Here is a 144,179-nt window from a genome sequence, read left to right on the forward strand (position 1 = left end):
TAACTATAAGGATCTGGGATTCATTAATAAAGTATATGTTTGAATTAAGAAATATTCAGAAAAGAGGAAGATTAAGAAATTTTAATTATACTCTCTTGATAGGATTGGAGAATTTAGGGAAAACAATGTCTAGCTGGGGTTGTGCTTCTGGACTTTCTCAAGTACAAAACATTCCTGTGAACTCAGGATAAAATAGGAAAAAATGCTAAAGCAGACTCCCTTGTCTCTTTCCACTTCTCCTGCTCTACTCCGCCACAGCTATTTATCTATCTATAACCCTACAATGTGAATTGTACACACACATTTACACAACAGACACACATGATTAAGTGGAAAGAGAACTGGATTTTCAGATACCCAGCTCTGCCAATTTTTCTGCCAATCCCTTCATATATCTGAGCCTCAGTTTCCTTGTCTGAAGGAAGGGATCAGATTCAACAATATCTGAGATTTACTTCCATTCCTAGTGTGGATGACCTTGTGAAACCAGGATGTTGTGACTAAGTAAGGATTCATTCCTGAGGAGGCAGTGAGCACTGACACCTGGAAGGGGTGGTGATGGTTGATTTATAATGACCTAATTAGGTTGCCTAGGGACAGGAAGGTTTTGAAGCATGAATTATGGATGTCTGGACATACTGGAGCTATTGGTATAGCCTCAGCTATTCCCCTGAGAGTAAATATGAGTACTAAGGGCCCAGGTTTGTTCTACAAGGGCAAAGATGATATTTTTTTTCTTTCTAGACTAAGCTACATATGAGTAGGAACTATGTTTTATTCTTTGTATTCTCCCACCCCTACTCTAATGCCTCAGATAATAATTCCTCAATAAATACTGCTTGAGTGAATAAGACATTTTAGATGTCTTATTAATACATCTTTCCTTTATTTTATTAATATTATATTATTTTCCAGTGACTCTTCTTACCCTCAACAGAACGGTCCCTTGCAAGAAGAAAATTAGTTCATGAAAACAAATTAACACAAGAACTGGGCCTAAAAATGAATATTTTCTTCTGAACCTATCACAGGATTATGGATTTAGAATTGTAATCAATCAACAAATATTATATACCAGGTACTTCTGCTAGGTGCTGGGGAAATAAGTACTAAGAAGGAAACAACCCCCTATTTACAATTAGAAGTAACTGAGTAGAAATCAAATGAAAAAACTATTAACCACTATCTCTTTGCCAATAAGGAGGAGACATACTTACCATCAAGGCTTCGGAAACTGATTGGTCTCTAAATTGTTCAGAGATAAGAGTTTTTGCAGTGTTGTTTTCCTTTACATTTTCATGATTGTCATGTAAATAATTTTCTGGGTTTGCTTACTTTGCATCAGTTCATATAAAGTTTCTCAAATTTCTCCAAATTCTTCCTATATTTGTCATTCTTCTTGGTGTCATACACTTTAAATGTTACTTCAGTTTCTGGTTTTTGTTGTTGCTATTGTTGTTTGTTTGTGTTTTACTCATAAGTCATAATATATTCAGTGACATCACAATTCATGGGGTCTCATTCTTTTTGCTAGAACAAAGAGTATTGCTAAAAAAAAAATATATATATATATATATATATGTGTGTGTGTGTGTGTGTGTATCCTTGGAGGAAATACCTCTATCTTTGGCCTCTGTGGCTATGCTACTGTACAATGTTATCACTAGTATATAACTCCAAAATCTTTAATGAATGACAGTTTTATCACCCTCACATAAATAGGTAATACTCTTTGAGATTGAACCATGTGCCCAGTGGCTATAACTAAAAATTATAAGTTCCATGAGAATTAGCTCATTTTATAGATAAGTTATCAAGGAAAAGTAATTTGGTAGGGGACCCAGGAGAGTAGGAACTTAGTGGGTTCATTATCTCCAATACAACTAGGAGACTATTTTTAGCTACTTTAATTCATTTCTTAACATGAAAACCAAAAATAATAGATAGTATCAGCACTTAATACATGTTATTTTAGAACCAAAGAGTCACAATTTTAAAAAAAAAGTCTTTTCTAATAATCAGTTGGTGCCTGAAATTCTACCATTACACCTTTATCCTTTTAAAGGATGAATTCATTCCATAAGCATGTATTAATCATCCTTTGTTAAAATGTAAATCTATCACACCCAGAGCTATCATTAGTTATTTAAACCTCAGTTTGAATGAAAGATAGGAAAGCACGTTTTCCATCAAAGGGGAAGAACATAAGGATGCTGACAGGGTTATTATGAAGCTCAAATGAGATAATATATGTAAGGTATTTTCCAAACTTTAAAACTCTACATAAAAACCAGTTATTATTGTTGTTGTTATTTGCCTAAAGTCACTAAGTCCTTCCAGGCTGGTGATGACTTCATTCTCTGAATATTCTATTGCATTCCAGATGAGCTCAAGCCATGTTTATAAAATGATAAATTCTCACAAGCTTGTTAGAGCTGGTTCCAGCACACCTCTGGACTGGAACCAACTCTAACAAGCTTGTGAGAATTTATAACTCCACTAAGAATGGGGAGCTTGAGTGGAAAAAGGGAATAAAATTGACAACCAAGGATAGGAGAGAAGAAGCCAAAATCCCTTCACCCTACATTACAAATTTTCATTAGATCAGCTCTTTCTGAGCTTCTATTGAAGAGAGAGTCCCATTCTTGACTCAAAGTTCTGTATTTACTGTTAGCCTCTTTGACATTTGATATTAATTTTCTTAGTTTCTTATTTTATTCTGAGCTTAAATATTCAAATAAAACAAGCATTTCTGTATATGTAGTAGAAAAATGATTATACACTAAACTAGTAGTGTTTATGAAATGTGGCTTGGTTTCTTTTAAAATATGATAATCAATAAAATGTAATAAATTCAATATGAAATTTTTCAAAGCTTTTTGCTCATGAATGATTCTGGCCTTCATTATGTTATCATTGGTTTATTTTAAATTGGCATATGTACAAATAAAATTACCTTGCTCAGATGGCATTTCTACGACTGAGATGTCTATGAGGAATGCTGGGAAATTGCTTCTGGAAGAATCATGATGTGTAAGGGAAATGCAGTGGAGAAATTGTGGAACATATGTGGAATTATGTAACTGATTCCAATGGGTTGGTCACGTGATTGGGAATAGCCTTTTTCCATTGGCTGTGTAGCTAAAATTATTGTGCTTCATAGAGGCCTGAGTCAGTCTTGGCTGATTCTCTCTTTGCTTCATTTGCATTTGAGGGAGCTGGGTGATCCATGAGAGACTATGTGGTAAGGGCAAAGATCTTAAAAGTTTTCTTTCTCTGGAGCTAGATGTCTCCTAAGAAATATTTCCCTCTTGATTTTTGTTGTTTGCTCTTTTCCATTCAGGGAGTAGAGTTTCCAATCTCTGAGGGAAGGAGAGTAAGCCACAGGAATCCAGGAGCCAGAATCTAGGCTAGATGTTGTAGCCGACCCAGCATCAAAAGCTCAAAGAAGATGGAGTGGGTTTTGGAAACATCCTTCTCAACTCATGCCAGTGAAAGTTGAAATGAGGACTAATCCAGCAGAAATGCCATCTTTGATGTTGGTGGGACCAAAGCTTTGTAGGATAAGAGCTAAATTACGAGTCTAATCCACTCCAAAGACCAAGATGGTATGGGGAGGGAGATGGGAGAGGGCAGGAATTTTCATGATGTGTTGGGGAAAATTTTGTTTTAACTCTAATTTTGAAAAAAAACCCAAACATTTTTTTGTAAAAAGATAACTTGTATTAAATGCTTATATGGAACTAGGTTCTAGTCCCTGACTCCCAACAAATGGGGGCTCAAATAAATGAGAGTAAAGAAAGACATTCAACAAACCCCTCAGGTACCTGGGAATTCTAATAGGAGCTACTCCGGGTCCAGCTCTGGGAAAGCATGTTATGTTATCTTCTGTTCAGCTATCTTCTTGGTTTCTAGTTTTTTACCATTATAAAAAGAAAATTGAAACTGCTATTTTTTTATACATGAGCCCTCTTCTTTTTATAAAAATCTCTTTGAAATACAACATAACCATCCATAATAATGATATTTCTGGACCAAACAGCACATATATACAGTTTAGTGACTTTTTAAACATTGTTATAAATTGCTTTCTAGAATAGCTGGATTAGTATGCCTGTTTTTCTTCAGCCCTTCCAACAATTGTGATTTTTTAGTCATCTTTGCCAATCTGACAGGTATGAAGAAGCTAAAAATTGTTTTAATTTGCATTTCTTTTTTTTTACATAGTTATTGATTACCTAATTTCTTCTCTTGCTATCTATATTCATATTTTTTGACCATTTATCAATTGGGAAATGCTTTTATTTTTATAAATTTAAATAAGTTCTACATATATCTTGGAAATAAGACTTTTATTAGAGAAACTTGTTGCAAAGATTTTTCCTCGCAGTTAAATATTTTCCTTCAAATGTTAGCTGTATTTAATGTATTTTTGCATTTAAAAATATTTATGCAATAAAAATTATACATTTTCTCTTTCATGATCTTTTCTATTCCTGTTTTGGTTTTGAGATCCTTCCCTGTTCATAGATCTGAAAGGCAATTTTCCCTTGCTCCTCTAAATTGCTTATAATGTCACATTTTATGTCTAAGTTATTTATCCCTTTGGGGCTTATATATATACATCCACATTGCTTATCAAATTTCCTGAAAGTTCTTGTCAGATAGTAAGACTTCATCCTAGTAGTTGGAATCTCTGGGTTTATCCAACACTATGATACCATCTTTATTTGCTTGTCTATTCAATCTGGTCCAATGAGCAACCTTTCACTTTCTTTCTTTTTTTTTTTAACCTTCCACTTTCAAACTAGTACCAAATCATTTAGATGACAACAGCTTTGAATTATAGTTTGAAATCTGTTATTCTTTCTACATCAAAAAAATTTTTTTCTCTTGCAATTTTTTTCACCTTTTATTCCTACAGATTAATTTCACTATCATTGACAGTTGATTTAAATTTCAGTAGTCCGAGTACCATTTTATGCCTAGACCTCTGCTCCCAGGCCCTTCAGCTTTGTCCCTTTCCTTTACCTGCTTTCTAAGAGTTATCTCTCAAAACTTCCATTCCATACCTCATTCCCATTTATCTCTCCTTCTATCTTCTCTAGGAACATTTTCAATAGCATTATCTTTTGACTATGTTTACACCCGGAGGTCCTTGCCCATATATATCCTCTCTACTCCAACAAACCTATCTAAGGTTAAACCTGTCAAGCAGCAGAGCCATTTCTGTGCTGCACTTTTCTTAGGATCTTACTTTATTTAGTCTGGCAGCTCTCAAACTATGGGGTCCCAGAACTCCTTTTCTCTCTTAAAAATTGTTATAATTTTTGTGGTGTTTTTGTTTCTGTGAGTTACATCTATTGAATATTTATTGCCATGCCTTTTTATATTTTATAGTTTCATCTATTATTTAATTTTAGAAATAAAAATATTATTAAAAATTTTGACCCTGTGGCCCCTCTGAAGGGTCTCAGAGATCACACTTGGAGAACTATTGCCCCCCAGGATCTACAGATGACTAATAAACCAAGTAGCTTTCTTCAGACCCCTTGTGGAAGCTCTATCTCTTGAGTCTGTGGCCTGTAGGATTTTTTTTTTTCTGTCTCATTCTCACTCAAGTTTTGAAATCCTTAATCCACACTCAAATTCTACTTCCCCTTCTGGTTTCTGGGGAAAATGAATTCATGTTCAGTTAACTGAAGAGGAGATGCCCCACAGGCCAATCAATATCTCTTCTTGCTCCTTATAGGTCAGAAAGAATGTTTTGTCTTGCTTTGTTTTTTCCTTTTGATATAGAACAGAAAACTGACACAGCATGGTAGGAAGGGTGGTGACCAAGTCTGTATATATTTAGGCTTAGGAAGCCAGAAGTTATGGTTTCCAGCTTTCGTCGGTAATTGGCCAGTATATGGCACGGTAAGAAAAGGAACTGGTTGTTGGGAATAAACCAAGAGAAGAGGAAGAAGTTCATTGTGAGTGTTTTCACTTCTCCAAGAGCATGCAGAGAATCAGATGTCAAGAGATTTATGTAAGCCTGTTTTTATTCTCCCAAAAAGAAAACCTCAAAGCTCCCTCTTTTAGAAAATTGTAGACTCTTGGTATTTTCTGAGAGAAATCAAAGTGGCCCAGAATTGCTGAAATCTGGGGTTTGCCCTGATACTAGGAGGGCTGTCATGTATCTGATAAGCAGGAGAAGACTCAGTGAACCCAAATCATGTCAAATACTGAGGCATCTTCTCCAGCCTCGGGGAATGCTCACACTATAATACTGTTATCATCATGTTCTGGACTTAGAAGTGGTAGGACTGATTTGAGACTCTGGGGAAATTGGGTTCTGATTCCCCATCCTTTTCTCTCAGTCATTCTGAGGGTTTGGGAACAAAGAACCCAGACAATAGTTCTCCAGAGGATCATGGATTTTAGCAATGGCAAAAGATTTAAAAGGGGATCTAATCCAAATTTCTTATTTGATAGATAAATAAACTGATGCTATTAGAAGTAATGTAGGTCTTTGATCTGATTTTCCTTGTGCAGCATGATAAATGTGGAAAGATGTTTAGAAGAATTACATATGTTTAACTTATATTAGATCACTAGCTGTCTAGGGGAGGGAAGAAGGGAGGAAGAGGGAGAAATTTTAGAACACAAAGTTTTGCAAGGGTGAATGTTGAAAATTATATTTGCATGTATTTTGAAAAGTAAAAAGTTATTATTATTTTTTAAAAGAAAGAGAGAGGAAAGGGGGTGGGGAGGGGAGTGAGAAGTAATGTAGGCCACTGGGACATTTGAACCTAGGACCTCTGACTTTAAATCCAGCAAAACACTCTATTACCAGACTACTAGTTTTTCTCCTGTCCCCTATACCTAGAATATTCTCACTTCTCATCTCTCCCTGGCTTTCCTGGCTTCCTTCAAGTCCCAGATAATATCTCCTATTCTACAGGAAGCCTTTCCTGTTGCCCCTTTAAACTAGAGCCTTTCCTCTATTAATTATCCACAATTTATCCTGTAACCATCTTGTTCATTTATAATTGTTAACATGTAGTTTCCCTCATATGAGCTTTTTGAGGACAGGGACTATCTTTTGCCTTTTATTTCATCCCCACCATTTAATACCATGCCTGACACATTAGTAGGTGCTTAATATATGCTAATTGCCTACCTGCTACAAAATATTCTGACTCTTTGTAAAGGTGGCTATCTGAGACATGAGTTAGAAACTGTAGCCACTTTTTTTTTTTTTGCTAAGGCATTTGGGATTAAGTGACTTGCCCAAGGTCACACAGCTAGGAAGTGTTAAGTTGACTTCTGAAGTCAAATTTGAACTCAGGTCCTCCTGACTTCAGGGTTGGTGCTTTATCCATTGCATTACCTACCTGCCCTGTAGACACTTCTTAGGTCAATTGTGCCTTGAGGAGAATAGAGCTGACCTTATATTAATAGATGAGTCAGTTAGTGGCTTTGAGAAAGCCACTAATGGGCTAAGGAACTTAGCCCATGGAGCTTCATTTATTTGCAGAAGCCATTTCACATTCTTTTTTTGCTTGTTTTTCTCAATTTTCCCATTTGTCAAACAAGTATTTTATTATATCCCTCTCCTACCTATTCCATATTTCCCTATAAATGTGATGATAAATAAATTACCTTGGTTTTTGTCTTGTTAAAAAAAGACAGAACAAGTAATAATAATAATGACAGCTTAAAAGAACAGAATTTATTCCAATATTTTCTAAGCACCAATCCCTATATTCTTTTATTGGATCCTCAAAATACTCCTGTGTGGCGGACAGGATAAAGATTATTATTTTCATTTTACAATGGAGTGTGTGTGTGTGTGTGTGTATGTGTGTGATAAAATTGTAGTCTTTAATAAGTTCCTTAAATTTATGATGGAGAGAGCTATCTGATTCAGAGAGAGAACTGTGGGGACTGAATGTGGATCACAACATAGTATTTTTACTGTTGTTGTTTGCTTGCTTTTTTTTTCTTATTTTTTTCCTTTTTCATTTGATTTTTCTTGTGCAGCATGATAAATGTGGAAACCAATATTAATAAAAGAATTACACATTTTAAACATATATTGAATTACTTGCTGCCTAAGGGGAGGGGAAGGGGAGGGAGGGAGAAAAATTTGGAACGCAAGGTTTTACAGGGGTGAATGTTGAAAACTATTTATTTGCATGTATTTTAAAAATGAAAAGCTATTATTAAAAAATATAAAAATAAGTTCCTTAAAAAGAAAATAAGTATAATAGACAAAACAGTGCCTTTATAGTTAAAATGTAAGGTAATCATACTGTTAAAAAATAAGACCCAAAATATTTTCAATTTCATAACCTCCATTATCATAAGGCACAGTAAAATGCTGAGTCTGGAATTAGGAAGTTCAAAGCTGGACTCAAACATATAGTAGTTGACTTAGCCTGGGCAAGTCTTAACCTCTGTTTGTCTCAGTTACCTCATATGTAAAATGGGGATAATAATAGCACATACAATCCGGAGTTATTAAAACCAGGATACTTAAAGGTTGTTAATTGTTCAAGATTACAAGGGTGGTGAGTATTTGGGCTAGAATGGGAAACCAGGCCCTTATTCTCTTAGACTCCTTCCATGGTCAAATTCTTTCATTTATATAGATTACTATAAAGGTTAAAGGATTCTGAACTGGCAAGGACCTCAGGGTACTCCTTTAGAAGGCTCATCTGGACAGCAAAGGCCAGAGAGATTAAGTGACACTAATAAAGAGCAGAGGCATGATTCAAGCTTCTCCCCTCTCCAATCAACCTTCCACATCACTACCAAAGTGATAATCTTAAAGTAAATGTCTTCCCAAGGACTTTCCCTGCTCTAAAAGCTCTAGTGGATTCCTGTCACCTCTGATTTGCATTTAAAGATTTCAAATATATATACATATATGTATGTTTATATATGTGTATATTATATATATATGCATGTTTATATATGTGTGTATTATATATAGTATATATTTGTGTCTATGTATAGTATTTACATATACATATTTGTGTGTGTGTGTGTGTGTGTGTGTGTATTTGGGAATCTATTTCTGCAATACAGAAGTCTTCCCTTATACCAGCACCTTGGCAACCTGACTTGCTAGGACTCTGCTCCTAGGTTGACTGTAATATCTGACAAGGAAATTTTGAGCTCCAAGATCCTCATGATCCTCAAAGTTCCTGGGTCTGGGACTCCACTTCTTGTACCTAGAACTGAAAAGGACAATGAAAACAGAATAAAATTGCAAGTTGTTTTTGGGACCACACGGTCTAAGGAAAGAGGATGGTGTGATATCTTGACTTGCCCATGAATTGAATTCAAGTAGGTAAAACTGTACCATTTCTATTCCACTGGGGGATATCTTCATATGTTTGTGGTAGACATTCCCCTAACTCACTCATAGGTTTCAGGCCTGTTGGTTACCCTCAACTTGGTTTGCCTCATCTACCAAGATAGTTTTACCAGGATGTGAATGATATACATGCTATAGCTTCTTGGAGCCCCAGGTAAGAGTTGTATGCCAAAGGTGAATGAGCAGCTTTGAAAAGGGCTTAGCAAGTCCTCATACTAGAACTGTTAATCTCCTGAACACCTATATGCCCCAGTCACATAAAGAGTTGTTTAACTTGTTATAAACAAGTAAGTCACTTAAATATTTGTTTATTGATTAATTCATAATTGCTTTTTTATTTTCAAAATATATGTAAAGATAGTTTTCAACATTTAACCCTGCAAAACGTTGTATTCCAAATTTTTCTCCCTCCCTTTCCCCCATCCCTAGATAAACAAGTAATTCAATATATATTAAATATATGTAATACTTATATATATATATATATATATATATATATATATACATACACATTTATCATGTTGCATAAGAAAAATCAGATCAAAAGGGAAAAAAATTAAAGAGAAAAAAAATCAAGCAAACAACAACAACCAAAAGTAAAAATAGTATGTTGTGATCCACATTTAGTTCCCATAATACTCTTTCTGAATACAGATGGCTTTCTCATCACAAGTCTATTGGTATTGGCCTAAATCATGTCATTGTTGAAAAAAGCCATGTCTATCACAATTGATCATCACATAATCTTGTTGCTATATACAATGTTCTCTTAGTTCTACTCACTTCACTTAGGATCAGTTCCTGCAAGTCTCCCCAGGCCTCTCTGAAATCATCCTGCTGGCTGTTTCTTACAGAATAATAATATTCCATAACATTCTTATATTACAATTTATTCAGACATTCTCCAATTGATGGACATCCATTCAGTTTCCAGGTTCTTGCCACTACAAAAAGGGCTGCCACAAACCTTTTTTGCACATGTGGGCCCCTTACCCTCCTTTATCTCTTTGGGATACAGGCTCAGTGGAGGCACTGCTGGATCAAAGGGTATTTACCCTTTGATGGCCCTTTGAGCATAGTTCCAAATTGCTCTCCAGAATGGTTGGATCTGTTCATAATTCCACCAACAATGTATTAGTGTTCCAGGTTTCCCACATTCCTTTCAACATTCATTACTATCTTTTCCTGTCATCTTAGCCAATCTGAGGGGTATGTAGTGGTACTTCAGAATTGTTTTAATTTGAATTTATCTGATCAATAGTGATTTAGAGCATTTTTTCATATAATTAGAAATGGTTTCAATTTCTTTGTTTGAAAATTGTCTGTTCATATCTTTTGATCATTTAGTTTATTGGTTGATTCATTGAAAACTCAGATTCTCTAATTACAGAACCAATGTGCTTTTTACTACATCAAATTTCAGGTATTATCTTGGCTTCCCATTCTTAATTTTCATTCATTCATTTCCAGGGCAAAGATCCTTTTCTTGGCAGAGAAAACAGATTCTGTACAAACATTGGGAAGCTTTGCTTTTCTCTATGGGATCAGTTAACATCACCCTATTCACCCTACACAAAGATCCTGCTCTTTTATGACCCTTCTTTTTCTCCTAATAGAATTAAGTGGAATGATTTCCCATTGCCTCCATTCTCTCAGAGATAGGCTGCTATAGCTCCCCTGGAGTTATAACCCTTATGATCTGGGTCACTTTACTATTAGGAGTTAGGAACTGATCTGATTTTCATTTAACCACTTAATATCCGTTGGCTTTTATAAAAGGATATTTTCCCCAATGCCTCAGGGGCATAATCTACCTTATTCCAACTCAATGGTGATGGGTAAAGAGGAAGAGAATGAGGCTCTTAATTCAGCTCATTTCCTATATAGTATTGGTTCCACCACATTCATGTTTAGAAGTGGATGAACTATTGGGTGAGACCTTCTGCCAGGCTGGACTCCCTAAAGCTATTACCAAAGATCACTTTTTGTTTTTCAGACCATCAATGCTGTACAGGCTGCAAAATCCAAGAATTTGGGGCTTTGACTAAAGATTAAAGACCATGTCTTAGAGATCACGAGGTCTCAGAGAGAGAGAGAGAGGAATCCTTGAGACCTTCCCTTTACATCAGGATCTATATGTCACCAGTTAAAGCAAAGAGAGACCAAGAAGTAGCTATAGCAGATGGGCCATTTTGAATATCTCTAAAACCAGTAAGAGAGCCTCCCCTATACTGTGTGGTTACTTGTCACGAACCAGTATGTCTGCATATGTCTACATAAAGTTTAGTACCAGATTTACCACCCAGTAAACAATCCTTCCACATTAATGAAAATCATATCTAGATTAGAACAGATTCTTAGTCCCAGGACTCAAGCTCTTAAAAGAGCTAAGGTAGCCAAATATCTGTCCTGTTCACTATTGAATGTCTTTTTCTCCAGTCATTATTTGACTTAAAATTGTAAATTTCTCATAGCAACTTGCTTGATAAATTTTATTCATTCAGTATCATTTTAGAAACTGTCCTTCAGGGGGAAAAAAAGAACTCTCTGGGCTTGAAGCCTTTTGGTTTAGCTTAACCCCAAGATTTTGTTCATTCATTTGTTTATTTCTCATACAGGAAGAAAACAAGAATTTATTAAGTATGTGCCAGGTATTATGTTATTATCTTATTTGATCTGCACAACAACTTTGGATTATTACAACAACCTTATGATTATTCCCATTTTACAATTGAGGAAACTGAGGCAAAATTAAGTGACTTGCCCAGGATGACAGCTAGTAAGTATCTGAGACCAAATATGAACTCAAAATTTACTGACTTCAGGTCCAGGGATACATAGATAAAAGAAGGGGCAGAGACAAAGATGAAATCTTTGGTAAAGATGCATTAGATAGACACAATCCCCCATCTCATTTTATTTCATATTCCTGACCATATCATCAATGTGTGATCAACTTTAAATCTACCTTTTGGATGGCACTATAAGTAAGTCTTTATGAATATCTTCCTGTATTATTTTTCATGACAAATAACATTAACTACTGAGGGTCGAGGGTGAGAGAGGAAACAGAGTATATGTAATAAAATAAAATAAAAACTAATTGTTTTTCAAAAACCTTGATCCTGGAGTCAGAACCTAGATTCCTAATCTGGTCAAGCCACAAACTCTCTGAGTTTCAAATCCCTCTTTCATAAAAGAGGGGGTTGAACTAAATGGTTTCTAAGGCCCCTTTCATCTTTAATAACATAATACCTAACTAGCCCTGGAGTCAGAAAGACCTGATTTCAAATCCGGCCACAGATATTAAACATGAACATTTAACATGGATCCTGGGGGCAAGTCATTTAGCTCCAATTGTCTCACACACAAAAAAAGTTAAATTAAAAAAAAATGAGTATATTTGAAACTACTCTTACTAGCTGTGTGTTACCATATAAGACTTCTGTGGGAAGCCTTCTTAATTCCAGTGCCTTCCTTCTTTTAATTATTGTCTATTCCATATGAAGCTTTTTTAAAAATATATATTCATTTGAATGATTGTAAGTTCCCTGGGAACAGGGACTCTCTTTTTGCATCTCCAGAACTTGGCCCAGTGCCTGACATATAGTTAGTGCTTAGTACCCATTTGGTAAGGTGAAAAGAATTAAATTATGGTCCCAAAGCCTACAAAGTTATTGTGAAGAAAGTATTCTACAAATCTCAAACTTATTGGAAGTTACTTAGTGGGAAGAGATCCATACTGGGCTGTTTATAAGGATTATGGACAATAATAATTTATTAGCCTGGATTATTTATAGCCTGGATCCCAAGAAACTATAAATCAAGAAGGGAGAAGTACCTAACTAGAAGAGATCTAAATGAAAAAAAAAGAAAAGATTTTGGTATTCTAGAAATCTGACTCAGATCAGTAACTGAATGGATATATATCTTATCTCCCAATTAGGTTCTAAATTCTGCAACCCAAAGCCTTCAGATTGAAGAATAATCTTGATGACTGGAAAAATTTTGGTTTCCTAGAGTCCTTTTCTCTTATCAATAAAGGTTTTCTGAGGTTAGTCAGGCCTAAAAGGAATGACTGGGAAAGCAGAGAGAGGGAAAGGAGAAACACGAGAACACAAAGACAAATTTTGCTTATGAGGGCCGGCCGGCCCGGTTGTTTGGTATCCTCAAAATGATACTTGGAGCTCTTTTACTTTTGGATTTGTTCAGCCATCAATATAGATTTTCCACAGGATCTAGAATAAATTCTTTTTTAGAGGACTGGAAATTGCCTCCTCCTCTCTGGGCTTTTGACCTGTGATTTCATTAAGAGGGAACTCCCTAAAGCAGGGAAGATAAGCCAATTCATCTGTAACTTTCAGTTTTGAGAGAGAATAGCTTCAAGGCAGTAGGAGAAGAGGTTATTTGTTCTTGGAGATGTGAACTATGGTCAGAGGAAGGAACTGAACTGTAACTCCAAGACCTATCTCCCTCCACTTTACCACACTGCCCTCAACTAAAGCAGCACTATTAATCTTAAGCAGTTATGTGCTTGCTCCTCCACCCTTTTTCTTCTTCCCTCCCCTTTTCCTACTTTGTCTTCTCTAAGCACCCTGAGGAGAGTTCCATCTCACGTGATGTTCTCCAGTGTGGGTAGCTATGAGTAATTAAATGCTCTGAAGAGCTGGCTTCCCTATATCCCAGACTTTGTTTTTCTTCTTTTCTTCCTTTCTCTGCCTCTCTCTTTTTGCCTGTCTCTCTTCTCTGTCTCCCCCTATCTCTCTGTTTCTTTTCTTTCCTCCCAGTTTTGGATGCTTCCCACCCAGACTTTGCCTGTCTCCCTCCCTCATTCTGCCTTTATCTCTTTATGCCTCTCTTTCTTGCACTCTGTTTCTATCTCTGTTTCTTTCTTTCTGTTTCTCTGTCTCTCACCCACACTATTCCTCTCTCTCTGTTTGCCTATCTATCTCTCTGTCTCTGTCTCTGTCTCTCTCTCTTTCTCTCTCTGTGTCTCCGTCTCTGTCTCTGTCTTTGTCTCTGTCTCTGTCTCTGTCTCTCTCTCTCTCCAGGTGCAGCTGAAAAAGACTGGAGGCACTGTGCTGGGCCTGGAGTCCGGAAAACTCATCTTCATGAGTTAAAACCTGACTTCAAACACTTAACAGGTGTGTGACCCAGAGCAAGTCACTTAATTGTGTTTGCTTCAGTTTCCTCCTCAGTAAGATGAGTTGGAGAAGAAAATGGCAAACTAGTCCAATATCTTTGCCAAGAAAACCCTAAATGGGGTCACAAAGAGTTGGACACAAATGAAAACAATTATTCAACAGCAGCATCTAAGGACTTCACTAGGAGTAAAGAATAGAGAATCAAAGATTCCACTTATTAGAAAGAAAGTCCTCCTCTATGGGCTAAGCCTGGTGTTGCATAAGGTCTTTCCAACACATCATATTCATCTGGCCAACTCAATCTCTCTTTTTTCCTTTGTCCCACATTCTAGGAGATCCTCCTTGAGGAAAGAGATTAATTTGTCTTTGTATCCTCATGCTTAGCATATTGGAAGTATGTAATAGATGCTTGTTGAATTCAAAATTGAATGAAATTGTTCACTCTAAGATAGTATGATCTGTCCCTTAGATCCATTGGCTCTCAGCATTTGTATGTGGCTTCCCTTCTATACCATTATTGTCATAAATTAAAGTGCTGAGGTAGTCAGGCTGGACAGCTCAATTTGATTTTCAGTTTAAAAAAGTATTAAGCAACCTACTAAGTACTGGCTGAACAGAGCCTGAGGTGACTGAATAGATCAATAAAGTCACCAGATTCTTCATCAGAGGAACTTTTAGCCTGAAAAAGACTAGAGGCACTGTGCCAAGTTCTAGCCCTACAATGAAATACTTTTGCAATCTGTCTCCTACCTCTTTTTCTAGGCTGATTACACATTATCACCACTTCAGGAACTCTGCATTCCAACCAAACTGGGATCCTTATTGTTCCCTGTATCCCACATTTCATATCCATCCTCTGCTTTTTTTTTTTAACACTTTGTTTTATTATTTTTTTTTACATTACAAACATTTAAAGATTACTCTTGCTTTGTGAAGTATTTTGTAACAAAGTAAAACACTTAAACAAAACTGTTAATACAGTGACCTCAAATGGAAGTTCATATTACATTTCATATCCAGTACTTTATCTCTACCTCTCTATTTAAGAAATCAACAGAAATCTACTTTCTTTTTCTTCCATTCCTTAATCTACTGAAAAAAAAAAAAAGAATATTTGTTGACTCTTACTTCACACTTACAAGCTAAACCTTTCATCTTACAGATATGAAAATTGAGGCCCTGCAAATTGATCTATTGCCTAATATCATCCTGTAATAAGTGACAGTTAGACCCTGGCTTGAAAGCCAGTGATCATTCTGGGTCAAGCAGTTTTTTCACCCCCATAAGGAAGTAGAAACAGCCTAATAGGTCTCTGTTAACCCCCACATCTCCATTTTTGCTTCAAAAATGGATTCGTGTCTGAATGTTTTATTTAATACCATGACTTTCCTTCTGCTGATTTTCTACATTTTCTCCTGTCATTTCTCTTGTTTGTATTTTTACATATTGTCTCCCCCATTAGATTTTAAGTTCCATGAGGGCAGGGACTATCTGTCTTTTTCCTTTCTTTGTATCCTTGGCACTTAGCACAGTGCTTGGCAGATAGTAGGAGTTTAATAAATGCTTGTTGACTGCATTTGATGCAGATATTTATAGTCAAGCAAAATAAATTCCTCGAATGGCTGTACACAAAAATACAAGTACCTCATTCTGTACACTAAATTCATCACTCTTCTGTAATACAATAAGAGCATGTTTCAGCATTCATCCTCTGAAATCACATATGGTCATTGTATTATCTCTGGACCTTTACATCGGATACTAAGAATGCTTCCTGGCCTACCTAAGCTTCTTTGAATTCCCAGCTGCTTTCAAGGTTAGCTCAAATGTTATGTCCTATGAAAAATTTTTCCTGATTCCTCCCAGTTTTGGATGTTGCCATCCAGACACAAGTTAAAGCTTGTAAGCTACGTGAAGGTGGGAATTTTTTTTTTATTTTAGTTCTTATACCCCTAGCATGTTGTTGTCCCATAGCAGGAGAGGAACAAATTCCTACTGAAGCAAATTGAGTTGATCTCGAATCAGATGGAATTGAGTCCCCTACTCCTTTCAGGAACTGCAGGAAAAGGGAGTTACTTTGCCCAGGGAAGCAGAGGGCCAGAATTTGAAAGGCTTCAGAGGTAAGCCAATTATGTGGTCTGCTCCCTTTGTAAGGCTATGACCCTGTTGGGATGTCAACTCATTCCACCATCTGTGGGTTATTGGGGGGGGGGGGCCAAAGTCCAGGAAAAGTACAGAGTATGTGGGGGGCAAAAGAAGGGAGAAGACGGAAGAGGAGAATGTAAGGGGAAGGTTGGAATCAAGCTTGTGAGCTCTACTTAGAGATGAGAATTAAATACATTAAACGTGTCAAGCCATCAGTTACCATGTGCAAACTCATGTTCGCTGGAATGTCTTCAGGATTGTTCTAATAGTGTTATATTTTTTAAAGAAATTATTCATTTCACATTGTATTTAAATGATTGCTAGTTAGTGTTTCACATGTATCTTAGCTAAAACTTATGAAGATCTAATTTAAATAGTTATGAGGCTTGTACATTTAGTATGATTGGATGCTCAGGATTTTATATCTTATTATATAGGAGGAAAAAGCTGTATATTGTGACTTGTCAATATGTACATTTAGATCAAATTTATATTTTCACTGTCATTATGGAAAATGAGAGACAAATCCTAGTGTGTAACACACTATTGGATTTTTTTTCACTATTGGATTGCATCTATGTGTGTTTGTTTCTGTATATATGGGTCTGTGTGGTAGAGGTTATGTTTAATATCTCCCCAGAGTATACAACCTAGTAAAAATGATAAGGACAGATACAGAAAGAATTATAAGGCAAAATGGTAAAAGATATAAGACATAGGCAAGATGTCCAGAAGATTTGTTCTGTGAGGTCAGGGAAAGACAACTCCTGACTACTAGCAGGGTCAGGAGAAGGTAGCATTGGAGTAGGGTTGGGAAGATAGGTAAGATTTCAACAGGCAGAGTTGGGGGAGGAGAGGTGTTGCCTACATAGGGAACAAAGCTGAGCAATTCGCTCAGAAAGTGGGAGAGGGTGAGAGCAGAACATTTACAGGGGATGGAAAGTAATACATCTTGGCAGTAGTATGGAAACACATGGTAGGGAGAGTGTGAGATAGTGTTTCAAAGATCAGGGGAGTGAAATGAACCCTTTCACTCTACCTGGAGAGAAAGGGTTGTGGGCAAAGGAACTGGGGAGAGAAAGAAAGGGATCGGTGGGCAGAGCTGACAGCTTTTTACTAGAGTTCCTGTCTTTTCTGAGTCTAGATCTGCAAGAACCCAAGTTATGTGGGAGTAAGAGAGAAAGAATCTTTTCCCTGAGGTCAGAACTTTATCCAGAACTTTATCCTTTTTATGTTTCAAAAGGAATGGAGTTAGGAAATCATTGTCAAATAAGAGCACTCTAACATTTCCTCACAACAGCATCCTGGGGCAAGTAGATATTATTATTATTAATTATCATTCTCATTTCATAGATGGGGAAACTGAGTTTCTGGGAAGTTGTCACTTGCCCATCTTTTAAATATCAATTAATTCTTTAAATATCAACTAATTTAAATATCAATTGATTAAATAATTAATAAAAATCAATCAAAGAATTAATCAATTCTTAATCAATCAATAATAAATAATCAATTAGATATCAATTAATCAAGCTCCTCTAGAGCTCCCAATCATGGAACTTAACAATCTCCCAAAAGAAAGGTCTTATTGCTAGTATATACACAATGAAATCTATTACTGATATAAAAGATGAAGAGATGTATGATCAGAAAAGTAGGAAGGTCACTCATATGTATCTGAGGCCTATGTGATTCTAGGTTTTCTGACTCCAAGACTTTTGTTCTGTTAACTATGAGAGTCACCCAGGGTCACACATTTAGGAATTATTTGAGGTAGGGTTTGAACCAGGGTCTCTCAAATCCATGTTGAATTGTCTTTTCCCTATTCCACTGAAAGTTTATCAGGATTGTATAGTGGCAGGTTTTTGAACCTGTTATGGGACTTAAGTGTTTATGGGACTTAAGTGTTTACAGAATTAGGTGATTGGATTAGGTGATTGGCCTTTAAAGTCTCTTCCAGCTCTAAGTTTCTTCTCTTGGAAACGGGGTAAAATTTTGAAATATGCCAACTTTGCCTTGAGCACTCCCACTTTCCTGTCCAAAGGGTCCAGTACAGATTGCACCATCTTTTTTTAACACACACTCTGGCATCTCTTCTAAATCTGCCCTACTTTCCAGAGTACTATAGGCTCCTTTCCCCATCTTTAGGAAACTCCTAGTCCCTTAGTGTAATTGTTGTCATCTACATATTACAGGAAAAACAAACTGATTGAACTAATTTATTCTAATGTGAGACTGAATGATCTAAAAATACCCACCATTCTAGAAATGTTCACTTTTTTAAAAAAGAAGATGATTGTTATCCTGAATAAATCTACACCTGAACATTCTCTGAGTCTTCCTCCCAGTTCCCACCTCAGCAAACAACAAAGCAGAAATGAAATGAAATTAAATAATTCAAGTAAGGTAGAGGATATTTTAGGCAATTACAGTAGGCCACTTCCAACTTACTCTTGGATAAGCTTTCCTAAACTCATTGTTTTCTGCAACTTTTTTTTATTTCTTCTACATTTGTAAATACAGATTCTATTAAGTTTAATTTAGTTTTTAGATATCTCCCTAGATGGACCAAAGTTTCTAGCATGGAAGGACAGGAGCACATACCTGAGATTTCTAAGTCAGGACAGCAGATAATTAAATGCCAACTCTCTATTACAAACCAGGTATTTGGCTTCAATGAAAAGAATTGGTATGCTTTATAAATGCAAAACAGAGAAGAGAGAGGCTGTTCCAGGAGAGTCGTGAAAAGTTAAGGCCAACAAAAACTGGAAACTGAGTGGATGCCCATCAACTGAAAAATGGCTGAGTAAATTGTGGTATATGAATGACCAGCAGGATGATTTCAGAAAGGCCCAGAGAGACTGACATGAACTGATGAGTGAAATGAGCAGGACCAGGAGATCATTATATACTTCAACAACAATACTATATGATGATCAATTCTGATGGACATGGCTCTCTTCAACAATAAGATGAACCAAATCAGTTCAGTTTGTTCAATAATGAATAGAACCAGCTATACTCAGAGAAAAAAACTCTGGGAAATGAGTGTGAACCACTACATAGCATTTCTAATCCTTCTGTTTTTGTCTGCTTGCAATTTTGATTTCCTTCACAAGTTAATTATACATTATTTCAAAGTCCAATTCTTCTTTTGCAGCAAAATAACTGTATGGATATGTATACATATATTGTGTTTAACATATACTTTAATATATTTAACTTGTATTGATCTACTTGCCATCTGGGGGAGGAGGTGGTGGGAAGGAGAGGAAAAATTGGAACAAAAGGTTTTGCAATTGTCAATGCTGAAAAATTACCCATGCATGTATCTTATAAATAAAAAGCTATATAAAAAAATTAAATAAACTTGTCTCCAAGATAAACCCTTAAAAAAAAAAAAAAAAAGAGCTAAGGCCAAGATGGAAGACAAGAGCATGATATGATGAGAAGAGAAATCTAACCAGATTTCTGAGAGGTGGGGAAAGATATAGGGATGAAAATCTAGAGGATTTAAATGAACAGCAGCACAAACATACTTACATTAACATGCTCTGGGGATGTTCCTTTACCTCAAATTTAGTTATGTTTTTGAATACACACGTAAAACCAAAACTTTATAAATCGTGTAAAGTCATATTGGCCCCTTAACAAGAACCTTGAATCAAGGACCAGGGAGAGCTGCATAGCAAGCACAAGCAAAATTCAGCCTGATTCCAGTGATGAACTATGCAGAAAAAAAAATTTTTTTAAGTGACATAAGATATATCACTGAAAAAAAAAAGGAAAGGAAATAGGGCTGGGCATGGTCGTACAGGTCTGTAGTCCCTACTATTGAGGGGACTGAGACTAATGGATCACCTGAGTTTGGGAGTTCTGAGCCAAAGTAGGGCTATAGCTGATTGGTTTCTGTATTAAGTGGCACAAACATAGTGAACCTCTAGGCTACTGGCTCTTAAGTGGTTAGTGTACTTCTAGTCTGGGAGAAATAAGGAAAAGAAGAAAGAAAGAGTAGAAGAAGAAAAGAAAGTAAAGAAAGAAAAGAAGGAAGAAAGAAAGAAATGAAGGGAAGAAAGAAGAAAGGAAGAAAGAAAGAAAAGAGGGAGAGGAGGAAGAAGGAAAGAAAGGAGGAAGAAAGGAAGAAAGTAGGCTGGCCACCAGTTATAAGGCTCAGAGATCTCACGAATGAATACCTAAAGAAAGTGTTTAAGCACATTGAAGATCTTCCAAAACCCAGAATCTTTCCTGACTTCCTATATTTATAGGATTTTAGATTTAGAGCTAAACATCTATTTGGGTAATCTAATGAAATCCCCTGGTTATCGAGTCTAGACTTTATATTTTATAGATGAGGAACTGATAGACCATGGAGGTTAAATGAATTGTCCACAGTGATACTTTCCTAAAATATTAAGGAGGAGAGCCAGGATTGGAAAACAGCACTATTCCAAATTTGTTGTTTTTTCTTCCTTTTCAAAGAGGACTGGTGGTTTCACAGAATGATGTCTTGTTCACGAATTGGATTTAAGTGAGGCAGAATTGTACAAAGTTGCTGACCTCATTCTCTCTTCCAGTTCAGGGACCAGACAGGATGACCCAGGATGGCCTAGGATGCAGTGGATGACCTTGGCATCTTTGAAGTCTGGTTAAAACTCTAAATTTAGAACTACTGGACTACCACATTCTTTCTTTTTCTCTGTCTCTCTTCCTCTTCAGAATTTCTTTAATATTTTTAGTCTGCCTCACTAATGAGAGATTTATTCATTGACCCGCATTGTCATATAACAACATTCTTTCCCTCCTTCTCACCCTTAATGATCTCATGCAGGACAGGGCTTCACCTCCTATTTCTAAAGCAGATTTCCAAATGGGTAACTCCTGTCCCAATCTCTTCCTATAGTTACTCCAGGCCTGTTTTTCCAACTACCTGCTGTAGACTTCGACCTGGGGTTTCCCCAGGTGTCTAGATTTCACCCCCTCTTTCCTTTACACTTCAGTGCCAGCGTCATCTCTTCCTTCCATGAACCCTTCCCTGATTCCTCCAGTTCAGTGCTCTCTTCCTCCTCAAATAATCCTGTACTTACTTACCTACACATATGTTGTAGCCTGTTTCTACCCCTCACCGTGTTAGTTCTTTGAGACTAGAGAATGTCTATTTACCTTTGTTTCCCTAGCACTTACCAGCACAGTACCTACCATATGGTGTTCAATCACCTCAAACCCAACATGTCCAAAATTCGTCATCTTTTCCCTAAAATCCAGCCTTTCCTCATCTCTGTGGATGGTACCACCCTCCTTCCTTGAATCCTCTGTGTCATGGACTCTCTCTTTGGCAGGCTTCACAATAATGAATTTTCCATTGAGAGGCTGGTGCAAAAATAAGTGTAATTTCCACCCATCTCCATCCCCTTCAAGCTCATGGGCCTTCCAGAAAGTACCTGCAGAGGTTCAGTGGAATATCTTAGGATGTAAATTCCTCAATATGTTTAGAAGAATTGCACATGTTTGACCTATATTGAATTATTTGATGTTTAGGAGAGAGGATAGGGGAAAAGAGGGAGAAAAATTTGGGATGCGAGGTTTTGCAAGGGTGTGAAAACTATCTTTGCATGTATTTTGAAAAATAAAAAGCTATTATTAATTTTTTTTTATTATTTAATAGCCTTTTATTTACAGGTTATATGCATGGGTAACTTTACAGCGTTAACAATTGCCAAACCTCTTGTTCCAATTTTTCACCTCTTACCCCCACCCCCACCCCCTCCCCTAGATGGCAGGATGACCAGTAGATGTTAAATATATTAAAATATAAATTAGATACCCAATAAGTATCATAACCAAACCGTTATTTTGCTGCACAAAAAGAATCAGACTCTGAAATATTGTACAATTAGCCTGTGAAGGAAATCCAAAATGCAGGTGGGCAAAATATTATTCCTTTTTTAAAAAAGAAGGCAGGAATTGTTTTTTTCTATGTGTACAGCCGGAGCTTTGCATGCAGTAAGTGCTAAATAAATGTTTTATTTGTGGAGTCACATGGCTTGCCCGTGAAACCTCTTTAGAACTGGCATTCAGTAGGAGCTTAATAAATCCTCGTTGGACAAAATGCATGAATGAAGCCCCGAGGGAGAATCCTACCCTTGGGCTCTGTCGTGGCGAGGGGAAGCCATCACACTGACACTTACAAGGAGAATCTGTCATTGCTTCCTTTTTCTCCCTCTCCGGGGCGGAGTCGGGAAGGTCAGCTTGGGGTCCAACATGGCGTTCCCCTTAGACTGTTGGTCTAAGAATGGGGGCCGCCATCTTCACTCACGTGATTCAACAGCGCGGCCGGGCCCGGTTAGTGTCAGGCGTACGGACGTACGGGGTGGGCCCTGGCGTGGAGGGTCTCGTGACATGCACTTCCGCTCGGGGCGGCGGCGGTGGCGGAAGTGAGAGCGGAGCTCTAGTGTTGGCCATAAAGCCCGAGGCGGCGACGGCGGCGGCGGTGGTGAAAGAAGAAGGAGGAGGTGAAGGAGAAGGAGCCCCATCGAGTGGACTCGGAGTGTCCCCTCCCCTGCTGCCCTGCTCACCGAGCTCTCGAGACGCATCCGGCACCGCTCCCGAGCTTCCGGAGGAGCCTCCCGCCTTCTCGCCCGCGGTGAGCCGTGGGCCCAGCTGCCCCCTCCGTGCGTCCGCCTGTCCGCCCGCCCCCGGGCCCCTCCGCCCTTCTCTCTCCCGTCCCCGGGCGCCGGGGCCTAACGAAGGTCCTGGCCCGGGGGCCGGGAGTCCTGCCGCGCTGGCTCCCCGGGCAGTGAAGCGGGGGGTCCGGGGCCTCGTGGGAGGGGTCCGAGCCCTGCTCAGAAGCAGCGGCTCCGGGACGGGCTAGTTTCCGGGGCCGGGGGCTCGCCCTTCTTTCCCGGGGACGGGGCCGGTGCGGCCGGCTGCCTTGGGAGTGTTTATTCGACGCTGGGTGCCGCGGGTGGGGAGGATCTCGGAAGCGGGGGGCCGCCGCGCTCGGTGCAGCCGGAGGTAAGGTCGGGCAGAATGTCGGCCTGGCGTCCCGCCGGCAGGAGCCTCGGCGGCCCCTCCGCGACGGGGAGCCGGTGGTCCGCGGAGGGGGAGCGGCGACGAGACGGCAGCACCCCGTGACAGTTGCCCCGCTTGCATCGGGTGTGCGGGATTTGTCACGAGTGTCAAGGCTGCGAGCTCATCAAGTTCTTAAACTCGATTCTTTTGTTTGGGAGAGGCTTCCCCGAACACCTGAGTCAAGCTGAATCAGTCCGGGTCATGTGGCTGGTGTGCTTGCCCTTGTGCACTGGGGAGACCCCTCAGCAGGCGGGACGGCTCTTTGTGATCCCCAGGTGCTCCGGCGTCGTGGCTCTTCGGTGGGTGAAGTTGTAGAGCTCGGGCTTGGGGTGGGTGCTCTTGGGCAGCAGCTTTCTCTGGTCATCCTGCCGAGTGTAGCAGGTAAAATAGACATTTTGAATAGAATCCTGAAGCTCGTGCTGTCTGATGTTTTTGCGAAGCTTTTGTAGAGCCTCTTCTACTGCAAGGAACAGTTCTTTGCTAAAGCCACTAACTCAGCGGGCAGTTGCTACTTCAAGTACACCCTTGTAATAGTGCCAGTTAACTTAGGAGCACTTGAGGGCTGTCAGGATACTTACCTTTGTTACAAGATAAAGTGAGACTTGGAAGCTGGCCGTCTGTACCTGCTTACCTATACTACTATAATTTGAATTTTAATAAAGATAGAGTGAACGATCTTAGTGTGTTTGAATGTTCCTGCTCCCATTTAAAGCGTCATCTTCTCCTTGGATACTGAGAATAAATACTGTCTATTCCTTGTGACATTAGCAGCTGATTTAAACACATGACTTGTCATCCGTGGATTAATAAAGTCTGTCCTGATTGGTATTCTTTTTAGAGAACTGAGGTCTTTCCAGATGTATATGAGAACTTGGTAGTTAGTTAGTGGGGTAACTTGCCTGTAGTGGGTGTTCAAATATTTCTTGATGAGAGCAGTGAACCTTGTATCAAGAGGATGAATAATTTGAGTTTGAATGGTTTTTCCCCAAGAGAAGGTTATCTTTAAAGCTGCCTAATATTTAAAATCTCCTTGTGTGTGTACACACACATGTTCGAATATTTACTTGGCTTTAAAGAATGGTTTATAAGTAGAGACTGTTTATAACTAGAGATTATTTTTGTGTTGGGGAGATTCTAGATAAAAGCACAAGATAGGTTTGTGGAAAAGAAGTAGTTTAACTTCTTTAGTTTACTTGATTTAGTAACTTGAAATTTAATTTGAAATAGTAATTCCAGCTTTTTGTTGTCTGCAAATTACTTTTTAGTCTTCCTTAGATTTATAAAGGAATATTGCTATCAGATACTGTTCTCCAGATTGAAAATGACATTTTTTGTTTTCAAGAATTTGTATGGAATAACTTTGAATAGGAATATGCAGTGAAATGACGAAACTTTGAAAACATACAAACTGTTATTCTCCAAAGGGGAACATGTAAACATATAGCTTGAAAATAGCTATTAAATTTTTTTTCTTACTCATATCAATCCAGGTTAAAAACTTGACATAATAATTTAGGTTATAATTGGAATTTGATGAATTAGGGAAATGTGTAAGTTAAATTTTGAAAGAAACTAATATTTCCAGTGTACCTTTGACAAATTATCCCCTAGGGCTTCAGTTATTGCTTAAAGTAAAGCTTTAATTTGGGAGATTAGGTAATATTTCTTTCCTTTGTTGTTTTAGCCATGCTTTTTTGTCAAAAACATTTCTACAATTTTTTTTCTACTCTGTACTTGTTAATCATTTGTTGAAATGTACTTACTGACAGATTTGAAACAGTTTCACTACTTATAGGCTAGGTTCCTGATTTCTTTAGCTGAAGTGATTGAGTTTGCACACTTGGGGTATAGCCTATCAGCTACATTTTCCATTTGTTAAAATGTTGCCCATGTGAAAGGCCAATAGCTCTCCTTTCTTTTTCTTAGTCCAAAGAAAGATTTTTGTTGAGAGATTTATAATGAGACTATATAGATCAGAGAAATATTGTTTTTGGAAGAACAGCATTTTGATCCTGTTTTATCTGATATGATTGTTTGCAATTACTTAAGGAAGGAACACTTTTATATCTGAAACAGCCTCCAAATAGTGGTGCTTATTTTCTCTGCTTTTTTTTTTTTTTTTACTAACTTTGATTTTGCTTAGAAACCTTATGATCATAAAGCCCCTCAGCCATTCGACATTGAATCAGAGTTGCCTACAAAATGGGAGCAATCAAAATAAAAACAGATAAACAAACATAAATAATAAATAGCTTAAAATTCTCCCCTCTCCCAACCCAGCCATTTATTTAATTTGAGGATTTTACCCTTCTTGAGAATGTACCAAATTTTGAAGGAAACAATGTAAATTAAAGTTTGTAGGTGTGATTTACATTTTTATGTATCAGGCAAATTGATGCAAAATATAACTTGAGGTATCAACAGTGATCTGACCTGAAATTTGTGTTTTGTACCTCCTGAAAACTGCCCAACAGCTAAGGAGATCCCAGTATTAGTCCACAATCTAAAATAATTTAAACATAGAGCTATGACAAATTTTCGTGGATACTGAACTAAGGAGCCAACAGCTGGCAATGGAAGCTAGGAGGAGGCTTCCTTCTTATTAAGGCTAAACAATAGTTTACTTGGCACTGATGTCATCTTCTGTTGAAAGTCTTATGGGTTAGAAACAAGTGCCTCTTTTCTTCTCAGACCCTGTATTCCAAAGCCTATTGCCTTATCTCATATAACATTGTTATTGAATTCTCAGTTCTATTTCTTTGGATTATCAAACTATCTATTAATTCCTTTTAAATAGATTTCTTTGCTCTTCCATCTGCAGTTTGCTGCAGTAACATTTTGCAATGTGTTAATCTCAAAATTACCTGCCCCCACATTTTCACTTTTCTTGCCATGATTTTCTTCCCACTTTTTATACTGAAAATAGGGAAAATAGTGTGCCCTCTTTCTCCTAAAATTCTCCAAAGTGTTACCATTTGCACTTAATTGTATGAGCTACAAATCAAAGGTGAGTGGGATGTCAGATATGACATATGAACAGGTCAAAGAAATGTTTGTTGAATTTGGAACTTTTTTACTCCTTACAAAGATATATTTAAATTTGAGATCTCAACTTTGGGCTGCAATTTTCAGAAGCAACTTTTAAGAATGACTTTTCAAAATATTTCATTTTAGGAATTAAAATTTTGTTTCGTTTCTTACTTTATTGCAAATTATTTACTTCATGCAAGAGGACAGAAGGACCTCTGCTATGTGTTTTTTTTAAAAAGTGATGTCACCACTGCTGTGGAGATCAATCTAACTGATTCTGCTTCTCACTTTGCACAGTGCCAAGCAGTAAGTTCCATGGACACAGCAAAATTGTGTCAACAAGATGAAAACAAATGCCCACTTTAGGAATTCTCCAAAATAATGAGTAAATTACATATGGTTTAACTTGTATTCATGCTATTATATTAAAAATATGTTTCTCCCCCTCACTCTCAGGGATTTCTTCTTTTTAATTGTCCTAATTGCTTTGTTGCTTTTTAAAAAAATATTTATTTTGATCAGTCAAAATCCACCTTCTTACATTCACCCTAAACTTCTTCCTCCTGCCCCCTCCCCCTAAATTGAAAACACAAGAAAAACAATTTATTCTAAATATATGTAAGGCATTGCTTTCTTTATGATAACTACTCTATAGCTATTGAACTAATCAAATTCATATTTGATTTATCCTTTACTTAGTTTTTAAGAATGGAAGAGAACAACTATTTTTATATCTTTACGGTTTTCAAGAGAATATGTAACTATGGAAAATGTTAATAACTTATACTTTTATAGTATCTTAAAGGTTGTAAAATGCTTTCCTCAACAGTTCTGTTCAGGACTATTGTACACATTTTTTCCTTTATAGATGAAGAAACTCAAGGTCTGAGTTTAAAAGATTTGTCCAACAGATAGAGATTTCTGGAGCTTTAAGTCTCTAAAGTAGGATTTGAACTCAGAGTTTCCTAATTTCAGGGCCACGGTTCTCAGTTGTCCCAAATTGCCTACATATTGTCCTTTGTGTTCAGATTCTGGTATTTGTATCCATTTTAGTTTTTGTTTTTATCCTTTAGTAGACTGGAAGCTTCTTGCAGTCTTGAGGATTAGTCACAGTGCTTGGTTGTGGCTTTCTTCCCTTCTAGTGCTTCTTTGTCAGTGGGAAACAGCTTTGCCAAACCTGGGAGAGTAAGTAATCTGCCTCAGGGCGCTCAGTAAACTGTTCCAAAGAGCTCTCCCTGGGCTGTGCTGCTGCTGCTGCTGATCTTTGTTCAAATGGAACCACTTTTCTGTGAATTCAGGTCAGTGAAGGAGAAGCTGGGAAGGAGAACTGGGTGCTGGCAGTGTGTTGAAACTTGTACTGCTTGGTGCTAAGGGAGGGTGACTCAGATCCTGCAGTCTAGTCTATCTAGGGAGCAAGACACACACAAACACATACAAACTATCTAAAAACATACAGTAATACCTATGAGAATATAATCAATATAGTGAAAATTGTAAAAATGGGTTGTAGTTATAGTTTGAGAGGAATGGCATTAAACAGGAAATAGTAATATATTCTTGATTTTCGACTCCAGATTCAGCATAAACTTTCATTATTCTTTAATATTTTAAATACTTGAAGTAAATTTTGTCAGTCTGGGTCTCATGGCTAAATCTCGTGGCCTTAATTATTCCTCATTCTTTACCTTTCTGCATTGTTTAACATTATCCCCTCCCAGATGGTCTTCTCTTTTTTTCTTGATTTTCATTTATTGACACTGCTCTCTGGGTTTTTCTCCTAATCTGTCTGCTGTGCACACTACCCAGTCTCCTTTCTTGGACCATCAATCTCAGTTTCTGCTTTGTCCTCAAGTCACTGTATATACCTCAGAACTCTGTCCTGTTGCTTTTTCTTTGTATTTAGTGGTGGCGCAGCCTGTGAGTCTAATTACCTCTGCAGATGATTGATCTGTATATCATATCTTTGTTCTCTCGAGCTCCAGTTCCCCATCAGTCCAAACGAATACTGTACTGTATAGGTACATAATTTTTTGTTGTTTGGTTACTTCTGTTGTATCTAACTCTGCATTACACCATTTGGAGTTTTCTTAGTGACTTGCCCAGGTTCACAGCTATTAAGTGTCAGATGCCAGATTTGAACTAGATAAGTCTTCCTGATTCCAGGCTTGGCACTGTATCCATTGCACCATATATGTACCAGATGTTGACTTTGGTTCCTGGGGGAGGGGAGGGAGGAGGGGGAGGGAGAGGAAGAGGTAGAGGCCTGTGTTTGAGATGGATGGGGAATTACATGTACACATACATGCCTCAAACTGGAGTGCAGCACTGAGAAGGTGGAAATAAGGAGATATGATATTCCATGCCTCTGCAAAGACATGGAGAAAAATAATGGAATCCTGTATGTGAGGATCATCAAGTTGATCAGTTTGGCTGGAATGTCATGGCAGTCGGATGGTACAGTAGATAGGGCTGACTTTGGAATCAGGAAGCCCTAGATTCAATTCCTGCCTTAGGTAGTACCTAGCTGCAGGACCCTGGGCAACTCTTAACTTCTCAGCTTCATTTAAAATAGGAGATGCTATTATTGCATTTGCCTTGGAGAGTTGTGAGGAACAAATAAGAGAACATGTGAAATACTTTGCAAACCTTAAAGTGCTATATAAATCCTATCTATTATTATAGCTATTAATAGGTAGAATGGTGAAGATGAATAATGCGCAGTATATTGGAAAGACAGTCTGGAGTTTAATTGTGTAGGACTTTAAATGTTGAATAGGAATTTGTTTTTTATCTGAGACAGTGAAGAATATCAGAACTTTTGAGCAAGAGTTATGTGACCAGCCCTTTAGGCATATTAGTTTGGCTGCTATGTGAAGGATAGACTGGAGCTTCCCAGGACAGAAGGCTATTTATAATAGGTGTAGTAATAGGTTATATGGACCTGGAGTCTAGTTCTGTAAGCGAAGAAGGGAAGTGATGCCAGAGATTGCGTGAATGGAGGATTGACAGGATGTGGGAGGGAAAAACTGAGCATGATTCTGACCTCAGTGACTAGAAGGGCTGGGAAGTTCAGAAGAGAAGGGGAAGATGAAGGGTTTGAAGTGTCTTCAGGATGTCTAGGGAAAAATATTCCATAGGTGGTTGACAACTTCTCAGTAGATATTCCATAGACATCTCAAATTTAGCAAATCCAAAACACTTATTATTTTTTATATTAAGACACTACCCCCCCAAAAAAAAAAAATTCTAGTGGTTTGCCCCTACAATGAACTACAGACTCCTCTATTGGGCATATAATAACTTCTCTTCAGTAACTTAGGCTTTTGGCAAACTAGTCTGCTTCCTGTTCTTTATCTGTGACATTGTTTCTCCTTTTTCTGTGCCTTTGCACAAATTGTTCCTCTGGTCTGGAATTATAGATCTCTAGCTTTTAAAACACAAGCCTCAGGTCCTAACCTCACTGAGGCCTTTCCATATTGTCCAATTACTTGAGCCCTCACCAGATTATAACAAATATATAATTTAATATAATGATAATGATAATGATAGTTAATATTTATGCAATGCTTGCTATGTGATCCACTGATCCTCACAACAACTGTTTGAGCTAGATCCTGTTGTCCCCATTTTACAGATGAGAAAATTGAGACAAACATTGGTTAAGTGCCTTGCTCCAGTCATAGAACTAGTGCTGGACTCAAATATGAATTCAGGTCTTACTGACTCTAGGCCTAGCGTTCTATATTGTGCCTCCTAGTTGTCTCTAGCATTTCTTTTAAGATTTCCTTATATGTGTAAGTTGTGTTAGTATATTCCTTGAGGATAGGGATTCCTTTGAAGTTTTTTATTCCCACCACTTAGCTTAGTGTCTGCTATGTTGGTGGTTAATAAATGAAAAACAGCATTTAAAAAAAAAAATTCTTTTTCTAGGTTTGATCTTCTTGCTCATTTAGAAGCAGTTTTAAGAGAAGTTTTAGTAATATCATTTTAATACAAGTTTTTGGATTCTTTAAAAATTTCAATAGTATTCTCAACATATATATAAAAATAGTATTCAACATTCTTTTTCTTTAAATTAAAGCTTTTTTATTTACAAAACATTTTTCAACATTAACCCTTGCAAAACTTTCTGTTCCAGTTTTTTCCCTTCCCCCCCCCCCCCCCCGGCCTACCTCCCCTAGATGGCAGGGTAGTCCAATACATGTTAAATATGTTAAAATATATATATTAAATCCAATATATGTATACATATTTACACAGTTATCTTGCTGCACAAGAAAAATTGGATCTAGAGAAAGGAAAAAAAAACAATAACCTGAGAAGAAAAACAAAATGTAAGCAAACGTGAAAATGTTATGTTGTGGTCCATACTCAATTTCCACAGGCCTCTCTCTGGATGTATATGTCTTTCTTTATCACTGAACAATTGGAACTAAGACAATCATCTCACTGTCAACATTCTTTTTTTTTTTTTTTTTTTTTTTTAAGACTTTTGGTTCTATATTTTTTCTCCTTCCCTCCCTTATTTCTCCCATTCCCCCAAGATAGTAAGCAATCTGATATAGATTAAATATGTACAATTCTTTTAAACATATTTTCATATTTGTTACATTGTGCAAGAAAATCTGATCAAAAGGGAAAAAAAAACACAAGCAAAAAGATGAAAATATTATGCTCAGTCTTCATAGTTTACTGTCTGGATGTGAATGGCATTGTCCATCCTGAATTTATTGAAATTGCCTTGAATCACCATATTGTTGAGAAGAGCCAAGTCCTTCACAGTTAATTGTCACATAATCTTTATTACTGTGGACAATGTTCTCTTGGTTCTGCTCATTTCACACAACATCAGTTAATGTAAGAAATCACCCTGCTCATGATTTCTTTTTTCCCCTCAATAGTATTTTATTTTTCCAATTACATGTAAAGATAATTTTCAATATTAATTTCTCTTTTTTTAATTAAATAAATTTTTAAGAATAACAACTTATTTTCAAAATACATGCAAAGTTAATTTTCAACATTCACCCTTGCAAATCTTGTGTTCCAAATTTTTCTCCCTTCCTTCCCCTCCTCCCCTAGATGGTAAGTAATCCGATATATGTTAAACATGTACAATTGCTCTATATGTATTTACACACTTATCATACTTGCACAAGAAAAATGAGACCAAAAAGTGGGGGGAAATAAGAGGGGGGGGGAGCAAGCAAACAACAAAAAAAGGTGAAAATACTGTGTTTGCAATCCATATTGTCCTCACAGTCCTCCCTCTGGATGCAGATGGCTTTCTCTATCACAAGACTATTGGAATTGGCTTGAATCACTTCATTTTTCAAAAGATCCATGTGTATCAGAAATGATCATTACATAATCTTATTGCTATGTACAATATTCTCTTGGTTCTACTGATTTCACTTAGCATCAGTTCGTACAAGTCTCTCCCAGCCTTTCCGAAATCATTCTGCTAATCGTTTCTAATAGAACAATAATATTCCATTACATTCATATATCATAACTTTATTCAATCATTCTCCAACTGAAGGGCATTCAGTTTCCAGTTTCTTGCCACTACAGAAATATTTTCCCTCTTATGATCTCTTTGGGATACAGACCCCAATATAGACACTGCTGGATCAAAGGGTATGCATAGTTTTATAATCCTTTGAGCATAGTCCAAATTGTTCAACCAGATTTTTGATTGGCTCATTTCATCACTCCACCAACAATGTGTTAGTGTCCCACTTTCCCTGCATTCCCGCCAACATTTATAATTTATCTTTTCCTATCATCTTAACCAATCTGAGAGGTGTAAATTGGTATCTCAGAGTTGTCTTAATTTAGATTTCTCTAATCAGTAGTGATTTAGAGTATTTTTTAATATGATTAGAAGTGACTTCAATTTCTTCATCTGAAAATTGTTGGTAATTTTTCAATTTAATAAATTTAATGAAATTTGACAGTTATCGATTGAGAAATGACTTACAATCTTATAAATTTGAGTCAGTTTTCTATATAGTTTAGAAATGAGACCTTTATTGGAAACACTGGCTGTAAATGTTTCCCAGTTTTCTGCTTCCCTTTTAATCTTGGCCAAGTTGGGTTTGTTTGTGCCAAAACTTTTTAATGTAATATAATCAAAATTATCCATTTTGCTTTTTATAATGTTCTCTATTTCTTTTGTGGCCATAAATTTCTTCCTTTTCTAAAGATCTGACAGGTAGATAAACTTCTGTTATGGGCTGAGGTTTGAGCTGATGCACTGAGGTCCCAAGTACATGAGGCTAGATAGTAATTGGGCTATACTCTATTAATATACATGATTGGATTAAGAATGGTCCCTGCCCACTCTCCTTGCAAGTCCTGATGTGTTGTATAGGAAATGATGATTTTGGTGGGTGGAGGCAGAGAGGGAAGAAGACAAGCTGGGAGAGATTGGGCTGAGTTCGAGACTCCGAGCTGCTAGTTGTGTGGCTGCTGGTCGAGCTAGCTTCTTGACTCAGCTGCACACATTGCTATCGCCGATTCTCTTCCACCTCCGATCCTTCTTCACTGAGAATAAAGACTGACGATTTTCCCCTAACCTGAATTCCTGTCTCGTGCTGATCTTAAAATATACGATCTTAACAAACTTCATCCCTTGCTCTCCTAATTTTCATGCAAATATTTATACCAGTTACCAAGTATTATTTTAATCTCAGCTTGAGCTTGTTTTTCCACTAATAATTTGGATCTCTTCTTGCTGGTAGATCTGACTCTGATATTGGACTATAATATCTCTGAGGTGACTACTCTAAGGTAACTACTAACATAGTAGTAGATAGCACCAGCAGCATTCAATGCACTTTACTTTCCCCTAGTAAGAATAGTCCCTGGACTATTAGAATTAATTATTAGAAATTGTAGCATTTTGACAGCAAATGGTAGTAACAATTTTTGCCTTTAACAGACCATTACACAACATATATATGACATTCACATTGTTTCTGTTGAATAAATTTATAATGTTCTCATCTTTAGGCAAACTTCTACACAGCATACTGATTGTAATTTTGTTACAGTGTGAATAGGTATGCTGAGAGATCTTAAGCTTTTCATAGATGAATTGATTTCTCTTGAAAAAGAATGTGTCATCGAGGGTTGTGGGGATAGGGAATAAAGATATGTTGTCTCTGGGAATTTTCATTCTTTGCTAAAGGAGATATTGCCTTATACTTGGAAAAAATAGTTAAGATAGTTAAACATATGTGTCACAAATTAAATCCTCTTTGTAGAAATTTTTAAAATACTGATTTTTTTTTCATAAGTCAAGCAAAAGAAATTCCCATATAATGATTGTGTCCAAAAGATGACAGTGAGTGAGACCACTGAGAACCTTGTTCTGTTATATCTCTATCAGAGGCGGTGGATGGCATTCTTCATTAAGAAGTCTCTGGAATCATGATTGGCACTCCCCCCTTTTATTACATAGTGTGGTTATTGTGTAAATTGTTCTAATTAATTCGATTTGCATCAAATCATCTACATCTTCCTAAGTTTTACTGGAACTGACCTTTTCATAATCTCTTATGACAAGTAGTATTTTATTACACTTCCACACCATAATTTGTTTAGTTGTCCCCTTGGTTTCCAGTTTTTTTTTTTTTCTGAACGACTTTTTGGACATAGTTCTAAATTGCTTTCCATATTGCCTGAACCAATTTATGACTATACCAACAGTGCATCAATATACTTGTTTTTCTTTAGTCTCTCCAATATTGGTCATCTTTCATTTTTGTCAGCTTTGCTCAGCAGCCAGAGGTAAAACTTAAGAGTTCCTCTTTTAATTTGCATTTTCCTATTAATTATTAATGATTTGGAGCACTTTTTTCGGGTATTTGATAACTTAAATTTCTTCCTTTGAATATTGTCTTGTTTTCATATCTTATGACTCATTTATCAATAGGAATTAAGGTGTCAGACAACTTTGACTGGACTAATAAGAGAAGACTAAATGAAGGGAGATAGCATTTGAACTGGGCATCAAATAATGCATAGGGTTTATAAGTAGAAGTGGTGGGGGTGGTGTGTAAAAAAGATTACAATTGAAAGTAAAGTAATGGTTTTGGTTTGTTTCTCAAGAAGTAAAAGGTGATATGAAAAAGGTAGGTTAGGATCCTAGAATGATGGAGTTTCTAGAATACTGGGACCAAGAGCATATCTTACTCAGTAGACAATAGAAAACCACAAAAAGTTTTTAATTAGTGAAACATGCAAAATGATTCTTTAGATTGGGCAGTGTAGTTACTTAGTCTGGAGAGCTTGATTTTTTGCTTTTATCTGAGAACAGATTTCAACTCAGGAAGGTGTGTCTTCCTGACTTTAGATCCTGAACTCTTTCCACTGCGCCAACTAGCTGCTCAGTATTAGAGGGAAGAAAAGTTAAAATGAATGGTAATATTGGTATGAAATCTAGAGGAATGGGGGTGGTGGTGATTCTTTGTTAGATCACCCCTCACTACCACTGGAGACCTAATTTCATGTTGACACTGTCCCTTTGAAACCTGTCATACATCCAATTTTGAACCTATTTAATTATATTAGCATCTGAATAAATTGTGGTATATGAATATTAGGGAGTATTATTGTTTGGTAAGAAATGACCAGCAGGATGATTTCAGAAAGGCCTGGAGAGACTTACATGAACTGATGCTGAATGAAATGAGCAAGACCAGGAGATCCTTATATACTTCAACAACAGTACTGTATGATGATCAATTCTGATGGACCTGGCCATCTTCAGCAATGAGATTAACTAAATTAGTACCAATGGAGTAGGAATGAATTGAACCAGCTACACCTAGCGAAAGAACTCTGGGAGATGACTAAGAATCATTACATAGAATTCCCAATCCCTCTATTTTTGTTCACCTGCATTTTTGATTTCCTTCACAGGCTTAATTGTATACTATTTCAGAGTCCGATTCTTTTTGTACATCAAAATAACTGTTTGGACATGTAAACTTATTTTGTATTTAATTTGTACTTTAACATATTTAATATGTATTGGTCAACCTGCCATCTGGGGGAGGGGCCGGGGGGAAGGAAGGGGAAAATTGGAACAAAAGGTTTGGCAATTGTCAATGTTATAAAATTATCCATGCATATAACTTCTAAATAAAAAGCTATAATAAAAAATAATAATTATATTAGCATCTAATCTGTCCATATCTTTTCTTCATCTTTCTAAGAAACATGTGAGATGACTTTACCGAAAACTTGCTAAAATTTAGGCAAGCTCAGTCCCTAGCATTCTTCTTTATCTACTAGTGTTAGTAATCCTGTCAGTCTGCATCGAAGTGGTGCAGTGGATAGAGTGCCTGGTCTGAAGTCAGTAAGACTCATCTTTTTGTTCAAATCTGACCCCAGCAAAAATCTGGTCACACTAGCTGTGTGATCCTAGGCCATTCACTTAAATCTATTTGCTTCCGTTTCTTTATCTTTAAAATGAGCTGGAGAGGGAGATGGTAAATCATGCCAGTATCTTTCCAAGAACATGGCAAGGAAAGTCAGATAGAGCTGGGCAACAGTCCTGTCAAAATACTGCGAGTTAAGTCCAACTTGATTTATTGTTGATAAAGCCATTCTGGTTCTTTATAATCACAAATTTTCTTTTCTAAATACTTAGCAACTATCTCTGATAATTCTTTCTAGAATTTTCACAGGAAATGAAGTCAAGCTCACTGACCCAAAATCTATAATCCTCTTCTATCCTTTTTTTAAAAGTCAAGACATTTATCCTTCTGCAATCTTTGTGGAATGTGTTCTCCTCCGTGATCTTTCAGATATTACTGATAAGATGATCTACTCCATCCATCTTCACTTGTCCTGAACTATATCTGGCCACTGGACCCAGCTGATTTTAGAAAATAAAGTGAGGCAGGTGACCTTGCACAGCCCTTCAGCTTACTTGCATGTCATGGCATCGCCTCCCTGATGATGTCATGGTCCTCTTTGAGAACGATGGACAAACAGTAACTGACAGTAGCTCAGCATTCATTTCTGCCAGTTCTTTCAGGACCTAAGGAGGTAATTCATTCTGATCAGATGACTTGAATTCATCAAGCACAGCTAACTTGAAACTGTTTGGGAAATAGTTGTCATGCTACAGAGTAAAAGTCTGGTAGGTAGCAACCAGAGTAATAATCAGTCTATTTTGCTTAAACTTTCCTCCCTATTTATAAAATGTTTTATTAGAAACTTCACATTGAACATCAATACAGACTTGTTTATTGACTAATCATTTTCTGATTGCCTTTTGTTTTTTTCATTCATTTCCCAATATATGCTTCTTGCCATCTTTTTAAAAGACACTTCAGCAAAATCAGTGCAGTGACTGCACATGACAGTCTATGCAATATTGCATACTCATAGTCTCCCACTATTGCAATGAAGGGAGGCCAAATGGCATGTACAGATAGATTTAAACATTCATTTTTGTAAGGCTTTGTGTTCCAAATTTTTCTCATTTCTCCCAAGGTGGCAAAATATTCTGATATAGGTTTTTAAAATTTTATTTGTTTTTGATACACATTGCTTTGAATCATGGGAGAGAAAACCCATTGGGAGAGAAAAATCATAACAAAAGGGAAAAACCATGGAAGAGGGGAGAAAAAAGAACATAGTATGTGTTGATTTACATTCAATCTCTACAGTTCTTTTTCTGGATATAGAGGATATTTTCTATCTAAAATCTATTGGAATTGCTTTGGATCACTGAACCAGTGAGAAGAACCAAGTTTTTCATAGCCGATATTCATACATTTTTGCCATCGTGTATAATGTATTCCTGGTTCTGCTTGTTTCACTCAGCATCGATTCATGTAAATCTTTCCAGGCCTTTCTAAAATCAGCTTGTTCATCATTTTTTTGGAATAGAACAGTATTCCATTACCTTCATCTGCCACAACTTATTCAACCATTCCCCAGTTGATAAGTATCTACTAATTTTCCAATTTATTGCACATTTTTGCACATGTTGGTCTTTTTTCCTCCATTAGTATTTCCTTGGGATACAGACCCAGTAATGGCATTGCTAGATCAAAGGGTATGCACAGTTTGATAGCACTTTGGCCATAGTTCTAAATTGCTTTCCAGAATAGTTGTTTCATTTTATAACTCCACCAACAATGCATTAGTGTCCCAGTTTTCCCACATCCCCTCCAATATTTATCATTATCTTTTCTTGTCATGTTAGCCCATCTGAGAAGTATGAGCTGGTACCTCGAGTTATTTTAATTTACATATCTAATAAATGGTGATTTAAAATTTTTTTTCATATGACTATATATAGATGGCTTTAAATTCTTCATTTGAAAATTGCCTGTTCATATCCTTTGACCATTTATCAGTTAGGGAATGACTTAAATCCTTATGAATTTGACAGAGTTCTTTATATATATTAGAAATGATACCTTTATCAGAAACAGTGTAAAAAAATTTTTCCCCAGCTTCATACTTCCCTTTTAATCTTGTTTCTTTTGGTTTTGTTTATGCAAAACCTTTTTTTAAGTTGTAATTTATTTTTTTAAAGCTTTTTATTTTCAAAATATTTTAATAGTTTTCAACATTCACCCTTGCAAAACCTTGTGTTTCAATTTTTTTTCTCTCCCTTCTTCCACCATTTTTCCTAGACAAGAAATAATCCAATATATGTTAACTATATACAATTCTTGTATACATATTTCCACAATTATCATGACTTGTGCAAAACCTTTTTAATTTAATGTAATCAAAGTTGTCCATTTTGTCTTTCATAATGTTCTTTTATTCTTCTTTGATCATAAATTCGTCCCTTCTCCATAGATCTGATAGGTAATTTGTCCCTTTCTCTCCTAATTTGCTTATGGTGTCATTATGCCCAAATGATGTGCCTATTTTGGTATGGGGGTAAGAGTTGTAAATCTATGCTGAGTTTATGACATTATTTACAGTTACAGTTATTTTCCCAGCAATTTTTGTCAAAAAGTGAGTTCTTATCCCAAAAACTGGAGTTTGGGAGTTTATTCAATACTAGATATCTAACTTATTTCATTGATCTCACCATTCGATTTCTTAGCCAATACCAAATGGTTTTGATGACTGCTGCTTTGTAATAGTTTTAGGTCTTGTACTGTTAAGTCACCATCGTGTGTGTGTGTGTGTGTGTGTGTGTGTGTGTGTTTTCATTAATTCCTTTGATATTCTTGACCTTTGTTTTTCCGGATGAATTTTCTTTCTATTTTTTTCTAGTTCTATAAAATAATTTTTTGGCAATTTGGTATGGCACTGAACAAGTAGACCAATTTAGGTAGAATTGTCATTTTTATTATATTAGTTCAGCCTACTCGTAAATAATTGTTTTTTTTTTTTTTTCCTGAGGCAATTGGTTAAGTGATTTGCCCATGATTACACAGCTAGGAGTGATTATACAGCTAGTGATGATGGGTTTGTTTTATATCCTGCAACTTTGCTAAAGCTGTTCATCGTTTCAAGTAGGTTTTTATATGATTTTTTTTTAGAATTTTCTTCATCTGAAAAGACTGATAGTACCCTTACTTCCCCCTTCTCCAAGGCAGCAAAATAATCTGACATAGATTAAATATGTGCATTTCTTTTAAACATATTTCCATAGTTGTCTTTTTATACAAGAAAAATCAGGCCAAAAGTTAGATTCTTTTCTTTTTAATCTTGTTTTCAACACTGTTCAGTTTTGTTTTATTTTTATTTTTGTTCATATTGTAGCTATTGTATTTTCCTGTATCATTTTTCTCCCTGGTTCTCTGAATTCTTCATATTTCTTGTTTTTAGAGGTTAAGGATTCTTTAAAAAAAAAAAAAAAAAAAAAAAAAGAATTGCGGGGCAGTGGATAAAGTAGTGACCCTGAAGTCAAGAGGACCTGAGTTCAAATTTGTCCTCAAACCCTTAACACTTAACTAGCTTTGTGACTTTGGGCAAGTCACTTACTCCAATGGCCTCAAAAAAAATTTATTTTCAATCCTCAAAAATTTTTCTCACTATTTCACCCATTTCCAATTAAGAAAGGAAAAGCAATCTCTTACAAATATTATAGTCAAAACAAAACAAATTTTCAGTTATAGGGGAAAAGTCAGATTCCAAATTCTTGAGTCTTTCACCTTTCTATCAGGAAGTGGATAGTATGCTTATTCATTAGACTTCTAGAATTGTAGTTGGTTATTAGGCTGATGAAAGTTGTTTGTCATAATGTTGTTTTCATTGTATAATTTGTTCTCCTAGTTCTGCTTTCTGTGTCAGTCCATACAAGTATTCACATGTTTCTCTGAAATAATTAACTTCATCATTTCTTAGAGCACAGTAATAATTCCACTACATATAACTTAATTTGTTCAGCCAGCCCTCAAATTGATGAGCACTCCCTAAGTTTAAACTCTTTACTACCTTAAGAAAGAATTTAGTTTCTCTAATCCTGTTTGTACTCCAAAGTCTCCACTCAGTTATTTTTTGTTGTAAACCAGTATTCTTTGCTTCTGTATTCCAAGCTCTCCACTCCATCCGTTATAGGGTGGCTGCTAAGTCACATGTGATTCTGACTATGACTCTTCTGGTCCTCTTTGTGGCTGTTTGCAGTGTTCCGTGACTTGGATTTTGGCTATGATTTTTTAATTTTTTTTTAATTTTTAATTTATTTATTTATTTTTGATTTGGAGTTTCTTTCAGGAAATGATTGGTCAAGTTTTTCTATTTCTATTTTGCCCTCTGTTTCTAAGGGAATTGGGACAGTTTTCTTTCTTGAAATGATGAGACTCTTCTGGTCATGGCTTTCATGTATTCCAGTGATTTTTAAATCTCCCCTTTCTGTTTTCCAGGTTAATTGTTTTCTATGAGAGACCTATATTTTACTTTTTCAGTATCTTGACTTTGTTTTAATATTCATTTTTCATGGAAGCATTAGTTTCTGATCCATCCTAGTTTTCAGGAAATTTATTTTTTGGATAAGGTTTTGTATCGTTCTGCCAAGGTATTAATTAATTAAAACAAATTCTCATTTGTTTTATAGGTTTTTTTTTCCCCCAAGGGCTCTCATTTTATTTATTAAAAATTATATTTTTAAAACTCTCTATCCCTTGAAAGATTCTATTTGAATTTGTACCCAACATTCATTTTTCCTTGAGGCTTTGCTTGTAGATGCTTTGGAGTCCCAAAATTGGATATGGATAACTTGCAATTTATATTGATAGAGGAAATATCCTTATGGAGATGACAATTTTTTTGGGGGGGGTAGTTGTGGGTGAGGGTGAGCAAATATATTTAAACAAGTAGTCAAAGTCGTTTACTAGATTGCTTTGAATCAGTGTTGGATACAAAGGGAAGAATATGAACATTTTGTTTTGGTGTTCTCTTCTTTGACTTTATGTCTTTAGCATCTTTATCACCATAATAGTTTTTTTATTGGATTGGAGAAATGGAGGGGACAATAGGACATTCTTCAAGACTATCCTGACTTCAACTTAATATTAGAGCTAGGCTATGCACATCTTTTGAGAAATGGTCAGAATTATGCTTTAAGGACACTCATTTGGTGTCATTGTGAGAGATGATTTGAAGTTGAGGGAGAGGGATTCTTATCTGCTGCTACCTGGGAGCCTCCTGATTGGATCTAGAAAATTGATGAGATAATAGGGATGGGATTCATGTCTGCTAGAGGCATAAGATGGAAGAATTTTTCCCTGCATGGTTGCTACTGATATTGGATTATAAATTTGGAGATATTGCTTGGTGCAGAAGGCTAGAGAGGTTGGAAATTTTCATAGCATAGGATACTAGTTGATGGAATGAATAGAGTGGAAAAATGAATGATAGCAAATGAAGACTCCTCATGATGTTGGCTAGTCCCTGGAAAGTGTGAGAAAACTTGTATTCTTATCTATCTTACCCTCATGTCACCCTATCACCACCACTTTAGAAACCTTTTCTCTTTGGAGTCCATACATGTACACCATATACATTCACTTATGTGGGTGTGTGTGTGGTTATTTATTTGTGTGTTATTTTTTATAATAGCTTTCTCTTTTTCAAAATATATGCAAAAATAATTTTCAATATTCACCCTTGAAAAATCAGTGTTCCTAATTTTTCACCCTCCCTGCTTCTTCCCCTCTCCCCTAGGCAGCAAATAATCCAATATAGGTTAAACGTGTAATTTTTCTAAATATATTTCCACAATTTTCATGCAGATTTTTATTTGGGAGTTGGAAGTAATAGAACCTTACACCAAGTATAAGTAATCGAGGCAGTTTACTAGACTTATCTTTTCATAACATTGAAGCAGTGCTGTATACAAAGGCAAGCACTTGACTTGTGTTTATTTATTAATACTACCTCTTAGTCATTTAGTTTATGCTGTTGAAGCTAATTTAAGAAGCCTGTAGAATTGAGACTTTAGAAAGCTGTAATATTGTAATATCACAGTATTTAGAACACTAAATTTGGAATTTGAAATGCACTTCCTTTGCTTTCTGGTCTTTTTCCTTGTGTTTGAAAGTGCAAAAATAAAAAATTTAGAGTCTAAATTATTTGGGTTTTTTTTTTTTTTAACAGAAGAAAGCCCAAGGTAAGAAACTCTTTTTTAACCTTTTATTTTATTTCATTCCAAAGACTGGAATTATTTTCCCTTCTGAAAAATAAAGAAATGGGACTATATCACTATTTTTCAGATTAATTTTGCCAAGGAACACTTTGTTTGAGATTTAAAGGACATTGATTGGCATGACTCATAAATACTTGTTTGGGAGGAGAGAGTTTGGGTATTTATCCTTATGTGGGATATATATAGAGAGAGAAAGGAAGGATTTTTGAAGCAAGATAAAAAGACTAATCCAGAAGTTTGCCAATGGTGATTTTTTTTTTTTTTTTGGTGGTGGGGGGAGGAAGGTTAAACAAAATATATATATATATATATATATATATATATATATTGCAGATTTTCAGGACTTTTTAAAATTATTATTATAGCTTTTTATTTACAAGATATTTGCGTAGGTAATTTTTCAACATTGACCCTTACAAAACCTTCTGTTCCAACTTTTCTCCTCCTTCCCCCCACCTCCTCCCCTAGATGGCAAGTAGACCAATACTCAACAGTGACTTTTTGATAGAATTTTATGTATGACATTTTAGATGGAAAAACTACTATACTTAAAATCTTTCTTCAGATTTTTTTATTCATATCATATGGAGTATAGTTTGGGAAACAATTTATATGTATCACATGTCTCTGATAGTCATGATAGCTTCAGCATTTTGCTTGCTCCACTTCTTCATCCCAATTAACCTATAATTTTAAATTTAAATAGACTAAAATAAACCGTTAAGTCATGTTTTATCTTTATGCTTTTTAAAAGGATTATTGGTATTGATCTGTCTGAGAGATGCTGGACTTCTAAACACAGTTTTTCTGGGAGGATTAAATCCTTTTGCTGTCAGCACTTTAAAATTCTCTAAATATCAGTAAACAGTTATTGCTTCATGATATACTTATATACACACAATAACTACTCATTTTTTCCTTCTATTAAGTGATTCTTCCCAAATGGTTTTATCTTGCAGTTTGCAGTATGTAAGATTGTTTTCTTCCTGTTGTCCCTTATTAGATTGCCTCATATGTACTCGTGTATATGTTATAGTTTGCCAGTGGGTTGTAAGCTCTGTAAGGACAGAATTGGTGGTGGTCTGTGTTTTTTCCTTTTGTTTTACACTTCTTTGTATACAGTATACTGGAACTCAGCAGTTGAAGACTTGAGACTGTTGGGGTACTTTGGAAAAGAGTCACATCTTTGTCAAGTTACTTTTGAGCATTCAAGGTATAAAACCCTCTATGTAATGGTTCATAGTCTTGTTAAGAGATAATTTGCTCTTAGACTTTTAAAGAGTACAAAGCTAAACAAGGTTCTTTAGAGTTGAAATTTTTTATCTAGTTTGCAGCTAGTATTGTTTTTAGGAAAGTAACAGGAAGTATATCCCTGTGAGTAATGTCTGGATATTTAAGTATAAGGCAAAGTACGATTGAGTATAAATGAAGTTCATTCACAGAGTATTGAGGGATATAGGGAAGTTGTACGTTCAGAGAATTCCCTTCAATTTATTTTTTGAGGGGCTAGGCAATTGGGATTAAGTGAAATGTCCAGGGTCACATAGCTAGTTAAGTGTTAAGTTTCAGAAGCTGGATTTGAACTAAGGTCCTCCTGACTCCAGGACCAATACTCTATTCATTGCACGAACTGCTTCTAAAATTCCCTTTTTGAAAGAAGGGGATAACATGATTGGTGAAAAGAAGAAGGTATTCCATGTGGGAAGAATGGATTGAGCAAGCATTTTTGAAGATACCAGATTGGGGGTGGGATGGGGTGGAGTGATACCAATTCAGAGGTGGTTGTTGGTAAGTTGTTTTTTTGTTCACAACGGGATTTTCTTGGCAAAGATATTGGAATGGTTTGACATTTCCTTTTCCAGTTCATTTTGTGGATGAGGAAACTGAGATAGAATTAAGTGACTTACCCAGAATCATACAGCTATTAAGAATCTGGGACTGGATTTGAAATCAGGTAGAGCACTCTAGACACTGTGCCCACCTAGTTGCCAATTCTGTATGTTCTATTTTATGGACTTAGAAAACATTCTGAGAAGTTTATTAAAGGGATCCAAGACCCAAAAGGATTTAAAGAAACCTATGTAGTATGTAATCTGTCTCTTCCATCTGATAATATGATTATTTACAGAATATTTTTTCTTCTTGATGTCTGTGTCTAAACTAGATTAGAAATTTGATTATATCAAATTGAAAAGTTTTTGTACAAACAAAATTAATGCAGACAAGATTAGAAGGGAAGCAACAAACTGGGAAAACATTTTTCAATGTTTTAGGTTCTGATAAAGGCCTCATTTCCAAAATATATAGAAAATTGACTCTAATTTATAAGAAATCAAGCCATTCTCCGTTTGATAAATAGTTAAAGGATATGAACAGACAATTCTCAGATGAAGAAATTGAAACTATTTCTAGCCATATGAAAAGATGCTCCAAGTCATTATTAATCAGAGAAATGCTAATTAAGAAACTCTGAGATACCACTACACACCTGTCAGATTGGCTAGAATGACAGGGAAAGATAATGCGGAATGTTGGAGGGGATGTGGGAAAACAGGGACACTGATACATTGTTGTTGGAATTGTGAATACATCCAGCCATTCCGGAGAGCAATTTGGAACTATGCTCAAAAAGTTATCAAACTGTGCATACCCTTTGACCCAGCAGTGTTACTACTGGGCTTATATCCCAAACAGATCTTAAAGAAGGGAAAGGGACCTCTATGTGCAAAAAGGTTCGTGGCAGCCCACTTTGTAGTGGCCAGAAACTGGAAACTGAATGGATGCCCATCAGTTGGAGAACAACTGAATAAATTTTATGGTATATGAATATTATGGAATATTATTTTTCTGTAAGAAATGACCAGCAGGAGGATTTCAGAAAAGCCTGGAGAGACTTACATGAACTGATGCTAAGTGAAATGAGCAGGACCAGGAGATCATTATATACTTCAACAGCAATACTATATGATGATCAATTCTGATGGATCTGGCCATCTTCAGCAATGAGATGAACCAAATCAGTTCCAATGGAGCAGTAATGAACTGAACCAGCTACACCCAGTGAAAGAACTCTGGGAGATGACTAAGAACCATTACATAGAATTCCCAATCGCTCTATTTTTACCCGCCTTCATTTTTGATTTCCTTCACAGGCTAATTTTACACTATTTCAGAGTCCAATTCTTTTTGTACAGCAAAATAACTGTTTGGATATGTATGGACATGTCCAAACATATGGACAAGCTGTATATATTGTATTCAATTTATACTTTAACATATTTTAACATGTATTGGTCAACCTGCCATCTGGGGAAGGGGGGAGGGAAAGGAGGGGAAAAATTGGAACAAAAGGTTTGGCAATTGTCAATGCTGTAAAAATTACTCCTGCATATAACCTGTAAATAAAAAGCTATATATTAAAAGAGATTTGATAGATAAATTAAAAAAGAAAGAAAGAAAGAAATAGTCTAGGGAGTGGGAGTAATTACATTTGGTCAGATGTGGAATAATGACCTGAGCAGCTTTTGAAATAAAAAATTAGGATAAGATTTGAAACTTGAATTAATTATCCAAAATTTTAGAATAAACCATATTTCCTCACATGAATTAATAGAAAAGAGTAAAAGTACGTTTTATGGGGATTTAAAAATTTTTAATCTCTTTATAAATTTAAATTGAGAAATTGAGTGATTTGTCCTGAAGTGATAGGTGGGATAGAACTTGAGAGGCCCTGTTGCATCTCGGGACATTGTTAAACTTTCTTTTGCCTGCTTAGAGATGCTATGTTCTAGAATAGGGCTTTTTAAACTTCCCCCTTTTCACTCAAATTTTATGTGACCCTGGTGATAAATCATAAGTCATAAATCATTTGCTGATGATAAATCATAAAGAAAATTATTTTAAGAAAATTCTTGGGGTAGGTGTACATGTATAGTTTTTACCATTTATTAAAAACAAAGCAAATCCATATGATAATGAGATGAATATGCTTGTTTATTTTTACATAATTAGTTTATACTTTTTACCAAGGCCAAATTTTTCTCAAACCCTCCATTCATTTACTCAACCAATATGAATAGTAACCATATTTTATCACATGGGAAAAGTAGTGTAGGTATTTTTTTTTTTTTTACATTTCTCAGGATTTTTGTGAGGAAAGTGTATTGTAAGTTGTAAAGTACTGTATAATTTGGGGGTCACGATGATTTTACTATTTTTGGTATGTTTCCACACTTTAGCCCTTGGAACTGGGCTGAGTCATCTAAGACTTTTTTCATCTATAATTTTATTAAAGTAGTTAGTTACTTGTGTGGTTATACCATGATTCTTCTTGTCTTCTGGTCAGTCAATAGGTATTTAAGTGCTTACTATGTGCCAGACATTGTGCTAAGCCTGGAGAGCTAAAGAAAAACAGAAAACAGTTCCCTACTCTTAAGGAGTTTACAATCCAATGAGGGAGATAAAATGTAGATAGCTCCTTACAGTGGTTCTGGTGAGAAGATAAGTTCTATTAGGATAGGGTTTAGGCCTGTAATTTCATTGGTACAGATTGGGCACATTCTATGAGGCTTAATTAACTTGTTTGCATCACTTGGCCAGTACATATCAGAGGGCTAGCTCTCTGTTAGAGAATCTTGAGTTCAATAAGATAAAAGCCTCATTCTTCTATATCACCATTGATGCTATCTTCCCTTTTTTGACTCATAGTTAAGTTGCTTTTTGAATAATTTCTATTTTACCTATATGTTAATTTGAATTTTTCCCTTGATCTAAATAGATATTCAAGCATTTAAATGCATGTTTTGTTTATAACATTGTATTTGTTTTTCATTCTCATCAGGGAGGTGATGCCATGGTCCAATAAGAAAATACAAATCAATACAGGCATGCAAATCAATATAGCACGTAAATTAGGAAGTCTCTATGAAGAAGGGGGGAAAGGAATATTAAGTTTCCTGGAGAGACTTACAGCCAAATTCTATCAACAACATTTATTAAATGCTCATTACATATCAGATACCTTAAGAGATGGAATACCAGGCAAAAATGAGGCAGTTCCAGGATCCAGAGAGCTTGTTTGTTGTATTCTGTTGTGTTCTACATGTGTAACTATGTATAAGTTTGGGACTGTGGTGTCATGCTCCCTCTGTGCTAAATAATTACTTAGAAAACCACAGGTTAACATTATTTGTATTTTATTTATTTGTAAAATATTTTCCAATTACATTGTGAGTTTGCCACAAGAAGCCTGGAAAAAATAGGCTAGAGTCTGGTTGTAAAAGGCTTTAAATGCTTAAAATATATATAATTTATGTTCAATCCTAAAGGCAATAGGAAGTCACTAGAAGCCATTGAACATGGTAATGAGCATGTTCTCGTTTGTGCTTTAGGAATATTCCTTTGGCAATTATGTGAATGAAGATTAGATTGAAGAGGGAAGGAGATTTGAGGCAGGGAGCCCTCTTGAGAGGCTGTAGCTATTAATGTTCTAGGCGAGAAGTCTCAGCGAGGATTATCTCCATGTGAGCAATAGAAGTGTATGTGGAAAGTTTGGTATATCTGGAGTTGTTAGGGAATTGACAATATTTGTCAATTTGTTGTGTGTGTTGGGGTTAGTAAGAATAAGGATTTGAGCATTTAGTGCCTGGATGACTGGAAGGATACTCTGAACTTATTTAGGAAAGATTTGAAGAGAGGCATATTTGAGGATAATGAGCATGTAGGAATTCTGGAATTAGGAGAACTCTTAAGTATCGGGACTAGCCTAAGGAAGATAAAGATGGAAATGTTTTGGGGGATGATACAGTTTTGTTTGGCTGGAGCATTGGAATAATTAGAGGAGATTGGGCTGAGAAGGGAAAATTCTCTCCCTAGCTCTTCTCCTTGTATTTATTTGTTTCTGCATGGTTAAAATCTTTTTCTCTTGCTTTGTCTGAAAATGATGCCCACCCTTGAAGATCCAACATTTTCTCACATCCTTTATCTCTTTCCAGCACTATTCCCCCTCCCCAATTCCCTACACTTAGCATTTGATTTGTATCCAGTAGTGTCAAACTCAAATAGAAATAGATCCCTATAAGGTGGATGTTGACTGTTGTATATTTATTTTGTTAAAATATTTCCCACTTTATAGAGTTGGGTTTTTTGTTTGTTTTGACTGCCAGATTTAAATTTTGTAGTATAAGTAGAGCTCTGGACTTTAAGGAAAGAATACCTGAATTCAAATTCTGCACTTGATCTGGGAAAAGCCACTTACTTAATCCTTTCTAGACCTTTACTCTTTCCTCTTTAATAGGAATAATAATAGAATCTACTCCCTGCTGTTGTCTTGAGAATCAAACTACCCTGATTAATTAATCATGTGCTCTGATCTCATAGATGATACTTGTTACAAACACACTAATAATACATGTTAGGACTATTACAATACATGTGCTTTTCATTAATCCATGGCAGAAACAAAATATCCCTTATCACATTATTCGAAGTGTTATTTTTTCACATTCTTTTTTGTTCTAATAGGTGGTTCTTGAAAGCTGTATATATATATATGTGTGTGTGTGTGTGTATATATATATATATATACATGTAATATATACACACACCAGTCTGCTCCTGCTCACAGTCTGCTTTCTTAGTGATATCTTTACTCATTCTTTCAGTGTGGACACTCACTTCTTATAAATTCTTTAGTACAAAAGCCTTCCTGATCTCCTTGGATATTCTTTTCCTCAGATTACATTGTTAACTAATTTAGCTCCTAGAGGGCAGGGATGGTTTTCTGATTTTGTCTTTGTATCTGGCACAGCCCATTTTGGAGTTTGTTGCACTTGATTTGCCACTTTATAAGTAAAGCTTATTTTGTAGTGTTCCATTTCATTATGCATCTTAAACAAACCACATTATTTTTCATCCCTTCTTGCTGTCTCTTTTGTTCTTTGTCAACTACCTATATATGACATATATTGAAGATAATTTTTCCTACTCTAAAGTCTTTGCTTTCTCATCTTTGTACTTAAATTCCGCTCTTGTTTTTATATCCCTTGTGAACTGGCTTTACACAGCACACCTCCACACCTTCTCACTTAGCTTAGAAGTACCTTTTATGGCTTTAATGGCTCTGAAGTGCATGTAAATAGCAATTGTTTCTTTTCCAGCCTGAAAGTCAGATTAATTTTTGTCCAGGCAAACTAGGCCACTGAATGGGTGTCACTTCAGACAAACTCTTCCCTGATTTGTGTGTTACCATGGGACCTCCCATAAGAATGAGACTGTTGGTTTTGCACAGTTCTGCCTCACTTAAATCCAATTCACCTGCATGTCTAAAAACCTCATCTTCTTGATCATAATCATTGGTCCTCTTCCAGAAAGAGGGGTGAACTTACATAACAGTTGAAGCAAGTTATATTGTCTTTATAACCTCACCACCTTTTGCCTTTCATTTGGAGGCTTAATAAGTATTGGAGTTTGAGTTTTTATTTTAGGGTTGGTTTTGAATCCTTTAGAGGATTCAACAGTTATCTTCTCCTTTAAATTATAATTTCAAATGTTTTAATTTTTCTAATCCGGAGAAGCATATGATCCTGCTCCATAGGAGAGTACTTTAGGATATTTTCAATGTTACAACAGCTATTAATTTGGATTTCCAATGGTACTTTCCATTTGTTTTTATACTAACACTAACATTGACAGAATGCTACTTCCCAAGAGGAAGTCCTTTATCTTAAAATATCAGCAGAACTAGAGATGGGTATCATAACATCTCCACAATATTTCCTATAATTCCCATAATTTTATCCTACAAATAGCTATTATAATTTTTTTGCCAGTCTGGTTAGGTTTCCCATGACTTCAGTCCAGTTTTGGCCCACAGACTATTTGCTATCAGTTCCCTGGTGGCTGTATGAAACAGAACTTCTGAATATGAATATGTCTTTGCACAAAATACTAGGGTTCAGACTAGAGGCTAACTTACCCTAATTCTTGGCCTGGATATAACCCTGAGATAAACTTGACCTTTTTGCTTTTAAGTAAAAATGAATAAACCTCTTATCAAACTGATAGCCTTCTGGTGATTTTTTTTTTGGGGGGGGGGTGGTGTTTGTTTTTTAACTTATTCCTCATCCTTTAGGGAAAATAATTAGGAAGCATTTGACAATGAGATAACTGTTTAGCTTTGTCCTGATCACTTATCTTAATTCTAGATTACATTTCTTTTTCTTCTTTAGGTTGTCATTCTCTACAAGCTTCATTTGAGGCCATTGAGTCCAGGTTCCATTAAATTTGACCTGGTGGATCAGATGTCTGTTCAGTACAGTTTTGCCAGACTTCCCAGAGCTCTTACCTTTGTCCCTCCTCCATCACACAATATCTAGTGCATTCTTATGATGTAAAAGAAATTGAAAAACATTTTCTCCCTCGATGAGTTATATGGGACTTATAACCATGTCCTAAATGATCTAGGTTTAGTCTTCATAAAGTATCTGATTATACAAAGTGATTTCTGTATTAAATTAATGATATAATAAATAAGACTAAAGTCATTAAGTATCTGAAATTTTTTTAGAGCAATGCCTGTTAACCCTAGAAATAATAAACTTCATAAAGTACCTAATGTTTAAGAGTTTAACATTTATTACTGTTATAGTTGTATGATACTTTTTTCCCCTTGATCTTACAACTTTTTCACAAACTTTTTCTTGCCTGTGGAAGACAAAAGAATCAGTCTTCAATTTTCTTTGGTTATATAAGTATTCATTCTTTCAAAGTAACAAGGATTAGAAAACTAACTTAGTATCCATTCTCCCTTCATCCATAGACACATTTCATAAGGATTCATGTGTTGAGGAGAAAGACACCCCAACAAGATTAGGGTCTCCCCTGGTCATTGTCACGGGTTTGGCAAAAGAATTCGAACAATTGAAGAATCAAGGGGCAAAGATTTATTAGGGCTAAAGTTCCAAAGGAGTTTAGCAAAGAGGCATCAGCAAGAAGAAATTATGCTGCTTGACAGCAGGCTAATTCCAGGGAAATCTAGCAGAGTCTGAATCAAGGGGATAATTGTGACACTAATTGAAGTGGGCTAAAATTTCAAGGGTCAGAATCGCGATAATTTTGTAGGAAAGAGAAGCAAAAAATTAGGTTGATCTGCTAATTACTATGGTTTAGAGGTATAGTTTTGGAGTAGAGCAGTTCCCATCATGGAGTTTTACAGCTTCCTGACCAACAGAATCAGTATTGAATCCAGGGGTCCTCAAACTATGGCTGTGGGCTAGATGTGGCAGCTGAGGATGATTATCCCCCTCACCTAGGGCTATGAAGTTTCTTTATTTAAAGGCCCACAAAACAAAATTTTTGTTTTTACTACAGTCTGGCCCTCCAACAGTCTGAGGGACAGTGAACTGGCCCCTATTTAAAAAGTTTGAGAACCCCTGAATTACCCTATTGGACAGCATTGTTTGTGGCATGTGTCTGTGGTAACCACAGATTTTCTCAGGCCTTCTCACAAAAAAGGAATTTTATTATCATAAGATTGAAAAGGGGCATCTCCCTCTTCACAAGCAATTAGACAAGGAGAGGCCCAGTTAACAGACAGGAATTATATAAGGGCCTGGGCTAACACTCAGTATAAGCTGGATCTTTGCCCTGATTATCCAGGACAAATGACCTCACATTCTAAGTCATAAATGAGGAAAAACTTTCAACCCAACCACATCTTTAGGATTACTAAATTACCTTATATGGGAGTTTAAATGCCAAATGGCCCCAACTTAATCTCACCAAAAAAAGGTCCTACTCCTTGTAAACCACATGATCTCTGGAGAAAGAAACCTGGCCCAGGGACACAGCCGACATTCACTCAATTTTTACAACACTGTCTCCATCTTGAGAGACAGCTTTCACAGTTTACTTCATGGGGTGGGGGGGATGAGGGGGAAGATACATTGTTATTTTCACTAACTTGTAACTGATATTTAACATTTTCTAAGTCATTTTCTATGACATTGTGGGAACAAGTTCATGGACTTAACTACTCCATCAGTGAAGCTTAACTGGAAAACAAGACCAACATCTCACCTTATAGGTTCAGAAATGGATATTTGATTTAGACAAAGAGGGTGATTGGAAAAAATTGGAAAAAATCCCATCAGATCTATGAATAAGAGAAGAGCTCACATTCAAACAAGAGATATTATAGGAGGTAACAGGAATAATTGAGTACCAAAAATTTTTTAAAGTTTTTGCATCAATAAAACCAACACAGCCAAAAAGAGAAGGAAAACCAAAAAAATGGGGAAAGAGGATTTTTTTCCTTCCCTTCTCTAGTAAAAGTCTCATTTCTCCAATGGTCAAAGGATATGAATAGGCAGTTTTCAAAAAAAAGAAATCAAAGCTAACTATAGTCATTTAAAATTTTCTAAATTACTGTTGATTAGGGAAATGCAAAGTAAAACAACTCTGAGATACAACCTCACACCACTCAGATTGACTATGTTGAAGAGGATGTGACAAAATAGGCACACTAAATATATTTGAAACTGTCCACAAAGAACTATAAAACTGTTTCCTTTGCTGTTATTACTGGGGCTGTATCCCAAAGATATCAATTAAAAAGGAATTGAATCTATATACAAAAATATTTATAGCAACTCTTTGTGGTGGCAAAAAATTGAATGTTGAGGGGGTTGCTCATCAGTCAGAACTGCTAAACAAGTTGTGGTATGATTGTGATTGAATAATATAATGGAAAACTATTCAATAAGAAATGGTGGCGTATATGTCAGAAAAAACTGAGAATAATATAAACTGATGAAAAATGAAGTGAGCAGAACCAAGAGAATATTTATTCACAATGATAGCATGTTGTGATAATAATCAGTAAATACATTGATTCATAACTATGCCAAAGAAATCATGGTGAAACTATCCAACTCTCTCCAAAGAGAAAACTGGTGACCTATAAGTGTCGATTGAAGCATATTTTTTTCCACTTTATTTTTATTTACTTTTTTTTCCAGCATAGAGATGTTTTGTATGACTTTGCATGTATAATTGGTTGTCCCCTTTGAATTTGCACTTGCCCTAATAAAATAACTGTTTAATCCATATACATTTTGGTGCTTCATTTCAATGCTTCCTAAACGACTATCTCCCCAGGACTTTAGATTAGCCAGCTACATTTAGATTTGTGATGGAGGACTCACCTGATTTTACCACGGGAAAATGGCAGAGTCCTTATCGACTCCAACTGCTTAGAATTTCTCAATATTAAAGAAAAATGGGAGTCTTTTCTGGACTTAGTCTTCCAATCCCAGCCACCCAGGTGGCTCACCAGTTCTTGGCAAAGAGAAAGTCCTCTTTACCACGTAAAATCTCTTCCCTCCCTCATCAATTGCTTGCCCTTCCTGGATTCTTTGTTTCCCAAGGTTCACAGTACTTTCAAACTTTTTTCAGTTGGCTTATCTCCTGAACCAAGTTAATCCTCTATCTTTGCTAGCTCATTTCCATTTTTGTATTTTCTGAGTGTCTCTCTTTGGGAATTTCCGATGAAGTGGGAATTCCAGAGTTGAATCCAAGAATCACTGAAGAACTCTCCAGAGGGCACCTGCCCAAGAATTCGATACAGAAGAGACCCCTCACAAATAGGAAATATCCTAGATGAGCCCCAAAACTGTTTGGTACAGTGACCCTTACCCAAATTAAAATCAGATATTCTCAAGGTAAAAAAGCAAAAAAAGGAATTTATAAAGGGCAACTCCCAACAGATAAATTGTCTGTAGAGGAATGCAAAGAGCAAACTGTATAACACAAGATTATGTAAACTCTTAATGCAGAAGCCCTCTGCTCCCCATGACCTTTTCTCCTATTGTCTAAGGAAATACAGGCTTACATCCTAAACTGGAAATCTATCCCAGAAACAAAAGAATATTAGTAAATAACAAATTCTTTACCCATTAAGTACTTAAATGCTAATGAAGAGATGGTGGAAGGAACTGAAGGGGAAATGTTCATCCAAGACAATGGAACCACTGCAACTTTGTAGTTATAGCTCAACTTGTTATTTCAAAAATAGCTTTTTATTTTCAAAGTATTTGCAAACATTTCAACATTTACCCTTCCAAGACCTTGTGTTCCAAAATTTTCTGTCTCTTTCCCCTCAGACAGCAAATAATTATATATATATTAAACATGTACAATTTGAAGAAAAAGTTTTAAAGATGTAATTTTCCCCCCATCTAAGTTTACAAATCTCCCTGAAATCTTTTCATGGAACCCAAATTAAGAATCCGTAATTTTGAAGTAGGTGGTGTTTGAGATTACAACTTTATTCCTATAGTCCAGGAATAAACACATGACTATGCCATCCATTTAAAAGGGGATTTTTAGTTTTTTAATCTAAAAATCGAACTGTACTTGGTGCTTATTTCCTACTGTTGGTGTCCTTTGGACTTTTGCAGGCAGTCTTCCATCTGGACTTTCTGGTAGGTTAAAAATTGGATACAGGTTTACTGACTCATTGATTTTATGCCAACACAATCATTTCTCCTTATGGTAGTACTGTGCTTTTTCAAAGTATTGTGGGTTCTACTTAGGAAGGGATAGGTAAAGGGAACGACTATACTGATTTCATCAGTTTTTCATTCTGGGGTAGAGTAGGTAAAGGGAGAAGGGAGAGAGAGTAAATGGCTTGAGGAATAGATTGAAGGACACAACTTTCCTTGTTAAGAAATATCTACTACATTTGCTACCAGTGAGAAATTCTGGTAATTTAATAAGCATTCTTTTCAAAATACAAATGACCTTCAAGAGGATTAAATTTGTTTCTACCTTTGGGTAATTCAGTCTGTCTATATCCAGTTGAAATTATTCACTGAGCTGGAGTTAACCTTTTGGAAAAGGAAAGTTTGGTTTGGACAAAGGAAGGCTTTGCATGGAATGAGAGAAAAAGTTTTATGTTGGATTTATAATTTTTACCCAAGGTTTTGTCTTGGTCATCTGATTTGGAATTTAGCCTTGACTGAATTTGTTTAGTAGGTTAGCTTCTTTGAGAATTTAGGATTAAGGAATTGCTTTTTAGGTAACAACCTTGAAGTGTAGTCTTTTAAACTTGTTCATTATTTCCTTCTTTACCAAATTAATCGGGTAACATAGAATACTGTTGATTCTTCTCCTGTCCCCTTGCTCTTCCCCCTCGAGGGAATATTCATTACTGGAGGAATGCCTTAGATCCAATGAAATCTAATTAATCTGCCCCTACAGGCCCCAACATACCGTTAATCAGAATGGAATTACTATTTTCTCTTAAGAGTTTAATTCTCTAATTCTAAGACTATTCAAGAATCAGTAATATAGTTTGATAAGTACTTTTAAAAATAATTCAAGATTCTACTTGTAACATATGACTAGAATCTCTGTATTCTGTTGTAATACACAAATAGGAATCTTGGGTGACTAGGTGTTCCAAAGGTTAGAGTGTCAGATTTGGAGTCTGAAAAACATTTTCTTGAGGTCAGAAATGATCTCAGACCCTTAACTAAAGTTGTATGACCCTGGAAAAGTTTGCCTTGTTTACCTTGGTTTCCTTATTTGTAAATGAGTGGAGAAAGAAATGGCAAATCACTCTTAAGTATTTTTGTCAAAACCTCAAATGGAGTTACTAGGAATCAGACAAATTCTGAGAATTGTTTACCTTTCTGAATAGATTTGTCTAGTTATTGTATCTCTATTTTTAAAATCCATTAGAAACGAGCTCTTTCAATGGTTGATGATTCTGACTTTGAAATGTATATTTAAGAAAAACATCTAAATATTTAGCTGGTTAATTGTAATAAGATAATATTGCTATCTAATATTAAATAAAGAAATTTGATAGGTGCAGTCCATACTATGACTGGGTTAGTAGTCAGTTCTTGTCATCACAGTGTTTTCTGTTAATTTTGCTATTTTAGTTCATGGAACAAGAAACTGCAAATTTAGTGCTCAACAGATTAAATCCGAATTAAGCTACATGTTTATATTATGACAGGCATGAGAACTAAAAGCATAAGCAGTAAAATGAATTTTTCAAAACTCCATTTAGGATTGCATGTTTATTTGTGTTGAGAATGTGGCTTATATTACATCTTGCATAAGCAATTAGAAATTAGGGACAAACAAAGAAACTGAGACCATGATTTCTTTGGTATAGAAATTTATGAGGTGGGGAAATAGGATCACCATCTCTTCAATTTATTGCCTTAGAAGAGTTTCCTGGGGGCATGGAAAGAGTAAATGAAATGCCTAGACTGTAAAGCCAGTGTTTTGCCAGAATACCTAGGCTCAAATCAAGATATTCAGGACTGTTGGAGAAAATTTATAAGCTCATCTCTCTCTCTCTCTCTCTCTCTCTCTCTCTCTCTCTCTCTCTCTCACACACACACACACTCTTACATTCTTTGATTTGTCTTAAGGGTTTGACTTTACCTGTCTTTTAAAAATATATATATATATTCCTCAGTTCATAAATCTTTTAGGACGAGTTCCTTTGAAAAAACTTGTCATAAGCACATGGGGAGAACTGATTTTCCCAGCACTTGGTCAAGAGTAACCTTACTGTCTCTCACACACATAAAATTGTCATTCTCAAGTCCAGTATCCATACCTAAAGGAATATTTACAGTTGAAAACTAATCACATTGAAATAGGGAAGCTACCCCCTAGAATCTTGGCAGTGTTACTTAACGTTCTGTTTCTCCTGAAATAGCTCCCTTCTGAGAGAGAGAAAGTTGTTTGCCTTTACCATATTGCTATAGTTGTATAAATTGTTTTCCTTTTTGACTTCATTTATCATCAGATCATAAAAGTCTTACCGGATTTCTCTGAAACCATCCCCTTCATGATTTCCTTCAATACAATAATGTTCATCATTTTGTTTGCCGGAACCTTGTTCATCCATGATTCAAATTATAAGACAATTCCTTAGATGCCCATTCTGTCTACTCCCCCTTCCCTGCCCCCCCCTCAAAAAAAAAGGTTATAAATATTTTAGTGCATCCTTAGACTTGCTTTGCTTAGGATTAATCCCTCCCTACCAGCCCTCTAAACCCCTTCTCATCTTTCCCCTTTAATTTCTGTTTTCCTATTGAATGAATTATATTTCCATATCTGGTTGTGTTTGTGTCTGTGTGTATTCTTCCTTTTAATCTGAACAGATGATAATGAGATCGAAAAGTCAGCTGTTTTTCCTCCCCACAATTCCCTACTGTCCATTGGTATAGATAACTGCTTCTGTACTTCTGATTGTGTGAGATCATTTTCCCTAACCTTCCCGTCCCCCATGCTTCTGCATGTCTCTTCCCTGTTTCCGTTCTTAAGATCATCAAGACATACTAGAGCCAGTTCCAGGCCTTATCTAATTATTCCCCCTGTGACTCCTGATGATGATAGAGCTAAGAGGAGACAAATGTATGATTCCCCATATTTGAATTTAAGCAGTTTATTTTTAGTCTCCTTTGTTCATCCATGTTTATTTCTTTATATATCTTTTAACCTTCTGTGTTTGAACTGCAGAGTTTTGACAAGAGCTATGGGCTTTTCTTTTCTTCTTGGGGGGGCGGGTTGTGCAATACTTATTTATTTATTGTGATTTTGTTAAAGCTTTTTATTTACAAAACATATGCGTGGGTAATTTTTCAACATTGACCCTTGCAAAATTTTCTGTTCCAAATTTTTCCCTCCTTTCCCCCACTCCCTCTCCTAGATGGCAGGCAGGTACATTTAAATATGTTTAATATATATATATATATATATATTAAATCCAATATATGTATGCATATTTATACAATTATCTTGCTGCACTTGAAAAATCAGATTTAAGAAGGAAGAAAAACCTGAGAAGGAAAACTATGCAAGCAAACATCAACAGAAAGTGTGAAAATGCTGTGTTGTGCTCCATACGCAGTTCTCACAGTCCTCTCTCTGGGTGTAGATAGCTCTCTCCATCACAAGGCCATTGGAACTGGCCTCTATCATCTCATTGTAAGAGAGCTACATCCATTAGAATTGATCATCGTATAGTCTTGCTGTTGTGGTGTATAATCATCTCCTGGTTCAGCTCATTTCACTTAGCATCAGTTCACGTCTCTCCAAGCCTCTCTGAAATCATCCTGCTGGTCATTTCTTAAAGAACAATAATATTCCATAACATTCATATACCATAACTTATTCAGCCATTCCCCAACTGATGGGCATCCACTCAGTTTCTAGTTTCTCGCACTACAAAAAGGGCTGCCACAAACATTTTTGTACATGTAGGTCCCTTTCCCTCATTTAAGATCTCTTTGGGATATAAGCTATGGGCTTTTCTTAGGAATGCTTGGACATGGGAGATCCGTATACTCAGTCCCTTGTAATTTTTCTGGATAAAATGTTCGTGGCTGTAAGTCCATTTCATTTGCCTTTTAGAATATTGTATTCCAAATTCTGCACTCCTATTTTATAGTGGAAGTTGCTAAAAATCATGTGATCCCAAACTAATTCTTAGACCAAGATCTGTTTGGTCTCTCAAAGTTGTTGTTATTTGACTTGGAAACTGAATTTTGGCTGTGATGTTCCTGGGAGTTTTTATTTTGGAGTTTCAGGAAATAGATTTTTTTTGTTTTTCCATTTTGTTGTCTAGTTCTAAGAGATATGGTTAAGATTTTTTTGAAATAATGTCAACAATCTTTTTTTGTTCTTCATGGCATTCAGTCTAGCAATTAGATTTTTTTCTCTTCAATCTCTTTTCCATGTTGTTTTTGCTATATGATAGTTTATATTTTCTTCTATTTTCCCCCCTGGCCTTTTGATTTTGTTTTATTCTTGTTATCTTATACTTATTTCTTTCTATTTGATTCATTCTTATTAGCTTTGTGGTGAGATTTATTTATTTATTTATTTATTTTTTTGGTCTGACTTTGGACTCAATATTCTGGCTGGGCTCTATCCGATTTCTGGAAGGAAAGTTTGGGCTAATCTTGTTGCTGCTTTCTTGAGATGTTCCTATTAACAGCATACCAGTAGGAGTCTGGGGGATATCCCTGTTCTCAATATCAGCAGACTTCTCTGTCTATGCCAATCTTGGCTGAAGAAAGGACTCAGCTGTTAGTTTTTTCTGGATATCTCATCAATCTGGTGTATTTTCTAGGCCTGTATCTAGAGGGGACCTCAGTGCTGCGTTGTTTTTTGTACCATCTAGGTTTCCTAGCTAAGTGTTTTTTCTTTTTGTCTTGTTTTGCTGAGGCCTTTGGGCTTAAGTGACTTCTCCAAGGTCACACAGCTAGGAAGTGTTAAATGTCTGAGGTCAGATTTGAACTCGGGTCCTCATGACTTCGGGACTGGTGCTCTATCCACCTAGGTAATTGTTAAATATGAATTTGCCTGTCTCTGAGTTTCTTAGGTGTCTCTTTGGGGGAAAAAAATCTTAATTTCCTTAGCCTTCCCAAGCAAGAATAAGATCTGAGCTCATTCTATCTTTGAATGGTTTGGGGCAAATGTCCTTTATGTTGTTGTTTAAGTAAAACAATAATTGTTTTGAGGGGAAGAGGAAATGGAGAATAGAATTTCAAGATCTCAAGCTATACTATAAATTAGTGATCAACAAAGCTGTGTGGTGGTCTTTAAAAACCAAAAAAGGAGATCAATTAGACATACTGAAGATTTAGAGATAATTGAATCAACAATTTGGATGGATCACAAAACTTGGAGAAATCTAGGAACTATTAACTAATAAATTATTTGCTTTTCCTTTGCAAATTAACTTTGACTTTGGACTTGAATGACTTGGATAAATGGGTATCAGCAATGTCTGTTGTGATGGAAAGTGCTGGAGGCAGAGGGCCTGGCTTTTTGAGTCCTCATCCTGGTCCCTTACTAGTTAAATTTAGCTTGGTTAAGTTACTGAATCTTTCCGAACTCCTAAATTGTAATGATCTGGAAATGTTTCTCCTGTGTCTTGAGTTAAGATCTTATACCCTTTTCCCTATACCACTTTCTTGTCCTAGCAATCCTTTTATCTGTTAAAAGTAACATTAATCTCCTCTTTTTTTCCATGGTTGAATTAATTATCCCTGAACCCCCCTTCATGTCCCTTACTTGAATTTGATTGCCTTTTATTTTTACTGCCAGTGCCTTTTTGCTTTGTGACCCACCCTTGTGGCTGCCTTCAAAGTGGTCAGTTAACATTTACTAAGCATCACAGTCCAGGCACTGTTTTAAGTAAGGATTCAGTTTTGTAGAAAAATATATTTCCCAATCATGAATTTCCTGTTGAAGAAAGGCTTGATAGAGAGGTCCAATCAGAAAGTAGTATTTTTATTTTTCAGTCAATCTTACTTAACTCTTTTGTCTCTTTCTGTTGACATTCCATAATTAAATTATTGGTTTCTTTAGGTATTGTCTATTTAACTATAAAATTTTTTATGTTAAATCCTATGTATATATATATACATACATACATATATACATATTTATAAAATTATCTTGCATAAGAAAAATCGGATGGGGGGGGGACTGGGAAAGAAAACAAAATGCAAGCAAACGAACAACAGAGAGAGTGAGAATGCTATGTTGTGGTCCACATTCAGTTCCCACACCCTCCTCTCTGGGCATAGATGGGCTCTCTTCATCACAAGATTACAAGAACTGATCTGAATCAACTCATTGTTGGAAAGAGCCGCGGGCGTCAGAATTGAGAATCATATAATCTTGTTGCTGTATACAATGAGCTCCTGGTTCTGCTCATTTCACTTAGTATCAGTTATGAATTAAATTTTTATGAATTTTAACATACCAAAAATCTTGTGTTATTTTTTACTTTTAAAATCTACTTAGAGGGAAAATATTATATTGTAAAGAACTCTAGATTAGGCATCTTATCGATACAGATTTGTTAAATCTTGCCCCTGAAACTTAGTGGTTATGAACCTAGGCAAATCATTTCAGACACATACCTGCCCCAACCCCTTCCCCTTTCCCTTTACCCAGCTTTTTGTCTCTTATTTGTAGAAAGATATGCCTTATTTTAATAAGGTGGTCATTAGGCTTAATAGAATCTCGGCTCTCCTGCTAGCTTTATGACCCTGAGTAAGGGTCATAATTATATTTATCATTCTTAAAAGAGAATAAAAATAGTACCTACTTCACGGGGTTATGGGAATTCGCTGAGATTTGTTTTTTGTTTTTGTTTTTTTTATTAAAATGTTTTGAAAAAGTTAAAGCACTATTTAAATGTGAGATTAGAAAAATTTGCCTTTTATTTTTAACCAGAGTTATGGTGATATAATATCCTTGTTTTCCAGGATCTTATTTTCTATGAAGTGCTGGTATTCCAAGTTTGTGAATTGGTGCTCTGGGAGAAAAGCGAGAATAGCCCAAGTGAGCTAAATATCCCTGCAGGCAAATTTGGCCTGTTGATTATCACTGAGACTTGGTAGGCTGCCACATGAGAACTGCAATATGACTGAAAGACAACGCTTTTCAAAAGAAATAAGATCAATAAAAAGTGTATGAAGGAGGTTGGAATCACGTGTATATTCCTCATAACAAGAAACCTAAAAGCCTGAGTGGGTGGTGAGATATAGTGAATATTTGGGTGAATGTTAGTAGAGCAGAAACAAATGAGACTGTCACTAGTGTATGTCACCTGGACAGAGAAGAAATAGATGAAATGTTGAGGAAATAAATCAGAAGCTTGGCCCAAAGGCATGATGTTGTAAGGATTAGGGGATATCAATTATTTTGACATGTTGGGTCTCTCTGACAAAACAGAAAAAATTCTTGGCTTGCATGAATGATTCATCTTTCAAAAGGCAGATACAAAGAAGGGAACGATTCTGGACCTTATTTTAAAAAATACTTTTTGTTTTCTTAATATCAGTTCTTTCTTACCTACTTTTCAAGTTGAAATTTCCCTTTTGGCAAAGAAAGAGTCAACAAAAATACCCAGTAGATAGGCAATATTTGGTTCTAGTAGTCTCCTCTACTTTGAAGGAACTATATGTTTCATTAGCTTTTCTCTGAGATAATAATTGATTTTTCCATTACTCAAGAGTTGAACTCTTCTAGATTTGATTCTGATCAAAAGAAAAGAAATGATTGCTGAAGTAGAAATGAGAAGTACTTCAAGTCAGGCTTTGTCTTAACACTTATCCTGGACACAAGGATAGTAATGGTAGGGGAAGAGGTAGCTTAAAATTTTATGAGAGAATTCCACCCCAAGGGGTATGAAAACACTTTGTAATGAAACCTTGGATTAGTAGTAGTAATAGTTGTCATCATCATCAGTTGAAAGAGGAAAAGTATGGAAGCAATCAGATTTTTTATTTTTATTTTTATTTTTTTTTTTGGCTGAGGCAATTGGGGTTGAGTGACTTGCCTATGATCACACAAGCCAGGAACTGTTAAGTGTCTGAGGCAGATTTGAACTCAGGTCCTTCTGCCGTCAGGGCTGGTGTTCTATCCACTGTATCACCTAGCTGCCCCAAAGCAATCAATTGTTAAAGTAAAGATGAAATGACTGAGATAACAAAGGTTCTGTCTAGTGAGCAATTGCTTAACAAATTGGGACCAGGGCCCATTTAGGGCTAAACTGAATAGGTCAGACTTTTATATATTAAAAGCAATCAAATAAGGCTAATTAATTAAAATGAAACCATAAACCATTAGGTAATCTAATTTCTAAAAAAAATTTCTAAAAAATTTTCTAAAAAAACCTGAAATCAGAAAAAGAGATATCCCACACACCCCAAGTGTCTATGAGCCACCAGAGGAACATGGAAACAACAAATGATTGTTCAGTATGGCACCAGTTTTCAGATAAGACATAGGGGTTGCCTAAGATATACAATTGAGGGGTGAGTGAGGGAAAACCCCAAACTCTTCATATTACTCTTTGGATATGACTGAGTTCCTGGTCAGTATAACCCACATTATTAAGGGTCTCTTTAAGTATTAGGTAGAGGTAATCCCATCTTCCCAGCCACACAGGGCTAGGTTTGAACTAGCAGCAAGTTTTCTCTCATTTCCCACTATTGAATAAATTTCTCACAATATAGAACTTGGAATAGATCCATAATTGAATAGAAAGGAAACAGCTAGATCCAAAATTGAGTCAATAGATGAAGTCAGTATGGTTTATTCAATTCAAACTACTACTTGCTCCTCCAATTCCCTCTGTAGAGAGAAGATAAATATAAGGGAGGGTGAATATAAAAACAAAGTGTTTGGAGTGCTAAAAAGCTTAAAATGTCCCAAGACTGATATGTAAGGAGATAGAGAGGTACCCTGCTGTCTGGTTTTCACAAGGAATTTAAGCGAACAGGTCCAATTGAGCTATATGAAAGAAGTAGCTGGAAGAAGGGATGGCTGTATCCTATCTATGATGAGTTTTCACAAATTGAAAAATGGAAGAGAGATAGTAGGACTGGGGAGGGGGGAGTAGAGAAAATCCTGGGTTTTTTTTTTTTAAGATGAAAAAGTGATGTTTCTAACTCTGTGTGTGTATATATAGATAAATAAGCTTGATTTCAGTTATGATCATTTCTAGAAAATATTAAAGAAATAATTATAAACATCTAGGAAACGAAATTGTATTCATAAGGCAGCATGGTATTGTCAAGAATAGGTTATGCTACATTAACATTAATTAGGGGAAAGCTATAGATAACAGTATACCCAGAGTTTTGCAGGTATTTGATGCCAGGCCATCATAAGTGGCTGTATAGAACTTAGATTTATGTGCTTTCTTTTTTAAGCATTTATTTAAAGATTTCTTTTTCCTTTTTTCCAGTTCCAAATTCTCTTCTTATCCTCCTTCCCACAGGACTTAGATTTTTATAAAAGTATGTGATCAGGCAATAAGCATTTTATCATATCATATCTTAATTCTTCCCAAAGGGGCAGTTTCAAGGCATAAAATAACATCTGATTCAAATATAATGAGTACCCTATACATAGTTAGCCAAGTAGCAGGAAGAAAGAGGTTGCTTACGGTCTTTCTGGGATGCTATCCTTAGATTCTTCACACTGGATTTGGTTGTTTTCCTGGTCTTTCCTGCTTGGCGCAGGATTTCTTGTTTATTTATTTATTTTTAAATCATAGCTTTTTATTTACAAGATATGTGTATAGGTAAATTTTCAGCATTGACCCTTGCAAAACCTTCTGTTCCAACTTTTCCCCTCCTTTCTCGCACCCCCTCCCCCAGGTGGCAGATGGACCAATAATATTAAATTTGTTAAAGTGTATGTTAAATACAATATATGTATACATGTCCATACAGTTATTTTGCTGCACAAGAAGAATCAGACTTTGAAATAATGTACAAATTAACCTGTGAAAGAAATGAAAAATGCAGGCAGACAAAAAAAGAGGAAACAGAGGGATGGGAAATGCTATGTAGTAGTTCATAGTCATCTCCCAGAGTTCTTTCACTGGGTGTAGCTGGTTCTCTTCATAATTGAACAAATGGAACTGATTTGGTTCATCTCATTGTTGAAGAGGGCCACAGTCATCAGAATTGATCATCATATAGTATTGTTGTTGAAGTATATAATGATCTCCTGGTCCTGCTCATTTCACTCAGCATCAGTTCATGTAAGTCTCTCCAGGCCTTTCTGAAATCATCCTGCTGGTCATTTCTTACAGAACAATAATATTCCATAATATTCATATGCCACAATTTATTCAGCCATTCTCCAACTGATGGGCATCCACTTGGTTTCCAGTTTCTGGCCACTACAAAGAGGGCTGCCACAAACGTTCATGCACATACAGGTCCCTTTCCCTTCTTTAAGATCTCTTTGGGGTATAAGCCCAGTAGTAACACTGCTGGATCAAAGGATATGCTCAGTTTGATAACTTTTTGAGTATAGTTCCAAACTGCTCTCCAGAATGGTTGGATCCATTCACAGTTCCACCAACAATGCATCAGTGTCCCAATTTTCACACATACCCTCCAACATTCAGCATTATCTTTCCCTGTCATTCTAGCCAATTTGACAGGTGTGTAGTGGTATCTCTGAGTTGTCTTAATTTGCATTTCTCTGATTAACAATGACTTAAAATATCATTTCATATGTCTAGAAATAGTTTTCAATTTCTTCATCTGAAAATTGTCTGTCATATCTTTTGACCATTTCTGATCATCTTGTTTAAATGAATCTTGTTGGTTCCCCTTCTCTGTATTAAAGAAACATTGTGTTGGCGATTGCAAAAAGCCCCAGGTCAGGCCAGTATGGCTGGAATAGAAGCATGGCGTAAGGACAGCTTGTACAGATGGGAGCCACATAATCCGTTCTTATTTCAGTTTGCACCAAAACAACATAGTATCCAGGGAGGAGATAGTTTCATTCCTCTTCTTTTCTCCTCTCCCCCATTTGTCCACAGTGTCTGTCATACAGTTAGTACTTACTACCTCTCTGAATCAGATTGAATTGAATTGATTAAGAGTATGAGGTCAGTATGGTAAATATCTCCTGATTTGCCTTTTTAAAAAGCAAAAGAATATTGTGAAAATTTTCCCTTCCTTCCAGTTGTGAGCAGAGTACTGGGAAGTCTGGGAGATGATTTGAAGAAAGTAAACTGGGTTCACAGAGGAAATAGTAAAAACCTACTACTTGAAGTTAGATCTAGAGAAGAGCTTTGACCTGCAAAGGGAAGATAAAGTTATGCCATTTGAAGTAAGGAACTTGGGTTTTGAAGACGTCCAAAAACTGCTGTTATGGAAATTGGAAAGGATTGTTCAATGCCAGACTACTACTCACATGTCGCTATAGGCAAATGCCAGATGAGGCATGATAGCCTTCGACTACTCTGTTTTGTCATTCACTTGCTCTATTTAGTTGCTGAAATAGTGTTGATCTGAAATATGATCCTCTATCTACTGAGGGCAGTGTTTTATTAGTAGCATTGCCCTTACTGGAATGGAAGCCTTCCTATGTGAGGATATCATGGGGAGGAGCCAGCAATGCCACTCTTAAACCTGGATACTCCAAGAATCCAAAGAAAGAGGAAAAGGACTCATGCAAAAAAAAATATTTATAGCAGCTTGTTTTTAGCGTCAAAAAGTGGAAACTAAGGGAATATCTATCAGTTATGGAACAGTTGAACAAATTATGCATATGATTGTAATGGGACACTGTTGTCCCATCTAAGATGGTTTCAATGAAACCTGAGATGAATTGTGTGAACTGATGCAGAGTTAAGTAAACAGAATAATTTATGCAAATAACACTGTAAAAACAATGTTGAAAGGCTTAAAAACTTTGAATAAGAATGTAATAATTGGTATCATAGTGCTATATGATTTGCAGAGTTTATTAAAAATATTTATTCTGATAAGTGGATATCATCATCATCATCATCCCCATTATCCCCATTAAGTTTCCTTAAACAGGTTAAGTGACTTACCAAGATCCCATAGTAAGTAAAACCAGTTTTGAACTCAGTTTTGACAAGACAACGTTTCCTTATCTAGATTCCTGTAGGTAAATGAAATTATAGATCCACTCTCTATCCCTTTCCATCTTTTGTTATTCTTAATTGCATAATATTGTTTCATTTCATTTGACTCTTCCCCAAATTATTGAACATTCACTTTTCCCAGTGTTTTGTTACTTGATAAGTGATCATTGATTGACCTTTGACCACCTTATTCTGTATCTCTAGATTAATAGGCAAAGAGTAAGTATAGAATTCATAGTCATTCCTCATTGTCTCTTCCCTCCCTGCCCATGGCATTTAAAAGGTCATAGAATCATAGATCTATAGCTGGAATGGATCTTAGAAGGGATCTATCTTTACATTTGCAACTTTGTGCATTTTTTTTTTCAATATATACCTATGTTTCCTCCCAGTTTTTCTTAAATCATCTTGGTCAGCATTTCTTCCTCCCTCCCTCCTTTCCTCCCTCCCTCCCTCCCTCCTTCCCTCCCTCCCTCCCTTCCCTTCCTTTCTCCCTCCTTCCCTTCCCTTCCTTCTCTTCCCTTCCTTCCCTTCCTACGTGACTTGCCCAGGGTCACAGTTGAAAAGTGTAAAGTGTCGGACACTAGATTTGAACTCAGGTCTGTAGTATTCTTCTCTAAAATATAATGTTCTCTGAGAGCAAGTTTCTTGGGTGGGGGGGGTTTCTGGAGGCAGCCTTTGTTTCAGTTTCAGTAATCACCCCAAATGCACCCAGGAGTTTAAGTCCAGATCCTTTATTTTCTCTTTCAAATATTGTCTCCTTTCTTGGGCTCGGTGAGCTTTCTTAGAGGCCTATCTCTCTCCTTGGTTCTGAGAGCTCCTGCTGCTAGTCCTTTGCCTCTGCCAGCTTCAGCCTCTAGCTAGCACAAAGGTGGAAAATGGAATGAATCTGACTCCGCCTCCAAGAGTGGGCTTGTGTGTCTTAGTTAGCTTGTCAATTTAGTGGGCTCCTCTTTATATATGCTCTCTTAAAGGTGTGAATCTTGTGGAACTCTAATAAGTACTAAGTACATCTAGAGAACTGTTAAGCACCCTGCTAAACAACCATTGTCTCTATCAATTCCACTGACTTAGCACCTTGTAAGAATTCTAACACAGGTCATCCTAACTTCAGTGCTTATGCTCTATCCACTGCACCACCTAGCTGCTCCTAGTCAGCATTTCTTAAAGCACAATAATATTCCATTACAATCATGTACCACTACTTGTTCGGCCATCTCCCATATTGATGGGCATGCCCTCAATGTCACTTGTCACTTCTTAGAAAATGGAAAAGTTTTGATGAGAGATAGGTCTAGATGAGAAATGAGTTCAGTTTGGAGCAATGAGTTTGACATTCCTAGATATGCTTCTTGTCGTGTGTGTGTGTGTGTGTGTGTGTGTGTGTGTGTGTTAGACTTAGTCCATATATAAATTAGACTTCAATTAGACTACAATGAAGTGTAAGAGCGTGAATATATAGATTTGGGGCTCATCTGCATAATTGAACGCATGGTTGCTGAAGAATATAGAGAAATGAGACAGAGACTAGGACAGAATTTTAGGTATGCCATGAGAGAGCTGGTAAATAGTATTTATTTCAAATCAAGGTGATATAATGGAGTAAATTAAAGACCTTTTCAAAAATATGTGGGGAGGAGGCAAAGTATCATTGTCTTATTATTTGAGATAGGTATTTAAGTGCTAGCTGTAGGCATAAAACAGATAAAAGAAACTGAGAAAGTATACAAAGAGAAAATAATTACTGCCCCATCGTTGCTTAAATTTTATTTTAATAGTATATTATTTTTTCAATTGCATATAAAGATGCTTTTTAGCATTCATTTTTACAAGGTTTTGAGCATCAATTTTTTTTCTTTACCAAGACAGCAAGCAATATGATATAGTAAGTTCTACATGTACAGTCATTTTAAACATATTTCCATATTAGTCATGTTCTGAAGAAAAAATCAGAACAAAAGAGGAAAACCACAAGAAAGAAAAAGCTAGCAAACAAAAAAGGTGAAAATAGTATGCTTTGATCCATATTCAGTTTCCATAGTTCTCTCTCTGTATGGGGATAGCATTTTTCCATCCCAAGTCTTGGAATTGTCTTGGATTCTTATATCACTGAGAAGAGCTAATTGTGTCATTGTTGGTCATGACATAGTCTTGCTGTTTCTGTGTATAGTGTTCTTCTAGTTTATCAGTTTATGTAAGTCTTTTCAAGTTTTTCTGAAATCGGTGTGCTCAACATTTCTTATAGAACAGTAATATTCCATTACATTCATATAACAACTTTTTCAACCATGCTCTAACTTATGGATATCCACTATTTCCATTTCCTTGCCACTGCAGAAAGAGCTGCTACAAACATTTTTGCACATGTAAGTCATTTTTTCCTCTTCAGAGTTTCCTGAAGACCCAGTTGTGACACTGCTGGATCAAAGGGGTATGTACAGTTTGATAGCTCTTTGGGCATAATTCCATAAAATTCTCCAAAATGGTTGCATCATTTCACAACTCTACCAACAATGTATTAGTGTCCCAGTTCTCCCATAGTCCGTCCAACATTTAATATTCTTTTTCTTTTATCTGATCCAATGGTACCTCACAGTTGTCTTATTTTGCATTTCTCTTACCAATAGTGATTTAGATCAGCATTCATTTTTGTGAGATTTTGTGTTCTAAATATTTTCTTCTTCCCTTACCTTCCCCCTCTCCAAGACAGCAAGCAGTTTGACATAGATTATACAGAGCATTAGCCTTTTGACAAATGATAACCCTTAGATTTTTTTTTTAACTTTAAAAAATGAATTGATAATCATTTTGTCCTGGGCTCTCTCTTCTCTTTTCCTTCTGTACTTTTTCATTTGTTTGTCTTATCCTCATCGTTTGTTATCTTCTCTTTTTGGGTGACTTCAGATCTACTTGTCTAGCTCTACCTCTTTCTCAGCCAATGGTCTCCAACTACCTATAAATCATCTTGAATTGGATTGGATGTCCCATGCTAAACTTGACATGTCTTAAATTGAACTCATTATCTCCCCTTCTTATAATTTCCCCATTACTGTCCATCTTCCCACTTACTCAGGCTTGCAACCTACATGTAGTCCTTGATTCTTGACAGCTCCTCCCTATCACTCTCCTATATCTTATCTAGTCAGTAGTCAAGTGTACCTTGGTCATGGCTCTTCTCCCTCTGACACTGCCACCAGCTGGATGCAGTCACTTAAAATTACCACTACAAACTGGAGCTATTGCAAGTAGCCATCTTGTTGGTCTCCTTGCTGCCAATCTATCATTTAGTTCAAATTGATCTAAAATGCACATCTGACCATATCACTCCCCTTTGCTAGTAACTTCTCTTTACTCCCAGAATCAAATATAAAATCAATCTCTGGCTTGCAAAGCAATCCTCCCCTCTACCTCTTCCCCCTCGTCTCACCCGTATCTTTTGTTGATGCTGACCTCCTTGCTGGGGGCTCCCAGGTACTTTGAATGGCTGGTCCTTATCCTTGACTTTTGGCTTCCCTCCCCTCCCCTCCTCAGCTGAAGTCCCACCTTATGTTGGAAATATTAATATCTTCTTCTAACATTACTCCAGTTTATCCTGCTTATATCATATTATACTGGTTTGTATATTGTTTTCCTCGCAGTATAAATGCTCAGTGTGTATATTTTTCCTGGTTCCATTTACTCAAGTATTTCAGTTCTCTTCTACATGAATGAAACGTTTATTAAGCACGTATTGTGTACAGAGTACTCCCCTAAGTGCCTGAGATACAAATAGAAAAGTTTTTAAGACAGCTCACATCCTATCACAGATGGAAGGTTTCAGCTACAAGTTCTGTAGAAAAGTCCCTGCTACTTAGGGGGCAGTGGCAAAGCAGATGGTCATCTCTCTTCTAATTTGCTAGAACCAAAGATTTTCTGGGCAAGAACTTTTCCAGGTCTGCTGGTGCTCATGTATGACTTCCCATGCTTCTCTTGTCTTCACTATGTTCCTTGATTGCTGTAACAGAACATTTTATTATAATCATAACTTTTTGTGTAGCCCTTATTCATTGGATAAGCATCTAAGATAAAGTAAAATTTGGGGGTGTTTTTAGGACTTATACATTTTCTTGTAAGTATATGTCTGGCAGAAGCATCTTTAGCTAGGAGGTGAAACATAACATTGTTTTGATTTCAGTTTATCTTAATTATTTGGAGCAGTCTTTCTTTGGATTGTTAAGACTTTGCAGTTCTTTTGTTTATTCATATCCTCTGACAACTTGATTTAATTGATATTTATAGGAGCATATGGATAAGAGTTAAGACTACCACAGTATTTTTCCTTATATCATAGGTAAATAGAAAGCTATCATTGTTCAAATGGTATGAGATGATTAGTTGTTACAAATAAGACTAGGAATAAACTGAGTTGAACTTTCAGTTTATGATTCAAAGATAGCTCTTGGCAAAATCTTTCCAGTCTTTGTATATAATCTGTTACCTTCAAGTCATGGATGCTGAAAAGATGGTATTATAATGCCTAAAATAACTTATATATTTTCTGAAAATATAGACAGGAAAGAGATTTGAAATAATGTCATCTGAAACAGGAGCAATCTTTGTTTGGGCCAAGTGGTGGCCAGATAAGTACTTACTAAGAAAATTCACATTGAAGAGTATTGTATCTTGTTCAACAACTTTGACTTTAAAAGGTGAAAAACGAAGACCTAGTAAACAGCACCAGGGCAAGTTGCCTGGAAGAGACATGTTTACTATATGAGGAGAGAAGATCTTGAAGGATCAAGTAAGATTAAGTGACAAAGATCATAGATGTCTGGAGACTAGTGTAGATAAATGTTTAAATTGCTTGACAGTAGTTCCAGGCTACCTGTTAAAAGTTGAAGAGTTGCAGAAGAGTGTGGACCATTAGCGCTTCACATTGCACATATTTTTCAAACTTTTACAGTGTCCTGATCCATACTGATTTCACCCCCTTTTCTTTTTTTTAATCTTTGAAAACACTATTTCTTACTTAGAAAGAAGATGGGGAGGGACACTTTGGGGAAACTGTGGTGAGGAAGAAAACAAAAGACAGTGATAGGGTTTTTTATTTGTTGTTTTTTGTTAATTTAGTGACTTTAATTTCCTGCCTATAGCCTGGCAAATTGTAATTAACAACAACAGTAATAACTAAAAGTTACAGCACCGCTGTGAGTTTTTTTTTTTTTTTTTTTTTTTTTTTACAAATGCCATCTCATTTGAACCAGACCAACAATCCCACAAAATTAATGAATGCTATTATTATTTCTATTTAACAAGTTGAGTGATTTGCCCCATGTCACACAGTTATTCTCTGAAGTTAGATTTACACTTTGGGCTTCCTGACCTTAGTTGTAATATTCATCCATTCTGCCACCTCACTGTAAGTAATTTGACCTGAAGAAAGTTATTTTGGAAAATGAGCCAATTTGGAATGGGAATAGGGCATCTGAAAAGTGTCAACTCATAGCAGCTTCCCTAGTAGTATTTTAGCTTTCTTATTAAGGAATTAAAATTTTGCACTCTCTCCCCCCTATTTCTCCCAAAGATTAACTTTAAAACTTTTTTTTTTCTGATAAAGGAGCAATTATGTAGGACTTTATTTTGTTCAAGTTGTGGAAAGTGATTTTAAGAGATAGGCTTTCTTTGTTTCTCTTGGTGTACTGGATAGTCATTTAGCAAGTAATAGTCTATTAAAATCTTTAAATTCCCTAAAATATTTTTTCCAAAGCAGACTTAGGTCTGTAATTCTCTTTTTAAGCCAGACTGTTCATACATTTATGCTCCTAGTGGGAACTATGGGACACAGCTTTGGTATTTGCTATGTTTTGTTGTTGTAGTTGTTTAAGTTGTCTAAATTGTGTCTGACTCTTCTGTGACTCCATTTGAGGTTTTCTTGGCAAAGATACTGGAGTAGATTGATCATTTCCTTCTCCAATTCCTTTTACAGGGTGTGAAAACTGAGGTAAATGAGGTCAAATGACTTGCTGAGTCTTCCCACTCCAGATCTGGTGCTCTTATCTGCTGCTACTATGGGCAGGCCACTGAGCTTTTCTAGACTTGTCTCCTTAACCCTAACATAGGCTTGAATAGTGCTTTTTTCCCTCCCCTCCAAGCCTAGGACTTGAGGTTCTGGGCTTAAAACATATTCCACCCCACCCCATCCACTCCTTAAGGGAAGGGAGAAGTCACATTTTCTTACATAGAAGATAGGTTGAAAGGTGGTGATTTTTACTTGGAGACTTGTATGTAGAATGAATGTTGCTTTCAAAAATCATTTGACAAAAGTTCTAGATTCTCTGTTCCTTCTTCTTTCTACTTGTACTATCCTCTCTCTTTATAAAGCATGCCCAATAAATGCTGCTTCTACACTTAATTGTGGGTAAGAATTCCAAATGAGTGTCTCTGATATTCCTATCTATCAAACTTACTTATTCTGATATATTGGATTGAAAAAAGTATTTAAATATGTGTGGCCATATTATTGTCTTGAGACTATCACCAATAGATTTCTTGTTGTCGTTCTACTCATTTTACTCTGATATTAAGCTCACCATTCAGATGCCTGCGGCGAACAGATTTTAATATTGAACCCTTTCTTGACTCTTAATAAAAGAGAAGAGAGGCAAAACAGTTTAGTAATTCAGGGGGCTGGCTTGGGCATCAGGAGGACCCACATCTAAGTCCTTTCTCGTTTATATGTCCTACCTTTCTTTAAATCCCACCTCTGCAAGAAATCTTTTCCAGTCCTTTTTGTCTTACCTCTGAGAATGCCTTTCCATTTTTCCTGCATGTCTGCTATTTTGTACATAATTGTTATGTTTGCATGTTTCCTCCCCCATTTGATTGTGAAGTTATTAAGAGCAGGGACTGACTTTTTGCAGGAATTTTTTTATTTTTATTTTTTGCTCAGCATTTAACACAGTATATGACACATGATAGACATGTACATTCTTAAGTGGACTTTTTCTTTTGATTGTAGGCAAGTCACTGAACTACAGTATCCTGGACAACCCAATTCTAGGACTAAATTATAGGCAGATCTGCATCAGTTCAGGAAGTTCTCCTGTACTGGAAGCAGAGATCCTGAACAAAAAAGGGTGCTCCTTTTGCTTTGGATTGAATAAAATTATCCTGGAGTTTTCTTGACAATAATGTATACTTCCATCAATTTCATTTTATTCTTATCCTCTTCTTTTTTTTTCTTTTCTTTTCTTTTTTTTTTTTTTTTTTTTTTTTTTAGCTTGAAAGATGACCTCTAGGAAGAAAGTTTTGCTGAAAGTTATCATCCTAGGAGATTCTGGGTAAGCATTTTAAAAACCAACTGGTTCCTTACCAAATGGGATAAATTGTCGTAGCTTTTATCTTCAGCTGACCTTATTAGTATATCTCTGACAGGCTACCCTCCATGGGCTTTCTTGTATTCTACCCTGAAATTTGCTTGTTCTAATAATGGAATGGCTGATTTCCTTTTAATGTATAACCTGGAAAATGAAAGGTTTTTTTTTTGTTGTTGTTGTTGTTCTTTTTAGCAAATAGTTGTATGTCTCATTGTGCACCATAGACCATCACCTTTCTGTCAGTAAGTGGGTGATATACTTGATCAGTTTTTTCATTCATTTTCAGGTATGATCAAGGTATAAAATGGTTTTAAATAAGTTTATTTGTTATAAGGAAGAACTTAAAGGAGTTTGGGGTACAAGCTTGGGATGGGGGTGGGAAGGAGATAAAAATGGGAGAAAAAAGAGCAGCCAAACACCAATGTACTCAGAAAACATAATATACAGTCATCACTTTTGCTAGTTGTTGACTTGTCTGTGGTCATAATGATAAAACGCAATTCTTCTGATTTCAAATCCAGTGTTCTTTTCCACTATCATCCTAGTGTAGGATATTCCCTTTTCTAATTTGGCTGGTGATATGTTAGGTAGGTTTGGTTATTTTTAATCACAACATTGGGCATATGTAATACTGTTTTATCAGTGAACCAGATTTAATGATTGAAAATACCTTCTATAATTAAGTTCCAAAGTTTTCTCTTTGAAATGAATTAACTTGTATTCTTAATCTCTGGGTCTCAAGTTCCTCATCTGTAAAATGAGGAGATCATTCTAGTGCTATGATTTAATCCTTTGGGCTTTTTTCTGTTTAATTTGACACTCTTCTCTTCTACCTCACCTTCTGCCCCCTAGTAGTATTTATTTTTTTCCAATTAGATGTAAAGATAGTTTCCAACATTCACCTTCTTCCAAGCATTTATTTATTTATTTTTCTTTTAATGGTATTTTATTTTTCCAAATAACATGCAAAGATACTTTTCACTTTTGCAAAACTTTGTGTTCCAATTTTTTTTTACCCTCTTGCCCCTTCCCTTCTCCTTCCCCAAGACAGGAAGCAATCTGTTATAGGTTATACATGTATAATCATTGACTAAACATTTCCATATACTTGACTATATATTTCTAAATTAGGTTGGGAAAGAAAAATAAAAATAGAAGGAAAAAACCATGACAGAAAAAGTGAAAATAGTATGCTTGATCCACATTCAGTTTCCATAATTCTTTCTCTGAATGGAATTGACATTTTCCATCCAAAATCTATTGGAATTGTCTTGGATCAGTGTATTGCTGAGAGGAGCTAAATCTATCATAGCTGATCATTATATAATCTTGCCTTTACTGTGTACAATGTAATCCTGGTTCTGTTCACTTCACTCAGCATCAGTTCAAATAAGTCTTTCCAGGTTTTTTCTGAAATCGACCTGCTCATAATTTCTTATAGAACAGTAATATTCCATTACACCCATATGCCATAACTTATTCAACCATTCCCCAGTTGATGGGCATCCACTCAATTTCCATTTCCTTGCCACCACAAAAAGAGCTGCTACAAATATTTTTCCACACATGGGTCCTTTTTCCTTTTTTTATTATCTTAAGTAATATTGCTAGATCAAAGTGTATGTACAGTTTTATAGTCCTTTAAGCACAGTTCCAAATTGCGCTCCAGTATAACTTAACTTTTTAAAAAAAAAAAATAGCCTTTTATGATAAACTAAAAAATAAGAACCATAAAATTAAAATAAAACAATAGCTTTTTATTTTAAAAATATATGCAAAGATAGTTTTCAATTCATCTGCCAATCTTGTATTACAAATTTTTCTCCCCCATTTTCCCCATCCTCTTCCCTTAGACAGCAAGTAATCCAATATAGGTTAAACATGTACACCAGTTCTTCTAAACATATTTCCACATTTATCATGCTGCATAAGAAAAATCTGATCAAAAGGGGGAAAATGAGACAGAAGAAAAAAAGTAAGGAAACAACAAAAAATATGAAAATATTGTGTTGTGATTCACATTCAGTCCCTGTTGTCCTCTCTCTGGATACAGGTGGCTCTCTCCATCAAAAGTAATAATAGCTTAACTCTTTATGAGCAAATAACAATTGTGTGAGAATGAGAATTGTTTGAGAATTAGTATTCTTAGGTTCCCCAAGACTATTTGCAAATTATTCATCTTTCTTTCAGTGACCTCATCTGGTTCCTATAAACTTAAATATCCATGCAAATAGACTCCTGAGCTTCTGTCCTACACCACCAGACTGCCTGTTGAACATTCAAAACCAAATTTTTGTGCCCCAACTATTTGTAGGATTCTTCTTCTTCTCTTCCTTACCCAATCAAAAATCCTAAATTTCCTATTTCACACCCTCCCCCTCAAAAACAAACAAACCAAACACCTTCATTCTTCCAGGCTGGTCATCTCTGCATCCTCCTTTGTTCCTCACTCTCCCTCACACCCAACATATCCATTCACCTGCCATCCCCAGTCATTTCTACATCCATCTCCTTCTACTCATCATCTTACTACCTTATTCTAACCCTCATCATCTCTTATCTATATTGTCTCCATGCCTCAAGCCTGTCCTCATCCCTCTCCATTTTCTACATAACTGCCAGAGAGAGTTTTCTTAAGCACAAATTTGACATATCTGATACCAGCAGATTCTTTTTGCCCCCCAAATCGAAAACAAACTGCTGTTTGGCTTTGAAAGCTCTCAACAACCTGGTTTTTGGTCTGTCTTTCCTATCTCATTATAGCTCCTCTTCACAAAAGGTCCCTTTCCTAATACATGGCACTCTTTCCATCTCTTGGCTGCCCCTAGTCTACCCTTCATCCTTTTTACTTCATAGATCTTGTTCAAATTCCAGGCATCTAATAATTTCCTTTTTTAAAATTTTGCATAATTTAGACATGTACATTTTTTCTTCCCTAGTGGAATGTAAGCCCCCTGAGCAGAGACTGACACTCTTTTATGTATTTTCTTTTCTTTCCTTCCTCCTTCCCATTCACAGGGCCTTTGAATGGTATTCAGCTCTTACTAAAGGATTATTGACTGATATTTTTTCTCTCCTTCTGTAGATTAAGTTTTATAATAACACAACTCTAACGTGCTGTAGGAGCCAGTTCTCAGACAGTAGTGCAACTTCAGTAAACTGAATATGAGAATCATTTACTTGGAAAACTTTGAGAATATGAATTGATATTTTTGTAATAGCAGCTTCTTTGCTTCTTCTGCTTTCTTTAGAATAGACAAAAAAATATTGAACTCTGAACTCTGGTTGTTGTATCCTCCTAACCTAGGTTTAACCATTAAGAAGAGTCACTTATAGTATGTCTACAAGTTCCGAAAATCCTGAACTCCTGTAGGTTTGTGGGGTCAGGGTTAGGATAGCTATTGAAGAGCAGGTCCAAGTATTTGGGCACTTGAGTGGTTCTAAGGAATACTTTCTGACTTAAGGAAAAAAAAATGTGGGGAGGGAGGGGCTTAATGCATAGTGTGAGTATCCTATAGGTACAAATCTGTAGCTTCTTTTCCGTCCCACTTCACAAGTCAGCTCTTATTTATGCTTTTTCTTCCATTTTTAGGGTGGGTAAGACCTCACTCATGAACCAGTATGTGAACAAGAAATTCAGTAATCAGTACAAAGCAACAATAGGAGCAGACTTTCTGACGAAGGAAGTGATGGTGGATGACAGACTAGTGACAATGCAGGTAAAGCAGCTTCACATATTATTGATCTTTTGTGATGCCTTACCCTCTCCTACTCATGCCTTTGATCAATATAAATTAAGAGCAGTCCCTCTTGATTTTTCAGATCTCAGTACCAAAAGAGACCAAGAACAGCTAAAGAGTTACATCAGCTCTTCTGTCTTCTGATTTAAATTCTAACACTTAGAATGCCAGGTTCAGGATTTACTTCCATATTTCTGCTAATGATCTAGCTTAACATCTGATCCTCCATGATGAGGCAAGACTAGATTTCAAAAATGTCCAAAAGGGACAACTAGATGGCACAGTGGATGGAGCAGTGGCCCTAGAGTCAGGAGGACCAGAGTTCAAATCTAGCCTCAGACTCAACACTCAATAACACTTACTAGCTGTGTGATCCTGGGCAATAGCCTCACAGAAAAAGCCTGAAAATCACTAAATGTCTACTTTAGATATTTGCCATCATTTTGTAAGCTGATTCTAAGTGCTTTGCTTTATAGAAACTTCTCTTTCCTATCTAGAAAGATTTCTATTTCCTACCTGGAAAGTTACCTATGCTTCTATATAATTCTCCTTTTGAAATGATTCTAGGTTGTCCTCATACTCCTCACATCAAATCTTAATGAGTTGTTCTTGGTAATGTCAGATTTACCCAGTCACTATGTGCCTTGATCATGGAGCTTTCTAGTTCTCCACTCCTGATCTCTTCTTCCCCTGCCCATTAGATAACCTGTTCCTGACCACTAGAATATGTTACATTTGTGGGATGATTGTTTTCCAGAGATAACAGTGAATGTTATCTGTGCACAGCTATGATTGTAAAAGCCAGTATAGAGCTACTAATTTTTTTTCTCACTAAAAAGTCAACCCTTATTCTTTAGAAATGACAGACTAGTCCATAGCCATTTTTATGTTATGTTGGGGGAGGTGTGGGGGGTGGTCTTGACACTCTTATATTGAATTCTTGAAGTGGCTTCTTCTGCTTTACCTACTTGTAGTTATCCCACTTCATTATTATTGGCTTAGCTATATTCCATATCTATTATTTGTCCTATCAATGGTTGTTTAGTATGGTTCCTGGCTAGTGGTAATGAGCCAGATGTATCATATGTGATGGACCAGTTTCTTCTAATTTGTAGCTTGATGCTATATATCTTCTAACTCTCCCTAGAACATGTTAACTCTTTTGTCTCCAGCATAATTGCATCTAGTAGCTATATGGTAAATGCCTATGGCAAAGTTACCATGTACTGTTTTTTAGTTTTTTGGCAAAGCGATACAGTGATCTGTATTTAAAAGTCTTTTTTGCTGTACAAAGACATAAAACAGCTCGGATCATAAGTTAAAGCCATGAATAAAAGCCATTCCATTATTAATTCAAAATCCCTTCTGACTGATGGTAAAGAATAGTAGTAAAATCCCTTTCTATAGTTCCATTTTCTGTTCACCAAAATTATTAATGGGGTATTTCTCCCCCAAATTCTAAGAGTAGTACAAAGTACTTCCCAGAGATGGGTACAGCTGTAACTGATTTCTTAGTTATGAATTATGATTGTTCTGAAAAAATAGAAAAATTTCACAATTTCATCTAACCATGTTATACCAAGTGGTATATAATGGTATACCAAGCAGCATAAGAAGTGTGAACTCAGTCCTGGTAGGCATTCTGGAATGATAGAATAGTGCCAGAAGAGTAGAGAGAGAACTAGGAGGCTGTCCATAGGCCTTCCATAAAAATAAGCAGTTGCTTTTGCCTGGTAAACTGCAGTTACAGACTTTATATATATTTAAAGCTGTTTTGTCCTTTCTTCTGTGAAGCATGCTCATCAGCTGTCCTTGCCTAAAAAAGCTATGGACAGTGACTTCTCTATTATAGATGGTGCCTCCTTCCTGAGGCTTTATCTAGCTGACATACATGCTAAGGACCGAGTTACTTGAACTGGGTTATTGTATTCCAAGGATTTTTGGTTTTGTTATAGTTTCCATTCTATTTTCTCTTCTACCCTCAAAACCTCTCTCTCTCGGAGCCATTACATATGCAAATGTTGTACGTCCATTTTTCTAGTTTGAAGTTCTTAATCACAGGGCCAGCATCAATTCTTCCTTCCCCCCCCCCCGGTGATGGTAATAATAATAAAATGGCGGTCATTTTGTGTTTTCCTTCCTTTCGTGTCCTGGCTATTTGTACTGTACAGTCCCATTAGACTGATGAATAATCCTTTGTCTCCCAAAGATCTGGGACACAGCAGGGCAAGAACGATTTCAGTCCCTTGGCGTGGCCTTCTACAGAGGAGCAGACTGCTGCGTCCTGGTCTTTGATGTGACTGCCCCTAACACATTCAAAACTCTTGACAGCTGGAGAGATGAATTTCTTATCCAAGCCAGTCCCAGGGATCCTGAAAACTTCCCCTTTGTTGTATTGGGAAACAAGATTGACCTAGAAAACAGACAAGTAAGTAATATACCAGAAGATGGGAAAAGCCCCAATTTTTGAGCCTTTAAAAATATATAGTGTGAAATCTATATAGCAAACCTGTTGATTAGAGGAATCTCCTGTGGCAACAAGACCTGGGAAAAGGGCGTCTGCACTGAAAGGTCTTTGAGTCTTGCTTTTTATACTTAAATGGGGGAAGGGGGCAGTAAGAATATGTACTCTAGAAGGAAAGGTTCCCCTTTACCTGGGCTTTTCAGCAACTTGTCTAGTGATGAGCCATAGTCTTTTCCTCTAAATGACATGTAAGGAAAACACAAGAACACTTACTAATGAATGTTAGATTCTTGGGCATGATCCCATTCTGGTGCTGGTTCATTAAAACATCAGGGAAATAACTCCCCTGTTTCCCATTAGCCTAAAATGGGAATTGCTTACCAATTGCATGTGACAAGAATGGTGATAATTGTCTAAAAGTAGAGTCAGTTCAGGAAAAATAAAAAGGAAATGGGCTTCGTAAATACCCAATGAGTATCAAGCTTTTCTGTTTTTGGCTAGTTCCATTCATGTCTTGGTCTCTCCTCCTGTTCTTAACCAGAGGAAGCTTTCTTTTTCAGCAAAGCCATGCCAAGAGACTATGGCTCTTCCGGAGATTTATGATACTCTGGCGATTTAGGCCCAGTGGTAGGCCTGAAATAAAAACATATTGCAGACCTGTTCAGCTCCCTAAGGGCATGAACTTAGTTAATGGTAGCAGTTGACATAGGGTCTGTGTAAAATATTTTTTGCGGCCAATATAACCTGATTCGATATTATATGACAAATAGTATAACTCATTAAAGCCACAGACCCTATTTGAACTGCTAACACTCTCCCATACACCTTAGAAAACTGTAATTAATATTCCAAAAGTTGAAACTGATCTTCATAATCAGTGATTTGATGGGTGCACTTTCTTTACTTTCAGCTTCTTTGCATGGATATATGCATGATATGAGACAAGAGGAAGCCTGTATTTTAATTTTTAAAATAAAAGTTCAGAACCATTTATGATGAAGACTACCTTTTCTCTATTTCTGACAGGTTGCCACAAAACGAGCACAGGCCTGGTGCTACAGCAAAAATAATATCCCATACTTTGAGACCAGTGCCAAGGAAGCCATCAATGTGGAGCAGGCTTTCCAAACCATTGCACGAAATGCACTTAAACAGGTGAGTCTCAAGGAATGATGTGTCTCCCTCTAGTGGCTCTAACCACTGATCTGCCTGGGGGTTGACATTCCAAGCCAGGCCTTTTCTATTGACAAGGTGATGGATTTAGCATCTCTTGAAAGTCTTATTGATTTTACTTTGCTTTTTGCCAGAATAGCCAGAATATTTTATCTACTAGAGTGTAATAATGGTACAAATTTTGACTTCATTATTTGATCTAATTCATCTGATTGGAACATCTATTACATATAAAGACCTGTGTTGGTAAAATATGGATGTCAGGCATTTCACCAAGGTTCACAGCATTGGAATTTAACCCTCATACCTCACAGATGGCCAATTAATAGCCAAGTCATAGATAGTTGTCTCATCCTTCTTTCCACTTACAGCATCTGTCCTGTTTCTACTTTCCATCTCTTTAACAGTTTCACTGTAGTAACCTCTTTATTTTCCTTCCTTCCATTTCTTCCCCTTTTATCCATCCTCCACACAGCTGCTGAATTAATATTTCTAAGGTGCATAGATGTCTATCACCCCTGTATTTAAAAATCTTTAAAGGCTTCCTATTGCCTCTTCAGAGAATTCTTAACCTTTTAAGTCTGTGAATTTGGATGAGCGGGGGTGAACAAGGGAAGTGAATACAGAATTACGTCTTTATTTTCACTAACCTCTAACTGAAATTCAGCATGTCCTTAAATTTTATATTTTTTAAAAACACAAAAATTATTCTAATAAGTAGATAGATTTTACCAGTCTGCCAAAAGGATCTGTGACACACTTTAAGGTTAAGAACTCTTAAATCAAGAGCAAGTACAAGAAGCTCCTTGGCTTGGCACCTAAAGCTTTTGTCCTTCCTTAATGTTCCCACCTTTAAAATGTGTTTTCCATAGAAACCATAGCTGTTGTATAAAAACCTTCATAAGACCTTTCTTGAACTCCTGTCCAGTGCCCCCTCTTTCCTGAGACCTCTCTAGTACTCTGTATATATTATCATTATCCATGTGTTGAACTTTTGTAGGATGCAAATTCCTTGGGGAAGTTCCAGTGTAATTTTTGGTATTTATCCTAGCTTCTCAACTAGAATTCTTTTTTTTTTTTCCTTTCTTTCTTTCTTTTTGTTCGCTTTTGCTGAGGCAATTGGGGTTAAGTGACTTGCCCAAGGTCACACAGCTAGGAAGTGTTAAGTATTGAGGGCAGATTTGAACTCAGGTCCTCCTGACTTCAGGGCTGGTGCTCTAGCCACTACACAACCTAGCTGTCCCTTCAGCTCGAATTCTTAAGTCTGCATATGTACATTTTGGGAGGCATTCACATAATCTAGTTTCACAGAAAAAAATAATAGGAAGCAAATCTCCCATTTGGTTTCTATTACTATTATTTGAATGTTACTACATTATCTTTCTTGTCCTTTGTCCCTTTCAGGAGACAGAGGTGGAACTGTACAACGAATTCCCTGAGCCCATCAAACTGGACAAGAACGACCGAGCAAAGGCTTCTGCCGAAAGCTGCAGCTGCTGAAGAGGTGGCGGGGTAGAGCACAGAGCCCTTCACAAACCAATATCACACTTAGGCCTTCAGACACAAGCCCCCTCTCCTATTCAACAAACAAGAAATCAATTCTCCCATTTCCAGCTGCCAAAAAATGTCACCCCAATCTGCCGTGAGCAAACATGATCCCATTTCTGTACACAGCTCCATGGGTGTCAGCCCCTCCACATCAGCTGTTCTGTGTGCTAGCAGGACCTTTCATTTGTGGAGAGTTAATTCTGATGTGGGCTTGACATTGGAAACATTTCCACTCGTCCAATGGAGAAAAACTCTTGACAGTTAATCTGTGTATAATTAGTTACCTGGTTTTTTAAACTGTCTCATTTTTTTCTTCCTCCTTGTGAAGGCTGCACCTGGGAAGGCTGGTTACCCATAGTTCATTGCAAGCTCACACCCAGTTTAACTAGGTGGAGTTTTGTATGTATCTGTTAATGCTTGTTACTTTTAACTAATCAGATCTTTTTACAGTATCCATTTATTATGTAATGCTTCTTAGGAAAAATCTTATAGTACATGTTAATATATGCAACCAATTAAAATGTATAAATTAGTGTAAGAAATTCTTGGATTATGTGTTTAAGTCCTGTAATGCAGGTATGTAGGATGAGGGGAGAACTTTGTTCTGGATTGCAGAGTGCTAGCAATACAGAATTTTGAAGTCCAGCTAGAGGCAGTATTCTGTACAGTAGAAGCAAGAATTATGTAAGCCTTTTTATTGAAGACTTAAGAGCCAAAAAGCTTTTCATCTCCTTGGTGGGAAGGGAGGGGGGAAGGGGAGGGTTGATCTAGTTACCTTTCTGTGTCTAAATTTTCGAAAGGGTGATTGGCGTAATATATTGATATGTGCAATGGATTAACGGAGACTATGTGCAGGTCTTAAAATTCTTTCTGTTTCTTCCCTGCTCCACATTTTAAAACCCCCATTGAATCAGCATTCTACAAAAGGAAAAAAAAAGGAAAATCTACAGATCTGTTCTACTGATTTTACCTTTGTTCTAGAAGGCGCTCCTTTCTGGGTTGTGGTATTCTTAGGCTAGAAAACTTGTTGCTCCTCCCTCTCCTTCCCCAGTATTGCCCATATTACTGTTTCTTTGGTATGGAGAAATTTACAGTTTAGCTCCCCTCCCTAGTATCTGTTCCTGCATTGTAGCTTGCTTACATGGAGCACTTCTCCCTATTTTCCAGAGGTCTACATTCTAGGGTGTGGGCTGAGTTCTTCTGTAAAGAGATGAACGTGATGCCAATAAAATTTAACAAGAACAATGACCATCTTGTTTCTCCCTGTCTTTATTTCCCCCCCTCTCCCCTTCCCCCACCTCTGGTCTAAGTAGCTAATAAAAATCATTTCAGATAATTACTGAGCAACTTAACAATCAAAGAGATTGTCCAGGTCTCTGCAGTTAGTAGTTGTAGTCACTTCAACACACAAGGAGTCTTCTCATCTCTCCTTCCCCTTCAACCCACTAAATAAACTGACAAGTTACTTGTGAACTTATTTTTAGGCTCATGTAGGAATAGTACATTAGAGGAAATGATATTAGTGGTTCGGATTCAAGCTGAAATATTGATTATTCTAAGCACAGATTGTCTTTTCCTTCATGGGTTTATAATGAAATATGTAGACCTTAGTCCCAGTGCTGGCAAATCTTGGGTTCATAATTTGCTACCACCCAAATAATAAAATAAGAATAATTTTCACTAGCCTTGCCTTGAGTTTTGGCCTTTCTGATTTTCTAACATTCATATACCATAACTTATTTGGTTATTCTCCAATTGAGGGGTACCGCTCAATTTCCAATTCCTTCCCACTACAAAAAGGGCTGCTGCAAACATTTTTTGCACATATGGGATTCTCTTTTAGGATCTCGGATAAAAGGGTATGCACAGTTTTATATAGTCCTTTGGGCATAGTTCCAAATTGCTCTCCAGAATGATTGGATCAGTTCACAACTGCACCAATAATGTATTTGTGTCTCATTTTCCTGCATTCTCTCCAGTATTTTTCATTATCTTTTCCTGTCATCTGAGCCAATCTGAGAGGTGTGAAGTGGTACCTCACAGTTGTCATAATTTGCATTTCTTTAATCAATGATTTAGAGCATTTTTTTCCCATATATTTTAGAAATGAGGCTTTCTCAGAACCCTTGGACATAAATTTTTCTCAGTTTTCTGCTTGCTGTCTAATTATGGCTGCATTGGTTTTGTTAGTGCAAAACCTTTTTTAATTTAATGTAATCAAAGTTGTCCATTTTTTATTTCACCATTTTTCATTAACAAATACAGTCCATTTTTATTTTTCTTATTATCTATAGTAAGGGTTTCCTGCTTTAGACTGGCAGCTTAACAGCTGTTGCATAACCTTCCTGAAGCCTGCTCGGGGCAACTTAAGTGTGTTGTTGTTCAGCACGTCAGTACTCTACATGCTTCCTTTTGATGAAATATCTCTGTTCTTTAGAAAGTTTTTGAAGAGTTATATGTTTATGTTATGAGAGGATGTGGTTGTTGATATGGTTATGTTCTACCATTGGTTACTAGAAAGGGAAAGACAACTTTTAACTAGTTTCCATATCTTATCTCTTAATGAAGTCCATAAATCCTCTTGCTAAGTGTTGTTCAGTTAAAGGGAACTGATTTTTCTGCCCTACTCTACCTAACAAGCATTATATGGAATCAAGCCTGAGCTTAACTCTGGATGATTATTGAAAATCTTCAAGTGACCAATACCTTTTCTTTCATCTCTAATATCTGAGGACTGAATTTTCAACTTTTCTCCACATCCTCTCCCACTTCCCTTCACTCCTTTCCTCCCTTCCTCCCCCCCTTAAAAAAAAAAAAGAAGTTGCTTTTTCAGAAAAAGTATCATTGAGCATTATTGCTCTGGCTGCCCTTCACTCATAAAAGACAATACTAGTTTGGGGAATGGTAAGTCTAGAAGAGGGTTGGTCTAGATGATTGAGCATAAATCCAAATGAAACAATAATTTATTCTCTTCTTGTTACAGTCTACCACATCTTATAAAATTTCATTGACCCTGCCATAAGAGGACTAAGGAAGAAGCTGCCAGGGCCAGCTTGACTTTAGATTTATAAGCAGAAATCACCATGAATTTGTGTGTGTGGATTTGAATTTAGGTATATTCCTTACTCTAGGTCTAGCATTGTCTACTATGCCTCCTATCTATTTCTAAATTATAAGATATAATAGTATTTTTTTTTTAATAAGTGCCAGATCAACTGGCATTCCCTGTGGTGAATTTCTGGGAAGACATAAACAGCAGTTATACAAAGTGAGTAGTAGGCATATGTACCAATGAGTAGCTTTGACCACCATAAAGTAATGCAGTGGGACTGGATAGCAGGAGCTTTGAATTCCATCCTAGGGTGTGTGTTTATATGTATTTGTTGTAGGAAACCTGTGCAGAGAAATCACAGGGAAGTCAGAAAGAGGATGGTGGGTTGGGCTCTTCCAAAAGGAGGTTGAAGAACAAGGAGAAGGCCTCAGAGATGGAATGGTTTCTGTCTATTAGAAATGCCTCGTTTAGGGTGGCTAAGGTATTCTCAACACTTTCCCATAAACTTTTCTATTCTCTCCTTTTAAATATTTCATTTCCTTCCCTTTCATTTTTTCTGCTATAAGGAGTTTGACCCCATTAGCTCTGAGAACTTGAAAGACTTGAGCTTTTGGGTTAAAGGCTCCCTTTTTTAGCATTGTAATGGAAACCAAATCTGGAAGTGCCCCCTTGTAAACCTCAAGTAAGTAGTATATAAATGGGAGGTGGTGTTATGTAGCTTAATCCAACTGGCACAAAGCAGGCTTTTAGGCTATGTAGGTCACATTTTTGGGGGCGTCTTTTATGTCACAGTCTTTTTCCAACATTACTCACCATCACCACACAATAGGCCGCCTTTTGTAACAAGAAGTGTTTAGGGAAAAAAAAAAAAGATTGTTCTTTAATTCACGACAGGATATGTAACATTTTGTGACCGTAATCCTCAAATTTTTCTATTAAGAGGAAGTATGTTTGACAATCTCTTTTCCAGGCCCAAGATTGGCCATTATAATTAGGATGAATACAGCTGCCTTTCTATGTTTTCACTTATATATATTCTCGTGGTCTTCCATTGTTCATTCTGAATCATTTTATAATTGTTTCTGTGTTTCTCAGAACTCGTTTTCAACACAACAGAAATATTCCAAGAGATGCTATTCCATAATGTATATAGAGCATCCTGGAGTTCAGGACAACTCTGTTCAGTTCTACCTCTGGCAGATACTTGTGGCTCTGTAACCCCAAGTAGACCAGTGCCCCTGGCCATCTAAAAGAGTTCAAGGCTAGATAAGGTACTGCCAAGAAGGTGTTGATCTGCATTGTTAAAGGAAGCTCTTTACCCTGAGCTCCCCCATATGCAGGAAATCACAGACCCAGCAAAAAGGATGTGTGTGTGTGGGAACAATATTGCATTAATATGCCAAAACTTGGTGTTTCCAAAACACAAGTCCTCTGAACGTTCTGGTACAACTGCAGGTCAGAGCCTTAAAGTGGGACCGTGTCTTGGAAAGACCAAGAAGGGCCTTTCACCCTCAGGCACTCATTTAATCTTTGTTCTTTTTGAGCTTCTTGAGCACCATCACTGGATGCTTACTGCCATACACTCTTGGACCATGAATGATTATTGAACTACTCAGATGGTCAGAGAGTCGAAGGATAAACTTTCTGGAAATATTAGTCCTAGCTGTGCCCCCACAAAATACAGACTATGTTCTCTCTCCCCCTGGTGGCTCCTCAGATCCTAGAAGATGGTACCCTTACACTTTCTCTTCTGCACATTAAACACTATCGGTTCTTTTTGTTCTTCCTTCAGTCTGCCCTCTAGACATGGTCCATTTTTCTATCCTACAGCTCTGGAGTTGATGCTATCCTTCAAGTTTACTGAGGTGTAAGATCCTCTGGAAAGGGGATATTTCTAAATAGAAAAGAAAAAAGAGTGATTTATTAAATTTGCCATTAGGCCAGGACTAAGCTATGATTGTGAGTTACTCATTGAAATCTTTCCTATTGGGTTTTTATGGGAAACTTGAGACATCATTATGTAACGAAGAGAGTCTTAGACATGGAGTTAGATTCAATTCAGATTTCATCTGACATTAACCATATTAACTTTTGATGTTTATTCATCTATAAAAATGGGAATAATTTCAATGCTAAATCTTAATGGTTCTTATACTACCTAAGTCACAAAATGATGGTGAGAAATAATTTGTCAACCTTAAAGTAGACTATAAATATGAATCGTTAAGTACTGAACACTATGGAAGAATGAAATATCAAGGCAGGAAGTAGTTTTTTAGTTTAACCTAAAACAGAGCAGAGAAATGCACCCTTGAGAGGAAATATAGTGTAGTTTACATCAGAACTTTTATGGTTGAAATTAAGGTTCTCCCTGCTGACATTAGCTAGAGTCATCTAGAGTCATCATAATCTTTGGAGCCTCTGGTACCTTCCTTACAATTATTATTGTGAGCTAAGCTTATAGCACCAAAGAAATGGGTGATTGCTGCATCTGCCATCAGATGCGGGTAGTGAGACTTACCCACAGTTACATAGTTAACTTGGGACTCTGTGACTCAGAACATCATTGTCTCAGAAAAAATCAAAAGTATTTATGGAATGACAATGACTTGCCTGCAAGAAGTGACATCAGACATAGATGAAGAAAGAAAACTGGGCCGAAGGGCCATACACAAAATGTGTAGGAATGTATACTAAGAGTACAAAGAACCAGAGCAAAAATTACCAAAGACATAAAGGCATGAATAGAATTTAGTTTATATCCAAGGGAATATTCACACAGATGAAATCGGGGATCTATTCTAAGTATCATCAATGTCTTAACAAAGGAAATGTGTTTCTTCTTCCTTCCCCCCTCTCCTCTGTGGGGTTATTAGATGGATATTATTTTAGGGGAATGAGCGAAAGAAACATTTGACAGCAAGTACTTAATGCTTTGTGTGTCAGGCTCTATGTTAAACACCAGCACTTCTTGGCAAGCAAACTAAGTGGTGTCTGCCCTCAGAAAGCTTGTGTTCTAATGGGGGATACGCACATTCTCCAGGCTAGCGGAGATGTGAGGTACTATGGTGTGGAAATGGCTTGGAAGTGATGTCAGTTCTTGCTTTCAGCCCAGTTGAGGCCGGTGTCTGTGTAGCAAAATCAGGGAGATGAGCATTATTATTACAGGGTTATTGATTTGTGCTGGTAACCACTTCTCAGTGCTAAACTCTAGAGAGATACAAATACAAAAGTGGGGCCACCCTTGCCTTCAAGGATCATCTATTCTAAAGGGGCAGTCACTGGGATGGGGAACTCGTCCACAGGGCAGTTGATTGAGGTGTGCTTTCAAGAATGAAGTTACTATTGATAAAATCTTTGGGGGAAGGTATTGTGGGTGGGCAATACAGCCGGGAGATGGCTAGCTCATTTTGCATTTATTTACCAATCAAGACAAATGCAGATCTGAGTTGGAATTTGCTTACTACCTGAGAGACTGGGCAAGTCACAAATTCTCTGGACCTCATTTTTCTCATGTAAAAAAGAGAATTAGATTAAATGGTCTCCAAGGCTCCTTCACTCTTAAATCAGCTCTGATTTCAACCTAATAGTTAATAAGCCTTTTATGAAAGACGAGTGATACTTGGAATCAGGAGGATTGAGTTAAAATTCTGTCTCCAGATACAAACTACATGGTGATGAGCAAGTTACCTTTCAGACCCTCAGTTTTTCTCACTTCTAAAATGGGAATGACAATTTTGCTTCCTTCCAGAGTTGTAAAGAAAGTAATTTGTGAAGTTTGTTGGGCTGAGTTATAATATCCTTGTAGGCAAGAAAAAATAAGAGATATAGTTAAATAGATATAGATTTGATAGGATGACCAAATCCTCAAAGCCTGTAATTAATGGTCAATTGGCGGGTTTTCTAAAGGAGTGTCTGGCAATATGTTTTTGGCACTTTTAATTGTAGGAAGGGGAATTTAATTGGTTGGAAACACTCCCTCTACCAGTGCAAGTTGTATACATTCATTAGAGCCTTTTGATTTAGAAGAGCCTTGAGAGGTAAGCCTTGGAGTCTGCTGTGTCTGAGGCAAGACTGAAGCCCAGGTTGTCCTGGCTTCCAACTATTCACTATACCATGGTGACTCTGATTGATTTATTTAATGCTATCTCATTTAGCCATGAGTACTAAAGCTGTTAGTTTACAGCTTCAAAGTTTTAAGTGATTCAGGGTACGAAAAGGAGACTTCCAGGACATCCATGTCACAGGAGGTCTGATGGTGAAGTGAGGGTCTTCCAATATTTAAAGGGCTGTCTTTTGACATGGAATCGGACTTTTTTCTCCAATAGTATTTTTTTTTTCAAACACTATGTTTTTCTAAGTTTTCAACATTTTATTTTGTAAGATTTTTGTTTTCCAAATTTTTTCTCCCTTTTCCTACTTCCTTTACCTTCCCTTTCCCTTATATAGGTTATACATGTACAATGTTGTAAGCACATTTCCATATTTATCCTGTTGTGCAAGAAAAAAATGTATTCTTATTGGCCCCATAGGGAAGAACTAGAGGCAATGGATGGGTCCCAGAAGTGACTCTCTTATCCACAAATGGATATAGCTAAAATCTGTCTACAAGTACATTGAGATGCCCTGGCACTGGAGCTCTTTGGTGGACTGAATAGGTGTCCACTTGAGGATACATCAAGTGTAGTTTAACAACTAGAAAGTAAGCTCCTGAGGGCAGAGAGTATTGAAGCTTGGAAAAGGGCAGAAGAGTAGCCAAGGGCAGCAGCAGGCTGTGGCTGAGTGGGAGTCATGACAACAGTGACTTCAAAAAGCCAGGGTTTCCTCCAAAGCCTCCCGATCACCCTCTACTGAAATCTCAGCTCCCTGCTCAGTGAAAGTGCCTAGTGTGCCCATGGACAGGGACGGGGCCACAGGAGACGAGCCAACTCCAGAGCTCTGGAGGAGCAATGTCCCGGCCAGAGCTGCAGGGGTCAGGACTCATTAGAGCTTTCCTTCTGGGAAGGGCCAGAAAAGTGGTGAGAGGAGACCTCATAACCATGCAGTGGTGGAAGGAGCTTCAGACAGCACAGACCAATCAATGATTCCCACCAGCTGTTCAGTGACTCTACCTGTCGTCCATATCTCTTCTGTAACTCTGCTCTGACTTTAGGCACCTTCCGACCCACTGACACCCCCTCCTCCCAGAAATTCTCTTCTCCTTTGTCTTCCTCACTCTTCTGAACTGTTAGCTCCTTTTCTGTCTCCTTTGCCAGTGTATCATCCATTTCTCTACACCTTCCCTGCTCCCCCACCTCAAAGGTGCTCCTCCAAATGTTTCAGTTTGGGAATGAGATATCTATACAACATTCTGGGGCCTTCCTAGGTAAGCACGCCAATGAAAGATTTCCCCATCCCAAGAGCAAGACTGGCTTCCCAAACAAGATATCCTCTTTAAAAAAAAAAAAAAAAAAAAAAAAAAATCTTCCTCTAAATCAATCTGCTTGCCTGACAAAACATTTCCCTTCACTTTTCATATGTTCCGGTCATCGCTTCCTGAGTTCCCTTAGATTTTACAAATTGAATTCATTTTAAAAATGGTTTTTTTCCCTTTTCTGCCTCATCCTTTCACAAAACAAAAAGCCCACAGTAGCATGCGTGCAGTTACAGGTGACTTCCGATTCTTTTTCTCCAGAACAGCCCACCCTTCACTAGGTGGCTCCAAACTCATTTCAATCAGATAATTCTGTTTAGATCCTCAACAGCAAGGTGCTAGGCAATGATTACAAGTCCCTGTTCTCCAGCTGCACACAAAAGAGCTGGATAACAATACCTTGTCTTTGCCTTCTTTTATTCCCCAGCCTGTTGCCTCCCTTTCCTTTTCTTAGATTCATTTGGTCAGTGACCCATTTATAAAGGGGCGGCTAGGTGATGCAGTGGATAGAGGAAAACCAGGCCGGAGTCAGGACGATGTGAGTTTAAATCCAGCCCTAGACACCACTTCCTGGCTGTGTAACCTCAATTGCCTCACAAAACCCCCAAATGGGTCTATTTAATTTAGTTTAATAGATGGGAGTGAATTGATATACAGCAGAGTCAAAGGATTTGGATGCGCACTTTCTGCGATTGGCTGAGGAGACAAAGACGAAAATCGCAGTCCAAATCTGAGTTCCTGATCCAGTCGGGGAGGGTAAAAGCAGCAGTTATGAATACAAGGTAGAAGGGGATAACAGTAAATTGGTTTGAACTGGAAAATGCCATAGAGAAGTCCGGCACCTGAGCCGGGCCTTGAAATTGGAGGTATGGAAGGAGGGGATTGATAAGGATGGGAGTTGAACCATAGAAATGAAGGCCTAGAGAAGGGAGAGAGCAGGAGAAGATGAACAGTGAGTTTCCTGATTTGTTTTTGTTTTTTTTTTTAATAGCTTTTTATTTACAAGTTCTATGCATGGGTAATTTTACAGCATTGACAATTGCCAAACCTTTTGTTCCACTTTTCCCCTCCTTCCCCCCATTCCCAACCCCCCTCCCCATGGCAGGTTGACCAATACATGTTACATATGTTAAAGTATAAATTAAATACCATATAAGTATACATGTCCTAACAGTTATTTTGCTGTACAGAAAGAATCAGACTTTGAAATAATGTACTATTAGCCTGTGAGAGTTTCCTAATTTGTCTGGAAATTGCATGAAGTGATTATAAAATGTGAGGCTGGAAGTAGGAAGGCTAGACCTAGATCTGGATCGTCCTTAAGGAGAAAAGTTCTATTAATAACCAATTAGACTAGGATTGAGGTTTTTTTCCTTTTGATTTCCTCTTTCAGAGACCAGCATTTATAATCCTCCAGGAACATTCTCCTCCATCTAGAGTGGGACCCTACCCTACTAGAATTTAATTTTTGATTTAAATGTAAAAACAAAAACCCTAATCCAGGTGAATTCTAGCCCCAAAAAGCTTTGGAAATCTCATTGTTCAGTTTAAGAGGTCTGAGTGCAGGTGGAGCCCTTTATCTAGATCACCAGAGGCAAATGTGGTCTGGGTGGGGATGAACTGCAGGCTGAGCTTCATCAGCTAAAGTTCTGAACTTTTAGCCCATTAGCTCATTAGCAATATATCCACCAAAAATTTTTGATTTTTGAGCCATCTGGGGCATCTCCTTTTCCCAAGACATTTAAGCATTTGATGAGCTCAAATGCTTCCACACTGGAAGAAACTACTGACCGTTAGCTAGCCTAATTAATAAACTGGTTATTAATTACCCAGAAACTCTTGTCACTTGAACTTTTCCTTCATCTTATTATTGAGCATCAAAACTGCAGTGTTGATTTTAACCTGTTGAAGGAGGAAAACGACAAGGTTGGGTCTGTGCATCAGGGGACGACTATTTTGGCAGCTAGGTCATGATGGATTATAGAGAAGGGGGACTAGAGGCAGAAAACAATTAGGAAGCTGTTAGTAGTCAAGGAGAAGTTTGAAAAGGTCTGAAATAAGGTGGTGGCAGTGGGAATGGGCAAGTCATCTGACTGTCACCCTCAGTTTCCTCATCTGTAAAAAAGCAGAGTGGACTAGATGACTTCCAAAATCCCTTCTAGATCTATAATCCTTAAAGCACTATACAAATGAGAGTTGTTATTGTATAAAGTTTCTCTAGCTTTTTCTAATCTAGATCTGAAGGAATGGAATTTTACCAAAATTGTATATATTCACATTGACAGAAAATTTCTGGGAGAATCAATGAGGGGCTCCTGACCTTATAAAATGAGCTTCATAAGAATGTGTTTGGAGTTGGTAAAGATCTCTGAGACCACTGAATGCCCCACTTCATTTTACATAATAAAACTGGCCACCCATATGTGTAAAGTCATCTTCCCATCCTATCAAACCACCCGTCTGGCTTTTTTTCTCTATTCTACCTCCAAGGAACTTTCTTCTGCAAGCTCATAGAGCTCCTAAAAAGCCAATTTTTTTCTTGTCATTGTTGAAAATAGATGCTATATCCTGAAACCAGGGAGGAAGCTTGGATGCGCCGAATGATGTTCTTCCTACAGACTGTCACTGATGAGCCCAGCAGAATGTTGCTAATTAAGAAACATGCCTCATCTTTTTCCTTGCATGTGAATGTCTTCCTATGATGCTTTATTCACTTCATAATATCGAGTCTGAGCCACTCAAATGCCCCCATCTTTGATTCTTACAGGGAAGAAATAGGCTTCCCAGGGCCCAAGTTCAGAAAAGGAAAAGCTCACCTTGAACATTTTTTTGAACCTGTGACCTTGTAATGGAAGGTTCAGACAAGCCTGGGTAATAATGTAGTGACAAAAGCAAAGGATTCCCTATTCTCCAGAGTTCTTTTAAGAGCAGGTCTGTAGCTATACCCAGAAAAAGAACTCTGGGAGATGACTAAAAACCATTACATTGAATTCCCAGTCCCTATATTTATGCACACCTGCATCTTTGATTTCCTTCACAAGCTAATTGTACAATAATTCAGAGTCTGATTCTTTTTGTACAGCAAAATAATGTTGTGGTCATGTATACTTATTGTGTATCTAAGTTATATTTTAATATATTTAACATCTACTGGTCATCCTGCCATTTAGGGGAGGGGGTGGGGGGGGGGTAAGAGGTGAAAAATTGGAACAAGAGGTTTGGCAATTGTTAATGCTGTAAAGTTACCCATGTATATATCCTGTAAATTAAAGGCTATTAAATAAAAAAAAAAATAAAAATAAAAATAAAAAAAAATAAAATAAAAAAAAAAAAAAGAAAAAAAAAAAAAAAAAGAGCAGGTCTGTTCCATGACTAAGCTTTCTATCCCACTTATACCTTAAATAAAAGAGGAAGCAGTTTGGTTTGGACCCAGAGATCCCAAAGTAGGAATGCGCAGTCACTGGATAATTCAGTGGCTCCCTGGGAGCTAATTCAGAGGCCCCCCTCATTCCTGGCATGGTGGGTCCCTTTGATAATCCCGTTCGGAGGAGAAGGGAAGTTTAGTTCTCCGTCATCTAGATCTTTAGAGAAGTGGGCCTTTGTTCTCTCCATTAAGGAGCCCTCTCTGTCTTACCCCCACTTCCCTATGAGTTTCTCACTCTGAAGTACTGGGCACCCTCTTGCCTCCTGGAGGCAAAATTATTTGCTTTTATTGAATGACTCCTTTGTGGGAAGAATAGTACTAACAGTACCACTAACACTACTTGTCACTCCAAGATCTCAGGCTCCTGTTGCTCCCCACTTGTAAAAATGGTATCCTGTATTTCTGTGGAGGGATTTCAGTCTACACTCCCAGTCTCCATATCCAATCGGTTGCCAAGTCTCCTGCGTCCCAGCTAGACAGCAGCTCTCCCCTAACAACAAAACCGGGCCTTCGATACTTCTCCCTGGCCTCTAACTGCTCTCCTGGCCCTGGAGTCTGTTCCCTCCCTGTATCCTTCACCCAGCAACCAAAGTCACCTTCCTGAACCTCGTCACTCACTCAAGAAGCTCTGGGAGCTCCCAATTACCTGGAGTATCAAATGCAGACTCCTCTGGTTGCTATTTAAACCCTGGTCTATAGTTAGAGGTTAATCCCACTTTATTCCCCCCAGTATTCTGGACAAATATCTGCCATATTCCTGGATAGAAACGTTCCTTCTGACATTTCCCCTTGGTTCGGTTTATGTGCCTCTTCCCAGAAGAACCCATTACTACTTCTCCAGTTGCTAGTTTATATTTTTCTCGTGGGGAAAACTGCCGAGGCTGACAGATGGTTGATGTGATGGCCAGTAAAAGATGGGAGAAGGATATAGTTAGAAATTAAGATGTATTCAAAACCAAAATATATATCAATACAAGGAAAATAAATTTAAGTTGAATTATTCTGAAGGTCTTAACTTTAAGCCTAATCCAGGAGTTCACCTTACTTTTTACTAATTTTGGGGAAAGTCCCTAATTTAGTCATTGTGGGACCCCAAATATAGAAGTAATGGCTGTGGCTAGTGATAAAAGACCGCCTGGTAAATTGGCTGGACTCCCTCAGGAGCAAAGAGGTGCAATCCCTAATTCCAACATGTGACTTCACTACATGCTGCATATTCTCATATTCTTTCTCTAATTCTCTCCTCTTATTCTGTCAGCCTTGTTTCCTCAGAAACACTTCCACCCCACCCATCATCAAAACTGTTTCTCTTAAATACTTAATTCCTCAAGACGTTTAATTCACTCATTTACTATCTTTCAGTTAGAAATTTACATTTGAATCTGCTTCCTTCTCCTGGAATAAAAGTTTTCAAATACTCAAGGTCCCTTATTATTCGCACTCCCAAGGTGAGGGCCCAAGCCTGGGGATAATCCTTGGGTTTCTTAGTCATTTTTTTGGAAAGGGGAGATTTATTTTGTCACTTGATAAAACACTTTGCAAAAATACAAGTTTATATTTAGGAAAGTTTGTCTTAGCAAGTGACTCTTTTGGCTTTGGGGAAGATGGCTGAATAGTCATTGCAGAGACCGTGTTTGTATTTCTGAGGCCCCTATGTAACAGCTCCAGGTCTTTTACTGTGACCTCCCTTCTATAATAGGTAAGCTCAGGAGGAACCTTTGCCCTCCGATCCCAGCGAGATTTGCCTCAGCCTACTTTGGTTCCGGGGCCTCTCCTCCCCGCCCCTCCAGTGGACCCCGCTCCCACAAGGTTCAGTGAGAGCTGCTGTTCTCCATCCCTGGGGGACGGAGTCACTTCTCATCCCATCTCACTCTGAATCCTACAGCTAATGACTCACTCAAGGCCGCCCTCAGCCTCTCCCTCCCGCCCCTGCTCCCACCTTCCTCCTGGGAGTCTCACTCTTCCCCGGCCCCACCCCCAGCTCCTGCACCTCAGAAACCTCAAAGCTCCTCGGGCTCCAACGTTGCCGTCTTTTTGCTGATAACTCCCTCCTCTTGGACGTCACGAATCTCCCCCCAGAAGCGAAGCCTGCAAACCGTGTTTTACAGCCGAAAAACTGGACCAGAAAGTGTATGTGATGTGCTTCAAGTGGGACAAAAAGGTGGGAGATAGGACGTGGGCAGGTGGAGTATCGATGGCTGATCAGGATCGATGGCAACCACTGGGCTGAGTACTGGGATGGAAATACAAGCCAGAAAGTGAGGAGCTGGGAAAGAAGAGAGGGAAACGGCATAATGGGGGCCCCGCGTGGAGGCCGGGCTGGTTCTGAGGGGCTATGGGCTAATGGTTCACTCTCAGACCATTGTCCAGGGCCGGGAAGCTCTACAGTTCTACTCGGAGGTCCAGATGCTGAGTGGGGACAAGATGGTGCAGAAATGTGGAGTTTAGAGACCCGACAAGAGGACGTTGTAAATGCGATCAGTCAAAATGGTGAGCCCAGAGACACTACCACACACACACACCCCTAATTTAAGCCCCTCATCTTGGGAACCGAAGAGATGCCAGGAAGTATTTCCAGTCACGTGTATTACCCTGGGAAACTAACTACATGGGAAATCCTTTACCTTGCCCCAAGTCCAAAGTCCACACGCGTTCTAGGATGGGAGGTTCAGGGGCAGTGTCAGAGATCTTTTTCTACATGGCTTCCCTGCTTCCTCATCCGTGGCAGCTCCCAGTCCCTTCCGGCAGGCTGGGACACAATGGTCTTTGGGCCAGCAGAAGAGAAGAGTCTCCCAGGAGAGGGAGCCAGGCTTCCTGTGCGGTGAGGGGGGTGAGGGAAGGTTTCCTCATTCAGGGGCCCCCTCCCCTATGTGGCTTCTGTGCCATCTAACTCAGCCATCCCTCACTGCTCCCCAGCATTCCCCCCTTCTCTTTTGTTTAATCCCCATCTCTGCCCTTGTGGGAGCTAGCTCTGACTTCTCACACTCCCAAAGGCGCTCTCTTTTCCCATGCAGTCTTCCTTTCCCCAGTATTCAGCAAATGCTGGGCAAATCTGAGGTAATTCCTCCCCTTTCACGTACTCCCCACTTCCCTTCCTCCACTCCTTTCTATTGCTAACTTCTTCACCCAAGACAAGCCTGAATGAAGCAAGGGAATCCAAATAGCAAAAACCCACCAACCACCATCATCCCGAGAGGGTCCTGGGAGAAGCTGCAGCCCCTGGAAGTTCAGGATGCACCCTGGGAAGCTATCTGAGATTCTGCATTGAAAACCTAGAAAAGAAAGTTCTCCCCAGCAGAATCCTGGGCCCTGGCAAATGGTTCAACATCAGAAACGGTGGAAAAGTGGGAGCTGCAGCACGGCGGCTTTCGGCTCGAAGACCATGGTCTGAGACCTTCAGCCTCCCCCTGTCAAGCTGCGAGCTCTCCGAGAGCTTTTCTGGCTCTGCTCAGAGCTGCTCATTCGTTCAGGCTCTCTTGGGGGTCCTCCACTGACATGAGGCTATTCCAGTGGTCTGGGAGACAGCGGGGAGACAGAGATGCAGGTATTGTGGAGATGGGCTCGGTGCGGAGGGAAAGTCAGGAGGATGCTGGGTTTGGGATCTGGGTAATGAAGATAAAGATGGCGATTCTTCCCAAAAAATAGGGAAGAGGGAAGATTTGGGGGAGATAGACCCTGAATGGGACTGGTGATACCTACAGGCCATGTCCAGTGGAAATGTGTGCTAGGCAGGTAGAAATGGAGTACTGGATTTCTGGAGAGAGAAGAGGCTAATAAAGATTAGGGAGGCACTGGATAGAGAGGATTCAGTTAGTCTTCAAATTGATCTCTGATCATCTCAAACCCCCTCCTCCTCCTCCTCTCCCCCCAATTAGTGCTTTTCTGACTTCAGGAAATTGCCTTGCATTTTTCCTGCACGTATTTCTCTCCATCCGTGTTGTTTCCTTGCCACAGAAAAGGCCATATCTAGCCATTTTTCTCCTTCCCTGCCCAGGATGGGGCCTAGCACATGGCATGTGCTCTAAAAATGCTTGTTGAACTGAACTAAATTGAACACGTCAGGGGCAGGGAGATGGGCGTAGTGGGCTACTGGAATCTAGGCAGGAAAGGATGAGGTTCTGAATGAGGGCAGAGACTGGGTGAATTAAGAGACAGATGCTGTAACAACTTGAGCAACGAACTGGATTTGGGGGAATAAGGGAAAGAGTCATGGAAAACCCCAGGTTCAGAACCTGGGGGAAGGAATTGGGAAGGAATAAACTCTTACGAATTTTATAAAAATGTTTATGTGTTATTTACCTATTATGTGCCAAGCATTATGCTAAGCATTTTTACAAATATCTCATTCGATTCTCACAACCCAGGAGACAGGTGCTAGTGTCCATCCCCATTTTTCAGATGGGGAAACTGAGGCAAACAGCAACTGAGTGACTTGCCCAGGGTCACACAGCTAGCATCTGAAGCCATGTGAACTTGGGACTTGCAGACTAGGTTGAACCAAAGGGGGCCGGTATGTCAGAATAAGGAAGTCAGGAGGAGGTGTGGATTGTGCCAGAGAGAGAGTGAGTTCCCTTCTGCATGTGTTCAGGGTCTAACTGCCCACACTGAGCGCCTACATTTTCTCACCACCTACTCCTTGACTCCATGAAATCTGACTCCCCAGTCCTGCAATCTGCTGAAATTAGTGTCTCTCAAGGTAAATAATGGTTTCTTAAGACTAAATTCAATAGTCTTCCTCCCCTCCCCCACTCCATCTTTTTCCCCTTACATTTTTCTGCAGCACTGATACTGTTGACAAGTTTCTTGCAATTTTCTCTTCCTGTGGCTTCATTTAACTAGATTGTCCTTCTCCCCCCCCCCCCCCCCCCCCCCCCCCCCCCCCCCCCCCCCCCCCCCCCCCCCCCCCGCCTTTTCTTTCTACCTCAGCCCCAACGAATTCATTCCTTAGTCTCCTTTCTCACTCTTGAAATATACTTCTGTAAGATCAGAGCATACAAAAAACAAAGAAAAACTAGTCTCTTCCCCAAAGGAGCTCATAAATATGTGTGTGTGTATATATATATATATACGTATATACGTACGTATATATATATATATATATATATATATATATGGTGTATTATGATTTTCTCCATTGATTTTGTTGTCTCCCAGTTTCTTCTTTTGCTTCTGTACTGACCTCTGTATTTCGATCCCTGACTCTTTTCTGAGTTTACGTCCTCCTTTACTTTTTTCCTCAATGGTATTTTATTTTTCCAAATACATGTGTAGTTTTCAACATTCGTTTTTGTACGACTTTGTATTCCAAAATTTCCCCCCTCCCAAAACAGCAAGTAATCTGGTACAGGTTAAATTATTTTTAAATTATTTCCACACTTTTCATGTGATGTAAGAAAAATCAGACCAAAAGGGGGAGGGGGGGAGTTGAAAATACTATGTTTCAATTTAGATCCTGCTTTTCCAACTGCTGGGTAGATAATTTGTATATTGGACCAGCACCTCAGACATAATCATCTCCAAACTAATGAGACCTTTCCTTTCTCCTTTCTCTCCACTTCTGAGACATAAAACCTTGATAGGTCTCTGGTCTCTGAGGGCCGGGACTTCTGTCACTACAATTGCCTTATCAAAAGACTTTGCCTATAGCAGGAGCTCAATTAACCTCTGATGGACTGCTACATGATCTCCCATCTGGAGTCCAGAGATCTTAATTCCAATCTGGTTTTAGACACTAACAAACTGTAATCTCAAGCAAATCACTTCTATCTCCCTCAGTTTTCTCATTTGCAAAATGCAGACAATGGAACCTATCTCCTAAGTTATGAGGATCAAGTAAGGTAAGAACCTAAAACCCCTACATAAATGCTAAGTATTGTTACTGCTGTTACGATTATGGCGGAGGCTCAGAAATGCCTTCCATTCTAAGGCTCTGTGTCTGGGCGAATGGAATATTAAAGCACCTAAAAATTAGCGGGAGGGGAACGGAAACCCATTTGGATTGGGAAAGGGAATCCCAGGACTTCTCTAAGCATTCCCTTGATGGACTATATAGTCTGGAGCCTCAGAATTTTCTTTGTGAAGTGAGAGGGTTGGACTACGGCCTTGTCCAGTTGGGCCGGTCTCCGAGTCAACTCCAGAAAGAAATGTGGAAGGAGGAGAGGGGGCGGACAGAGGGTGGATCAGGAAGTAACTGAGAGGGACTGCATCCTCTAACTTTTAAGGGTCTGACCCCCAGCTAGGCTGAAGGCCCCTCCAACTTTGAACTTGACCGACCCCCACAAGGGGGCACAGCTGCGGTCACCGATGTCAAGCTAGAAGGAACAGACTCGTCTGGCCCGGTTTCATTTCACACATGACCATGAGGCCCTGAGGGGCTGCGTGACTTGATCAAATAAAGAAATGGCAAAAAGTTTCAGTGGCAGATCCAGGTGTTAGCTCTGCGCCTCTTCCTGGCCGAACCCGAGCGGGGGCTTTCGAGGGTCTGGTGAGGGAGGCGGGGGACGACGAGCTCCATGCCCCCCTGCACATGAAATGGGTGTTGCCTGGCAGGGGCCGAGGGGAGAGGGGGCCTGCAACAAGACGGAGGGGAGGGCGGCGGCTCCTCCCCCGCGGAGACCCCTCGCTCGGCTCAGTGCGGGACACCTCCTCCCGCAATCTCGGGGCTTCTACCGCAATTCCCCGCTTCTCAATCCAACCTTCGTCCTCGAACCTCCCCGCCCCCCGCATTCCCCCCGCTCCCATAGCGTTCCTCCCCTCCCCCTCCTCCCAGGGCCCGTCTCCGAAGTGGGAACAGCCCCGCTCCCTCACAACGCCCGCGTCCTCCGGCCCCCCCCCCTCCCCGCGGCTGGGGCTGGGCCCATCCCGCCTCCCCACTTCTAATCCCGGCGCCAAACGTTCCGTGTTCCCGAAGACCGTCGGGCCGGGCCCGGCTCCCCTCCCCCGGTCCCGCGCTTCTCTGCCCTGTTCGGAGGGGGGGGGGGGGCAGGACTTGCCCGAGATCCCCCCGCCCCAGCCCTCACTCCCACACTCCCACACTCCCTCGCACTCCCACACTCACACCCCGGCTGAGACACCGATACCGGTCCCCTTCGGGACTCGCGGCCCCGGCCGAGCCCGGCTTGGGCGGGGAGGGGTCAGCGAGCAGAACGCGGCCCGGGGTTCATAGAAAAGGGCGCTGGGTGGGGGCGGGGAAGGCCGACTGGAGGATGCTCGGAAGTGCCCCCACGGAGGGCTGTGGGCGCCTCCCCGGGCGCGGGCTCCGCCGGAAGGAGGGAGGGGTCCCGCGAGCGCCCCCCCGCCCCTCGGAACCCGCACTCCTCCCGGATCCCGAGACCCCCCTGAAGTTTCTCTAGCTCCGCAGCTAATGTTGCTCTCGCCTGCCGCGTGAGGGCGTGCGCTGTGTTAGTTACAACAAATTATCCCCGGGGCAGCTCCCGGGCCGAAGCCCCCCGGGGCCCGGAGAGGGGCCAGCCTTCAGGAGGGCCCTCTTCTCTCCCCAGGGCGCGGCTCCGGTCCCGGGGGCGCGGGCGCGCGGGGACGGTAACCCCCCTGAAACAGGGCGCCCCCCTCCTCTGCCTCTCCCGGAGCTTAGGGTGCGCCCTTTATTTCCCTTTTCGGGGCTCTTCCCGGCCCCGGGAGGCCCCCGCCGGGCGCGGCCCGGCCAGGCACCGTCCGCGCCGCAGTTCTCTGCCCCCTCCGGGGCCCGGGCGCCGCGGCCCGGGGAGATAGAGCCCCGAGAAGGGCCACCAAGAAGCACAAGTTGGTGCTGGCCCCGGACCAGCCTGTTGTTGTTCTCAACGTGGTCCGCCGCCGAGCCATATAAGCCGCGCGCAAGAGCCCGCCCCGCCAGATCCCGGCGCTCCGACACCGAAGCGGAGCGGCGCCGCAGGCCCGAACCCAGCCCCCACCCTGGTGCCCCGCGGCAGGAAGAGCAGCGGCCCCGGCCTCGCGCTGTTGCCAGCCGGCCCCTCCTGCGCCCGCCGCCCCCCGTCCCCGGAGCGCCAGGCTCCCGTCGCTTTCCTCTTCCCCTCTCGCCCGCCCGGCTTCCGCGCGCCGCCGGCCGCCAACCCGCTCGCCACCATGTCCGTGGAGCTGGAAGAGGCGCTGCCGCTGACCCCGGCCGAGGAGGCTCCCGGCACCCCCGAGAAAAAGCCGGCCAGCAAGAAGGCCAAGGCGGGCTCGTCGTCGCTGTCGCCCTCCAAGAAGAAGAAGAACAACAAGAAGAAGAACCAGCCGGGCAAGTACAGCCAGCTGGTGGTGGAGACGATCCGCAAGCTGGGCGAACGCAATGGCTCGTCGCTGGCCAAGATCTACAACGAGGCCAAGAAGGTGCCCTGGTTCGACCAGCAGAACGGGCGCACCTACCTCAAGTACTCCATCAAGGCCCTGGTGCAGAACGACACGCTGCTGCAGGTGAAGGGCACCGGTGCCAACGGCTCCTTCAAGCTCAACAAGAAGAAGCTGGAGGGCGGCGGCGGCGACAAGAAGGGCGCGGGCGCGGCCGCCTCTCAGCAAAAGGCCAAGAAGGCGGCGGCCGCGGCGGCGGCCCCGGCGCGGCGCGGCGACAAGAAGCCGGCCAAGGCCAAGAAGCCCGAGAAGCGCTCCCACAAGAAGGGCGCGAGCGGCGGCAAGAAGGACAAAGGCAAGCCCAAGAAAGCGGCCAAGAAGGCCTCCGCGGCCGGGGGCAAGAAAGTGAAGAAGTCGGCCAAGCCCAGCGTGCCCAAGGTGCCCAAGGGCAGAAAGTGAGCGCCCCGCGGCCGGGGGAGCTAGGGGGTGGGCCGCACGCTCCGGAGCGCTGGGGCCGCCCGGTCGGGGGAGGCCACTCCCCCGCCCCCCTCTCGGCCGCCTCCTCGTCTACCCCCGCCTGCCCTGCGGTACCCAAGCTGTGACAGCCGCCCCCGCCGAGCGCCCACCTCCCTCCGCCACGGACTGAGCGAGTCGCCCGCGGCCCGAGATCGGGCGGAGAGGCGCCGACTTGCGGCCCCGACAACCAAATGGTTATTTTTGTAACGTTTGGCTCGGGGGCGGGGGAGGGGACGGTTTTTTTTTTTTTTTTAAACCCTTTGTGTAGGTTTTGTACTGTTTGTTTACAGGGCAGCCCTACCTCCAGCCCCTGGACAGCGTTCCCGGTCGGAACCCCGGGGGTCGGGGGGGAGGGGACGCAGGGATGCGTCGGGATGCCTGAGTGTTAACCCTCCCACTGCTTTGCCTTCGCGGATCCCCGCCCCCGACTGCTGTAGCGATTTTTTTTTTTTGTTGTTTGCTTTAGAATTTTGAAACAGCCCCGGCGACGCCCTTATTGGCTCTCGCTATTGGCAACAGGACGGTCGCCTTGGCGACGGGTCCTTGGGCTCCAATTGCTGGAGCTCGCGTGCGCGGGGGGAGGGGAGCCGCCCCACCTTCCTCCTGGGCCGGGCCCAGGCGGGCCCGCGCCGCTCCCCCCTGCTGGGGGCTGGGGTGAAGGGGACCAGGGCTCCCCGCCCGCGACTCGGGGCCCGGCGGGAAATGGATGCCTTCTGTGCGCAATGTACAATCGCTCGGGGCCGCGGACCTGGGCCCAAGGCGCTTTCATGCCCTCGTTGGCCTTTTTCTATTTTTTTTTTTTTTTTGGCTCAATAAATTGTTTTAAACCTTTGCACTGGCTCTGTCTGTTACCCGCCGCCTCACCCGGATCCTCGGCCTTGGCCTTCGGTGGGTGGGAAAGGGGGCAGGCGGCCGCCGGCCCGCGGCCTCATTGGGCCGGGACCCCGGGGAGACGGCATCCCGGGGCGGGGCCGGGCGGGGCCGCGGGTACTCCCACCTGCCTTTAAATTTCCTCTGCACGACTGGGGGCGGCCGGAAGTAACGTTGTGTCTAAAATAAACAAGGTGGTGCCTTCCCCGTGGCCCCGAGAGTCCGTGAGGACGGAGAAACGGGCAGGGTTTGACGTGAGCCTGGCACCGGAGGGTCACATTGACAGCCGGGGCCCCGATGACAAACGCCTACGCTCACTTCTGACCATTTTTCACCTCCCGATCTTGGATGCGCAGAGTTGTGGAAGCCCCTCCGCCCGGCCTGGCGGCGGGATCCCCGGCCCGAGGGGCCGCCGATGGGGGCAGGCGGGGCCCCTCGGAGCATCCTTCCAGATCCCGTTCGGGCCGCGGCTTCTCCCGTGGCAGGAGGCCCGGGCCCGCCCTCCAGCGACCCCGCTCCCGGGGAGCCTCGGCTGGCCCCGCCCCTCCCCGCTGTGCCTTAACGCGCTGCCCCGCATCGCTCCGCGCGCGGTCTCGGCCGGGGCTGGCTCTGGCCTGGCGGGGGTTTCATCCTTCCCCCGGAGGCAGCTTCCCCGCTGCCCCTCCCCCCGCCCCCGCAGGCGAGAGCTGGGGAAGCTGCCTTTCTCCCAGCGATGGGAAAGCAGCCAAGCGCGGGCCCCGGGCTTTCCCCGCCGGGACTGGGCGCTCGCGTCCCGGCCGCTTCTCCCCCACGAGAGCCTCCGGGGAGCCTCCGAGCTCCGGCTGCCGCCCCTTCGCCGCCTCGGGGCCCCGCGCGCTTCCCTTTTCTGAAAGTGGGCGACGCCTTTGCCCTCCGGCGCGGAAGAACCGCCACAGGCCTTCAGCCATCGCGGGCGTGCCCAGTGTCCCTGATCGCGGAGCGAGCTTTGGGGACGAGCGCCCAGAAAGGCTTCGGCTTCGCCCAACGGGCGGATCCCAGAGGCCTCCTCCCTGGTGGGGGAGAGAAGGCAAAGCTAGGCCCTCGCTGACAACCACTTCCTGACCCTGACCCTGACCCGCATCAGTGTCTGGCCCGATTCCCAGAATCCTCCGCTTTCTTCCCGATTCTTGAGGAGGCTGCCCCCGTCTCTATCAAGTGACGGATTTTAGAACCGGGCCTTAGGGTTCATTCAATTCCATGCCCTCCTTCTCCCTCCCAGATGAATTATGATTTTTTAAATTTTTACATCCCATTCCTTTCCAGATATACACCTTCCTCCTACCTGACATCTTGTAAACTTCTCCTTCCCCACCCGTCTTGCCTTGGAACAAAAGTGAAGGAGGAAAAGGAAGCTGCCCCGTACAGTTTGCCTGGATTTGCAATAGAGGCAACATTCCAGTCCTTTACTCTTGAAACCAGTTGGCTTAAAATACCTAAAATGTCCGACTTGGCCACTATAATCACAGTGTTAAATTTTAGTTGATCATTACTTATATCTCTGTTGTCATCATATACATTGCATTTCTGCTTCTGCTTCTTCCATTTACATCTTCCCGTGTTTCTCTAAATTCTATCCAATTAGTGTGAACCGGACCAGAACTGGCCTTTTACCTGTGGGTGGAGTTTATTCCATCACTGTTCTGTATTGCAATTGTTTAAACATCCTAGAATGTGATGGATGGATGGATGGATGGAAATATATTCATTATACTTACTATGGGCAAATTGTCATGCTAAGTACGGAGTATTCACTACACAGCCCAGATTTCTAGCTCATTTTATTTTTAGTATTTTGGGGATATTTATATAAAACTCCAACACTTTATCTGAGGTGTCAGGCAGCTGCAGGCCACAACACTCCCAGAGTGTGACAGAACCAAGTGAAAATGTTTTTGAAAAAAATGTCCAATAAAATAAATAGAAATGCAATAGAACATAGATAATGTTAATATGTGGTTTTCTTTTTTTCATATTCAATTGTATATTTTCTCTGTTTTGGCTAACTGCTACTGATTGGAGAGTTTCTGACAAAGAATTATGCCATTGAAATGCATCATTGCGAACTGAACCAGCTACGCCCAGAGAAAGAACTCTGGGAGATGACTAAAAACCAGTACATTGAATTCCCAATCCCGATATTTTTGCCCACCTGCATTTTTGATTTTCTTCACAAGCTAATTGTACACTATTTCATTTTCTGATTCTTTTTGTACAGCAAAATAACGTTTTGGTCATGTATACTTATTGTGTATCTAATTTATATTTTAATATATTTAACATCTACTGGTCATCCTGCTATCTGGGGGAGGGGGTGGGGGGAAAGAGGGGAAAAATTGGAACAAGAGGTTTGGCAATTGTTAATGCTGTAAAGTTACCCATACATATAACCTGTAAATAAAAGGCTATTAAATAAATAAAAAATGCATCATTGCATTATCTTTTGAAAGCGGTATTACATTAATGATAGCATTTGAAAGGAGCAATGACAATCCAAGGTAGTTTGGTGCAACGTGTGCCATAAAATACAGCATTTTACAAATGGAAAAACAAAAACCTCTAGCATCAAGATGCTTTGAGCATTTTCATCATATGAATTAGGTATGTTACCACGTTCTATGATCACCATAATCCTACATTGGTATCTTATGATGATCAAGGAGAAAATTCAAGGCATAATATGTGATTTTCTAAGTCAATATGTAGCCCACAGGAATCCTCATGCAAGAATTGGGAGCCCCTGTCTCTATCTGAGTTGTTCTCCACTGTTCTGTGTGACTGCCAGTCCCCATTTTCAGGCAATGCTTAATGCTTAATAAAAATTTTATTTATTGGAGAAGCTGCTATCCAATTCAACAGCTTTATTTGGAATACTGTGCTAGATGCTGACAGATATAAAGACAAGGGAGACATGTGCACCACCTGCTTCTTTCTTCAAGATATTTGCAAGTAGGATGAGAAAGACGAGACAGAAATAGCTAAATAGAAAGCAGGATGGGCTAAATGTCATCCTACAGATACAAAAGCTACTGGGTTTCACAGGAGGAAGAAAGTACTTTTGCTGAAAGACTAAGTAAGGCTTTTTGGGGGGAATGACATTTAGCTTTAAATGGAGAGTGAACTTTCTATAGACAAAAACTGTGGGATGATAGATGTTTGTGGTTTTAGACATGTTGAGTTTGTTGTGTTGGCTGGACCTCAACTGCTCACCAGTTAGTTGGAAGGGCAGAAGAGAAGCTTAGAAATCCAGCTTGGGAAGTCACTGAAACAGGGATAATAGATTGTTCATTTTAGGAAAGGCTTTAAAAGTCACAGACTATTATGACAGGACTTCGTTTCTCAAGGCCCTTGTATGTAATTTAGTCATTTAACTTATATTTTATAAATAATTGTTCTCTTTATTGAGCACATCTATATGTGAGATCTATATAGGATTATTGGAAATAAGGATAAATAAGATACAGTCCCTGTCTTCGAGAAGTTTTTTATTTTTTTTTCCTTTTGCTGAGACAATTGGGGTTAAGTGACTTGCTCAAGGTCACACAGCCAGGAAGTGTTAAGTGTCTGAGACTAGATTTGAACTCAGGTTCTCCTGAAGTTTACAGTTTTAACTAAATGACATAAATACAAGTAAATATAAAATAGACTTTAAGAAGGATGTAAGAGCCTCGGTATGCAAAGCTTACCAAGTTTGAAGGAAGAATGGGCATTTTTTTGATTGGAGATTTTATGACACTCAGCATTAAAATGAGGAATGCAATGGGCCTGTCCAAGTGAAACCTACATGAAGATAAATAGGGCCTAAAGAGGATTTATAATGTGGCTAGATGGGTTAGATGGGCAACAAAGGCCAAATATTGATCACTATAATGGTTAGTGGAAAAGGCTTTGAGACAGTCTCACTGAGGCAAATCGGCAACTTGGTCAGAGGGTCTACTACCAGATAGAGAATCATTTTATCATCTGATGGCCAGTTGGACACTTCCTAATACGTGTAGGGTCATGGGATTCAGCAGCTGAGGAATGGAATAAGGACTGAGAATAATCAGCAACGTCTGAGGGAGGGATGGAAGCCAGGTCATTTGCTCCTCAGCAATCCTCCAAGTTCAGGTGAAAGGAAAAATGGGCTCCATGTGCACCAGAGCCCCACCAAAAACTAGCTGTGTGGAAACCGTTGACTCCTTCTCAGTCTTCTTGCTGGATCCTCCTCCAGATGACACCATAGGTGTCCCTCGGCTCCTGTCCTGGGTCCTTTTCTCTTGTTCCTCTGTACACCTTCACTTGGTGATTTCAGTAGCTCCCATGGGTTTAATGACCATTTCCATGCTGACTAGTGACCTCCAATATCCCATTTCCAACTGAAGTCCCAACATGCCCAGCTGGCATCTCAAACTAAACCTATCCAGAAGAGAGCTCATTATTGTTCACCTAAATCCTCCCAGACACATAACACACACCTTTCCTCTTACTATAGAAGGTAAGACCATCCTCCCAGTCCCTCAGGCTCACAACTGAGGAGTTATCTCATCCCTGTATCTAACCCATTGCTGAGATCTGCAACACCTGAATACATCCTCCTCTCTCTAATGTTCTCATCACCTCCCACCTGTACGCTGCAATAGCCACTGCTGGGTCTACCTGTCTTTGGACTCCAACCCATCCTTCATTCGGCCACTAAAGAGATCTTCCTGAAGGGCAATGTGACCATGTCAATAACTTTCAGTGACTCCTTCCAAAATCAAATATAAAGTGCTTTCTTTGGAATTCAAAGTCTTTCACTGCCTAACCATCACCTACCTTTCCAATTTCCTTATACCTTATTCCCCCACATCTCCTACGCCAGTGACATTGGCCTTCAGGCTGTTCTGCAAAAGAGACACTTCATTTCTCATCTCTGGGTATTTTCTCTGCATATCCTCTGTCTATAAAGCTCTCTGTCCCCCACTGCAGTATTGACTTCCTTGCTTTCCTTTAAGTCTCAATAAAATTCCACCTCATGCAGGAAGCCCCTCTTAATTCCTGTGCTTTCCCTCTGTTGATTATTTTTTATCTATCCTGGAGAGTTTGCTTTATATATATTTGTTTCCTTGTTGTCTCCCATACGGAACTGTGAGCTCCATGAGTGCAGGAACCATCTTTTGCTTCTTTTTTATATCCCTGTCCTAGGCATAGTGCCTGCCTAGAACAAGTAGGCACTTAATGTTTGTCAATTTATTGAAACTTCGGATCCTTGGATAGTAAGAAGTTCAAGGTGTGGGGCGAAGATGGAGTAGCTCAAGTGGGGCTGTAATAGTAATACACCCCCCAAAGGGGAACATTGTGGGACTGAGAGGAAGAAGAAACTTTTCTCTGTGAGGGGCCTGCCCAGTCAGTAGAAGCTGGGATGGCCCAACTCTTTTTGGTTATTCTCCTCAATACTATTACTTTCCCAAATACATGTAAACAGTTTTCAACATACGTTTTTGTAAGATTTTTGTGAACCAAATTTTTTCTGTTTTCCTCACCCCCAAGACAGAAAGCAAACTGATACAGACTAAATATGTACAATTCTTTTAACCGTTTCCATATTTGTCATGTTATGCAAGAAAAAAAGAGGAAAAAATGGGAAAAAACAAAAAGGTGAAAATAGTATGCTTTGATCCATATTCAGTCTCCATAGTTCTCTCAGATATGGATGGCATTTCCCATCCTAAATCTATTGGAATTTCCTTAAGAAGAGTCACACCTATCACAGTTTGATCATTACATTATCTTGTTATTGTATATATAATGTTTTCTTTGTTCTGCTCATTTCACTCAGCATCAGTTCATGTAAGTCTCTCCAGGCCTTTCCAAAATCATCCTGCTGGTCATTTCTTACACAACAATAATATTCCATTACAATCATATACCACAACTTACCCAACCATTCTCCAATTTATGGGCATCCATTCATTTTCCAGTTACTTGCCACTACAAAAAGGGCTGCCACAAACATTTTTGCACACGTGGGACTCTTTCCCTCCTTTAAGATCTCTTTGGGATACAGACCCAGTAGAAACACTGCTAGATCAAAGGGTATGCCCAGTTTGATAGTCCTTTGGCCATAGTTCCAAATTGTTCTCCAGAATGGTTGGATCATTTCACAACTCCACCAACAATGTATTAGTATTTCAGTTTTCCCACATTCCCTCCAATATTTATCATTATCGTTTTCTGCCATCTGAACCAATTTGAGAGTTGTGAAGTGGTATCTCAGAGTTGTCTTTTTTTAATTATAGCTTTTTATTTACAAGATATATGCATGGGTAATTTTTCAGCATTGACAGTTGCCAAACCTTTTGTTCCAATTTTTCCCCTCCTTCCCCCCATCCCCTCCCCCAGATGGCAGGTAAACTATTACATATTAAATATGTTAAAGTATATGTTAAATACAATATATGTGTACAGGTCCATAGAGTTATTTTGCTACACAACAAGAATCAAGACTTTGAAATGGTGTACCATTAACCTGTGAAGGAAATCAAAAATGCAGGCAGACAAATATAGAGGGATTGGGAATTCCATGTAGTGGTTCACACTCAGAATTGTCTTAATTTGCATTCCTCTAATTAATAGCAAATTAGAGCATTTTTTCATGACTAGAAATGGCTTTAATGTCTTCAAAGACATGAAAATTGTCTATTTATATCCTCTGACCATTTATCAATTGGAGAATGGCTTGTATTATTATAAATTTGAGTTAATTCTCTATATTTAGAAATGAAGCCTTTATTAGAAACCTTAGATATAAAATTTCCTCCCCCTCTACCCTTCCCTCCAACCCCATCTGTTTTCTGCTTCTTATCTAATTTTGGCTGCATTAGTTTTGTTAGTGCAAAAACTTTTAAACTTTAATATCAAAATTAATCATTTTGTGTTTCATAAGGTTCTCTAGTTCTTCTTTGGCCATAAATTCCTTCCTTCTTCACAGATCTGAGAGAGAAACTATCTGTTGTTCTCCTAATTTGTTTATATAATCAACTTTTATGTCTAATTCCATGAACCCATTTTGACCTTATCTTGGTATAGGGTATTATTTCCTTGTAGTTCTTACAAACCAAAAACTCTCTCTCCCATTCCAGTTCATCCTTCCATTATATTACTAGGTTTATCTGTATTTGAACATAATATGATTTTGGTTTTATATCTCTTAGCACAGATCTGACACACTGGGTATTTTTATTTAATTGTTTTATCTATTTTTGTGGTTATACATGTATATTAACTTTTAAAATACACATTTCTTTATGAATCATGTTGGGAGAAAAAAATCTGAACAAAAGGGAAAACCATCACAGGAAAAAAAAAACAAAAAAACAAAAACAGAAACAGAAAAATCCCTTGAACATTCAATCTCCATAGATCTCTTTCTGGATGCAGATGCCATTTTCTATTCAGTTTATTGGGATTGCCTTGGAGAAGAACCAAATCTTTCTTAGTTGATCATTGCAGTCTTGCTGTTATTGTGTACAATGTATTCTTTGTTCTGCTTATTTCACTCAAATTCAGTTCATGTAAATCTTTCCAGCTTATTCATCATTTTTAATAGAACAATAATATTCCATTACTTTCATATACCATAACTTATTCAGCCATTCCCCAATCGATGGGCATCTAATTCATTTTCCACACTGTATTTAAGAAATGCTTATTGAATGGATGAATGTCCCTTCTGGAATCACGATGATTCAATGGCTTACCTATAAAATATAAACTCATTACCCTAAAATTTAAAGCTCTCAGCAACCTCTCACCACCTTATGCTTGCTCATAACACACCATGCCCTCCTTCTATTCTTCTTGCAGACTCTGTGCCTTCATTAATTTTGCTCATGAGGTTTCCTGGTTATTCTAATCGCTGTCTTTTCAAGTGCTATCTCCACTTGCAGGTCAAATTCGGCTGCCGTGTTCTTCATGAAACACTCCATTATCCCCTCATTCACTTATTCTCCATCTCCAATAACCTTGCACAGCACTTGGATTTTCTCTCTTATACATATAATGCTCTTCATGAACCTAACAATGTTATATGTTTGTAACAGTCACAATTTGCTTTTTAAAGTACTAAAAAACAAATGACAGGTTTTTAAATTAATATTGTGAGCTTGACAAAATTCAACAAATATCTACAAATATACACTGTTCACACAAAGAGACAAAAAAAAAATTGATTAAAATAAGAGCACATGTGAAACAGAATCTCCTCTATGCTATTGCTCACTCATTTGTGAATATTCCAAACTTAACACAGTAATTCTAACAATGTCCTATTTGCCTGTCTGCTTCTGAACTTTATAGTGTCTATTTTAAATGATTCATTTTTTTCTTTTTCAGAATCACAATCCCTCTCTTGCTTTATTCAACTTCAAATAAAAGATCCCCTCTAGTAACAATTACATAGAATCACAAAAAACAAATATATAGCTTGACAATGTTAGAGGATGTAGGTCCTAATCTGTACCTAGAATTCATCGCCTATCTTCCAGAAAGTGAGAAAGTGGCTTCTTCCTCAGTGTTCTGGAAATAAGGTGGGTCACTGCATTCTCCATTGTTTTCCTTTGTAGCCATTGTAAAAACTGATCTCTTGGTTCTGATAAATCATCTTTTTATCAGTTCATCCAGGTCCTCCCAAGTTTCTTTGAATCTTTGCCTCTTGTCATTTCTTTAGTACAATAATTCCATTACTGGAATATACCACAATCGTTGAGCCTTTCCCCAGTGGATGGACACTTACTTTGCTTCCAGTTATTTGTTAAAACAAAAAAGTTGCAGCTTCAAATATTTCCTTTCTCTCTTCTTTTGGGGCACAGAAGCCACTTAGTAGTGATATCATTGGGTCAAAGGGTATAAACAGTTTAGTGACTTTGGGCTATGGTTCTAAATTACTTTCTAGAACAATTGGACCACCTTACAATTTCACCAAAAGTGCATCAAACTACCTCACATCCTCTCCTCTCCCCAAAAATAGATGTGAAATTAAATGAGCATATCTTAGTGTTAGCCTTTTACCATCTCTTATATTCTCCAAGATTCCTGACAGTGATTCTTCAGTTACTCTGTAATGTGACTGGCCAAGGATTATATATTTGTAGCTAGGTGCTTTCTTACATCGTGTAGGAAGAAGAATCAGCATAGGAGATTAATGAACTATAATCTAGGAGTCAGAAATGAAGATTTGAGTTCCCAATTTACTAATTGTTAACCATGTGACCATAGGCAAATTGCAATCTCTCCATTCCTCAGTTTCTTCACATTTAAAAGAAAAGCAGCTTGTAAATATAAATACTATATGAATGTGAATTATAATTATTTTCTCATTTATTTGGAGGGTGTCCATTCTATCTCTAAGAACCCCTCTATTTTAGGCACTGGGCTAGGTGGCTGGGGAAATGAAGAGAAAAATGAAGAATCTTTGCCCTAAATGCCTTATATTCTATCAGCACAAAGCATGTTATACACCCTTTTCAGATGGAAAATCATTCTCTTCTCTGGAGAAGCCAGAAGAATAGCAGTTAAGTAGGTCTATTTTCTCTCTTCATATGTTCACTTACTCAACAAACATTCTATTACACCATCTGTCCCAAGCAAATGGGCCTGATCCTCTTCTTGCCTCAACATAGCTAGAGAAGAGCCCTTCTTGTCTTAACGTTTTAAAATTTATTTAGTATGCATTTTGCATGAAGATATCTATGTACAGGTTACCTCCTGTGTTATTCATCTTCCTGTCATATATCCCCCATGAGGGCACAGAATGTTTACTCTGGGTTTTTGCATCCTCAGTGCCTTGCACACAGTAGGCAGCTAATGAATATTTCTTCAAATGAATTATTTGCTTTAGACTTTTAAATACTATGCTCATATGCCATTAAAAAAAAAGTTATCCTTGTTTACATTTCCTTTATATCCTAAAATAAGCTCATTAGAGAACTCCCTGATCAGCCAACTGGTTTCTACAGCTGCCTTCCTCTTCTCATGAAAACTTCAGACTTTATACTTTCATCCTTTCAGTGACATTCAACAAACACTTATTAAGAATCTGCTAGGATGCTCTACTGGGAATGGGGAGTACAAAAGGTGAAAAAAAAAAATCTATCCACAAGGAAATAAGTCTAGTAAAGGGGTAAGATTTGTACACAAAGAGAATACAGAATAAAAAAACAAAACAAAATAAAATAAAACCTGGTAGAGCAGAGTTCCATGAATTGATTAACACACATTTATGAAGTGCCTACTATGTGGTGAGGAACACTGCTAAGCAATGAGGACTGAAGTACAAAATGAAGAATGGTCCCTGCCCTTTATGAGCTTAAATTCTAGTGAAGGGCTACCATAGGTTCAAAGATAAGTAGATATATAAACGTCAAGTGATAGAGGGGGAGATCCTAACAATTGAAAGAAATCAGGAAGGTCCTCTTGAAGATGACAGCAGTTAAAGATTGCAAGATATGGCAGCAAAGAGAGATAGTACAGGGACTGCGCAAAGACATGGAAATAGGACAGGACAACAAAACAGGCTGTTTGGGAAATAAAGAAGTTCCTACACCTGAACTCTGTCCTCATTAGTTAGGTAGGAGGGAGTGAGAGGGTAAGGGGAACATGGCTGGCACCCTCATGGACTGGTACATTTAGGAATACATTTGGGAATATTCCTAAAATAATTCTTGAAATCCCACCAGATGTTTTTCAGGAATCTTTCAATAGTTAAAACAACCATTCCCCCTTGACCCCATTATATCTCATGTTATTTTTCTGTAAAAATTTCAAAGCTGGTGTCTATAGAATGTAAGCTGAAAGGGACTCCAAAGATCATTTAGTTCAAAGCTTGCATGGAATTCCAGATTTTCTACAGGCTTACATATATTAATATACCCTTCACACACAGAAGAGTCTAATCAAATGAGATTAGCCCCCCCCAACTCCACTTCAGGTCCCCTTGCCTTTGCTAAGACTGCTCCCCAAATTTTTCACAGCCTCCCTATACCTCTCCTAAGTACCTATTTTCTCTTTAAAAGAGGGTCTTCACCTTTGTGTCATGGACCCCTTCCTCAGAATAAAGTTTTTAAATGCATAAAATGAGTAAGTAGGATCACAGAGGAAACAAAATACATTTGAGTAGTTATTAATAGATGATGACAACAAAAAAAATTAAGTTCTTTAAAAGCCCAACTCCAATGCCACCTCTTCAGGAAGCCATCCTTGAAGACCCTTCCCTATCGCCACCTCACTTCTTACTTTGGGCTTCTCAATCTCATGTAGTTTAGTTTGTCTTAGACCCTTTATTGAGTCTGTAAGTACCAAAAAATAGGAATCTGCCTCTTTTTCTAACTCTGACTGACTCTAGTCCCCAGAATCTGCATTACTGCTCTGCTTACAGAATGTGCTTAATAAATATTTATTGAATTTCAACTGGAACAGCATCATTTCCCATAACCCTGCTGAAGAAGAGTTTGTTTCTGAGGATGGTTAATGGTTTCAGTTCTGGAAGAGCTAGAGGTAGGGAGAGTAGACCTTGGCAGTCCAAGAAGCAAAAGAACAGGAGGATAATCATAGCCAGCATTTCTTTAGCGCTTTTAGTTGTGCAACGCGCTTTACAAACAGGATCTCATTCTATCTTCCCGAGAACCCAACGAGAGGTCAGAGCGATTTATCATCTCCATTTTACAGATGAGGAAACTGAGACCGATAGAGATTGAGAGATTTGTCCAGAACCAAACAGATGGCCACCTTTGAACTGGGGACTTCCTGACGCCAGGTCCGTGGCTCTCCTTCTTGCCTGCATTTATTTGTTCCAGACCACCACAACCCCCAGACCATCTAAAGGAGAAAAGAACTTCCCAGCTCTGTGAAAACTGGGCTGACGGTCCCAATACCGGGTCCCAGCTTTTTCCTATCTAAATTAAATCGACAGAGATTAGGTAACCTCTCGCTCTGCTGAAGAGGAATCAGTTTGGTCCAGGAGGAAAGGGACCTGTCCAAGGTCCTCGCGGCAGCAGAGCCAAAATCCAACCGGATCCCGCGGCCAGGGCTCTTTGCCATGACTTTGCCGACCTAAGGTTCTTTCCAGATCTAGATTTCTAAGCCTGGAGGATTATGGGAAGTGAGGAGCAAGGCCGGGGTCCAAGCCCAGCCAGGGCCCCCCAAGCCCGGGGAGCTGTTCGCCCTCCCCTCCGGGTCCTCTCCCGGCTTTCAAGCCTGCTTCTAGAAAGGAAACACGGAGGCAAAGCCCGAGGAAGGGAGGCTAACGGTGACGCCACCAGAGCTGTTTATTTTGGGAACCAAAAGGACAAAGTCAGAGCACATCCCCGCCCCAACCCCCGCCAATTAAAGTGACTCCGCCCACCCAAGTTAATAAATAAATACAGATCCCACCCACCCTAGGAAATACAGGGAGCTCCCCAAAAGCAGGGGGTTTGTTAAGGGGAGAAAAAAGTGTAGGGAGGGGCCACCTCCGCATCCCGTCTAGTCCGCCCCTAGCCCGGTCCCCTCAGGCGCGCTTCGCGGGTCAGCGCTGGGACGACCTCATCCACAGGGTAAAGGGCATCTACACCCCAAGGGAGCACAGGGAGACATCCCGGCCCGCAACCCCTAGCGACGGGTCTGGGGGCCCTTCCCAGGGGCGCACCGGAGAACACAGCCCAGCCCTCCAGACGCGGCGTCTCAAGCCGCGGCCCACCCCGGCAGCCCCACGGGAAGGGAACCCGGCCCGCTCCTCCCCGCCGGGCGCAGGGCCAGACAGCTGCGGACAGCTCCGGGCCGTCGGGCTCCCGCCGCCCCCTGCGTCTCCCCCGGGGGGCAGCGCCTCACTTCTTGGAGCTCTGGGTCTTCTTGGGCAGCAGCACGGCCTGGATGTTGGGCAGCACGCCGCCCTGGGCGATGGTCACGCCGCCCAGCAGCTTGTTGAGCTCCTCGTCGTTGCGGATGGCCAGCTGCAGGTGCCTGGGGATGATGCGCGTCTTCTTGTTGTCGCGGGCCGCGTTGCCGGCCAGCTCCAGGATCTCGGCCGACAGGTACTCCAGCACCGCCGCCAGGTACACCGGCGCGCCCGCCCCCACGCGCTCCGCGTAGTTGCCCTTGCGCAGAAGGCGGTGGACGCGCCCCACGGGGAACTGCAGCCCCGCGCGGGACGAGCGCGACTTGGCCTTGGCCCGGACTTTGCCTCCCGACTTCCCTCGGCCGGACATCGCGGGAGGAGAGAGAGCCTGAGCAGGGACAAGGCGCTGCGGTCAGCGGCGAGGCCCCGGCTCTCGGGCCGGAGCCTCCTGCCCCTCCCGAGGCGGACTCGCCGCGCCGCCTACCTCGCTCCGCGCCGGGAGCTGCAGAGGCCGCGGCCCGGGGAGCTGCACGCCCGCGGCGGGAGCACCAGCAACGGGCAAGGGCTGGCAGAACCTGGGAGGGGCCGGCAAATATAAATAAAGACCCAGTCGCTTCTGACTTCCCATTGGCCGCCGCGGGTTCCGAACTGCGCTCCGATTGGAGCGCCTTCCGATCCGCGATTTGCATAGGCCTGCGAGCACACTCGCCCCGGCTCCAGAGAACGGCCTCCGGCTTCTCTCGTTCTTATTGGGCTCCAGTTTGGTCATTGAGCGAATGGCCCTGCGGCTAGAGCGGGGCGGGAACCCGAGCGGCTGGAAGCCCAGAGAGTGCCCGTGGGGGCACAGGATGCTCGGAGACCGGGGGGGTGGGGGGGGGGGGGGGGGGGGAAAGAGGGCAGGATGTGGGCAAACGGCAGGCTCCCTAAGCAAGTCTTTCCCCGGGCGCCGGGGCGCTCATCAGCGAGTTTCATCCCCTGCTGCTTGGAGGCTCGGAGGGCGCTAGCAGGACCCGGCAAAACCTCCAAACAGCTTCCCTGCCTGCTCCGCTGGGGCCTCCCTGCCTGGGGCGTCCCGCCCCTTCCCCTTAGAAGTTAGGGAAGGTGGGGGTCCGTCTGTAGTCCTCTCCCGCCCCGAGCAAGCCTGCGCAGGGGGAGGTCATAGCCAGAGCAGCTGGGCAGCCCAGAGCCCCCTCAGCCCCCGCAGCTCGGCAGCCCGGAGGCCCCACAGCCCCCGCAGCTCGGCAGCCCGGAGCCCCCACAGCCCCCGCAGCTCGGCAGCCCGGAGCCCCCAGAGCCCCCGCAGCTCGGCAGCCCAGAGCCCCCTCAGCCTCGGCAGCCCGGAGCCCCCTCAGCCTCGGCAGCCCGGAGGCCCCACAGCCCCCGCAGCTCGGCAGCCCGGAGCCCCTCAGCCCCCGCAGCCTCGGCAGCCCGGAGGCCCCACAGCCCCCGCAGCTCGGCAGCCCGGAGCCCCCACAGCCCGCAGCTCGGCAGCCCGGAGCCCCCAGAGCCCCCGCAGCTCGGCAGCCCAGAGCCCCCTCAGCCTCGGCAGCCCGGAGCCCCCTCAGCCTCGGCAGCCCGGAGGCCCCACAGCCCCCGCAGCTCGGCAGCCCGGAGCCCCTCAGCCCCCGCAGCCTTGGCAGCCCGGAGCTCCCTCAGCCCCCGCAGCCCAACAGCCCGGAGCCCCCACAGCCCCCGCAGCCTCGGCAGCCCGGAGCCCCCAGAGCCCCCGCAGCTCGGCAGCCCAGAGCCCCCTCAGCCCCCGCAGCCCGGAGCCCCCGCAGCCCCCGCAGCGCGCTGTGAGGCTCCGCTGGGGCAGGAGCAGGCAGGAGAGCCTTCTCCAGGCCCGGGAGCCCTGCCCCCACCCCGGGCTATCCCAGTGGTAAGCTTCAAGCCAGACTGGAGGTCCCCTCCGCTCGGGTTCACCTCGCAGCCCATTTAAATGCCGAGGGGTGCCACTGTCCCCGCCTGGGTAATCTTTTTCTCTAAGGGAGGGGTGAGAAAGGCCGTACCTGGAGAAGCGTTCTCCCCGGCTACAGTAGCAACATCACCCCGCCTCCCCCCGGCCCGGGAAAGGGGGCACGGAAGGTGGCCCCCAGCCGAGGCCGGTGCCCCCGTTTGTCTCCGGGGGGGCCACCTTCTCTGGGAACCCCCGAGCGGTAGTCACCTGTGCAGGGGCTAGATTCCCCGATGATCGCGTTGTCGGTTTGCAGAGGCCAAAGGAGGTCCTCCCGATGATCCCGCTGCTTGGGAGAGGGCCCGGCAAGGTCTCGGGCCCAGAGCCCCTTTTCAACCAAGCATTTATTGAGTGCCTGCTCTGTGCAGGGCACTGCAAAAAAGCGCTGGGGAGAGAAGGGCGAAGGGCGATTGCTGCCTTTCAATTCAGTGTGGAATGGAGACAACGTGGAAACGAGCAATTTACAAGCTAAATGAGAAATAATCCTCTGGGATTAAGAAGGATCGGGCAAAGCTCCCTAAAGAAGGTCCATTTTTAGCTGGGGCCCACAGGAAGTCCAAGGCGAATATGAGGGGCGGGACTCTCCCGTTAACACTCACAAATCTTTTATTAATCTGGTTCCATTGCTTGTCCTTCCTTCTCCAGGAAAGGCCAGGGCATCAAGGAGGTGACGCCATGACTGACAAGCGAGTTGGATTTAAAGGAAAGAGGGCTGGGCAAGGTCACCTGCCTCACTTTCCCCTCTAGGACCTTGCGGGTCCAGTGGCCAGATATGGATCAGGAAGACTAGAGATGACCCAGATTGCAATGGGAAACCGCGGTCTTTTTAAACTCAGTTTGACTGAGGCTGCACCCAATCAGTGATTAAAGCTGGGCAGAACTTGAAGCAAAGAATCTCCTCTTTCATTTAGTTCAAAAAAGGAACAACAACAAAAACTAAATGAATCTGGGAGGGGAAGACCCTTAGGGTTTCTGGCTAAAGCAGAAATTCGGGCTGTTTACATTCAATCTGAGTTTGATAGGATCAAATGACCAAATGGGGCTTGGACTGGTGCCTAATGGTGGCCAATTGCAATCACTTGCCTCAGTTGTTAACAAAGATTTCAGAGGGGATTGGTGGCCTTTCAGTGAGCAAAGTATGGAATAGCTGGGGATTCAGACCTTGGAAAGAGGTGCTTTCAACAGAAATGAGAAAGTGTAGAAAAGTTGCTGCTCTGGACATGAAGATCTTTGTTTTAGGTATAGTCGAAAACCCCATGGGGACACCCAAGTGGAGATGTCACAAGAGCAGGTGGTAGTTTGGGATCAGTTTTGCAAAAAGATTGGGGTTCCAGAAATTGACCTACTCAAAACCACATGAATCTATGTGGCCTCCTTGGTCTGGATAAGATGCAGAACAGAATCTGAGGGCCTATTTCAGATTCATGATATTGGCAAAATACTAATAGACCACTTTTGCTTTCAATGTGTGACCAGCCCATCTTTTCTTCTCATACATTTCCCCAATGACATAAATTAAAAGATGAGATCACCAAGAAAGTGTAGCGAAAAAGTGATGGATACTGGTATTGGGTAATGGTGGTGGTGTTTCAGTCAGAGAACCAGGATAAAGCAGTGTCGTGGAAGACAAAAATATATCCAGGAAGAAGTGCTCCAAAGTGTCAAAACTACACAAAAATCAAATAAGATGACAAGAATTTAGCACAGTGCCTGACACATAGAAGGTCCTTAATAAGAGGCCACTGGATTAACCAGTTACCTTCACTGGGGATTTCAGGGGAAAAAAAAAAAACATGGTAAGTCTTTTAGGAATTGAACAGTGAATAGAACCTAGAGAAAAATACACTAAATAACTACGAAAGTCTAAATAAGAACAAAACAGCTGACCTCACATTAAACACAATTACTAAGGTTAGATCCTTAAGGTGATGGATACCTAATGTTTACAAGTTACTTGTAAGTGGATAGAGTTCAAGAAATGCAATCAGACTATCATCTTCCTGAGCTTAAGTCCAGCTTCAGACACTTATTTACTAGCTGTGTGATCCTGGACAAGTCACTTAACTCTACCTCAGTTTCCTCATCTGTAAAATGTACTGCAGAATGTAACCACAAACAAGGTCATGAAGAGTTAGAAGTGACTGAACAAAGGTTACAACATTATACACCAAGTGACAGATGTGATTAACTTTGTCAATTGGCTTGACTTCTTAGTAAAAGAAAAGATTCTTTAGGGGGTAGGGTTGATATTGAGAAAAGATTACAGATCAAGTTACATAAAGTCTAGAGCTGTGTCTAATACTATGTTTTGCACACAATGAAAGTAAGTTGAATGAATCTTAGTGGCTGATTAAATTTTGATTAGATTGAAATCTGATGTGAATAAATTTTGTTTTTATTTTTCTTAAAAAAGCTGTACGCTCTTTTGGCACAGAAACCTCTTTTGCTTTTAATATTCCCCAGGATATATATATAGCACAGGGCTAAGGGCCTTTTGTCTATAAAGTTTTTAATATATTTGCTGCATTTTGTAAGATCACAGATATGGAGTTGGAAGGGACCTCATAAGCATTTAGTACAATTTCATTTTACAGATGAAGAAACAGAGGCCTAGAGAGATTAAGTGCCTGTTTAGGTTTAAAGATAATACAATGCTTTTCAGAATCCTTCATCTGATCATAGGTCCAGTGACTCAAGGCAGTGTTCTTTCTGTACTATATACTTCTTCCTACTTTTACTGAGGAATAAAAGGGCGATTTGTTGATAGCCTTTACACCGCTAGCTGCCATCTACTAGGATAAATGTGGGTGTCCTGACTCCAGTGTTATATATTTGTCAAGTAGTACTATTTGCTAAGCACATAAAGGAAAAAAGTTTAAAAAAAAAAAAAAAGACTTGACAAGAAGCCACCAAGAATTTCTTTTTATTATTTCCAGATCACTGATTTCCATATAGAAACTGAACAGTGCAACTCACCCAGACAGGTTCAGTTGTTCAGAAGCTAAGTGGAATACCGCTGACAGGAAAACAAGTGTTACCCCCTACACTCCTTCACAGCTCCCCTTCCAACACCACACTCAGAACTGTAAAAACCTGTCCCAACCACAACACTCTAAAGATTAAAGAAACACCTCACAAGCTGGATGAACTAATTTTGAATTGTCACTTTCCTTCAGGAAGAGTCCTAACCCTACACGACCCTCTTCTGTGAACCAGGCTCATTGGGAATCACTTTTCTCCCTTGAACCTTGCCCCAATGAACCAGCTGAAAGCTTCGTGGAGCCTACTGGGCACAGATAAAGTATCTTAATGCCTCAGAGATAAACACAATGGTTCTGGTCCCATAAGTCTACTAGTCCAAACCTGGCAAAACTAACTGCACATTCCTGAGATACAGATTTTTATATCAAACTCAAACCAGGCTCTGCCCATCACCAGATGTACAACCATGAAAGCCTACAATTCATGACCTCATTGTGCCACTCATTTTGTCAAATTCACATAAACAAATTGAAGAAAATAGCTGAATACGAAACCCAAAGGATGAAAAACAGGAGAAAATTTCAAGTACAGTGGCCTATTATTAAAGAGACATTAGGCATTCCATGTAACAAAATTTAAGACAATTCAAGAGTTAAATTTGGTTTCAACAGTCGCCTTTTTTCCTACCCTGACTTTGTAAATAAAAAGATTACATACACATAGTAGGTTGCAGTTGTGGGGGCAAGAACACCAATCAGAGAAAGAAAAGTTCTTCCTAGCCCAGTATGGCCATTTTTAGCGCCTGGACTACAGAGGGAGAAGAGGTGGGCACAAAAGCTGAAAAATGGGAAACCCTGGAGCAGATACCTTGACAAGGAAGAGTTAGAAATCAGGGGAGCTAATGGAGATCTCTATCACCCCTCTGTGCCGACAGAGGGAAGCTCCCTATGTTTGCTGTACTAAATCTTGGGTCTCTTGTTTTGGCCAGCTTCATACTTGTTCAGCCACCGCTCCATTAACTCTGCACTGCCCCTCCTGGAAGGACTCTTCCGCCCAGACTCCCTGGACCTTTTGGGAGGATCAGGGTCTTCCTTTAGGGGAGATTTTGGCGACATCTTCCGACGGCTAGGACTAACGTAGGGCATCTACGAGGACAAAAGCAAAGCCCAGTCACATCCTGCGCTCCATGAAGCCCAAATAGCATCACTTAAGCAGAGGTGATGAGGGACTGCGGCACCTGGCAGTGACTTAAACTCAAATCATCTTTCCTTTATCAGCAATTTCTCCAATCAGCTCTAAGCCATCTCCTCACAATGCTGACTGGATTCTGGCCATCATCCTCACCTTAACGCCACCAAAGCCATGGACTCTGCTCCTGGGTAGCTAATGGCCAGGAGCCACCTGACCTCCACCCACAGCAAACCTCATTCCCACCAATCTTAAACTCTGGAAACACTCTCCCCTGAGATCTCTGAGATCCCTGTCTGATCTCACATTCCTAACTCTGGGCCTCTTCCTGAATTTCATTAGCTCAGAGCTTATTTTATTAGTTTTCAGGATAAAGACAGAATTATAAACGAATATTCTTACTCTTTGCCTCTACTTACAAGGGTACCGTGCCATTCATAAGAAATATAATAATTTTAGGTGGTTATACAAAGTTAGGGCTCCTAATAAAGAAGCACATTTCTGAAATTAAAAGACTCCAACATACAATATTTACATGGCTGCCTAATATTCTCAGGCTCAATTACTCTTACCTCCTCGATCTCAACAGGTTCAAGACATTGGGGTGTATTGTTCAGGGAGTTGTTCACCACAGTAGAAACTGGATGGAACTCAATGTTCTCTACAGGATGAATCACCTTCAAAGCTTCCTGAATTGGGACCTCACCAAAATCCAGCCATTTAGCAATTGCTTCCTCACCATCCAGTAAAGCAGGCATCCTAGCCAGAATGGCAAATGGTAAAGAGAGGGGGAGACAGGACAATGGAATCTTTTAAAGAACTACTCAAATATTTGCAAGGGAAAGGAAAAAAAATAAAAAGATAAACTACATTTTAACATTTGCTATAACAAAGTCTAATGGCATAGACAACATGAATACATTAACAGTCAATTCAAAGGATACTACAGAAAACTAATGCATTTGTAAAGAAGGATCAAGTAAACAATTCTAGCTTGTACTAACTGGAAGCCAGTGAGGCTTGCTTATTATCAAATATGACTTCATTAACCCTAGAAGACTCGTAGCAGAAAAGATATTTTATACGAAAGATAAAATGAGCCCCAGAAAGGAAAAGATTGTTCAATGTCACAAAAATGCATCACTGATGAAGTCAGGACTAGATCTCCAGCCCAACTCCCAGTTCCATTTCCTTTTTCTTATTCTGTAGCCCTTTAGAAAACAGAAAAAGAAAAAAAAAATTTAAATGATGAATCTTGTAGCTAGACGAAGAAAAAGAACTCCCTGATACTTTTGGTCTCCACCTGAAGATGCTTCTTTGGGTCTCTTCACTTGCCTGTGATGAATGTCACTTAATGCTTTGCAGGAGTCCACTGTGATGATAGTGTAAGAGTAGAGGGGCTCTCCTCCATTTGGTGGCTCCCAACGGTCAAAGATCCCAGCCATTGTTAGCAGCCTCCAGTCATCCCAAACTTCCTCTTCTACTGAGCGGCTGAAGAATGACTGGAAACAAAAGACAGGCAGATCCCAGAACCATATTTTTTCTTTCTGTCCATAAAGACATAGTCTTTAAATTAAAATAATAGAAATATTCTAGAAGAATTCAGTCCATGTCTGTTTTGCATTTATTTTCTTTTATTTCCACAAATAATAATAATAATAATAAATAGAAGAGCTCATATTTAGAAATAAAAGCCTTGGATATTTATTCCCAAGATTATAAATGTAGAAAACTCAGTATGACTATCATGCTTATTTGTACACATATAGTAAATATGTATTAAAGACAACAGAATATAAAAGCATTAATCAAGCATTTACTATATGCCAAACATCATACTAATGCAAACAGAAAAGACTCACTGCTTTCAAGGAAGAAAAAGACAAATTGGGGAAGACAATATATAAAGGAGGGTTCAGTTCATGGAAAATGGAAAGGTCAGGTGGTACTCAGGTTCAAAAGGGAAATAGCAAGGCAGACGAAGTTTCCTGAGAAGCAATGGCAAGGCAGACAGTCCCTGAACGAGTGGTGAATGTACTCCAGGGTCAGGGTGGAGTGGGGCTCTGGGATACTTCCTTGAGGTAGAAGGGGGAGAGGGAAGGGATGGTTTCTAGGTTTCAGTATCCAATGCTTGGTGGACAATGGGGCAATTAGGACTGCAAAAGGGAAAGTACAACACTCCCCAAATGATGATCTTGGTGAATGGGCAGCCCATCCACTACCTTTTTGGAAGAGGAAGTAAGCTAAAAATTTCTCTAAATAGGCATCAGCAAGTTTGCAGCTAAAAAGGAATTTAAGTGGAGGTCCCCTATGGCCATAAAGTAAACTGTGGCTTTAACAGGAATAAGCCTTGATGCTTCCTAACTACTAATTATTTTAAATGGAATTATCATATATAACCTAAAGAGTTTACAATACTACATCCTAGAAAGGAAAGATAATGAGGGAATTAAGTAATGCATGGGCAATGTTTTGAATTATTTTTTCCTTTAGTCTTTGAGTATTCTTGAAAACATTAAGGTGGAGTCTTTAGTCTGGTTAGAAAAGTCTGGAGGAAAAAAAAAGTCTGTCCCATTAGATAGTAAGGCCAGAGCACCTGTGATTTTATTTGTGACAAATAAGAAAAACAGCCACAATGTTGATAATGAGTCTAGTAATACCACTGAAGTGAGGAAGTAAAAAACCCGATATTTTAGTCCCATTTCTGGCAATGACTTCAAGCATATAAGCAAGTTGCAAACTCTCAAAAAAAGCTGCTAACTATAAAATGATACTAAATAACTTTTGTCTGCTGATGTAATACATAGAGGCAAGTACCCAAACACTTGCTGAACAGAGGCTATAAAGTGAAACAGAAGATTCAATTCAGCAAACATTTACCCAATACCAATTATAAGTAAAGTGTTTTGTTAACCAATGGAGGAGATACAAAGATAAATATAATATCATACCTGCTCAGATAAGAGGAATGCTACATGCACAAGTAACTGTAGTACACAATAAATAAGTTCTTAAAAGAAATATAAAACATAAAGATAAAAAAAAGGTAAAATAGTAAAAAAAAAAAAAAAAGACTTGCCATTAACAGACAAGAGATCCCAGAAGAGCCTTGGAGACATTCATTACAGCAGGGTATTCTTTGTGATATATCATCTTTCTATACAATTGTCTCAGTTTCTACAAGTTAGGTTACCCTTCTTGTTATATAACAGAAGAGCTAGTGAGAGTGGGTATCTGCCACTACACACCTGTCAGATTGGCTAAGATGACAGGAAAAAATAATGATGATTGTTGGAGGGGATGTGGGAAAACTGGGACATTGATTCATTGTTGGTGGAGTTGTGAACGAATCCAACCATTTTGGAGAGTAGTTTGGAACTATGCTCAAAAAGTTATCAAACTGTGCATACCCTTTGATCCAGCAGTGTTACTACTGGGATTATATCCCAAAGAGATTATAAAGAAGGGAAAGGGACCTGTATGTGCACGAATGTTTGTGGCAGCCCTTTTTGTAGTGGCTAGAAACTGGAAACTGAATGGATGTCCATCAGTTGGAGAATGGCTGAATAAATTGTGGTATATGAAAATTATGGAATATTACTGTTCTGTAAGAAATGACCAACAGGATGATTTCAGAAAGGCCTGGAGAGACTTACACGAACTGATGCTAAGTGAAATGAGCAGGACCAGGAGATCATTATATACTTCAACAACAATACTAGATGATGACCAGTCCTGATGGATCAGGCCATCCTCAGCAACTAGATCAACCAAATCATTTCTAATGGAGCAGTAATGAACTGAACTAGCTATACCCAGAAAAAGAACTCTGGGAGATGACTAAAAACCATTACATTGAATTCCCAGTCCCTATATTTATGCACACCTGCATCTTTGATTTCCTTCACAAGCTAATTGTACAATAATTCAGAGTCTGATTCTTTTTGTACAGCAAAATAATGTTTTGGTCATGTATACTTATTGTGTATCTAAGTTATATTTTAATATATTTAACATCTACTGGTCATCCTGCCATTTAGGGAGGGGTGGGGTAAGAGGTGAAAAATTGGAACAAGAGGTTTGGCAATTGTTAATGCTGTAAAGTTACCCATGTATATATCCTGTAAATTAAAGGCTATTAAAAAAAAAAAAAAAAAAACAACAACAGGAAATTCAAAATAGAAAATGACACCACCTGAAGAGAGTAAATGTTCCCAAAAGAAAATGAAAAAAAACTAAATATATGAATCTGAAATTCAACACTTCAAAAAGAAAACTAAGCACTGTCAGTTTTATGAGTATGTTAACAAAATGCTGCTGAATTCTCTGGTTCAATTTCTTTTTAATATACTATTGTGTCAAAAGACTAATGATGAAGTATGCTTCTACCTCTCTTTTTAGAGAGGTGATGGACTTGAAGTACAAAATGATATATAATTTTTTTCAGTCATGGTCCACATGTTGATTTCTTTTGCTTGACTTATTTGTTACAAGGGAGGGTTTCTATGTTGTATGGTGGAGAGGGAGGAAGATAGAAAGGAAGTTGATGAGTTGTGAAGATGATGCAAAGAAAAATGAAAAAAAAAGTATCAAAAAATCATTAATGAATATAGAGAAGACAGTGAACATTCTTAAGGAACCATAGACTGGAAATGATATGTTGCTACTCTCATGTGAATTTAACATATACTAAACACCCAACTATGTAACAACAAAAACATTTTTCTGACCACCTTCTATACACTGAAATGTTCAAATTTGTTCATCTTAAGTTCACAGTAAAAAAATAAAACATGTTAAATTATATTCAGTATTTATGCATTGTCTTAGTAGATAAGCTCCATAAAAGGAAAAATGACCACTTTTATTAAATTGTTTCAGTTATCTAGAACCAGTGTACTATTCCATACTAATTATAGCTATTTAATAAATGTTTTCTAATGAGTATACCTGTTCTGTCTTAATTTGGGGGAAGTAGATGAAATAAGGTTGCTTTTCCCCCCGAAACTGCTGCCACTCAAAAAACCCATCTGCCAGCACCACACATCGCCTGCCCTTTTCCAGAGGTATCTGTGAGAAGACAAAATAAAACATATTAATGTCAAAGTTGTTGTTAGGTCAGAGAAGAAGAAAAACAGACCTACCCAAAAGGAAGGAATGATCACTAATACAGAGTAGAAAGAACTGATGCTGTAGAAGCCAGCAAATTTCATTACACCAATTAATGCAATGAATCCTTGATCCTTGAACCAAAACAATGCCAAGATTTTGTCATTTCATTTTGACATCCTACTAACGAACCAGTTTTGTGATTTATGGAAACAGAGGAAAACAATACTGCTGCTACATTAAATTCATTGAATCAGATTGGTTAGAAGAGAATATCTATTGAACTAGATTATGCAACAAAAAGGTCTGGGCATTTAACCTTAAAAAGCATTACTATCTCCCTTCTACCTAAGGACTATCGTCCTTGAACTCCCAATCCTCAAGGGTAACTTACTGCTCCCACCTAACAAAAGTTCCCTTTTTTATTCACTTCTTCAGCTCCTTAACTTAAAAAAAAAATACATGTTTATTGACATCACTGTTATATCACTTATATTTCCACTGTTTCTTTCATCCTACATCCTCTTTTTAGATAGCCATCCTTTTTAATAAGAAATTTGTAAAAAGAAAAAAATTACAACCTAACTTGTAGAAAGAATATGAAATAACACATCACACAGATCTGAAATTATATGTAGTACCTTGCACCTATAGTCTCTTACCTCTGCAATCAAGCAGGGGGAGGTGTCTTCTCATGGCTCCCCTTTGGTGACAAGCTTGAACCCTGCAGTTAATTATTTTGCTATTGTCATAACCACTGACACTGTTGCAGTCATTACCAGAGTATTTATTATTCCATGTGCTCATATAATGCAATTTGTTTAGCCTTTCCCAAAGAATGGGCATCTACTTTATTTGTAGTTCTTGGCTTCCATAAAAAGTACTGTTACAAATATTTTGTTGTATATGTTTTGTTACTTTCTGTTACTGACGTATTAAAGGTATGTGCCTGCCTGGCAGTAAACTATTCTAGGTCAAAGTGTAGAGATATTTCAGTTTCTTTTTTTGTATAATCCCAAATCCATAAATTTCTGAGTCATGATATTTCTTTTATTCTCTTAACTGGCTTTCAAGAAGCTCCTTTAATTATACTTTTAAGTAGCTTTGTTTAGTATGCTGTATCTCTAGATATCTTTCTCTCTCCCCATTACAAAGACTGGTAACCACGAACCTTAACTCCAACATACACCATTTCGGAAACACCTCCTTATTTGGGTCAATAGAATTGGTACAAAACATTTCCTACATTAGCAGGATTTTCTTAAAGAAACTTGTTAAAATACACACAACTTGTATTCCAAAAGGTTTTTAGAAGCTCAAAAATATTACAATGCTTTTTTGGTTACAATCATACTTTGGCTCCTACTTTACAAAGGATCCTAGGATGGTACTTCACAACATTTTTCAATCAATCACACACATGAGACTTATAAAATTGGGTATAGCACATGTAGTGGAGTGAGAGGGGAGAGGGGAAGGAAAAAAGCTTCTGAAAGAAATTTAATAAGATCATTTAGACAATATGGTGGATGTAAACAGATGGTGTACAAAGTGATTTCAACAGTTGGATTCTAATCTAGAGCAACAGGGAGATGGGATCAAAGGGGGGAAAAAAGGGGAAAAAATGGAGTCTACAGGATGGACATGGTCTCTCCAACAGACTAGGTAGAAAAAGACCTAGTTTATCATAACATGTGAAAAAGGCTTTTGTTAATGAAACAACTAGAAAACACTAGTTTACAGTCAGAAAAGGATGATGTCTGTGGCCTTTTAAAGATGAATTCTTAATTTCTGGGGCATACAGGCGTCACAGGTGGCTTCTGAAGACACAAAGATGAGAAGGATTTTCCTCTTACCCTAAGCAAGCCATCCTTACCTTATATGACCGTCTCTCCAGCATAGTTTCACTTCGACAGTTGCTAGTATTGAACTGTATCTTTGAAGCATCAGACTCTCTGACCCAAGATGGGATCAAGCCCCAGCGCATTGCAGCAATTACCCTATCACAAGGATCAGCATCCTGTCATAGGAATAAACACATAGGTGATCAAAAGGTTCTTAACTAAGAGGAACAGAAAGAAACTCAAGTGTAATTTCTCCTTCTACTGGACTTACACTGTCTGTAACAAAGACAAACTGGACAAATGACTGAGAACTCTGGAAAATTAATTTGGCCATGGATGCCGTCTTGGGGAGGGGGAAGGAAAAGGAAGGAAGAAAGGAGAAAACTTGAGAACAAAGTTTTACAAAAATGAATGTTTAAAACTATCTTTACATGTATTTGAAAAAATAAAATACTATTAAAAACAAACAAAACAAAACAAAAAGGAAGCTTGTCTCCAGAAGAGATAGAAAGTAAATATTTCATGACAAATAAAGATTTAAGGAAGAAGAAAATTAATCATTCAACAAGCTTTTGTTAAGTGCTTACATAAGTCAAGGACTGCATTAGTTATCTTTAAGAAAAATGATAAAGACCTTTTCCAAACCTTAAGACTTCAGCACAGTCAATTTCAGTTATATCAAAATGTCCTGCTCTGAGTTATAGCTTCTCTTTTGAGAAATTCCTTTCTTATTTTTAATTGGATCTTTGTGATTACATCAGTATAAGGAACTCCCAGGAAGATATTTCCTCTACCTTTCCCATTTATAGGCTTCCCATAACTCTAGGCACTTGAGAGGCATTTTAAATCTTTGACTAGCTTAGGATCAAACAAGCAGGAAGCAACAAAGGTAGGGGTCAAGTCCAGATCTTCAGGATGCTTCTTACTTCTTCTTTCATATCTCACACCCAGAATTATTTTTCCAATGAATTAATAGCCCTAAGTACACAGTGTCAAACTGCAATGACTTCCAAACACATTTGTAAGACAAAATCATTACTCCACTGTGACTAAAATATTTCAGGTATCTGAGTGCTAACTCACTATAAATCCATGCACAGAACACATTATGAGCTTTGACTTTTATCTATGTTATTATACTAGGCTAATCTAAGTTTTGAATATAAATGCTGTTATCTCATTGGGGATACCAAATAGGAAACAGCTAAATAAAACTGGCTACTCTGAAAACTATAGGTACAAATACTGAAAATACCTTTTGTTTTAGTTGTCTTTTCTCTCTTCCCTTTTGAGCATATGACATGAACAGCTGTGTGGGCAGTGCGGCAGGTAAATAAAAGAGGAACTGATTTCAAATACAGGAGTTTCGAATGCAAATATTGCAATCTGTGCCTACCCCTACTGATTTGAGCTACTGAACCCTTGAAATTTCTTTAATTTTGCCCTAAGCTTTGCAAACTTCTTTTTTAATAGTAAAAATTAAAAGCTTAAAATATGAATCAAAGTGAGTCAATTCCTTCTGATCTTTCATTTGTGACCTGGAACGTACAGAGGCTCATGGTAAAACCTCAATGTTCTTTTGTTGGAATCTAAGATTAGCATTGATAAGTTCAAACAACCAAATATTGCTCTTCCCTTTTATCTGCAGTCTGCTTGCTCTGCCCACAACACCAATTAGGCTAAGAAACATTTGAAAGGAAGATAGAGTAGTAGCTCAGAGAATTGGTCTGAAAAAGAGCAGAAAACACTCCCACAAATCAGGATAACTTGTCCTTAACTGCCTCCAATTTTCCATACTTCAGGTTTCCCTCAAGCAGCATGTTTGATGACATATTTATTCAAGGTTGCCCCTGGTATTCTTATTAAAATAGCAAGGGAAGAAGTAAATAAGGCTAGGAACAGAGCAGCAGGTAAATCTCCCCAGGCAGAAAGAATCATATTGGGATTTTATCTTGTTGAAATAACGAAACCCTGAAATGTAAATTTGATATACTGCTGCCTTCTCTGGAATACCATAAAACAATTCTCTTAAGGCTTTATTGTAAAAAGGCTTGATGTCTTCAAAAACTTATTGGAAAACAGCTCATGTCAAGATAAAATGTTTAAACTTTTTAAATGGGTTTAATAAAACGACTTCTAAATTAGATGAAGTAAAATTATTTTGCAATACCATTCAAATAAGAGAGTGTACTCTTTAGAAATAAAGAAAACTAGAATTTTTTAAAACACATGTTCATTATGAGGCACAGAATAATAATTTGGCATTTTTCTCCTAAAACGTTATTGTATTACAGTATATACACACACAAAAAAAATCCTTCAGGTGCTAATAAAAATCAAAGAATTTTTTTTTTAATCAAAGACTTCTTAACTAGGCCAAGAAACAATGATTACCAGAACCATAAATAAAACAACTACACTTTGGAATGTTGAGCTAGAGCTGCCTATTTTAATTTATCACAAAGAAATGCAAAGAATATTAAAAATAGAGAGCTTTATTTTTGTGATAATAAAGAATTGGAAAATGAGTGAATGCCCATCAATTGGGGAATGGCTAAATAAATTGTGGTATATGAAGATAAATTAATATCATTGTTCTATAAAAAATGATGAACATGTTGATTTTAGAAAGGCCTGGGAAGATTTATATGAACTGATGCTGAGCAAAACAAGCACAACCAGGAATACATTATACACAATAAGAGCAAGAATATGGGATGATTAACTATGAAAGACTTGGTTCTTTTTCCCAATGGTTCAATGAGTTGAAGCAATTCCAACAGACTTTGGACAAAAAATGCTATCTGCATCCATAAATAGGATTATGGAGACTGAATGCAAATCAACACATGCAAAATAAAACTTAAAAAAAAAAAGGATTTTGGATATATAAATTTGCTTCGAAAACATTCAAATATAATAAACATGAGAGCAAAAAAAAAATTGTATGCAAAATGAAGAATGAGCTATCTAAATGAGAGTACATCTTATTAGTATTGTCTGGAACTTAGCACAGTGCCTGGCACATAGGAGGCACTTAATAAATACCGATTATTTTTTCTTCTAAAGTACAGGTACTGGTGAGGCGTCGGGCTTTTGACTAAGGCTTTTCTAATATGGGAAAGCCTGAACTCTGAGATGAGATCTCTAAACCAAGTCAGCTGGATGAGACAACATAACTAGTAAACATTCTAAGATCTAACATGCCAGTCTGAATTGGGGGGGAGGGAGGAGAAGCAGTTACCTTTTCAAAATGTAATCGAGATACAAGCACTGGGCTGTTGGATTGGGGACTCTTGTTGTAGGAGGGAAAGTACTTATGCTCATCCTTCCAATCTGGTAGCTGCTCTTGTCCATAGCTGTCAATGTACCTACATGCCCTCCTGATGGTCTCTACAGGTAGGTGGCAAGACGTTCGGCCACACATCCTCTAGCAATGCTCGGAAAGCCCTTTAAAACAAAGAACAGGTCAAATCACACAAAATTATCTCAGACTTTTATATAAGTTGTCTCACAGTCCTTGGAGGTAGGTAGCACGCATCTTCTCTGCGGGGGGGAGGGGGGGTTCCCTCCAAAGTTGCAGATGGAAACCCCTCCGTATATCTTCCTGGGTCACCCGTACCCAGTTCCCACAGTTCCATAGGCCCCTGCAGCACTTAGCCTTTCTAACTGACTGGCCCATCACATTTTTAGACAATGTAATTTCCTGGGTGATTGTTTTCTATGCCTTTCCTGCAGAATATATGGCTTTCTGTGGCTTTTTTGAGTCATCTGAAATTCTGCTCCTTGTAGCCAAAGAGCATTATTGGAATACTGGTATCAAAAAAGATACTGTCCATGGGAAGAGTGGGAGTATGTATAGAAGAAGTGCACACGTTTAACACACATTGGATTACTAGAGAAAGAGGGTGGAGGAATGGAGGGAGAAAAAATCCCGAACACACGGCTCTGCAAGCACGGATGTTAAAAATCATCTTTGCGAGCATCTGTAAAATGAAGCAAGCAGCAAGCTGAGGGTCGCTGGTGGGCTTCGAATCCAGACCTCTCCAGCCTCCAGGTCAGCTCTGTTTGCAAAGTGGGGACCTTGGCGTTTTTTTCTCCACCTTGCATCAGAGCGGCCTCCGTGAGCGAAGCATCTCCCTCCCTCCGCCCCTCCCACGTCTCTCCCGGGGTCTCCAAGCGCGCCGGCAGGAAGGTGAGGGCTTGAGGCAGGCCCTCCGGGTCCCCGCCCCCGCTTGTCTTCTCTCCCTCTAACCCGCGCTCCTTACATTTCTCCCGCTCGCAGGGACATATAATCCGACATTAACGGATAAAAACCCCTTCAGGCGCTTATCAGCGGGCGACCAAGACAAATTCCTTCATCTCCGCTTTCTCCTCGGCAGATGGAGGCTGATCACGGAGCCTCCCTCGGACGCAAGGAAGGAGGCAGAAATCCCTGAGGTATCAGCCCGCACACAGCAGGCGCAGGATAAAGGCTCCGGCGCGCGCCCCTCCCCCTCCCTCCCCCTCTCTCTCCCCCTCCCCGCGGCGGTTCGGCCTGCCTGCGCCCCTCCCCCTCCCGCCGCAGACGCCGCGGAGGCCCCCGCTCCCCGATCCAGCCCGGAACTCTCCCAGAGACCCCTCACCTCGCGTTCCCCGCGCCGCCTCGCTCCGCGCGCGCGCCCAGACCCCCGAGGCTCGGCCTCTCCTCCCACGCGTAGCCCCACCCCCTCCGCCCAGAGTGGAAGACGGGTTCGCCCCGCCCCCGCCGCGCTCCGCTCCCTTCCCCCCCCGGTCACGTGCTGCGCCCTCCCCTCCGCGGCTCCGCCACCTGTCTCCCGGTCACGTTCCTCTCCGCCTCGCTGCGCATGTTCCGCTTTGCGGCCTACCTCTCGAAGGAAGAGGGGGAGGGCCGCGGGGGGGACGACGGAAGGGGGGGGAAGAAGGAGAAGAAAAAGGAGAATGGAAGCGGGGGATAAGCAAGAGTGGGGGAGGGGAAGACAAGGAGTGGGGGAGGGGCTCCCCGTTTTCCCCTGGCTGCGCCCGCCCCCCGCTGCTCCCCCCTTTACCAGGCCACAATCCGCCAGGAATGAGGTGGTCCTCTTGGCGAGGGCCGGAGCGGTGCAGAGGAGAAAGGGGGAGCCGGGCTGATCCCTTTGAGATACGGGGATCCGTATTTCCCTGACAAGGAAAAGGCTGGACCGAGATCCTTGATTGCTCCAAATGGATGATCCTGCTCCCTCGCTCAGAGGCGAAAAGGATTCTGGGAAACTCAGGAGCTCAGTAACCATAGTAACGGCAGCACAGGCATTGGCTAGCTTTGTCCTGTTTGATACAGCATCAGTTCTGCTCGTACTTGCTTTTTTTAACCTTTCAGCGGCACTTAATATGATTAACTGAGCGCCCCGAACTTCCAGACCAATTAGTCAAATGTCCACGTGCGGCTACTTCCTTACTGGCCAACAAGTTCCGTAGAGGTTTCTGCTTAAGACCTGGAAAGGGAAGTCCAGTGTCACCAGATTCAGGTTTTAGGCAGTAGGGTCAGACTAACCTATTTTCTTTTGTTGTTGGTTTTTTTTTTTTGTTTGTTTGTTTGTTTTTTTATTATGAAACTGATCAAAGCAAGGTGCAGTATACATAATTTACCCACATTTAACAAAGTTTTTCAAATGATATTCTTGGAGACATGTATTTTACAGTAGTTAGGTGGGTTTGGAACTAGCTAAATTAGTGGACACCAAATAAGTTGTTAATGATTAGAATTAAAATAGAAAGGTCATTAGTGAAGTGCCCCAGGGACAGATGTTTGTTCTGTTTAGCATTTTTTAAATTAATTACCTGAATGAATATTGCAGTGACATCCTTATCAGGTTTTCAGATGACTCAAAGATAAAAGGGGATCTGATATGTGGTATGATCATCACAATCCAAATAGATGGGAGCAGAATAGAAAGGTGAGCCAAATTAAAGTTGAAATTTAAAGTCTTACAAATAACCAATCTCACAAGTAGCTAATTAACCGTTTTTTCTGTGTCTGGGAATTTTGATGGACTGCAGAATCCGTAACAGTTGCTAATATTATAATCTGATAGCTAAATGAGCTAATGTAAAATTGCGGCAATGAGAAGAGAGGAGTGAGTGGATAGAGAGCCTGCCTTATACCAGAAAGATGAGTTTAAGTCTGACTTGCTACACATCTCTAAGCAAGTTACTGAACTTCTCAATAACTACAACTCTTAAAAAAAGACCTAATTACTAAAATGGAATACTTGACCATCAACATTGGAAAAAAGGAATACTTTCATTGGAGGTGCAACACACCAATGAAATCTCAGGTTTAGTCTGAAAAAAAGTCAGTGCACAGGACTAGGGAGGGAATAGTTCTGCTTTATTTGCCCTGTCAGATCATACCTGGATTATTGTATTCAGTGTTCAGGTGTCACATTTTAGGAAGTACACTGACAATCTTATGAATGTCTGGAAGGAAGATGACCATGATGGATGGCCTTAAGATTATAAGAGACAAGCTTCTTCCAAGAACTCTGCAGACTTACTGATGAAAAAGATTTTTATTCATGAACGGGCAAGAATGGTTGTCCCAAACAATCACACTCTTAAAATGCCAAAGCCTTACTTTTGTATTTTTCCTGAAAAGCAATTCCTTTCCCTGATTCCCCATTGGCTGGTTACTACAAAGGTTACAGCCAATCTAGAGCCCTTAATTCCCCCACATGGAGCATGAGGCCTCATTCCAATTACATCTTCCATTGACATTCACCTTATTTGATCATAGAAGGTTACAAATAGGTTATTATGTGTATGGTGTGCTTCCCCCTCCCCCAACCTCTTGATGCAGAAGCAACATTTCCAATCATTATTTTCTTTTTCTTTTTTAATTATAGTTTTTTATTTACAAGATATATGCATGGGTATTTTTCAGTACTGACAATTGCAAAACCTTTTGTTCCAACTTTTCCCCTCCTCCCTACCCCCTTCTCCCAGACGTCAGGTTGACCTATATATGTATACATGTCCAAACAGTTATTTTGCTGTACAAAAAGAATCGGACTTTGAAATAGTGTACCATTAGCCTGTGAAGGAAATCAAAAATGCAGGTGGACAAAAATAGAGGGATTGGGAATTCTATGTAATGGTTCATAGTCATCTCCCAGAGTTCTTTCTCTGGGTGTAGCTGGTTCAATTCATTACTGCTCTATTGTAACTGATTTGGTTCATCTCATTGTTGAAGATGGCCACGTCCATCAGAATTGATCATCATATAGTATTGTTGTTGAAGTATATAATGATCCTGCTCATTTCACTCAGCATCACTTCATGTAAGTCTCTTCAGGCCTTGCTGAAATCATCTTGCTGGTCATTTCTTACTGAACAATAATATTGCATAATATTCATAAATCACAATTTATTCAGCCATTCTCCAATTGACGGGCATCCACTCAGTTTCCAGTTTCTGGCCATTACAAACAGGGCTGCCACAGACATTCTTGCACATACAGGTCCCTTTCCCTTCTTTAAAATCTCTTTGGGATATAAGCCCAGTAATAACGCTGCTAGATTAAAGCTTATGCACAGTTTGATAACTTTTTGAGCATAGTTCCAAATTGCTCTCCAGAATCAGCCATTATTTTCTACAAGATCATGCCATGTGAGGATCATTTGACAGAATTAGAAATGGTTGATCTGGAAATAGAAGGCTTAGAGATTTAGAATGTTAGCAGTCTTTGATTGGGAAAAGGGCTGTCACCTAGAAGAGGAATTAGACAATTCTGCTTGTCCCCAGAGGGAAGAAGTAGGAGCAATGAAAGAAAGTTACAAAAACATAAATTTAGTCTGAAATAAAAACTTTCTTTGTATTTGTTTGTATTTGTGTTTGTGTTTGTATTTGTATCTTTGTCTCTGCCGAATGTCTACATTATATTTGTGCTGTGAGTTAGATTCTATTACCTTGAAAGATTTAAAATGCAGTCAGCCAGAAAATTTTCTAAAAACTGTAGTTAGAACACTGGAAAAGATTTATTAATTTTACTCATTTCTACCTTGGACTTTCTGTAGGAGAGTAAGTTATAAGAAAAGAGGTATGAGATATAAGACATTATGCTTGTACAGAAATATGCAAGAGAAACATCTTGTGAAGAAAGCATCCTGTTGTAAATATATCTTCAATTTATAATTAACACCAGACTAAACTACTTGAGGATCATGAAGACAGGAAAGTAGGGTAAAGTTTGTAGCTTAGTTATAGCACACATGCTTAAGTGCTTTATGAATATTAACTTCATGCAATATATGTGTTGGGTTGGGGAACATAAGTAGGGGTAAGTATATAGAAGAGGGAGAAGGAAGAAAATGGGAAATAGGAGAAATGTTGCAGGCAGAAATAGGGCTATCACTCTTGATCCTCCTCTCTCCTAGTGAGAGCCTATTCTGTAACAAGACACGCCTGCTTCTGCAGATGTGTAATAAAACAGATTTTAACTTCACCCCTTTCTGAGTTCAACAGGTTTATTTTTCACAATTTTGGGGGCTCGTCCAGGATCCAAGCATCAAGACTGATCACCACCAAGGGGTGAGGAAATGCACCCTATTGATTTCAATAGCCTATGGATTGAGGATAAGTACTCCTAGTGTCTGAGTGCAGGGACCTTAGATTGATTGAAAAGGAGGGGTGAATTGAAAAGTGGAAAAGGCACAAAAGACCATAGCCACTGCATAAGCTTGTATACAAGGCAAGGCAAAGACAATTGGACTTAAGTATTTATCTTGTGTGGGGAAAGGGTGAAAATTCTGCAAAATCTACAATTGAGTAAATATCAGGGTGGTATGGAATTACAGGACTATGGAAGATGAATGCATGGGAGTGTAGAAAGGATCTTCACAGGTAAACCTGTCAGGAACAGACAAGTATTAAAAAAAATACTCACAAGAAACTCTAGGGAAGAAGGAGTAGATGAAGAATTAGAAAAACAAGGCATCGGAAAGGAGAAAGAAAATTCTGTGGGAAACATTCCTTAGAAGAGTTCTTGAAAAGGAGGATGTTGGAAGAAATATATTGAAATACGGAGAAGGTACCACCTGTACTAGACAGAAAGAGAAGAAATTTAAAATGCACATGCTTTTTATTCTCTTTCTGTCTCTGTCTCTGTCTCTTTCTCTGTCCCTCTTTGTATTTTATTTTTCTATGTGAGTGTCCAGTCTCATCTTTATGTTGCCCTGAACTTCTCTCCCTCTCAATTAAGTTACAATGAACTAGACAGGTTAGCTATAAAAGAAGTTGGTAAGGGCTGTTCTGAAGCAGAGTGGAGGACAGTTTCTCTTTCTCTCTGAGTCCATCACCCCACGCCTTCCCTGATTGCCAGGATTGATGAATGGGAAAGAGAAAGGAAGAGGATGTGCTCAGTATAGTGAGTATTATTTGAGATCTGTTGGTGGAACTAAGTGGAAAAGTGTAGGAGAAGTGTCAAATCAGAGTGGGAGGGAAATGGAATGTGCAGTTTTAGAGGGACTTTGGTTAGGGTCCACTAGGATAATATATGTGTGGAAGGGTGAGTGAGTACTTTTGGGCATGTAGGAATGAAAAGAGAATAGGCTGAAAGGGATTTGAAAATTTGGACACTTTTGAGAAAATAAAAGCAATATGCTGCTCCTTTTAAAAACTCTGGCCAGCAAGTAGTCTGTAATGACATTATCAGGCTCGATAAGTCAAATTAGTCAGGCTTGTGGGACTGTGTCAGTAAAAACAAAAAATTCAAGGTGAAAGCCTGCATCTTGAAGCTAAAACTGGCACTTACCTCTTTCCTGGCTCACAAAAAGAAAAAATGTTTTTGTAAATTAGGAAACAACCAAAAGATAAATTTTTTTGAATGAAACATCTAGTTAGAATTGTAGAGTCTTACAAATTAACTGATTAATTTTTAATGTAGCTTTTAAAATTGGCATATGTGTTAAAATGGGAAACTTGATTGTAAATTACGTGAAATTTTTGTAATAGATTATGTTTTATCTCAATTTTAAGAATTGTCATATTCAGCTCTGAACTAGCACTCCACACCTCTCAGTTTGGCTAAGATGACAGGAAAAGATAATGATAAATTTTTCAGGGGATGTGGGAAAACTGGGACACTAATACATTGTTGGTGGACTTGTGAATTGTTCCAACCATTATTTGCAGCTATGGTCAAAGAGCTATCAAACTGTGCATACCCTTTGACCCAGCAGTGCCATTACTGTCTTTGTATCCCAAAGAGATCATAAAAAGAGAAAACAACCTATATGTGCAAAAATGTTTGTAGCAACTCTCTTTGTAGTGAAAAGGAGCTGGAAACTGAGTGGATGCCCATCAGTTGGAGAATGGTTGAATAAGTTATGGTATATGAATGTTATGGAATATTATTGTTCTGTAAGAAATGACCAGTGGGATGATTTCAGAGAGGTCTGGAGAGACTTACACTAATGCTAAGTGATGTGTGAAGAACCAGGAAATCATTGTACACAGCAACAAGATTATGTGATGATCAACTATGATAAAATTAGCTCTTTTCAATAAAGCAGTGATTTAGGCTAATTCCAATAGATGGAGTGAGCCACCTGAATCCAGAAAGAGGACTATGGGTACTGAATATGGACCACAATATAGTATTTGCACCTTTTTTCTTGTTTGCTTCCTTGCTTTTTTTCTTTCTCATTTTTTTGATCTGATTTTTCTTGTACAATATGATAAATGTGGAAATATGTGTGTGTGTATGTATAATAAAAAAGAATTGTTATGTTTTCTCCCTAACAAAACAGAGAAACTCATGTTTTATAATAAATTCGGGTTAGATTTGGGTATTTTCACGTTTGTGAGTTAAGAGAAGTTACAGCTAAAATAATTTGGCTATTATGAAAATTGTAAGATTGTTAACTAAATTATTTGGAGTTATTGTCATTATTCTACACCCAAAATTGGTAATTGCTATGTATGGAAGGGAGGAGAAAACCTTATTTGAATTGGTTTGGCATTTTAGAGCAATTTGCTTTGAGATCTGAGGCTGTACTGCTTCCTTCTCTGATTCACAGAATGTGGGTAAGGTGGGAGGTCAGAACAAAGCCCACAAGAATAATTGGGATGAACAGACAAGAGCAGCAAGCTCAACCCCTTTTTCTAGGATTTGTAAGCTTGCCAGGTTTCTTAAAAACCATTCGGTGAGCAAGTTCATCAATCCTGGAGAAAGAGCTTGTTTGGGTTAGATAGTTTCCAAATAAGGAATGGATTCAGTGGGAATCTATAAGGTAGTTACATAGAAATGGTCTCTAATAATTGGTCTTTTTTTTTTTAAACACCAAGATAGGTTTAAACTCAAGAAGGAGTAAAAAGGAGATTAGATAGGTAGGATTTGAAAGTGGAAAAGGAAAGGGAATCAAGCAAAAACAAAAATTGATCTAATTAAAAGAGATAAGGAAGGGCACTATATCTTGCTAAAGAGCAGCATAAATAATGAAGCAATATCAATATTAAACATATATGCACCAAGTGTTGTAGCATCTAAATTCTTAAAAGAGAAATTAAGACAGCTGCAAGAAGAAATAGATAGCAAAACTATAATAGTGGGAGATCTCAACCTTGCACTCTCAGAATTAGATAAATCAAATCACAAAATAAATAAGAAAGAAGTCAAAGAGGTAAATAGAATACTAGAAAAGTTAGATATGATAGACCTCTGGAGAAAACAAAATGGAGACAGAAAGGAGTACACTTTCTTTTCAGCAGTTCATGGAACCTGTACAAAAATAGACCATATATTAGGACATAAAAACCTCAAACTCAAATGCAGTAAGGCAGAAATAGTGAATGCATCCTTTTTAGACCACGATGCAATAAAAATTACACTCAACAAAAAGCCAGGGGAAAGTAGACCAAAAAATAATTGGAAACTAAATAATCTCATACTAAAGAATGATTGGGTGAAACAGCAAATCATAGACATAATTAATAACTTCACCCAAGAAAATGACAATAATGAGACATCATATCAAAATGTGTGGGATGCAGCCAAAGCGGTAATAAGGGGAAATTTCATATCTCTAGAGGCTTACTTGCATAAAGTAGAGAAAGAGAAGGTCAACGAATTGGGCTTGCAACTAAAAATGCTAGAAAAGGAACAAATTAAAAACCCCCAGTCAAACACTAAACTTGAAATTCTAAAAATAAAAGGAGAGATCAATAAAATTAAAAGGAAAAAACTATTAAATTAATTCGTAGAACTAAGAATTGGTTCTATGAAAAAACCAACAAAATAGACAAACCCTTAGTAATTCTGATTAAAAAAAGGAAAGAGGAAAATCAAATTGTTAGTCTTAAAAATGAAAAGGGAGAACTCGCTACTAATGAAGAAGAAATTAGAGCAAAAATTAGGAATTACTTTGCCCAACTTTATGGCAATAAATTCGACAACTTAAATGAAATGGAAGAATACCTTCAAAAATATAGCTTGCCCAGATTAACAGAGGAAGAAGTAAATATCCTAAACAGTCCCATCTTAGAAAAGAAATAGAACAAGCTTATTAACCAACTCCCTAAAAAAAAATCCCCAGGACCAGATGGATTTACATGTGAATTCTACCAAACATTTAAAGAACAATTAACCCCAATGCTATATAAACTATTTGAAAAAATAGGGACTGAAGGAGTCCTACCAAACTCCTTTTACAACACAGACATGGTACTGATACCTAAACCAGGTAGGCGGAAAACAGAGGAAGAAAATTATAGACCAATTTCTCTAATGAATATCGATGCTAAAATCTTAAATAAAATATTAGCAAAAAGATTATAGAAAATCATCCACAGGATAATACACTATGATCAAGTAGGATTTATACCAAGAATGCAGGGCTGGTTCAATATTAGGAAAACTATTAGCATAATTGACTATATCAGTAAGCAAAATAACAAAAACCATATGATCATATCAATAGATGCAGAAAAAGCATTTGATAAAATCCAACATCCATTCCTAATAAAAACACTTGAGAGTATAGGAAAAAATGGACTTTTTCTTAAAATAGTCAGGAGCATATATTTAAAACCATCAGTAAGCATCATATGCAATGGGGAAAAACTGGAATCTTTCCCAGTAAGATCTGGAGTGAAGCAAGGTTGCCCACTGTCACCATTATTATTCAATATTGTATTAGAAACACTAGCCTCGGCAATAAGAGTTGAGAAAGAGATTAAAGGAATCAGAATAGGCAGTGAGGAAACCAAACTATCACTCTTTGCAGATGATATGATGGTATACTTAGAGAACCCTAGAGATTCTACAAAAAAAGCTATTAGAAATAATCCATAACTTTAGCAAAGTTGCAGGTTATAAAATAAATCCCCATAAATCCTCAGCATTTTTATACATCACCAACAAAATCCAACAGCAAGAGATACAAAGAGAAATTCCATTCAGAATAACTGTTGACAGCATAAAATATTTGGGAATCTATCTACCAAAGGAAAGTCAGGAATTATATGAGCTAAATTACAAAAAACTTTCCACACAAATAAAG

The 144,179-nt window shown here is 39.2% G+C and overlaps 5 protein-coding genes across 8 annotated transcripts; 3 read left to right on the forward strand and 2 right to left on the reverse strand.

Moving 5' to 3' along the window:
- The first annotated feature begins 23,138 nt into the window (after positions 1-23,138).
- On the forward strand, positions 23,139-84,407 carry RAB7A (RAB7A, member RAS oncogene family). 2 transcript variants are annotated; one of them, XM_031956395.1, is made up of 6 exons: positions 23,139-23,299; positions 74,137-74,197; positions 77,826-77,952; positions 80,183-80,401; positions 81,464-81,592; positions 83,015-84,407. In XM_031956395.1, the coding sequence occupies exons 2-6, from the start codon at positions 74,145-74,147 to the stop codon at positions 83,108-83,110; spliced, it is 624 nt and encodes a 207-aa protein (XP_031812255.1). In that variant the 5' UTR covers positions 23,139-23,299; positions 74,137-74,144; the 3' UTR covers positions 83,111-84,407. The 2 variants fall into 2 exon arrangements, with proteins under 2 accessions (XP_031812255.1, XP_031812266.1); XM_031956406.1 differs by lacking the exon at positions 74,137-74,197.
- Positions 84,408-102,874: 18,467 nt separating this feature from the next.
- On the forward strand, positions 102,875-104,573 carry LOC116421942 (histone H1x). Its single transcript, XM_031956413.1, has one exon. It carries the CDS (start codon positions 103,127-103,129, stop codon positions 103,790-103,792), a length of 666 nt encoding a protein of 221 aa, XP_031812273.1. The 5' UTR covers positions 102,875-103,126; the 3' UTR covers positions 103,793-104,573.
- A 12,404-nt stretch (positions 104,574-116,977) lies between these two features.
- LOC100924202 (histone H2A.J-like) lies at positions 116,978-118,411 on the reverse strand. The gene is made up of 2 exons (XM_031956422.1): positions 118,051-118,411; positions 116,978-117,954 (listed from the first exon to the last, which is right to left on the reverse strand). The coding sequence occupies exons 1-2, from the start codon at positions 118,333-118,335 to the stop codon at positions 117,556-117,558; spliced, it is 684 nt and encodes a 227-aa protein (XP_031812282.1). The 5' UTR covers positions 118,336-118,411; the 3' UTR covers positions 116,978-117,555.
- Positions 118,343-119,449, forward strand: LOC116423191 (predicted GPI-anchored protein 58). The gene is made up of 2 exons (XM_031964833.1): positions 118,343-118,433; positions 118,656-119,449. The coding sequence occupies exons 1-2, from the start codon at positions 118,343-118,345 to the stop codon at positions 119,447-119,449; spliced, it is 885 nt and encodes a 294-aa protein (XP_031820693.1).
- A 2,978-nt stretch (positions 119,450-122,427) lies between these two features.
- On the reverse strand, positions 122,428-135,890 carry HMCES (5-hydroxymethylcytosine binding, ES cell specific). 3 transcript variants are annotated; one of them, XM_003762490.4, is made up of 7 exons: positions 135,692-135,890; positions 133,888-134,093; positions 130,676-130,819; positions 128,641-128,760; positions 125,026-125,192; positions 124,263-124,449; positions 122,428-123,647 (listed from the first exon to the last, which is right to left on the reverse strand). In XM_003762490.4, exons 2-7 carry the CDS (start codon positions 134,068-134,070, stop codon positions 123,462-123,464), a joined length of 987 nt encoding a protein of 328 aa, XP_003762538.1. In that variant the 5' UTR covers positions 134,071-134,093; positions 135,692-135,890; the 3' UTR covers positions 122,428-123,461. The 3 variants fall into 3 exon arrangements, with proteins under 3 accessions (XP_003762538.1, XP_031812293.1, XP_031812311.1); XM_031956433.1 differs by lacking the exon at positions 135,692-135,890 and adding an exon at positions 135,269-135,437; XM_031956451.1 differs by lacking the exon at positions 135,692-135,890 and adding an exon at positions 134,912-135,096.
- Positions 135,891-144,179: the final 8,289 nt, after the last annotated feature.

This window comes from Sarcophilus harrisii, chromosome 1 (genome assembly GCF_902635505.1).
Source record: "Sarcophilus harrisii chromosome 1, mSarHar1.11, whole genome shotgun sequence".
Classification (NCBI taxonomy): domain Eukaryota; kingdom Metazoa; phylum Chordata; class Mammalia; order Dasyuromorphia; family Dasyuridae; genus Sarcophilus; species Sarcophilus harrisii.

What these genes read in the sequence shown, in the direction of transcription:
- LOC116423191 (XM_031964833.1), top strand. Translation starts at nt 118,343, where the DNA reads ATGGCCCTGCGGCTAGAGCGGGGCGGGAACCCGAGCGGCTGGAAGCCC. An exon ending in GATGCTCGGAGACCGGGGGG is followed by an intron (nt 118,434 to 118,655) that starts GTGGGGGGGGGG and finishes CCTTCCCCTTAG; the next exon opens with AAGTTAGGGAAGGTGGGGGT.
- RAB7A (XM_031956395.1), top strand. Translation starts at nt 74,145, where the DNA reads ATGACCTCTAGGAAGAAAGTTTTGCTGAAAGTTATCATCCTAGGAGAT. An exon ending in ATCATCCTAGGAGATTCTGG is followed by an intron (nt 74,198 to 77,825) that starts GTAAGCATTTTA and finishes TTCCATTTTTAG; the next exon opens with GGTGGGTAAGACCTCACTCA. An exon ending in CACGAAATGCACTTAAACAG is followed by an intron (nt 81,593 to 83,014) that starts GTGAGTCTCAAG and finishes TGTCCCTTTCAG; the next exon opens with GAGACAGAGGTGGAACTGTA.
- LOC116421942 (XM_031956413.1), top strand. Translation starts at nt 103,127, where the DNA reads ATGTCCGTGGAGCTGGAAGAGGCGCTGCCGCTGACCCCGGCCGAGGAG.
- LOC100924202 (XM_031956422.1), bottom strand. Translation starts at nt 118,335, where the DNA reads ATGACCAAACTGGAGCCCAATAAGAACGAGAGAAGCCGGAGGCCGTTC. An exon ending in AGCTCCCGGCGCGGAGCGAG is followed by an intron (nt 117,955 to 118,050) that starts GTAGGCGGCGCG and finishes GTCCCTGCTCAG; the next exon opens with GCTCTCTCTCCTCCCGCGAT.
- HMCES (XM_003762490.4), bottom strand. Translation starts at nt 134,070, where the DNA reads ATGTGTGGCCGAACGTCTTGCCACCTACCTGTAGAGACCATCAGGAGG. An exon ending in TGGAGAGACGGTCATATAAG is followed by an intron (nt 128,761 to 130,675) that starts GTAAGGATGGCT and finishes GTCTTCTCACAG; the next exon opens with ATACCTCTGGAAAAGGGCAG. An exon ending in TTAAGTGACATTCATCACAG is followed by an intron (nt 124,450 to 125,025) that starts GCAAGTGAAGAG and finishes CATTCTGGCTAG; the next exon opens with GATGCCTGCTTTACTGGATG.